Source organism: Gossypium raimondii, chromosome 5 (genome assembly GCF_025698545.1).
Source record: "Gossypium raimondii isolate GPD5lz chromosome 5, ASM2569854v1, whole genome shotgun sequence".
NCBI lineage: Eukaryota > Viridiplantae > Streptophyta > Magnoliopsida > Malvales > Malvaceae > Gossypium > Gossypium raimondii.
In genome coordinates, this window is record NC_068569.1 from 17,055,956 (window position 1) to 17,179,038 (window position 123,083).

The 123,083-nt window shown below is 34.4% G+C and overlaps 16 protein-coding genes, 2 non-coding genes and 1 pseudogene across 26 annotated transcripts; 14 read left to right on the forward strand and 5 right to left on the reverse strand.

The window, feature by feature from the left end:
* The first annotated feature begins 3,511 nt into the window (after nucleotides 1-3,511).
* On the forward strand, nucleotides 3,512-5,273 carry LOC105769321 (protein arginine N-methyltransferase 2). The gene is made up of 3 exons (XM_012589871.2): nucleotides 3,512-3,930; nucleotides 4,117-4,512; nucleotides 4,848-5,273. The coding sequence occupies exons 1-3, from the start codon at nucleotides 3,654-3,656 to the stop codon at nucleotides 5,159-5,161; spliced, it is 987 nt and encodes a 328-aa protein (XP_012445325.1). The 5' UTR covers nucleotides 3,512-3,653; the 3' UTR covers nucleotides 5,162-5,273.
* A 648-nt stretch (nucleotides 5,274-5,921) lies between these two features.
* On the reverse strand, nucleotides 5,922-8,720 carry LOC105769319 (subtilisin-like protease SBT1.7). The gene has a single exon (XM_012589869.2). The coding sequence runs from the start codon at nucleotides 8,605-8,607 to the stop codon at nucleotides 6,301-6,303; it is 2,307 nt and encodes a 768-aa protein (XP_012445323.1). The 5' UTR covers nucleotides 8,608-8,720; the 3' UTR covers nucleotides 5,922-6,300.
* Nucleotides 8,721-18,072: 9,352 nt separating this feature from the next.
* On the forward strand, nucleotides 18,073-19,242 carry LOC105769322 (uncharacterized). The gene has a single exon (XM_052631849.1). The coding sequence runs from the start codon at nucleotides 18,347-18,349 to the stop codon at nucleotides 19,037-19,039; it is 693 nt and encodes a 230-aa protein (XP_052487809.1). The 5' UTR covers nucleotides 18,073-18,346; the 3' UTR covers nucleotides 19,040-19,242.
* A 1,437-nt stretch (nucleotides 19,243-20,679) lies between these two features.
* LOC105770064 (uncharacterized protein At2g23090) lies at nucleotides 20,680-21,599 on the forward strand. Of its 2 annotated transcripts, none has more exons than XR_008196401.1 (3): nucleotides 20,680-21,131; nucleotides 21,204-21,258; nucleotides 21,339-21,522. XR_008196401.1 is itself a non-coding variant. In XM_012591109.2 (3 exons), the coding sequence occupies exons 1-3, from the start codon at nucleotides 21,059-21,061 to the stop codon at nucleotides 21,456-21,458; spliced, it is 234 nt and encodes a 77-aa protein (XP_012446563.1). In that variant the 5' UTR covers nucleotides 20,695-21,058; the 3' UTR covers nucleotides 21,459-21,599. The 2 variants fall into 2 exon arrangements, 1 of the variants encoding a protein (XP_012446563.1); XM_012591109.2 differs by having other exon boundaries at nucleotides 20,695-21,131; nucleotides 21,218-21,258; nucleotides 21,339-21,599.
* A 591-nt stretch (nucleotides 21,600-22,190) lies between these two features.
* LOC105770063 (uncharacterized) lies at nucleotides 22,191-24,280 on the forward strand. 2 transcript variants are annotated; one of them, XM_012591107.2, is made up of 4 exons: nucleotides 22,191-22,562; nucleotides 22,949-23,171; nucleotides 23,765-23,889; nucleotides 23,992-24,280. In XM_012591107.2, exons 1-4 carry the CDS (start codon nucleotides 22,236-22,238, stop codon nucleotides 24,076-24,078), a joined length of 762 nt encoding a protein of 253 aa, XP_012446561.1. In that variant the 5' UTR covers nucleotides 22,191-22,235; the 3' UTR covers nucleotides 24,079-24,280. The 2 variants fall into 2 exon arrangements, with proteins under 2 accessions (XP_012446561.1, XP_012446562.1); XM_012591108.2 differs by having other exon boundaries at nucleotides 22,193-22,562; nucleotides 23,978-24,280.
* Nucleotides 24,281-24,576: 296 nt separating this feature from the next.
* On the forward strand, nucleotides 24,577-26,377 carry LOC105770065 (uncharacterized). The gene is made up of 2 exons (XR_008196402.1): nucleotides 24,577-25,323; nucleotides 25,411-26,377. It is a non-coding gene; the product is annotated as an uncharacterized LOC105770065 (transcript).
* Nucleotides 26,378-28,750: 2,373 nt separating this feature from the next.
* On the forward strand, nucleotides 28,751-30,685 carry LOC105770718 (uncharacterized). The gene is made up of 3 exons (XM_012592037.2): nucleotides 28,751-29,162; nucleotides 30,121-30,179; nucleotides 30,276-30,685. Exons 1-3 carry the CDS (start codon nucleotides 29,078-29,080, stop codon nucleotides 30,462-30,464), a joined length of 333 nt encoding a protein of 110 aa, XP_012447491.1. The 5' UTR covers nucleotides 28,751-29,077; the 3' UTR covers nucleotides 30,465-30,685.
* A 12,483-nt stretch (nucleotides 30,686-43,168) lies between these two features.
* Nucleotides 43,169-48,589, forward strand: LOC105769411 (QWRF motif-containing protein 2). Its single transcript, XM_012590028.2, has 6 exons — nucleotides 43,169-44,816; nucleotides 45,893-46,012; nucleotides 46,357-46,473; nucleotides 46,567-46,656; nucleotides 47,767-47,874; nucleotides 47,955-48,589. The coding sequence occupies exons 1-6, from the start codon at nucleotides 43,473-43,475 to the stop codon at nucleotides 48,027-48,029; spliced, it is 1,854 nt and encodes a 617-aa protein (XP_012445482.1). The 5' UTR covers nucleotides 43,169-43,472; the 3' UTR covers nucleotides 48,030-48,589.
* Nucleotides 48,590-56,312: 7,723 nt separating this feature from the next.
* Nucleotides 56,313-57,351, reverse strand: LOC105769412 (LOB domain-containing protein 38). Its single transcript, XM_012590029.2, has 2 exons — nucleotides 57,014-57,351; nucleotides 56,313-56,908 (listed from the first exon to the last, which is right to left on the reverse strand). The coding sequence occupies exons 1-2, from the start codon at nucleotides 57,195-57,197 to the stop codon at nucleotides 56,421-56,423; spliced, it is 672 nt and encodes a 223-aa protein (XP_012445483.1). The 5' UTR covers nucleotides 57,198-57,351; the 3' UTR covers nucleotides 56,313-56,420.
* Nucleotides 57,352-59,501: 2,150 nt separating this feature from the next.
* TRNAK-CUU (transfer RNA lysine (anticodon CUU)) lies at nucleotides 59,502-59,574 on the forward strand. Its single transcript has one exon. It is a non-coding gene; the product is annotated as a tRNA-Lys (tRNA).
* A 2,659-nt stretch (nucleotides 59,575-62,233) lies between these two features.
* LOC105769676 (zinc finger protein ZAT10) lies at nucleotides 62,234-63,607 on the reverse strand. Its single transcript, XM_012590454.2, has one exon. The coding sequence runs from the start codon at nucleotides 63,259-63,261 to the stop codon at nucleotides 62,431-62,433; it is 831 nt and encodes a 276-aa protein (XP_012445908.1). The 5' UTR covers nucleotides 63,262-63,607; the 3' UTR covers nucleotides 62,234-62,430.
* Nucleotides 63,608-71,979: 8,372 nt separating this feature from the next.
* LOC105769504 (adenine phosphoribosyltransferase 1) lies at nucleotides 71,980-76,221 on the forward strand. 3 transcript variants are annotated; one of them, XR_008196114.1, is made up of 7 exons: nucleotides 71,990-72,316; nucleotides 72,614-72,724; nucleotides 72,843-72,953; nucleotides 74,098-74,190; nucleotides 74,446-74,617; nucleotides 74,837-74,895; nucleotides 75,855-76,221. XR_008196114.1 is itself a non-coding variant. In XM_012590188.2 (7 exons), the coding sequence occupies exons 1-7, from the start codon at nucleotides 72,127-72,129 to the stop codon at nucleotides 75,906-75,908; spliced, it is 768 nt and encodes a 255-aa protein (XP_012445642.1). In that variant the 5' UTR covers nucleotides 71,995-72,126; the 3' UTR covers nucleotides 75,909-76,221. The 3 variants fall into 3 exon arrangements, 2 of the variants coding, with proteins under 2 accessions (XP_052487220.1, XP_012445642.1); XM_012590188.2 differs by having other exon boundaries at nucleotides 71,995-72,316; nucleotides 74,446-74,595; XM_052631260.1 differs by lacking the exons at nucleotides 74,837-74,895; nucleotides 75,855-76,221 and having other exon boundaries at nucleotides 71,980-72,316; nucleotides 74,360-74,508.
* Nucleotides 76,222-83,911: 7,690 nt separating this feature from the next.
* LOC105767479 (transcription factor ABORTED MICROSPORES) lies at nucleotides 83,912-85,619 on the forward strand. The gene is made up of 4 exons (XM_012587030.2): nucleotides 83,912-84,681; nucleotides 84,767-85,012; nucleotides 85,099-85,230; nucleotides 85,384-85,619. The coding sequence occupies exons 1-4, from the start codon at nucleotides 84,022-84,024 to the stop codon at nucleotides 85,498-85,500; spliced, it is 1,155 nt and encodes a 384-aa protein (XP_012442484.1). The 5' UTR covers nucleotides 83,912-84,021; the 3' UTR covers nucleotides 85,501-85,619.
* Nucleotides 85,620-86,308: 689 nt separating this feature from the next.
* On the forward strand, nucleotides 86,309-92,465 carry LOC105769331 (uncharacterized). Of its 5 annotated transcripts, none has more exons than XR_008196092.1 (9): nucleotides 86,309-86,716; nucleotides 87,055-87,797; nucleotides 87,993-89,445; nucleotides 89,547-90,213; nucleotides 90,325-90,406; nucleotides 90,563-90,610; nucleotides 90,844-91,140; nucleotides 91,625-91,794; nucleotides 91,935-92,465. XR_008196092.1 is itself a non-coding variant. In XM_012589888.2 (8 exons), the coding sequence occupies exons 1-8, from the start codon at nucleotides 86,437-86,439 to the stop codon at nucleotides 91,048-91,050; spliced, it is 3,408 nt and encodes a 1,135-aa protein (XP_012445342.1). In that variant the 5' UTR covers nucleotides 86,309-86,436; the 3' UTR covers nucleotides 91,051-91,467. The 5 variants fall into 5 exon arrangements, 2 of the variants coding, with proteins under 2 accessions (XP_012445342.1, XP_012445340.1); XR_008196093.1 differs by having other exon boundaries at nucleotides 91,661-91,794; XR_008196094.1 differs by lacking the exon at nucleotides 91,625-91,794.
* LOC105769332 (uncharacterized) lies at nucleotides 91,981-95,822 on the reverse strand. Its single transcript, XM_012589889.2, has 13 exons — nucleotides 95,473-95,822; nucleotides 95,002-95,173; nucleotides 94,703-94,789; nucleotides 94,267-94,349; nucleotides 94,049-94,164; nucleotides 93,835-93,945; nucleotides 93,562-93,671; nucleotides 93,012-93,324; nucleotides 92,855-92,932; nucleotides 92,721-92,771; nucleotides 92,526-92,612; nucleotides 92,289-92,366; nucleotides 91,981-92,215 (listed from the first exon to the last, which is right to left on the reverse strand). Exons 1-13 carry the CDS (start codon nucleotides 95,480-95,482, stop codon nucleotides 92,165-92,167), a joined length of 1,347 nt encoding a protein of 448 aa, XP_012445343.1. The 5' UTR covers nucleotides 95,483-95,822; the 3' UTR covers nucleotides 91,981-92,164.
* A 3,232-nt stretch (nucleotides 95,823-99,054) lies between these two features.
* LOC105765885 (cyclin-D1-1) lies at nucleotides 99,055-101,236 on the forward strand. The gene is made up of 5 exons (XM_012585152.2): nucleotides 99,055-99,585; nucleotides 99,658-99,744; nucleotides 99,834-100,125; nucleotides 100,209-100,339; nucleotides 100,429-101,236. The coding sequence occupies exons 1-5, from the start codon at nucleotides 99,346-99,348 to the stop codon at nucleotides 100,657-100,659; spliced, it is 981 nt and encodes a 326-aa protein (XP_012440606.1). The 5' UTR covers nucleotides 99,055-99,345; the 3' UTR covers nucleotides 100,660-101,236.
* LOC105766842 (strigolactone esterase D14-like) lies at nucleotides 100,848-107,420 on the forward strand (annotated as a pseudogene).
* A 4,548-nt stretch (nucleotides 107,421-111,968) lies between these two features.
* Nucleotides 111,969-113,848, reverse strand: LOC105770151 (U-box domain-containing protein 4). The gene is made up of 2 exons (XM_012591229.2): nucleotides 112,709-113,848; nucleotides 111,969-112,303 (listed from the first exon to the last, which is right to left on the reverse strand). The coding sequence occupies exons 1-2, from the start codon at nucleotides 113,690-113,692 to the stop codon at nucleotides 112,226-112,228; spliced, it is 1,062 nt and encodes a 353-aa protein (XP_012446683.1). The 5' UTR covers nucleotides 113,693-113,848; the 3' UTR covers nucleotides 111,969-112,225.
* A 3,971-nt stretch (nucleotides 113,849-117,819) lies between these two features.
* Nucleotides 117,820-120,349, forward strand: LOC105770819 (mitochondrial outer membrane protein porin 2). The gene is made up of 6 exons (XM_012592174.2): nucleotides 117,820-118,002; nucleotides 118,091-118,158; nucleotides 119,077-119,187; nucleotides 119,263-119,349; nucleotides 119,426-119,634; nucleotides 119,847-120,349. The coding sequence occupies exons 1-6, from the start codon at nucleotides 117,954-117,956 to the stop codon at nucleotides 120,151-120,153; spliced, it is 831 nt and encodes a 276-aa protein (XP_012447628.1). The 5' UTR covers nucleotides 117,820-117,953; the 3' UTR covers nucleotides 120,154-120,349.
* The last annotated feature ends 2,734 nt before the right edge of the window (nucleotides 120,350-123,083 follow it).

Below are 123,083 nucleotides of genomic sequence, written 5' to 3' on the forward strand. Positions count from 1 at the left end.
TCACATGACTAATTTCATATACCAAACTTTCAATTCAAATGTTCACAAAAATATAGTATTATACCAAAACTGACTCAACATAGGTACATGTCCTACTTAAAAACAAAATGGGATTTATACAAACTTTACTGAGTTGGGGAATCACTTCTTAGATGCTAGATCAATTGCTCAAACAATCGAGAATCTACTATACATGCGCACAGAGAAAATAAACCGCGCGTTGATCAATTATGCTCAATAGTATTTCCTTGATTCAAGTCAATATAACACAAGTTTAAAACATATGCATACATTCAATTTATAAGCAACCCTTGTACAATTTTACATGAACAATCTCCAATACAATGTAAACATACATATAATCATTTTTAGCACACAAACTCACTATGTATGAAAACCAACTTGCCATTTACCATTCATTTCACAAACTACCAAATCAATTCATATTGTCATTTTTAGATACTTAATCTTATTCATTTTCCAAAATCAAAATTTGTAAACACATATTCAATTTCATATATAATTTTCAATTATTTCCGAGCCTATCGGCTCTTTCATACACATTAGACCCCTAAGCTCGTTTTTTTTGCATGATGTCATGCATCACATTTCAATTTCATTTCATTTCATACATCATTTAATCAATTCATATGTTTATAACCCTATTAAGCAGGCACAGACTCAGAACGGATATGCAAATCCGTCACCCAAGTTGCCCAGCAATGACATTAACATGTACATACTATCACCCCGGGTTGCCCGACAACAATGGTTTTATTTAATATCGTGACCCTATAACATGCCAACTATATCTGACTCGGTCTGAGCATTTAATAGGATAGTTAAATTTCTTATTCATTATATATAGTTTAAATTGTACTTTACCATATCCAATTAACCATTAGTTCATAAATTCATCATATAATAAAGCATATTTCAACTCAATTTCATACCAATTATCATATATCAATCAAATCATACAATTTTATATTCTATTCAATTTAGTCTTTATCTCGATAATCAATCTCAACCGAAGCAATTCAATTAAAAAATTCAATGAAGACTCAACTCACTATTATATAATGCAAAAAAATGAATATGCAGTAATTAAATTGGTCTCAAATCATAGAAATACAAATTGAATTTTCGAGCTATTCGTCAATGACTTTCGATTTTCCTTTCTTTCTCGACGATTTTGTGTCAACGTTAGCTAAATAAAACCAAAAACACATACTATTATCAAATTCCATTCAAATTTAAATCATTTAAAATATCAAGCATATTTGATAATTTATTCAATTTAGTCCCTAAACCCTGAACAAACATAACTTTCAATTTAAAGCTTTAGATTGAAATCCGATTTCACATATATTCATTAGGGACCTCCTACTTGCTATTCTTACCAAAATTTTAAAATATTTTTCATTTTATTCAATTTGGTTCCTAATGTATGAAACTAAAACTAAGCTTTACAATTTAGTCCTTTTCTTAATCTAAACTTAATTTCTAACAATTTCACATCAATTTCATTCAATTATTAACAATGAAAACTTTCAAAACTTTAAAATTTTTATAAATTGGTACATAGGCTACCTAAATCAAACTACCATGACCTCAAATCTATAAAAATTACAAGAAAAGAACTTGATTGCACTTACCAATTTAATAGCTGAAAACTTGTTTTCTTCTTTGGCCGGTTGGAGAAGATGAATTTTTCATCTCTCCATCCTCCAATTTCTTATATATATAATTATAAGTTAATTAATCTTAATTAAATTTTAATTAGTTTTCTTTCTTTTGATTTAAACCTTCATCATCCATCATCACATTCCACTACCAACTATTCAAAAGTGGTCTAGTATCCATTTTTCTTAGGATACTTTCTATTTAAGTCCTCAAGCATTCTTCCTAATTAAAATCTATAACAATTAAATTTTAACAATTTAATCATTAAGCCTTAATTAATTATAATTTTGACTAAATATCCCTTTAATATTTACAGACTCGGTTTATGGAAACGAGATCCCTAAACTATAAATTTTAATACCACTAAAAATCGAGTCATTACATTTTCGATTGTTTTATTTAAGATTATATAAAATTATGAAAAGACAAAATATCATCATAACAATATTAATTACCTTTTAAAATAAGGATATCTTAATAATTTTACAATTGAGTTGGTGTTGAGTTAACTCGTCTTTACACCAACTCAGTCAATTATTTTCTATATAGTATAACTTTCAAGATGTGTCAAGTTAAAGCTGGAATAATTTTTTTAAAATATCATGTTGGACCATATAAAAATTATATAAAATTAGATTCAAGAGAAAAATCAAGACGGAAGGCATATAAAGCAAAATCCGAATCACCTAGTTGCCATCTTAATTTCTTAATGACTGGCTGGATTTATGTCACACTTACGTTCTGGATAAAAATAATATGCAAAAAATGTATTTATTAAATATTCATGTAAAAATCAATTGATACTTTGGTTACAGTGCTAAAATTAAAATTTTATATTTATATAAAAAGACAAACATATACTTTAATTTTTGTATGAGATGTGAGTCAAGATTTTAGGCCTCTAGTTCTTGGTCTAGTGTCCGGTCCGCTAGCTTTGTGTTTTTGGCCAAGGTCTTACCTCTAGTTGACTAGCTCTGAGCGAGGTAGAGATGTGCATAATTCAGTTTTAATCGAATTAACTGGTCGGATCGAATTAGTTCGATTAATTAGTCGATCACTAAATCTAACTCACTCGGGGATAGATTAAAGGTTTTTTAAAATTTTGGTTAACAATTAATTTGATTTGAAATCGAATAATTAATTGAATTAACTGATTAACCGAGATTATTAATAATGAAATATTATAGGATCAATATATTAAATAAGTCCAATATATTATGTAAGCCCGAAATATAAAAAATCAAAGAATAACTTAAAACATTAGTGAATTTATACAAATTATTATAATGAGCTTAGTAGATTTGTATATATTTTAAACCAACAATTTAAACAAAAAGTTAAAAAAAGAGAGAGTAAAAAGCCCTAACTAGTAAACTTAAGTTTTTTTCTTCTTTCTGTCGTCAAACTCAAAACAAAATCTGAAAGAAAAGCTAAGGTGCGACTTGAGCCTTGAGTTTTGACCCATCTTCGAATCTTCTTCTTCCTTCAATTTTTTTTCTTTCATTTCATCACTCAAAACTTTTTAGTGTTTTTAAATTAAAAATTTATATTATAATAATTTTTTTTTCATGTTTCAAACTTATTTGAACAAAAAAAAAAGAGTATTCATTTAAAATAATTTGGTTAACCACTCGAATTAATTGAAATTATTTTGTTCAATTAATAAATTTTAAAAATTTCGATTAAAAATTTTAAAATTTCAATTAATAATAATTGGATTCAAATATTAACCGAAACCAACATTTAAACACCTCATGGCGAGATCTACAAAGTTCGTCTTGACAGTTATAATTTTGTCATGATATACAATGGAATAATTATAAATTCAGAAAATTTAGGGGAGACTTATGTAATTATGCCATAATCTTGTGGAGGTAAAAGAAAAACGATCTTGATCTCACTTGGATTAGCAGGGTTTTACTTAACATTTCCTCTCCACGGAACCAGCTGCAGTACTAATCGCAGACATGGAAACAGAAGGGGAGCAACTCTGCGAAGCTGCAAGAAACGGCGACGTCGCCAAAGCGAAAGCTCTGATAGAGTCAGGAGCCGACGTCTCCTTCTTCGACAGCGATGGACTCACGCCGCTCATGCACGCCGCCAAGCTCGGCCATACCGATTTAGTCAAAGCTCTCCTTGAGGGTGGCGCACCGTGGAACGCTCTTTCTCCTTCTAACCAATCCGCTGGTGACTTTGCCATGGACTCCGGTCACCAGGAAGCCTATGAAGCCCTTCTCAATGCTGGTAATCCATTACTTTGTTTTAGTATTTACTTGAAGCTTAATATAAGACAGATTAAGGAAGCTGAATAATTCATTAAATTTAGTAATTGTAACCAATTAGAACTAATAAAGGTTACCCGTGGATTGGGAGTTTTCCAACAGGGACCTTATATTATGAGTTGACAATTAAGTATCTGTAATTGGACAGGAATTCAGGCTGAATTGATTTTGGGAACCATTGCAAGGAAAACAAAAAAGAATGGTGATTTTGAAGGGGATTACTTGGAAGATAGGGTTACTTTTAGCGAGGATAAGTTGATGGACTCTGATAGCAAGGCTGTGATGATGGCTTGGGAGAAACCCTTGATGGAAGCTCATGCTAAAGCTGTTTGCTCTGGAGGTGGTAACGTTCTAAATGTTGGATTTGGAATGGGTCTTGTGGATACTGCTATTCAACAGTATGGTCCAGCCACACACACAATCATTGAGGCTCATCCGGAGGTCTATGCACGCATGCTTCGCACTGGTTGGGACAAGAAGGATAATGTGAAAATAATATTTGGGCGTTGGCAAGATGTTCTTTCACAACTTGAATCTTATGATGGTAATTTGAGATCTGTTTTACCACTCAATCTCTATGCATATGTGTATCATTATGTATGCCACTTATGTTATGACATTTTTTCTTCTTATTCAGTCAAAGTTGCGAGTTAGTGTAGTTTCTTTGAATGATTAGAGTGTTTGAGATTGATTACTAATAGTTTGAGTTCATACCTTCTGAAACACAGAACAATAGTTAAAAAGAAAAAAGAAAAATCCTTCCGAAGGGAAGTGCTGCCAGCTAATGTAGAGTAACCTTTTGTCATAGAAATGTATCCGTGTGGTATATAGGGCTACCTACTTAAATAACAACTTGAATTGTATGTGAAACTTGTACAGGTATTTTCTTCGACACCTATGGAGAATATTACGAAGACCTGAGAGAGTTTCATCAACATCTTCCTAAGTTATTGAAGCCTGGAGGAATCTACTCGTTTTTTAATGGCCTTTGTGGAGGTAATGCATTCTTCCATGTTGTTTACTGCCATTTAGTTTCACTAGAACTGGAGAACCTGGGGTACTCGACGCAATTAATCCCCTTGCCTGTGAAGGATTGCTTGGGAGAAGAAGTTTGGCGTGGTGTGAGTCAGAAATATTGGCAACTTGATACGTATTATCTCCCTGTTTGTCAGTCTATAGAGGAATCTGAATGATGATTTCATATGTCCAATATGTGAATTATTTTGCTCCCTTAAATTTGGATTTATCTCAAAACACTTCAATATCATCTTCCATGCATTTCCTGACTTTGGATTGCTGATTGCATATGATGACTGGTTATAGTTGATGTTGCACTATCTTTTCTTGCTCGATTCACTATGCGCAGATAACATCTTGCTGAGAATTGGTTATTGAAAAGAACTAGTCCATTGTGTATATGCTGGATCTATCCCCAATTCCTTTGTCTGGTTAAGCTTCGTGGCTGAAAAATAGGACAAATTACTCGTTAATAAGCAAAATTATGATTACAATATGCTTGAAGTAATCATCATAGAATTCTTCAAATAAAAAGGAAAAAATGAGTCTATGCATAAGGAGAGACATGAATAAATTAATATTTTCCAACATTGGCCAAACTGCATATACTATCAGAAAGATCTTTTGACTGCTATAATGAATAATTCTTTGTTTTAGATTGCTCTTCAGAGTACGTTTAGGTAATAAAAAGAAATCATTTGCTCGAGTTTCTTGGTTTTTTCCCCTTGTTTCCTTGGTGTTACTGTGGCAAAACCCTTTAGTACACATTAAAAGAGGCTACATCTTAGATGCCTGTGATTAATATCCCAAGCGCTGTTTCCTCTGTTGGTTTTGATGCTAGTTTGCTGGGGCAGCAAATCTTTCTGACAAATCTTGTAGGTATGAATTATGAGATTAATGGGAAAAAAAGAAAACAATAATAAAAAGAAAGAAACATAATAACAATAACCCTCTTTTATCTTTCTCAACAGTGTGAACTATGATAGACAAGGATATTGGAAGAATGCAAGATGCAATATTTGTAAAACATGACTTATAACTAGGAATCCAGTTTAAATTAACATGCTAGTTCCTTATACAGGTAGGCCACTATACAATTATTCCCCGAGCTGGCCCTGACCTTTTTTTTAAACCCAATTTACTGTCCCCTAATTGTTTTTGGAGAGCATTTATGAATACAGTTGGAGCTGCTTTGTGCGTTGCTGTAATATGAGATAGTACGAGATGGATTCATATACTATAAGAGAGGTCTCTGGTGCTTTGAGGGCACTTGAAAGTCCCAGTATTAGTATCATGAACCTAATTGTTGTCATGGTTATGTCCAACTGAAAGCTATTGGACTACCAACAATGTGTTTTCCATCTGACCATTCCAGACGAGCGAAGCTGGTTGTACCAGACGGCATAGAACTCGTTTTGAATGTCACTGTGTAGCTCTTTTTCTCGTATTGTGCTTTGAAGCTAAGCGTTTCTGGCTCAACTGACATTTTCACTGCTTGAGTCTGTGAATGCAAAGAAACCTTATAAGTTGCCGGGGCACCAACATTAGTAAGGGTCCTAGTATATTTGATGATGCTTGAGGAGTCAGCACCACCCCTTCTGCCTGACGCAGTTTCCAGAGGAACAGAGAAGGATGGGTAGTTAAAATCTCCCAAGGTGTACTTTTTACTTGTCTGGCAAGTGAAGTCTCTGTGGGTAGTGCTCTTAATTTGATTTGGTGTGTAGTTCAAAGCACAAAGAAAACCGAGGTAGTCATCGATAGTGGCATCGTATACAAGGCCGGGATCAAGGGCTGCAACTGGGTCGGCATGTCCGGCACCATAATCAAACGGCGTTGCTGGTCCTCCAGTGGCAACATCTTCGATCTTTTGACCAGTTTTATAAGCTGTATAAGCTGTGGTCATGAGGGCAGATTTAATGGCTGCTGGACTCCATTCAGGATGAGCAGCCTTGACAATTGCAGCTAAGCCACTAACATGGGGGCAAGACATTGATGTGCCTGAAATGATGTTGAAGTTTACATGCCTTGGGTCACTCTGTAATCCGGTCGGACCAACAGCAGCAGTCCACCCAGCTAGGATATTGACCCCTGGTGCAATAATGTCTGGTTTAAGTATTGCTGGAGTGACTGGGTTTGGACCTCTAGAACTGAATGCTGCAACCACTGGTGATGGTTGAACGCCCAACTTTGTGGTTCCAGGACCAATTTTGGCTGTTGGATTACGAGTAGAAGATATATATTTCTTGATTGCATCCCCGGTCTTCTGTCCAACAGCTGCTGAAGGTAAGAGATGCGCATCGGCGACTAACTCTTCTCCAAAAGTATCTGTGTTTGTCAAAATCATCCCTATGCCACCAGCATCCTTCACCACAACACCCTTTTGGACCCTCGCACTACCTCCTCGATCACATACCACTATCTTCCTGGCAACTTTTTCTGGAATCAAACTTCCGGCCATGCAAAGAGCTCCACCACTTGAATTACTCACATTACCGCCATAAACTAGTGGCACCATGGAATCAGATAACTGCTTTCCATTATAAAGTGTCACACCGGAGTGTAGTTCACTGTTACCCAGAGTAATAGAGGCAGGGAAATCACGGTCCAATGTTCCGGCACCTACAGTGGTTATCCACGGTGCAACATTTGACAAGCTGCTTGGCATGGGTCCACCGTTTCCAGCTGAACAAGATACAAAAATTCCATTTGCAGCTGCTGTGAATGCTCCAATGGCAACAGTGTCACTGTAGTACTCCGATAACCCTCCCCCGATAGACATCGACAAAACATCCACTCCATCTGCAACAGCTGCATCCATGGCTGCTACAATATCAGAGCCAAAACACCCACCAAGCCAACACACCTTGTAGACGGCCACTCGGGCATGTGAAGCCATCCCCCGCGCTGTCCCAGAAGCATACCCTAGCAAGTTAGCAGAGGGCACAACTGACCCTGCAGCTGTAGTTGCTGTGTGAGTTCCATGTCCATCATCATCTCTCGGGGACCTTGACTCCATCGTTTCATCAATAGGCCCGAACGCAACTTCATACCCTTTTGAAAAGAACTTGGCTCCAATTAGTTTCCTGTTGCAGCTCGATGCACTGAAGTTTTTCCCCACCTGGCACTCGCCTTTCCAGCGTGATGGTACTGGTCCAAGTCCCGAATCATCGAAACTTTTCAGCTCGGGCCAAACTCCGGTGTCCAATACGCCAACAATCACTTCACCCATTGAATCAGAGGTGGGGAAGAGAGTAGTGCTCTTTCCTAACCCGAGGAACTCTGGCGTTCTAGTTGTGTGCAGTTCATATATCACCTCAGGTAAAACAGAGAGAATTCCAGGTTGTTCTCCTAGTGCTTCAGCTTCCTCAGTCGTTAGCATCGTCGAGTAGCCATGGACTACGTTTTCATATCTGTAAAGCACGGATGCTGAGTCTGAGACAGATTTTAAAGATGTATCATACCAGAGGGCATGATCAGTGAAAGTTTCTGGCATGTTGGACTTGTCCACGTGAACAATATAAGTCCTTTTAGCTTTCTGGATCTTTTCTTCTGCTGCAATACATACATAATACAAACTCAGAAATAGAAAGATTTCTACTAGTTTGAACTTCAGCGACTTCATCGCTTCAGTCTAGGAACTAACAAGGTGTTTCTTTTGGATGAATGAATGTAGGGAAGGAAGAACAGCTTTGGTCTGCAATTTTGCTTACTCCCGTTTGCTGAATGAATAGGTCACCAAGGGTCTTATTATAGGATGAGATTTGGTATGCCCCCCCCAACAAAGTATGCCCTACAAGAATGGTAGATTTTTCTTCTTTCAATGATTGATGATTAAAATAATAATTTTAAACACCTCAAATCTAATAAATTCTATTGCAAGCTATAATTATTGGCATAGGCATAGAAATCGAGTGACAAATAATGGCTGTTCATTTTTCTTACATTAAGTCTTACTTGTCTGTCAGTGGCTTGTAAAATAGGAATTTGCTTAATTCTAAATGAACCGAAAACAAGGTATTTATTATTATTTGTTTGAGATCTTTTGGTATCTAGTAGTTATATTAGACTCCCATAAAATCTGAAGTTGTGTCAGATCAAACCCCTAAACAAGGGGCAAACTTCTGCTAGTGTTGTTTTTGCCATCTACGAGATTTTAACTTGAGACTTTGCTTTAGGGTAATGAATTTGTGTTTTTTATTGCTTGTCTAGAATGACAGCTTTAAAAATATGGAGCAAATAAAGGATTGCAAATGTAGGGAAGGAAGTGGTGGTGCATATGGCAAGCTCCCACTTTTTGTTTTAGTTAATATTTATGATCCCTTTAGCATGAAATAAAATTTCATTATTTAGTCAATTGTACATGAATTTCAAGGTAAAACAATTGAGGTTGTTGGATATATGATTTCGACAGGAAACATTTAAACGAAAATGATAAAAAGGAAGGCTGAATTCGTCAACGATTTGGTATTGAAATGGAAGCTAAAGAGGAGATTTCAATATTTTTACAACACTTAGGCGCACTGTCATACTTGTTACAGGTAAGCAAAAGGTCCTTTCAGTTTTAGTCACTCTAATTAGACAAATATGTACAGGCCATCAATCATCAATCCCAGTTAAGCAAAACGCTTAATTTGCCAGTTGCTTTCATAATTAGTCTGTAAAAATGGTGAATCTTGCTGGCAAATCTGAGACGTGTAACACTAAAGGGTTTGTTTCTTTTTCATAAATTAGCACACGAAAATGAAATATCAGGGGATGGTTTTTCATTATAAATTCTGAAAACAGAATTTGCAACAATGATTTATGTGGTTTTTTAGAACATGTTATCTTTTCTTCAGATCTGCAGTGCCTTTTCACCGAAAATTCCACCTTTTTTATTCATTTTAAATTAAGCATATGCGATAATAATGATAAATTTTATGTGATGATTACAATATGTTATCTTTTCTTGTAGATCAGGATTCTCTTTTCACCCAAAATCCCACCTTCAAAAAAAAACAACCAATGATACCATGGAAAGTGATAGTGGGGAATCCACTAATTTCGCCTTCGTTAAGGATGCTGGCAAGGATTAAAGCTACTGGCTCTTCAACTTTATCTTTAATCCAATAAGATATCATTACCCATGCAGCTGGTTGCCTGGTACCATAGTGGAAAAAACTCTATGGATTGGCCATATCCCAATGGCCAAAAGCAACTTATTCAGGGCTGAAAAGAAAAAAAGATGTTAGAATTCTGTGCAAATTGTGAAAATGGAGTCATTAAATCATTTATATGACCTAATTTAACGTAACACAAAAAAAGAAAACTAAAGGTTCATTGGGAAGAGAGAGGCTTTGATTATTGGGATGGAATTATTGGAATGTTTAATCACAACAGACTCGAAAGGCTTGTTTCTCCCACTTTATCTGATAGTAATATATTAGTGGCAATTTGCTGGAAATGGACCCCTATCCCTCTAATCACAGCCATGCATTTTATGGATCAGTGTCGTTTAGCAATTAATTCTTGTCTAAACGAAAACTATGTTTTTTAAGGACCTATATCTTGCGCCTGCTTAGTCTATTTTCCAATAACTTTACTCATTATTAGGTTCCCACAATTTAAAATTCAAGTCTTAGCTTAAGGTGAGTTCAAGGGAAAAATAATAGGACCCAAACCGAGTAAAAACTGACCGGATATTGTCTTTTGAAGGTGTCAATGAATCCCAAAAGTTTTCCATGTGTTCTTCATTGATTGAGTGCAAGCTTTCAACTAGCATACGTGCTAATCTTTGCTGACTCGCACATTTAATTTTGGACCTCAGGTTGGTATCTGGCTTGCATGCAGCTTCAAAATCCAGTCACTTTGTCATGTCTTATTAAGCGTTTTTCTTCAGTCAAATATAATGTTATGAAACAATGCGAAAGGTTGGACGTTTCGGTTGAAGCTGCTGCTTTTTTCATGTATATATCTTATCAATTTCAGTTCACACACCTGAAAAAGAAGAAAGGAAAAATGGCATGGCATAGGGTGTGGTTTTTAGAATCTCCAACGTTTGAGCCTTCTTTGTTGATGGAATCAAAGCTTTCGTGGGGTTGATGGATGTTTAAGGACCGAATATTTGGTGTTCCCCACCCCCATCAATCAATTTTTTTTGATATTCTATGTTTGTCGAACCAACTTTAGCACGTATTAAAGATTGGTTCCTTTCATTTTCTACTCTCTCTAATTTGCTTTCCAGGATTGTTATATTAAGGTAGTGAGTATGTTACTCATCCACACATTATTTCCTTACTGGAATTAATATGGTTTCATGTATCATTTCAAATTTTAATTTTAAAAAAAATCTAATGCATATATATATAAAATGAATTAAATTAGATATTTTAAATATAAAAATATTAATTGATTATATAAAATATTCATCAATAAATTTCACAAATAAAATTTAATTATTTAATAAATCTAAAGTAAACAAGGAAAAAATCCAACATTAAATAACAAATTATCCGTAACATTATTTTAAGAAAAATCTACAATAAAATTATCCCATACTAAATATATAAAATGAAAGTTTAATAAAAACATAAACATAAAGTTGTGTTGGTGAAACTTTTAGAAATTTTGTCTTTATTTATTTATTTAATTTGTTTGTTATATACATTCTTCACTTTTTATTATTTATTTATTTTTACTTTAAATTTTAAAGTTGTTCTATTATCTCGATTAAAGTTTAGAAGTTTAAGTTTAGTTAATAATTTTTAAAAATTGATAAAAATAATAATTTTATTTATTTTAAACATTATCCGATTTGTGCATAATCAAAATTAGCCGAAACGATGATCAAATTTTACACTAATATAAAAAAAGTAAATATTTTAATTTTAATCAATAGATGCCAAACTAACTAGAGTGATTATTCGGCTCAAACCTCAAAGTTAGATGCAATTATTTGGAGTTGGGAGCATGCAGAGATACAAAGGGGGAGAGAGGGGATTCTGGTGGAAACCTAGAGAATTTGCTGGACTGTCACTTTCCGAAATTCAGCAATCTGTCCTCCTTTTAATTGCTTTTCTTAAAGACCTTTTTCTTGATTGATTTGACACCCATCAAATCTGCTTTGCAAGCGTATGTTCAAAGGCCTCAATTATCAATGTCTTGAAGTCAGGTTTTAGTTACTCTACGTTGAGCGTTTTCACTCAGATGGGTGAAATTTGAAATTTGAAGCCATTGCAATGATGGTAGTGGAGGGTGTCAAATATGGCGGAATCATTCATTATCTAGTTTACTTACTTTTGTTCGTCTTCGACAACTCTGATAGATAGGTAAAAACTTGGTGGGGGTGAAAGATTTTGGGGTTATGTACAAATATATGTAGTACTAACTACTAAGTTGTTCCTTTTCTTTCATTTGAATAAGTTCAAATTTTAAAACCAATTTATTTCAATTTCCTTCATAAAATAATGAGTTGGATAAGCTACTTTTTCATCTATTTAACTCTTAAGCTACTTACTTTTTTCATCCGTGTAATCAATTATTTGATATTAATTTTATTGAAGGAGGATTGATCTTTTCTCAAAAAAGTTTTTCAAGTATTATTCGTATAGAACCGATGGGCTCTTAAACAAGTTGGTATTATTCTCAAGTCGAGCTGAGGTTTTGTTTTCGACTCTAACGAGAACTCATATACTTAGGCTGGAGTTTAATAGAGTAAGAATATTTCGTCGGGTCAGGTCATACGTGGCACAAATCACTTTCCAATGAGACGTAAACATGGACACGTGGTAAAATTTGAACCCATATCCTTTTAGGTAATTTTTGTGGACATATATATACATATATATAAAAAGTATCACCCCGTTAAAAAATCTATCTACTCTATACAAACAATAATTCAAAAATTCTTTGAAAAGAGTACACCTCCTTTCAAGGCATTTCTTTTCTTCTACTTCTTATTAATCATGAATCCAGAGAATAGTGGTTTATGGGAAATCTGTTTCTTTTAAATAAACCCCCACCAGTGCAGAAGGAGGAGTAGGGAGATGAAAACTCGAATTGGAAAGTGAGTGAAACTCTGGAATTTTTAAACAGGAAAGCATTCTCTTATTTCCACTAAATAAATATATCTTTACATCACTTTCAAAAATGTAAATCATGAATCACATTTATGTTTTGATAATTTCTTAAATTAATTATTGATTTCGTTAAAGTAATAAAAAAAAAACCGAATCACTTGGTTAGGTGCATTTTATATACTTTTGTTAATATTTGGAATAGGTTGTAACATTTGATACGTTCCATCTTGATATAATTTTAATAACTTTCGTAATAATAATTGATGCCCTTCGATAACATTTTGATTTTTTTATTATTATATAATTCTGAGTATTGTTGAAGTAAATTGATTTTTTAAGAACCATTTTCAAGATGTTGTTCGTTAAATAGTTGATCGAGCTCTCAATAATGTTAGAGTAGTGTTTCGTGATTAGAATTTTCGTCTCTCCGCTTTGTCGAGAGCGTGTACAATTCATAGGGAAAGAGTGCCTCATTTAGTAGAGATACGGAGATATAACTTGCAAGGCTTAAAAAAGCGGTGTTAATATACTGTATCATATAATTATGAAAGTTACCTACATGCAGGAGACTTGAACCACCAACTTAAACCATATAAGTAATATGCTTGCAAGTGTTGAGGGTTGATCCAACTTCAAATATGTTTTCAAAAAGAATTGATCCACCCAATAAATATTTTCCAAATAATTTTGGAAACCTTTATTAAAGTGTTGTTTATATTAACATGAATAAAATAACAATCTTTGAAAATGTTGTAACATCATGGAAAAAAAGTTCGGAGTTCTGTTAGTATTTGATTTTCATTGAGGTTGACGATGGCATCCAATGTTCCTACCTCGTAAGCTAGTAGCTAAGTGGTGTCCATAATATCAAATACTTCAAAGCCCATGAAGACCCCATTTTTATTTTAAAGGCCTCCATTGCTTTGAATCAAAGCTTTCTTCAAGCAAGGCCATACCACCCAAAGCTGATTTTGTGAGTGATAATTAATTATCCAAAGGAATAAGAGAAAGACTAGATATTTGGGTAAATTTGAGGTATATGCCAAATTTATAAAATATTTAGGATTTTAGGTCAATTTTTTGGATATTTAGGGAAATATGTGTTTTTTTGTTTTTCTCTTCAGAATTGTTTTTTGTGTGTGTTGGGTGTTGGAAATTTGGGAAGAAATATTTATTTGTGTTTGTGTTTGAGGTAGATATTGTGATAATTTTAAGGTATATTTGAGTTCATGGTGATGCGACAGTGCTTGGAGACCCACACATTTCATCTGTCGTGTTGGGATGGAACCATCACCTTAGAAGTCCATCGCATTGTAACTCAAGCTCTTAGCTCACGGTGCTTATACGGTAATGAGTTGAAGTATAACTAGGGTTCTTAGTTGACGGTGGTTATGCAGTCACAAGTTGGAGTATAACTCGAGAGCCCAGTTGACAATAGTTATGCAGTCACGAGTTCAAGTTTCATGATATCAAAAGAGGATGCTTTATAAACTCTATACATAAGTTTGGGACCATAATCATAGGGAAAAACAAAGGGGCTTTCCAGTATAATGAATTTATTCTTTTTATCCATCTCCACCAAAAGCAGTATCCTTAACGTAATTGTCCAAAACCTATGAAAGAGTTGGATGTAAGAGGACTTTTAGGTAGGGGGAGTCATTGTGGCAGTGGAGAGAAGTTAAAACTTTAGCCGGGACGACAACGATTGTAGTTATTAATGAGTTTTTTAATCACAGTAACCATTGTTGGCCCAAAATGACTTTTATCTTTTCTCCACTATTATAGTCACTCTTGACCTTGAAAGTCCTCTTGCCTCTAACTTTGTCACAAGTTCCGAACAATGAGGTTAATGATATTACTTTAGTGGAGATGGAGAAAAAGAATAAGTTGATTATATTGAAAAGTCCTTAGTTTTTCCCTAATGATTATGGTCTCAAACTTATGTATGTGGTTTATAAAGCATTCTCTTCGGGTGGCATGAAACTTGAACTTATGACCACATAACCACCATCATCTAGGCTACCGAGTTATACTTCAACCCATGACCACATAACCTGGAGCCGTAGTTATACTTTAATCTGTGTCTGTATAACCATCATGAACTAAAGCTCGAGTTGCAATGCGATGGGCTTCTAAGGTGATGGTTCGATCCCCATACTGCAGATGAAATGTGGGGGTCTCCGGTGGTGCATAATGTGGTGCTTGCGTATAAAAAACAGTGTTAGTGAAAGCACCAAAATAATATAAACCATACTGAAAGGGAGGTGATGCAGTCATCAGTGCCACTTGTGGGTTTGGAGTTGATGATGACTCCATCAAGGCATTTACCCCCAACCTAGGATTCATACGGGGTTGTCTTGGCCTCCTACAACAACGTTGCCTAGTCCTTTTCCTTCTCCGATAGTATATCTGACCTATCGTGATGTTTAAATAATGTCATGTACTCTGGAGAGGTCGCCAATTTTGGTGCAAGAATTGGTTTGCACATAGGTATGAAATCGTACCTATGTTCCCAAATGTAGATATATTTCTCGTGGAATTTCACTCAATCTTTGTCGGTTCTCCTCTCAAGTCGACTTTGTGCAGTTCTTTGATGTCCAGGGGTGATGAGGGAATACTTTGCCTAAACCTGGACTGGCGCAACACTCGGTCGAATTCGTGCATCTCTACCGTCGCGAAAACTATCAATGGCACCTTTATGTGCCACATATTACCATTGGCCAAAAATTCGGCTGGGATGCATTTTGCATTTTTGAATTCTCAAATCAGCGTATGACATTCATTCAAATTATAGTACAAAATTATAATTTTTATTATCTACCTATTACTAAATTTCAAATCCTTACGTAAATATTATATAATTTAAAAAATTCAAAAACTAACCTTTTCTTCCAATCATTGATCTAATAGTAGCCAGATATCTTCGAGGTCATCCGCTATACCAACATGACTCGTCTCATTGTTCCAATTATTCAAATAACCTGTTGTTTGAAAAATATAATAATGAAAAAAATATTATGATAATTATATTATCAAATGAATTCTACCTTATTACGAGTGGGAAAAAATAATGGGTGTGTACTCGGGGACGTAAAAATGGTACCGTGTATCATGCCCATAACTGCAGGAGTATGCAACCACCGATTTTAATTTTTTATGGTTGTGCCGCCTGACACATCTCTCAATACATGTGACCAATACAACCAATCCACAACTGAATTGTCCTACATCTTTCAAGTCGATGAATTGTAATAGCCACCTTATATGTACCAGATTTTGAGATTTATCGGGCATTAGAAGACCCCCAGTTAACCTCAAGATGAATGCTCAGGCGTATTGTTCTTTTTCAAAAACACTTGCGAAGTTGCCGATATAATTGAAATTTTCTTCTAACCATTTCATCTCTATCGACTACCAAAAAACTTGTTCAGCACCTTGCCTAATAGTTACTCGCAAATTGCGCTCCAATCGCCAACGACCATTGCCCCGTAACAACTAGCCCATCTACTGGTAAATTGAGTTGTAAAGCTACGTCATCGAGTGTAATTGTACATTCACCGCACGGAAGATGGATGTGTATCTCAAGTCTCCATCTTTCCACTAAAGCGTTGATAAGTGTGGGATCTAATTTAGTCCCCCTGAGCATATGAGATACATGCAAAAATCCCCGCCTCTTGCAAGTGTTGTTCAATAACACACGGTGCCATCGTAGTTAAATTATGTATGTACGTCTCTTAAATTCGATCTTCGGCCTGATTATATAAAAATAAAAAAATTATAAAATTAATAATGTTAACAACTTAATAATAAACTTAATTAAAATTAAAAAAATTAATAATATTTTCTTATCATTTGCAATTGGACATTAGATATGTGCTTATCATCGAAACGTATAAGCAAAATTGTATTATAAAAATCAATTAAATTATGAAATATAAAATTAAAACTACAAGATTTTGAGAGAAATTGAATGAAAATTTGAGAACTAAAAATTTGAGAGAATTGAGAGAAAGGATGAGTTGAAAATTTTTGAAGAATGAGATTTAAATGCAAAAGGATGAAATTTATACAGAACAAACTAACTATTTTTAGCCTTCGGAAAAAATTAGTTGGGAAACTTTTGTTCCTCTCTCCAAAATAGGTTTATTTCCCTAAATATCTAAAAGATTAGTGCAAAACCCTAATTTTTCTTTTTCAAAAAATGGCATATGCTTCAAATTTACTCGATATTTTGATACGCGGGAAGAACAAAAAAAAATTAAATTCAAAATATTTAAAATAAATAATTTAATAGTGTAATTTTTTTTAGTTTTTTAATAAGAATTTTATTTGACATGAAAAATATTTTTAAAATAAAGCAGCTACATTAGATATAACATATGTTACTTTTTTAACCATAAATAGGGATAATATATGATGCTTTATAAGTGCATAAGTTTCATGCACCATCGGTAAATAATAACATGTACATCATCATTATAAATAAAACAACAGACATCGGAGGATTTATGAATAAATATTAATAACTCTATTTAAATATAATTAAATAATAGTTAATTATGAATAAATGCTAAAATCTTAAAATCTAAACAAGGTACCCTAAATCTTTAAACCAAGATCCTAAATCAAAGAGTTATTCATATTTATTTATAATAGTTATGATTAATGTTTAATTATATTTAAATAAAATTATTAGTATTTACTTATAAGCCTTCTATATTTTTTTGTTTAATTTAATGATGATGTGTCATGTTATTATTCGTTGATGGTGCATGAGATTTATGTATTGACTATGCATAAAATATTATTCCATGCATAAATAAATACTGATGACTTAATGTATTCCGATGATGGTGCATAAAATTTATGCATTTTGCATCAAATATTATCTCAAAACATTAGATATTAAATTAATTTTTTTGTTTAATTTCACAGACGAGTTGATATCTACTTAATTCATTATATCAAACTAAGAGGGAGGGTTTGCTGTAAGGATGATCACACGCCGAAAATGCACTGTGAGCTGTGGTCATTCAAATTGGTCTCATCACCAGAACCAGTTGAGTACAATTCGGTTCATATCACACCTCTCTATGGCCAAGGCCACCACAATACATAGCCTGTTTGTTTTATGTATATATAGATGCTCCTTCGAAACGGTGCCAACGCGTTCGTTAAGCTGCGTACTTTGCATGAGCTTCTAAATGAACTCTCTTTTTTTAACCATTTTTTCTCTTCTTTTCAATTAACTCTTTTTCTGGAGCATTTTCTTACTTATTTTTATGATTAATTTGTTGTGTAGTCATGGAAAGAAGTAGTGCGATATCTTGGGGATGGGTTTGGTTTTGTTTGTGTTTGTGGTTTTGTTCAAGTTGTGTGGTTGAAGCTAAGCGGGAAGGGAGGTTTTCGAGTGATGTGAGTCGTAGGATGATAGACATGGGATTAAGACACAGTCCTGCTGAAGCCTTCGGCCATGCAGTGACTACAGATAGTGGTTATGGAGAATGCCCTGGTGGTGGTGTAGGCAATAAGGGATGTGCAGGCAATGGTGGTGGTGGTGGTTTTGGCAGGGGGGGAGGTGTAGGCAATGGTGGTGGTGGTGGTGGTGGTGGTGGTTTTGGCAGGGGGGGAGGTGTAGGCAATGGTGGTCTTGGTGGAGGCTTCGGCAGAGGGGGAGGTATAGGCAATGGTGGAACCGGGGCTTATGGCGGTGCGGGAGGTGTAGGAAATGGTGGCTTTGGTGGTGGTATGGGCCAAGGTGGTGGTGGTGATGGTGGTTATGGCCCAGGGAGTGGGTTTGGGGGTGGAGGTGGAGGTGGAGGGGACGGTGGTGGCTACGGGTATGGCAATGTAGGCGGTGGAGGAGGAGGAGGCTGGGCAAGAAACGGTGATGGAAAGGGGTATGGCGGTGGGTGGGGATATGGTTCCCCAGGTGGAGGAAAAGGTGGCAGATATGGTTCTTCTGCTTCTACGTCTCAAAAGGACCATCCACGGTAATAGCACCAATGCCCAATGTTGTTTACGGAGAGAATAAGGATGACATTTCTCCATTTTATAGTTTCCCCAGTTCTCCATTTTCTTTAGTTTTTCTTTTCACAAAATGTTGTGTGTAGTGTTAGGCTGTTAGCTGCATCTGATGGCATTTAAGGTTATTGTCTCCTTTTTTTTTATATAATAAATGTTAGAAAATGCTATGTCAACTTTTATGATTCAGGGAGCTTGGAGAAACCGAGACCCTGCAAGCTTATCTCCTGTCTTTGTTATCTCTTTAACCACAATGAAATTGTTTAATTTCATATGTTTAAGGGTGTTTTATTGACTCGCATGAAATCCAAAAACTTGATGGATAAAAATAATTTTTCAGATTTTATTCGCACTGGCTACTATACCATATACATGACCATGGTCTTCAAAACCCATTGCTTGGATGTAATTAAAAGTTGTAGATGATATTGCTAACTTAGGTAGATGTAGATGGGCCTAATATCGGTTTATGGGCTATGACAGGCTAGGAGACTGAGTTCCATTGGTCTTAGAAATTAAGGTGCCCACTCAGTTTTTCAAATCTTCGTTCTGGGTGGGAAGAGAAGCAACAAGCAAGCCAGCAAAAGCATGTGAAAATTGATTGCTGCAGTGTCCAAACTCCCCATCCAACAACAACTTAAAGCATCCACGAAATTTTGTAAGGTGCAATGAAGCACCATTTCAGAAAATTAATAATTGGGTTTAGGGTCCACCGCCACTTTGTTTGCTGATTTCTATGAAGGGAACTTCCAACAACCAACTATATTTATAGTGAGCTCCAGCTGTAGTTTTGAAGCACCTAGGCTTTACCCTCGTCAACTTCTAATATCTAAATTAGGCATATCCACCTTGCTGACTTTGGGTGAAATTAAAAATAATAATGGTGATAAGATTAATTATTATAGTAGTATGATTAAAATTAATGGTAGATTATGTTTGAATTTAAATACAATATTAACGGTGATATAAAGACTATATTTTATGAAATAGAAATATTAAAATATTATTATACTTAAATCAAATAATAAAATATAAATTAAATTGTATTCATGCTAAATTATAAATTACAAATAAACAATTATTTTATTAAAAACTAAATTGTATTAAATAATGATATATTAATTAAAATTTTATTAGGTGTATTAAATAAAATAAATAATAAAGGAAGAAGTGGAGGGGTAACCCCTATTTTTGGACTTGGACTTCCAAATCAGTCATCTGGAGTTTTTAACTCCAGCTAATATTTTGAGTTATAATAAGGTGAAAAATGCTCACTGGAAACACTTCAAGTAGAGCTGCGTTTCAGTTAAATTCTTTTTTACTCTTTTAAGTCTCACCACACTGGAGATGGAAAGGAGGCATAAGATGGTGGTGAGTATTGCGCATTCATCTCCCTTTATATCTTCAGACCAAAATTGGACGGTGACATTTGATGGATACATTGCCATGAAATACTAATATAGGTTCTTCAATTGATATCGTAAACCTTTTTTCCTTTTGAACTTAATTGTTATTTTGAAGTTTAAATAATGAATTAACTTATGTTTAAGAATTCAGTTCAACTTGAATCTATCTATAAAACGATGGGCATTAGGTTAGGCTAGCCTTTAATATAATTTATAAAACCAATGAGCATTGGAACAACTATGAAATGCGAACAGAATATACGGTTTGAAACGATAGTGATGTTGCGAAACAAGGGTTCCAGGACGCAGAAAAGGAAGGGTATAGTTTCCTTTTTTCTTCTTCTTCTTTTGACTGATGAAATCTAATACCAGCAGCACAAATGTAATTAAGGTCGTGGGTTTTTTCATTTCTGCCATTCTGGATCCCACTTTACTTTACACACTGGATCCTTGGCTATATATACAAGTCTTCCACTCTCAAGCTCTCGTGGACTTTGTACACGAAACCCAATCTTCTCTTTCTTTTCTTCTGGGAGTGAAGCTGAAACTTCTTGTTGGTGCGGAGGAGGGGTGAGAGATCTGAGTGATGGGAGGAGGCAATGGCCAGAAATCAAGGATGGCTCGTGAGAAACACGTGGAGAAGAACAAGGCCGCTAAGGGTAAAAGTTTCTTGTGCTCGTTCTTTACGTTTTTAAATTTCAGCCATAAGATCTGACGTACAGAGTTTGTAGTTTGTGTATTCTAGGTAGTCAGCTGGAATCAAATAAGAAAGCCATGACGATCCAGGTAAACTATAAATAGCCTATGCTTCCTTTTCTTTTCTCTTCTGCTTCTGGATACTGATTGATGGAGAGTGGTGGTTGCAGTGCAAGGTTTGCATGCAGACATTCATATGCACCACATCAGAGGTGAAGTGCAGAGAACATGCTGAGTCAAAGCACCCAAAATCTGACATCTATGCTTGTTTCCCTCACCTTAAGAAATGAATGAAATTATCCATCAAGGAAAAAATAACAATAATAGAAGTAGCAGGTTGGACTTGAGGTTCCATTTCTTGTATTTTATGTCATTAGTTCTCGCAATCGTATTGGATCAAATCAATGCAGTTCGAAACTTTCAAGCTATTATTCATGACTATATACAAAATTGCATATTGCAACCAACCTATTAAATAAGACAGATTTTGGGAATTAAGTTCGTCTACTCACTACTGTCAAGTTAGAACAACTAAAGACAGCTCGCAATCCATTAACGTAGCTCAAGATCACTTTCTCTATAAACAAGAAACAACCCCAATTGAGAGTATCAGACAAATCAACTGGGTCCCTGACACCAAATTTCATGTATATATATTATACGCTCTTCATAACTAAAAGAAAGAATGCATGAATTTTCATGTTGAGGACTTTTAAAGCAAAGTAGTCTTTCAATTTGGCACCAGCAAGAGCATCCAGAATAAAGATATGACAATGTGAAGTCTTTCACAAAGATGAGTTACCTCAACATTAGAATCCATTTGTCTCCTGATGGAAGGAGAAAACCAAATGACGAGGTAGTAGTAGGTGTTGGGAAGCCAATTCTAGCAACACTGCTTCTCATAAAAACCTCGTTCGTAATTTAGAATGTGGTTCCTTGCATTGCAATTATTGACCCAGTTAGAAAGGGACCAAAGCCCATTAGAGATATGGGGTTGATGGGCCCTTTATTGCTAGATCACAACATCGGACCAGGCTGTCCCGTCAGTTGTAGCGCGCGTTCCAGAAATGGGGAGCAGTCGCGGCAACCCTCTCAAAAGCTTAAGCAACCGCTGCCTCCTTCGACTCTCTTCCGATACCCATTCGCTCTTCCATGGCAAAACCTTCAACGAAACTTCTCTCACGACCCAAAGGCGGGGATTTTACTCTTTCTCCTCCCCTAATAAACTTGCAAGTTGCAAAGGGTCTCATCCACTGCGTTCTTTTTCGACCTCCTCATCGTCGTCAAAGGTTGGGTTTTTGGGATGGTATTTAGCGAAGCTCGAATCCAATCCTATTATTACAAAATCTGTCACAACTTCCCTTATCTTTGCCGCTGCTGATTTTACTTCACAGGTAAGTCTATATATTTTCGTTTTCCCTCAATCCAATTCTCAATTATGCAAACAAGGGTCTGGGATGTTCGCAATTTGATCGGTTTTGGTAGAAATAGGAGCCTTTTGTTTTGAGAAAGTGATGTTAAATTACTCGAAAGTATGTCTCTTGGCCTAGTTCTATTGAATTCTAGGTGTTTCTTTGATGTTTGCATTTACAATCGTTACACATTAAGGGAAAGAATTGCTTTGCAACAACGCAATTCTTATCTTTTGTTGAATTATCCTTTTAACTTTTAAGTTAACTTCCAAATGGTTTTTACATCTTCATTTCTGTGATGCTATTGTTTGATCCGTTGATTTACCATAATAATGTTTCCTACTCATATGTATAACATCTTTTGTTAGATGATCACATCAGCTTCTAGTTATGACTCGATTCGGACATTACGGATGGCTGGATATGGATTGCTTCTCTTGGGGCCATCACAGCATCTTTGGTTTAACTTATTGTCAAAAGCTTTGCCTAAACGAGATATGCTGACTACCTTCAAGAAAATGTTTCTGGGGCAGGCTGTCTTTGGACCTTTGGTCACTACTGTTTTCTTCTCCTACAATGCAGCTTTACAAGGTGAAAGATCCCCCCCTCCACCCCCACCCCCCACAACTATTCTTTTTCTTCAAGGAAATAGACATATTACTGCAATGTTGGGACTCTCTATTATTCTGTATTTCAATATCTCTGCTTGGTCGGGACTTATTATGGTCCTTGTGGAGTTCAGAAGGTGACATTGCGAAGGTATCTAATCAGCATTATTTCAGAAATTCCCTTTAGCTGAAAACTTGAGACCCCTTCTTGGATGAACTGTTGTCAGTTTGTCGCTTGTACCTTGTAGGCTTTTTTAGATCTCTAGTTAGGCATCATGTATCAAGCTTTGCTTTTTTGCCTACTGGCATGCTCTGTGAAGTTACCATTTTTGCTTGGCTTTCTAACCATTCTTTTGATTACGTTTCTAATGGGGCCTTGTTCTTGTTTTGGTCTTTTATTGGCTAGCTTCAGAAGTTAAACCTATCCTCCGAAACTTATTGCTATCACAAGGGATTCAAAGATGAAGCCCTGGTTCTTAAATTGTACTCATTGTGTATAACCAAGTCTCTGGTTGTGCGGTGTTGGCCATCGTGTTAGACTTACTCTCTGACTTCTTATTGTGGTTCTGAAATCAGGTGAAAATGCTGAAGAGATTGCAGCTAGACTGAAGCGTGACCTCCTCCCGACATTGATAAGCGGTGCTATGTTCTGGCCAACCTGTGATTTTGTTACGTACAAGTTTGTTCCTGTTCATCTCCAGGTATATTTGTGTTACTTCCTGCTATACTTTTGGAGTTTTCTCATATCCAATTGCTGTGACTAGTGCCTTTGCTAACATTTTGTGGCAGCCTCTAATGAACAGTTCTTGTTCCTACATATGGACAATCTATTTGACGTACATGGCAAGCTTAAACAAAGTGAGCATCGAGTAGTGGGGCTTTTGACTTGAGTGCTTGGTACTTAATTCTTTCAGTTTACTCAAATTAATTCTTAAGCTGGAATTCTTCCTGGAAGACGTGAAACAATTGAAAAGCAACCTTTAGTATTGAATATTTCTTGTAACCGTGCCTCTAGCTCTGCGGAGATAGAATTGTATATCGGATCTCCATCTTTTAGTTTTATATTAAAGATCATTTTTATTTAATTATTAATTATATTCCATGCTGGAATTGGTTGGATAAAAGAGATGAGACATGGGATTTGATTTTGGGTGTTTGCGTCTTTAGTTGGTCCAGTTGTACGGATCCAATCAAACCTGTGCGTATACACTAAATCATCATTCACTATAACATTTTTATGACAACAAAAATAGTAACTGGAGAGAGAAATAGACTGATTTGTCTTTTCCGCTTGTTTCTTTCCTGAAATCTTTAATTACTATATTAGTATTAAGTTCTTGCTAGAAAGCAATAGTTCATATCAGTTCAATATATTGCTGAAAATTTGATTCAATGATTACGTATTTTTTATTTATAAAATATCAAACTGAGAGAAATGTGCAAAAAATGATGAAAGATATTGATTTGTGATCTATATTTCGTTCGGGTTTATGTATAATTAATTTTATTTTAGCAGCGCCACGTGTTTCTCGTTCCCGACAAACCACTGTTGGAGCGACACGTAACTCAATCTTTGAACATATACAAGCGCAGACGTGTTCTGTTTTCCTTATTTGTCTCCCTCTTTGAACCTATGCGGTCAAAGCGACCAGAGTCGGGCCTATTGATTCGGCCCGAACTCCATTTAATTAGAGCCACGCGCCAAGGCCGAAGCGTTCGCCAAATACCCTCTCCCCGCTCAAACCTTGGAAGGTCCAAACGTCTCAACAACCGAAATGATATCCTCACGTGCCTGTGCAGTCTCAAAGACGCACAACCAATTAAACCTCCACTTGGGAGACAGGAAGGCACCAGGGCGTCAAATAGTATACCAGAATAACCGTCTCGGTCGAACGCGCCAAAGGCATTGAATCCCAACACAGTTCTCAAACAGCTAGGAAGTGCCACGTGGCAATCACAAAGACAATGATTGTGTCATCCGGGTTTTTTTTTTTTTTTTGTTAAGGGAAGCCATTAAAATACAGAGCACGAACTCAGGAGTTTTCGCAGAGGAGAGAATAAAATATAAAAGAAAGACAGAGAACGAAAGCAAAAGAAGAATTAGAAAGAAAAGGAGAAAGTAGAGAACGAGAGAAGTATTTCAATAACATCTCTTTTTAAAATTTTTTTCTTACTTCAATCAGTAATTTTCTGATTTAATATTTTGGTGAATTTGGTTGCAGGGTTATTTAGAATCTTCTCTCTTTTTTTCACTTTTTTTCCTTCTTTTAGTTTCACCCTTTCTCTCATCCGCTCTCCTCTCAACGAGAAGAAGGAAATTTTCAGCAGGTAGAAAAATGAATTTTGTTGATAAAATGTCGAACGGAATGCGTAGAGTTTGGACCGGTCTCGCCACACGCCTCGGGGTTCGTAAAAGCGGTAAGTCTCAACTCTCAACCGTCTTAATTCTAACTCGTCGCCAATTTGATGATTTTAGCAAGGCTGAGATCAAGAAAGGTCTCCTTTTCTCTTTAGTTTTTCTTTTTTTTGAAAGTTTTCTCCTATAACTGAAATGTTGATGACAATGACCCGTACTTCCTTTAAAATGATTGAAGTGATTATACTCAATTAGCCATATTTGTTGGGGGAAGGAACAGGGCTGTTGAAGCTGCAAAAGGAAGTAAGCTCGTGTGAATACGGGGATGTGCATGTGATGTGGGAGTTGCTGAGGAGATCCGAAATAGAAATGGGTGAATCCCCCAAAAGATGCAAAAAGCGACGATTGAGAAAATGCTTTCAATGGAGAAGGTCTCCTTTTCATCGTCGCTGCTTCTCATGAGCATGGGCATTACTTTTCCTTTCAGGGTTTCAGTCAATTCTTTATTATTATTTCATCCCCTCTCTCTGTGTGTATATCCCTGGTTAGAAAGGGTTTTTTCCCCATCGTATCGGTCCAAACAAGAGAGGAAATAAGGAGGGATTGGTTTTATAAGATTGCTCCTATTCCCTCTTTTTCTATATACCAACTATTTGTATATATCAGCTGCCTGCCAAGTGATTGCGTTCTCTATCTCGTACATTGTCATAAACTATATATATACTTCGGTATATGTGTTTTCTGATGTCCTTTAAAACATGCTGCCAGTGCCATGTTTTACGTATTTGATGTTTTCACGAAAATTTGCAGAGGAAAAAAACATGGTTCATCTATGATTTGGCAATTGGTTGTTGTTGACTTTCCTTGTGATTCTTCTTTTCTTTTTTTTTTACATATATTTCGTTTTCCACATGTTGATTTTAAAATTCCAAATCAAATACTAAGCTCTGAATTCAAGCTTCCAATCATCACGAAGTCCATACTTCACTACATATATCTGCTAAGATTATGGAGACACTGGGTCAGAATAGAACGAATTTGGATCAACCAAAGCGTTACAACTTTAGCTCATTTTGATAGAAAATCTTGCTGCTTGTTGCTCTTCACGCCAAGTATATTGATGCATTCCAATTAGGGCTTAACAAAGAAACTAAGAAAATCCAAAAATCGATTTAAATCAATGTATTTAATTTGATTTTAGGTTGGTATATTATTTAAATTGCACAATTCAATTTGGATTTGATTTATTTGATTTTAGGTTGGTGTATTATTTAAATCGCACAATTCAATTTGGATTTGATTTTTTCACATGGAACCCGTTTTATCTATAAATTGATCATTTCAATATTTACATAGACTAATTCATTTAACTCTATTATTATTTTTATTAACTAGATATGATCATAAAAATAGTTGCAAAATATTTGATAAAAAGATTGTAATTATATTAGAGTAAGTGAATCATTTTTAATATAATAATTATAAGCATAAGCATAATTTTAATTTTAGAAAAATAGTTTATTAAAATTTATAATATTTTATTTATAAAATAAAACAACTTTTCACAATCATATATGTTTTATAGTGACGAATTTAATCAATTATATGACATAGTGTAATCACTCGGTTATAATTAATTAAATTAATTCAAAAAATGACACAGAAAAACATTACGTATACTAATGGTTTATGTATTAACTTTAGTTTTAAATTTTTTTAAATATTTTTATTAATTGCTATGATATTAATTTAATTATATAATTCATATAAATGAATCTAGAATGAAAAAATCTAGACTTACACTATTAAAATTTTTTAGGACCAAATTAAATATTTTAATTTTTATTGTATACGGTTTTGATTTCCAAAAGCCGAACCCAACCAATACACCCTCTAAATTCCGATCAATCTTCCAAAATTTTATTATTAGCGGTTTTACCATTTAGATGGAATATTGTTCGCCATTCGAACTCTAGCATCAAATCTCACTTGTCTTGTTATTCACCGTAGGCCCAGTACCTGCTGCCAGATGCCTCTTTAGAAATTGCAGGTGAAAAAAGAGATGGTCCAGTCCAGTCTCTCTTTTAAAAAATGAAGATGGGCTTAAAACCATCTTTTTCCACCTATTGGATGGTAAAGCTCCTTTTCCTACTCTTGAGTCCTAGATATTCCAACAACTAAACAGGCCTAATCCCCCGGGACACAGAACCACTTTACTGGCTGCGGCTGGACCACAAAGCTTCTTTCATTTAGGAGAGTAAATTGCTGCTAGATATAACGAAGGCATTTCTATTTCTTCTATTTCTAATGCTTATGACCAAAACTTAAAGACTCTATGTTACTCCCAAGTGCTTCGCAGCTTATCAATAATGAAATATCGAATCCTATTTTAGTCCTAATTTCAGTACTGCTTTCTAGGGTGTTGGTGGCGTCCATTTTTAGAGTAAGCTTTTACTCCTTGGCTGCGTCTTGTAGCCCTTGCATGCGTACAACTAAAGTTAATTATTACCAAAAGCTGGCAGGCAGCCTTTTTAGTTATTAACTTACAGCAACACCTGTAGACAAAATCGTCACTTTTCACGCTTATCACCTCCATTCTTCCACAAGCCACCGATTGTAATAAAGGGTTGTTTCAAAACTGGCGGTCACTATTCTTCCCCCTGAGCTTTAATGGTTGGTAAGTGTTTAATCGGTAGTATTGCAGTAGTAATATTTAATGGAGTGAGGGAAATCGAACGCCGTGCCTCTCGGCATACGCGAAGCCAACGCTATATCAATTGAGCTACAACTTTTCTGCAACTCTATTTGCTTCCCTAATTTTCATTAGGGCTATGGCGAATCCATCTATGTCTGAGAGAAAGCAAGCAAACGATGAGGTGTGTAACAGAGAAACCAAAGTGCACGGCAACTGGCTCAAAACAAATGCTAAAAAGGGTTTCCGAGACACGAACGTACGTGGCGAATGGCTCGCGTTCCCAGCAAACATTTTTTGTTTTTTGTTTTACCGCATTGATGTCTTCATTCATTTCTCACAATGACACTGTTCCCTCCCATGCATAAATCAATGGCATTTAATCCTTTTCTGCATCCCTACAGCCATGAGAGATCAGACAATGAAACTCACATGCCTTCTTTTATTATTTCACTTACCCCACCATTAAAGTTCCAAACTTTTTTACATTATATATTTTTTATATTATCAAGCACACTGCATATTCAAAGCCTCAAAGGCATGGCATGGGCCGCCCTTAGGCACTAGAGACATAGTTACTAGCCACCTTTCTTCATTGCCTTATCTCCACGGATTTTCCGGTCGACTTTGTTTGAAGTTGCTCCATTTTGGGGGTGACGAAAGCTGGATTCCATTTTTTTTTTTGTCTTTAAATATATTTTGGTGGCTGGAAAATAGTTTCATGCGCTGACTCGGTTGCTGCATAAAAGGCATTTTTTCCAGGGTGTAATTGTAGTTGGGAAAAATCAACTCTTTGTTCGGAGGGGGACTCATCAATTCATCTGCCAATAACACTGGCATTATGAAGGTTCCTGGGATTTGGGTTTTCTTCTTTGTGATCGGGACAGCTTTGTTCGTCTTTGCCTTCAGCAGCTCCTCCATTCCTGGTAATGTTTTACCTCGTACTAGTTCATTTCTCTTCTGTTAATTGGCCTACATAACCATCAAGACAAAATTCCTGTGTTTGTTTTCATTACTGGAATTCGGCTAATAGCTGCATTGGAAGATGGCTTAAGTTATAGTTAATGCAGCTTCTTAACATTATTTATCTGTTAATGATCTGACTGATCTTATCAAAAGCACTCTCTAGCTACCACTACCTACATTTGAAATTTATTAAACTTTTGTTTTTAAGAAATTTAGAAGATTTAAAAATATAAGTTAAATGGTTAAAATTTTTTGTATTAAATTTAAATTCATTACAATATCAATTGCCAATAAATTTAAATTAATTTTAATAATGTAAATAATTGGGTTTATGTTTTTGAAATGGGAAAAGAAAATAAAAATAAAATTCAAAATACAACAAACCAAAAACTTAAGTTTAACTTTTCTTTTGTGCAATTATATTTGAGATGTTGATTGTTTAGTCCATAAACAATGAACCTTCAATCTACAACTCTGGTAAACTGCACATGGCTCGTTGCTATTTAAAGAATTAAATGACCTCACTGCATGCTATTTCTTGTTATATAAGTTTGTAGTGTCAATAATTTTGTTACCTTCAAAGAAGAAAAAGGTTAATAATTTCGGTCAACCGTCTCAATTCTCAAGCTGTCTTTTACAGAGATTTGTTTTGGATCTTCATTCTTTGGGTTTAAATAAATAATTTAGTGATCTATTTCAATCGTATTTATAACTAGTTGATCAATAATTGCAGGCTTTGGTTGGCCCATATCTAAATCATGCCAATAAAATGATGTAGCTTAAAATTGCGGTTTTGCATGTTAAAAAGTAAATGCATGACGTTAGTAAATCAAGTTAAATAGCAGCAACCAGATACATGTCACTGTTGGAATCAATCATTATTACATGTTTAATAGTGACCAGCTTCTTAAATGTCAGGTATGGATTTGCAGCATGTTGATGGTACGAGTATGAGTGAAACAAGTAGAAAGCTGAAGGTATACACATTCACTACATGCATGGCCACAATCTGCAAAGAGAACCCTTTTCTTTCGTTTCCGATTTTGAGACATTTTCTCATCTGAAATTTGCAGGGGAGTGGATACAGTCCAAGCAATGAAAAGAGGAGCAATGTGGATGTGGATGATTACGATCCTATTGATCCAGTTCCAAGCTCCAAAGCATCCATAAAACCTGGTCCTATTGAGCATGGTACTCCTCTTATTCCCTACATCCCAAAACCCTCACCTCCAGATCATCCCAAAATTGGTGGTTCCACTTAGCCATCCAAAAAAATCTTCTGAAGAACATGCGAATGTAATATCTGTATCGTACCTCGTGTTTTAACCAGCTTTGTTCTCTGAATCCCGTCTATTCAATAACTTCAAGTTGCCTATATGTATGCAGCTTATGCTTGTGTTGAATCTGTTTGGCATTGGCCTTGTATCCTGAATATCACTTCTTTTAAGTTAATTTGATTGCCATTTGTATTGGTTTTCCTTCATATCATCAAATCCTTGATCTCCAAACCCATCAATTATCATAAAATTCATAGCTGAAGTGCCAATTTCTTTCATGACCCCAGCAGCTTAATGAAACACACAGAAGGGTCATGATAAAAAGAGTTTGTGAAAGCGACTGCTTTCATTTGGTCCCCTTTCCTTTGGTTATCTATGCCTTATGGAAAGGGGTAGAGGAGATATCATAATCACCAAAGCAATGGGACCGAAGAAAGCTAGCTCATTTATCCTGCCCATTTTGCTTCAACTACCATGTGATAGAGTTTGAGAACGTTGCTTGAAAATGGATTAGTTACTTTGATTACAATGACATGTTGATTGGCTTCCCCATCCAGCATGGTTTAATGCAAAACCAGTTTGTTTTTGCTTGACTGGTTTTGTAGTAAATGGTGGTTCAACGGGTGAGCAAAATTTGATTCGGCTCGTAAAAGTGAAAAAAAATTGAGTTTCAAATTAGTTAAATTAAATTAATCGAGTTAATTGAATCAACTCAACTTTTTTTTTCGAATTTTGTGTTCAAATTGAATTAAATTTTTGAATTAATAAACCAAATGACAAACTCTTTTACTTCCCTTCCCCTCAACTCCCTCAAATCCTTTTATTTTCTCTCAAAAATTTTACTTCCCCAAACCTTCGAAATTTTTTTACTTCTCTCCCAAAGCTTTTACTTCCCCCAAATCCCCTACCTTTTATTTTATCCCCAAAACTTCTACTTCCCCCTAAATCCCTCAAAACATTTTTCTTTTACTTTCATCTTAAGACTTTTACTTTCCCCAAACCCTCCAAAAATTTTTCCATTTATTATATATTTTTATTTTTAAAATAGAAGGCAACAAGAATCAATAGATAATTGAAGCAACTAAGCAAAGAAAGAAGCTAACACGTATATAAAAATTAATAAATAAATTATAAAGGGATGAAAGTTAATAACAAATTTGATTAATGTGGGCAAATTTGATTATGGTAGGTGGCAGTGACTATAATGACCCAAAGTCATTTTTTTTATTTAATTTGAAAAATATATTTGATTCGATTCGAATTCCATATCATTCAACTTGATTCGAGAAAATTTCAAATCGAGTTAGGATGATAAAATATGATTCGTCAACTCGATTAACTCGAAATCTTTTCATTCGATTCAATCAAACGCCCACCCTTAAATACAGCTGGAGGAACTGTTAATCTCTCACTTGTTTACCATGGAGAGAAAACCAGTGGGGGGATAACTTTTTTTTTTTGGTAAAGAAGAAATTACAACTCAAGTATCAAACATTTACAAAAAGTCATCACATAATTCTCATCAACCAACCGTAACTCCGATTCTCTCACTCACACAACCTTGACAATGGTATAACTTTAATACCAATTATACAATGCTTGTCATTCATGTATTCAAAAAAGAAATCCTATTTCTTCAGCGGGGGAACAAATATTTTTGTTGCGTCTGCTGCAAGCAATAGCTTCATTAAGCAAAGGTAAAAGCCATGATATGATAACAGCCGACATAGTGATCAATTAGACAAACAGACTACTCTGATCAGATTTGTATGAAATTGGGATCCTTTTATGGAGATGGTCCTTTGATGGAATTTAATGGAAGCTTGTTTTTGGTGTCCCAAAATATTGTGATTATGATTTGTGGAATTTTGGGAAATTTAGGTCGTCTTCTTTTTTCTCTTTGTGTACTTCATGAATCAAATTTGTTCACGACAGATTCCTTGGGTGATGCATTGAACAAAACTTGAGGACCACCGAGAAAAAAAATGGATTCATTGCTTAAATAAATGTTTTATGACAGGACGAAGCCAGAACAAAATTTTAGGGGGCCGAATGAAATTTTAATTTTTTATGGTTTATATCGTTAGAATTTTTAAAGAATTAAATCGAATTTTTATAATTTTAAAAGGGCAAAGTGTAATTTTACCTTTACTAATTTAAAATTTTTTTAAAAAATTAAATAGCCTAAATAACAATTTTTCATTTTAGGGGACGGGAAATCGCCTCTGCTTTATGAGTCTGATTTAATGCACAACTGTTAATAAATTAAAATGATTATGCTTCCTAGTACAGACATGTTGAGCTTAATGGTCATTTGTAGGTAGTAGGGATATAGTACTAAGATTAGAGCATAATTGGGATATATGATTGTGACTTTCCCTTTAAGATGCACCTAGACAAGTCTTTTTTTTGGTTAATATGTGAATATTTTTTAAATAAATATTGATTTCAATTACATTTTTACACCTCATTGTGAGTTGGATTGTCTTTTTAGTTTAATGGTTTAATTCAATTTCAATTAAATAACTTTAGGTATATTTTTATTTAAAATTTAATTATAAAAATACATTATTGTAACATCTTCAATACCCTTGAGTCGAGAACAATGTTAAATTGAGAGTAAATAAGTTAGAATTTGAGAAGGTTATAAAATAGAAATCATAAGCGTTAGTAGAAGGTGAAGAAAGATATTCAAGGTAATTGAAAAGAATATATGAGAAATAAATTGAGGTATTGACTAGATTGTAAGAGAGTGAAAAGTGAGAAAATTAAGAGATAGAATGATTAGATTGAATTGAAAGAAAAATGAGGAGCCACTAAAGGTGAATTTTGACCAAAAGAAAATATGACACATGAATAGTATTGTAGAGAAAGTTAAGGGATTAAATGGTCAATACTCAATTTAGATAATTATGGAAAGAATAATGATTAAGGACTAAATTGGTGTAAAAGCATGATTGGTGGAAATATTTTAATAATTATTATTTTTAATTATTAAATTAATAGATTTAATTTTACAACAATGTAGAAAAGATGATAACATTCACATTTATTCATCTTTTCTCCCACACGTCACTTATTTCATGAACAGCCAAAGTTTTAGTTTTATTCATTTTGGTCCTTTTCACCATTTTCAAGCCTTCCAAGCTTTATTCCTCCAATTTCTTTCATAAATATTTAGTGAAATTAAAAAGAGAAACCTAGTTGTTATGATAGTTTTGTAGTTGTCCTGGAAAAGAGAGAAAACAAAAATTAGGGTTTGATTACAACAGATCAAGGTAAGAATGATAAGTTTTATATGGATTTCATGTTAGTTTTATTCAAATAGTATAGATATGGCATTTGATTATAATTTTGATAAATAAATCTTGTATATTTGATATGAAAATGAATAAAAAGAGAAGAGAAAAGATTAACAAGTTGGGGACAAAGGCAAAGAAATAGCTAAAGAGTAGAAGAAGAAGAAAAAGAAAGCTTGATTCTATGCCTTTGGTAGTAGGGGTGAGCAAAATCCGATTCGATTAAAAAATTCAATAAAAAATTTAAATTTTGAATTAAGTAGTTTGAGTTAATCGAGTTATTCGGACCAACTCGAATAAAAAATAAAAAAATTCAATTTAACTCGAATATGAATTACACATCTCGAGTTATCTGAAAATCCGAATAAGAAAAGACAAAACTACATCGTTTTGATAAATGTTTACCCATCAACCTTACTTATGTAGTTAAATAATTTTGTATTTCACGCAACATTGAGTATAAATAATATGATTCAATAACTTAACTCAACTTGACTCGAAACTTTTTTACTCGATTCGACTCAAATTGAGTTCGATTGCTAAAATAGGATTCATCAACTCAACTAACTCGAAATTTTTTTACTCGACTCAATCGAATGTTCACCCCTATTTGGTAGTAAGTACAACAAGAATTTACTTAAATAATATCTAAATATAGAATTTTGTTAGATTAGTTATATTTATGTGATTAATTTTATACATGATTATGTTAATATCTAATATGAGATAGATTAGTGAATGTATTGAAATTTAATACGAGGTTGGTTAATATTTAATAATTTGTTTTATTTATTTTAATATTATATATTATCTTATAAAACTTTATGTTTAAATTTTGATTTTGTTTGGAGTAAGGTGAAATGTTTAAAATTGAGAATAAAATGTAGAATATATATTTTTAATACTTTAAAATTTATACTTATTAAAAATTTAATTATATTCCATAATTAATTTCAAATAACATGTCAAACAATTTTACAACTTAAATTTAGTATTTAAATTTTCAATACCTAATTTTTCAACACTTTTTTTATATGTAAGTTAAAAGGATGAAAATAATTGAATAATTTACACTAGTGCTATATCAACCCTGTAAGAAAATAAAGACAATATTAAAATTTATAACTAAGGACTTTTAAAAAATAAAATTATTGATAAAGAAATAGAAAAATCATAAATAATTACTAATAAAATTGAAAAAAATTATTTTTATTTTTAAAAATATTAAATTTCTCATATAATTTAATAATGAATTATTCCTCTTGTGTAAAAATCTCTTTCTTTGAAAAAATTGAGTTGATGTCTAATTAATTAGTGAGATTAACTCAATCAAAATATTAATGATAATTAGATTGTTCCACCCATGAAGTGGGTAATTTTTTTAGTAAAATGTATATTTATTAAAATTAATATAAAAATAAATCTTATGCTATTTTTATTAATTTTATATAAAATATTATTGTAATAATATAATTTATTTTGTAAAAAGTATGATTTTTTGTCATTTTCCAATTGAGTCTTCGTCTAGTTGTCTCATAAAATAAACTTAGTCAAAGATTTAAATATTACCATATATTACAATTACTGAATATGTAACATTTAAATTTGTTAAAAGATAAATCTAATAATGTATGATCTATATCTACGTTATTATTTAAGCTCATAATTGATTTCATCTCATGAGTCAATCAAATGCCAAACCAGTTGAAAAATGAAAAAAAAAGACTTTCTATAACATAAGTTATATTATTATGAAGGTGTTTGTTTTATATTTTTATATAAAATCTATAAAAACCATATAATAAAAATTGAACCGAAGACACCGTAATTTTAAACCTTCAACCTCATCATTTCAACCAAATCTTAATTTGGTTTTTATATAAACTTTTAATAAATATAGTAGAATCTATATCTATATTATTAAGCCCCATCGAGGTGGTATTACTCATTAATTGAGTACCAACTTAATTGAGAAATAACTAAAATCATTATTTATATAAAAATAAATTATATTATTACGATAGTGTTTTTGTGTTTTTTATATAAGTTATTTAAAAATACACATAAATGAGAGTTTATATTTTATATAAAATATTAAAATGCACTTATTTAAATTTTATATTATAAATATAAAATATGGAGGACGAAATTCCAAATGTACGAATTATAGAGACTTAGAGTAATGGTTGTTTGAATCGATTGAACCAACCGAGGTACTACGTCGGAGAGAGACATCAAATTGATTGATCTGCGAACTGGTATAAATTGGTAGAACTATACTAAAAAACCATTTGAATTATTTTTTTAAAATAATTTTATTTTTATGTTTTAATTATTTATTTAATCGAACCATATGAACCAATGATATAACCAGTTTAAACACCGTTTTGGTTCTAAAAACTTTGCTTAGAATATATTTAATTTTCAAATTTTTACTCTATGATTTGACAAAACAAATAATCAATTTAACATAAAGTGTGAGTGGACTATACTAATTAAAGGTAAATTTAAAACTATACTTTAATTTTATACAAATTCCACCACTTTACTTTTTTTTATTAAATTTGCCACTAAAGTTTCATTTTGAATAAATTTTACTATTAAATCTTATTTTTATGTTAATACTTAACGCAATGTTATTAGTATTTTATTTTAATAGTTGCCATTAGTATAATAAATATTTATAAAGATAAACTTATATTTTCCTTTTATATATATCTATATATTATTTTCAAGTCTTTCTTTTGTTAAATAAAAGTACAAGTTAATTTATTATTTTCTGTAGTATTTTATAAATTTAACTTATTTCTAATTATGAAAATAAATATTTGAAAAAAATTATAAAATACAAAAAATCTTTTAAGGTTTGTTTAATAAATAAAATAAAAAATTAATAAAAATTTTATTTAAATTTATTTAGTAAACAAATCACTTAAAGTTTATTTAATTTTTGGCAAATCTTAAAGGACGTTTGGTTCAAGTCATGATTTTCAAAGGTAAAGTGAATGTGTGATTTTCAAGGGTAATGTGATTGGGGGAATTTGGGTCGTGAAAGTTTATATATATATATATATATTTTCCTTTTAATGATCTTATTCCTTCAACTAAAACAAATAACGGGAGTTTTAAGAAAAACTTTAAAATTAAAATTAAGATTTAGAAAAAGCAAAGAAAGAAATAGTTAAAATTTCGGGGAAAATTAAGAGAAAAGATTGTATAAAACAGTGACATCATGTCATTTGTACCCATTTTCCAATAGTTTTATGCCACATCAGCATTTTTATCTTGAATTTTAGCATATTCAACCTGAAAAAAAATCAAATCCAAATTAAAATCCTAAAATTCAGGATGAAATTACTGTTGTGACATAAAACTATTGGAAAGAGATAATATCCCTATTTCATACAGTCCTTTCTCGGAAATCAATGATATGAAACTCTAGTAAAAGTAAATTACCTATTTGATTCAAGGGTTTGATTCATTGATATAAAGATGAATTTCAATGTTGTTTGATAAATTGATTATAGTTACCAACAATCACCTAGTAACTTAATCTATAACAACCTATTTTCAGTAAAATCGGAATAGTGGTTTGGGGACCACAAGTTCAAGTCCGAAAGAAAATTTATTTTAAAATTATTTTATGGTCTATCGTATGACAGGAATATCGTGTAAAAATTTTGTTAAGAAAATTTTATCGATTACATGTTTAATTGATAAAATGATCAAATTGCATAAAATGTAAAAGTTGAGTTCTATTAGCTATAGGTATCAAATAACTATGTAATTCAAAATTTGAGGTCATTAAATGGCAAATAGACCATTAAGAGGAGTTAGTAGATAAGTATGATGATTCATCAATGGAAAATTAAATAAAGAAAAGGACTAAATTGGAAAGATGAAATAATAAAAGATGATATTTTAATTAAAAAGAAATACCATCATTTTATATCATCTTTCCCAAATAAAAAGACATGGAAACCCTATTTAGAAGAGCTTGAAGATAACAAGCTTATTTGGCTTAATTGGGTTTGTTTTCTTGTTCTATTTTTAGGAATTTTCATATTTTCGAGATCGTAATAGCTTAATTTAGCTATCGCGGGGATTAATTTGTAAAGTTGCCAAAGTGCTAGGGTTTTTCCATTGATGAGTATAGTTGAATTGTAAAATTTTTATGGTAGAAAATAAAAGGTTGATGATAGATAAACAACTTTTGTAAAGGAAATTTTGATGAAATTATGATTTAGGGACTAAATTGAAAAGATGTACAATTCATGGAAAAATTCTAAATTTTTTGAATTATATGGGTTGCTATTGTTACATGTAAAAATCGACTAGGCTTGGAATAAGGATTAAATTGCAAGAATTTCATTTTTCGAGCTTAGGGACGAAATTATAATTAAATGAAAGTATAGGGGCAAAATGGTAAGTTTTCCAAATATGTGAATTGAATTGAATATGAATTTATGTTAAATTCATTTATATAGATCTGGATAAACCAAATACGAAGTTAGAACGAGGAAAAGAGAATGTATCAGATTAGTAGATTACAAATACACGAAAATTTGTCGAGGTAAGTTCGTGTAAATAAATTGTATATTTATATGTTGGAATTGAATGTTATGTATGTGAATTGTAATGGTCATGTGTGAAAATCAATTACATATCCGACAATGTTCGACAAGTATTATGCCCCGTTTGAATAAATGAAATTCGATGGATACAGGGTTCCTGAATTGGTTGTGGTCCTGCATGTGTTGCGGATGCACCATGGCTTGAAAAAGCGTCCTTTTATTAGCTCTCATGAGCATCTCAATATTTGGCTCTCACGAGCTTCCCGTTATATGATTCTTGCGAGTTTCCCGTTAATAGCTCTTCAGAGCATCCCGATTGGTTGTGATTATGCATGTGCTGTGGACACACCATAGCTCTTATGAGTGTCCCGATATATGGCTCTCCGGAGCTTCTCGATTAAATGATTTTTCATAAGCTTCCTGATTAATGGCTCTCCGGAGCTTCCCGATAATGGCTCACTTGAACTTCCCGATTACATCTCTTATGAGCTTCCTATTACATGACTCATATGAGCTTCCCATTATATGGATCAAGAGAGTGCTTCTCGTTTATGTGCTCCAATGATCACGTCTTCATTTCTATTTTGTTATTCAAAATTGCTTCTCTTTTACTATTAAAAATAATTAATAGAAAAATTGGATTTAAAAGTTTGCATGGGACAAATAATCCAAATGATAGGTTAATTTTGTTGATTGTTTATGCAAGATGGTTAGGAGGAAAGGTAATACAAAACATACACTGCCTTTGCATTATATGCATATACAAATACTAAATGTCTTCAACCTGATACAGGCAATGATTAATAAATAAGTGAAGGTCCACGTCTAATCCTATTATATGAGACTAAGACGCCAAATTTGACTAGCTAAGTTGTTGCCAGGTACTAAAATTATGTCGCCCAATGCTTTATTTCTTTAGGGCTGGCGTAGTCGACACTGGCCTTTTTCTTTATATACCGATGTTCTTAAAGCTTAAACACCCTCAAGTCACTGAAAATTATGTTGAAGAATTTAGCGGTGTTTGATTCAATTCAGCCTTTTTTTTTAAAAAAAAATTTATGGCTTCAATTAGCACGTTTGGAAAAAGAAAAATGTCGCTAAGGCTCTTTCATGAGCTTCCTGATTAATGGCTCTCCGGAGCTTCCCGATAATGACTCGCTTGAACTTCCCGATTACATCTTTTATGAGATTCCTATTACATGGCTCATATGAGCTTCCCGTTATATGGCCCAAGAGAGAGCTTCCCATTTATGTGCTCCTATGAGCACTCTTGAATATAAATTGACGGATTTTAGTTTTGTACAATTTGTGTGTACTACATGTGTATCCATCAATATTTTGAATGATTCAACGGGCAAAGTTCTGACATAAGATAATGTGAGTTCAAAATGAATTAATACTTGTATATACATGAAATACATGGAAATGATGTTACTTGATATACCTGAAGCATGACTTGATTATTACTTGAATGTGGAACTTGCCTGATGACCTTGTTCATCCATGATCAATGGTTACTATATGTGATTATATGACTAACATGATGGTTGAGGATATGTGTTAGGGCTTTTAGCCAAATTACTTAAGTATGCTTTGTATGCTTACTTTAAATGAAAATGAATGGTAAATTAATTTTCTATTATACGAACTTACTAAGCATAAAATGCTTACTCTGTTTTATTTTCTCCGTCTTATAGTACTCTGAAGCTCGTAAAGGTTGGAAGTTGGTCGGAGCTACATCACACTATCCATCGGCCCATTTCGGTATATATAGAAAAATAATTTGGTTATAATGGCATGTATAAGGTAATTTAGCCAATGTTGGCTTAAAAATATATTTTGTTGTGAATAGCCATTGGAATGGCTTGAGTTGGACATATTTTGATATGTATATGTATGTGTGGCTTAATATGTTTGTTGTGTTTAATGTAGTTGAGTAATGGATAATTTATGAGTATGATAATGTACGGTTTGAGATAATATGATTGGAGAAATATGCATATAAGTTTATATAGTTAATTAGGTAAGATTGAATACTTGGACATATGGGGTGTTATGATATGTGTTAAACTTGATTTTGGTTTGATTTAAATGTCTTGTATTGGTTGGTGAAAGTGTTAAAGTGATGATGTAGGTGGAAGACAAAATTGGTGAGAAAAGTGACTTTGGAATTGGCCTATTTTTGTTCACATGGGCAGAGACACGGGCGTGTGTCTCTGCCATGTGTGACACACGGCCTAGCACATAGGTGTGTGTTTTGGCCGTGTGTCCCCTGCATCTTTAAAATTTCAAAACAAAATGCTTAAAAATTTTGACACAGCCTAGCACATGGGCGTGTGGCTCTGCTGTGTGACCCCTTCACTTATTTATTACAAGTCAGTATGCTCACACGATCTAGCACACGGGCGTGTGACTTGGCCGTATGACCCAAGTCAGAGAGCACCCTAATTTAGACACAAGTTGGGACACGACCGTGTGTCTCTATTTAGAATGCTCACATGGCCTAAGACACGGGCGTGTCTCTTGACCGTGTGAGACACATGGCCTGGCCACACGGGCGTATGTCCCTTGCACTTTGGAAAATTTTTGAAATTTTACGAAAAATTCTCTGAGTACCCGGTTTAGTACCGACTTGTTTCTAATGCATATTTTGGGCCTCAATGGCTCATATAAAGGGACAATATGATTGAATATGATTGATTTCTGATATAAATGTTAAATGGTATGAAATATCTGTATTTGATCTGTAAATTTTGGTAATGCTCTATAACCCTGTTCCGGCGACGGATATGGGTTAGGGGTGTTACATAATCTTTTCTTACCTTCTCGATAATAAAGAAAATCATCATTAATTCCTTCATTTATTGACAAATAACCCTATAATGATCACTTAGGAATTTAATTTATCAATAGCATTGAGAATGAAAGAGATCCAATTCTAACCAACAAACATACAATCAATATTTATTTAAGTTAGACCGCATGCTCATACTACACAAATAATCATGCAATCATCACAAATATTAGAAATCAATCGATCGACTAATTATCTAATTGACAAATCAATTATTCTAAGCTATTAAATATTGATGAATACTTAACAAACTCGAACAATTGTAATTAAACCGAAGACGTGCAAATACTAAATAACAAATAAAGATTAAGAGTAATTCGATCTCAAAAACTTGTAGAATCAAACTTCGAATATTACTTCAACTAGAAAGATAGATTTAAAAACCTATAAAATAAAGAAAACAAAATAAAACTAAGAATGGTTGGGTCTCAATCTCCCCAAATCTTAACCTAATAATGTCTATTTATAGGGCTAAAATAATATAATGGAGAAAATACAAAAGTGCCTTTTATTAAATAAAGTAGAATTTTTCTAGGTTTCTTAGCTATTTTAGTGTCGAACTTCCAAGCCGTTTTGGGTGCCTTCCTGATATTTTTGGGCTTCAAGTATGAAATAACTTTAGATAATTTTTTTAATTCTCTCGGAACCTGGGCCCAAAATGAAGGTCTTAGCTCAAGTTGTGGCCGAAATACTAAAACTACATTGTTGAAAGTCTAGAACCACAAAAACTTTGACAAAAAAATTTAAGCTTTTTTTTCTCCAATTATTCTCTAAATCAATAATAAATAGAATATAAGTATAAATGATTTAATTAAGAACATAAATAGCATAATTCAAGGCATGAAACATCACAAATAATTAGTAAATTACACAATTATCAACGATATTTTTGTATAACATTACTACGCTTGGTTTGCGAAGATTATCTTGAGTCAATAATATTACACTCCAAATAGTATTAAGATTGGCATTGGCACTTACAATATAGTCCAACGGAAAAAAATGTTGCAGATTGACTAGCTAAAAGAGTGTATTGCTTAATAGGATCTTGAATGTTTACAATGAACCATCGCAGGATGTCTTAACTTGTTAACGACAGATGCGATTGATGGTGTCTTTTCTAGATTAGCTGTTAGTTAATTGTTTAAGTTATCCCTCTCGTTTTTATCGAAAAATGTAAAATTTCAAGAATAATTTTCTTTCTTATAATTTTGATCAATTTTATCCCTAAACTAAAAAAAATCTAATTAACTTTCAACTTTTGCATGACATAAAGCACAACAGCCTTGTATTCTTACAATAACACGTAGTAATTAATATATTAATTATAACAATATTATATTAAATGTAAGATTTACTTTTTGTAAAAATAAAAGTTTATAATAAAATGAAATGGTTTTTAAGTAATATATTTTAATGAATATTTAGATTAATGTTAAAAAGAATTAAACTCGTGTGAAAATAAATTTTATAATGATAACAATTTAGCAATATGTACATACCATTGACAAAAATAAAACCCAAATGAATCAAACTGAATAATACAATATCTTCAATGATAATTTTATAATTCGATATATTTCATAAAATATTAACAAACATCCTTTACCACTAGTTGAAGGGTTGAAGGATTTGTGGAGTGTTACCAAAATCTTTAAAACAGCCATGTAATAATAATAATTCAACGTTCTCTTAAAAGAATTTAAATTCGAGCGTCGTTAGCATTAGCGTAACGTCTCTCTGAATATTTCAACCTCCTCTCCTCAACATCCTCTTTTCCCTCTCCTTTTCTCCTAAAAATTTCCCCACTACTACTCGCCTCCACGTGTAAATTATTTTCCAATATTACCCTCATCCGTACACGTTGCCCCCTCATCCTCGCGCGTCTCAATCCTCCCTCCCCGCTTCGCGAGTCCAATCCTCTCCCTTCAATTTTTAAAAAGCGATTTAAGAAGAAGGAAAAAAAAAGCAAACCCGAGTACGACTTAACGTTATGCACTCAAATTTCGCCTAAACTGTGCTCATTCCCTTCTTTCATTCTCGCTTTTCCTCTCAAGCTCTCGTTCGTCGCCAACGGTCATTTACAGGCTTAAAACAAGGAAAATTCTGTTAAGCTAGGATTTATATTTAATTAACTCTAAACTCTGATTCTCCTTTTTTTTTCTCCTTTGATGTGAGATTTTCAGGAGGGTTTATAGGGTTTTGGAGAAGAGTGAGGTTAATAATCTGCGAGATTGTGAGGATTCAATTTTGTGAGTGCACAGCAATGGTAGCGACAGTGTCCGCAGCGGTAAACCCCAAACATCGCGGAGGAGTAACACAGCCACACGGCCAACACCAAATCCCCTCACGGCCTCCTTTATTGCCTTCCGACCCCGACAATGCCATCGCTCCCCGCCGTCAAAAGTTCCGTGAAGTCACTTCTCGTTATTTGTCCACACCGTCATCCTCCTCAAATTCTTCTATATCATCGTCGTCTTCTTTCGCGGCTGCTAGCAAACGGTGTCCATCGCCGTTCGTTTCGACGTCAACGACTCCATCAGCTATCAAGCGGTCGCAATCGGTGGAGCGGAGACAGGCGGTGACGCCGCGGCCTAACAATTCTATGAAATTGAGAAGTAGTGACGGTAACAATAATGGCGAATTATCCGCTGCTCAGAAGTTGCTCTTCACTTCGACAAGAAGCTTATCTGTCTCGTTTCAGGGAGATTCGTTTCCCTATCAATTTAATAAAGCTAAACCGGCTCTATCTCCAAGCGCGGCAAGGAAGGGCACGCCGGAGAAGCGAAAACCAACGGCGATCACAACGACACCGGGTAGAGGAACAGATCAAACGGAGAATTCAAACACAGAGCGGTTGCCGGCGAGCTTCAGAAAACCAAATTCGATGAGCCGAAAGGTGGATTGCACCGTCGAGAGGAAGAGGCTAAACGGATCTGTTAACGGAAATGTAGTTAGGGCACTACAAAATTCCATGATTGATAATAGGGATTCAACGGCCGTTACTGCCCTTGGATCTGAGGCTCAATGTGATCCCTCGGCTTCGGATACTGAAAGTGTTTCCTCTGGAAGTACTTCAGGAGCTCCAGAAGGTTCTTGTAATGGTAACGGAGACGTTAAGCGTGGGCCTCGGGGGATAATTGTCCCAGCCCGGTTTTGGCAAGAGACTAATAGTCGGTTACGCAGGTCCGATCCTCTTTCGCCGGTTTCTAAGAAAAATACCGCTCCCTCTAAGATAATTGCACCGGAAAAGTTCGGCATTGATAGTCCTTCATCGTCTCCGAAAGGTGTAGTGAATAGCAGGGGACAGTTATCGCCAGTTCGTGGATCAATTCGGCCTGCATCACCAGGTAAGCTTGGGGCCTCCACTACTTCGTCTCCTTTGAGGGGAATGAGTCCCTCTAGAGTGAGGAGTGGATTGGCTAGTAATTTGGTAAATACTCCATCAATTTTGAGCTTTAATGGTGATGTTCTTAAGATGGGTAAGATTGGGGAGAATAAGGCTTCGGATGCTCATTTTTTGAGGCTACTTCATAATAGGCTGTTGCAATGGCGTTTTGTTAATGCTAGAGCAGATGCTGCTATGTCTTCCCAGAAGTCTAATGCAGAGGTATGGCTTTAAGAATTACCTCTGAATTGTTCTCATGTTGCGTTTACCATTATATTTTCATGATTTATCTATTACGCTTTCTGGTGTTGGTGTGCTTCAGTTTTCCGTTAATATTTTATTTAGAGGTACAACTCACAGCAACGTTGCATGCCATCAACAGTAAAGTATTATGGCTAAGTTTACTTTGTAATTTGGATGGCGAGTTACACAGATCATGACTAGATGATATATTTAATTCCTGCAAATGTATCTTGGCTGCATGGAACTTGTCTTGCTTCTATTGCCTGGATCATTCAGAACTTTTGACCAGATACTCGGGAAGAAGATGGCAAACAAAATTGCTTTTATGGTATAGAAGCAGTTTCCTTATTGTCTGCAAGCAGTCTGTGAGAGTTGTTTTGTAGCTTAAAATTGATCATGTTAACGGAGAGAAGCTGAAGTTTCGGTGAAGGATTGGATTATTAACATGTGGGGTTGGCGTTTTGAATTCTTCCAACAAGTTCTTCTTCCCCTTTATAAACAGCTTTTCCATTAGAAATTCTTACTTCGGCTGTGTAAATGGATATCCTTATACAAATATTTTATAGACGATACTAGAATGGTGTGAAATGAGACTGTATGCCTGCTTTGCATATCAAGGGAATCTAAGAGACACTGAGTTCAGTATACTTTAATTTCAAATTAAGAATAAATTTAGAAAGTTGAATGTTTGATAGGAAGAAGCTGGCTTAATAGTTTCTGACTTTTTTGGTTTAAGGAATGAGTCAAAGAGGGCGTCTATAGTATTTGGAGCAATTTGATCAAATAGAGGCAAGCAGAGTTTGCAGATTATATTTGCTATAGAAACAGGGTGATTGAATGATTCATTCTGAGAAGGAAGAAGCAGGGGAAATAAGAGTTCCATTCAGATTTTTCATGTTTTAACAGCTGATGTGATTAACATTAGTTTCAATTATCGTTTTGCATTGTGTCTCTGAGGGCCTTCATTTAGCTGTCCTATTGTTTCTGAGGCTACTTAAATTATTAATATCTGATGAAAAAAAAATCCTTTTTGTTGTCATGTTCCATTGAAACAGAAAAGTCTCTGTGGTGCATGGATAACTACCTCAAAACTTCGAGAATCTGTTAGAGCCAAAAGAACTGAGTTACAGCTGCTGAAGCAAAAGTTGAAGCTGATTTCCATCCTAAAGGGGCAAGTAAGAACCATCTCCCCATTGTGGAAATTTATCTTGTTGATTTGATTCTTACTTCATTTTGCTAATCTAAACTTGATTTCCGCTAGTTTCTCATTGTCTACCTCTTCCATTACATTTCAAACTGTATATCTCTCTGTCCCGCTCTATCTCTCCTCCCCCATCCCTTTTTCTCTCTTCTCATCAACTTTCCTTGAAATTGAAAGTTGAATGATTTTACTTTCAAGTTGCTCCTTATCTGAAGAAACGTGATATATAATTATTTCAACTGTAATTGCATGTTTCAATTCATGCAATCCTATACTCTTTCACATTTTGACTGCTTTCCGTTTTATTGATGAATGCAGATGATTCTTTTGGATGAATGGGATGTTGTAGACCATGATTATTGCAGTTCATTGTCTGCAGCTACCGAAGCTTTGATGGCAAGCACACTCCGCCTTCCAGTTGTTGCTGGGGCAAGGGTAATTTTCTTCCTTGGTATTCTGTGGTAGCTTGTGAGTTAGCATGTTTCAGTCTTAAAAGGAAACATTTTGGTTTTCTCTTCATTTGTTCAGGCTGATGTCCCAAAATTGAAGGATGCTATATGTTCAGCTGTGGACGTAATGCAGGCAATTTCCTCCTACATCTGCCCATTGTTTTCTAAGGTAATTCTTTCCTTGTTTCTCTCATCCATAGCCTCTGTTTCGTCTCTCCCTTCCCATGTTATTGTTATTTGCAAATTTTAAGTTTCCATCGTCCCTCTTTTAAGCACAAAGTGCAAACATCTTCTTTTCGTAAGAACTAGCTTTCGACAAGCTGCGACCAACAAAAATTAAAATAATAGTAAAATATTGCTACTGATCTTATTTCTTTGACGGAAGCATGAAGGTTGAGTACTTCTTAGTTCTTTCATCTACTAATTTGTTTTTTTGTTGGGTATTATGCCCTGTATTTAAAATGGATAGAGATTTTCTTACATCTAATGATCAAATATAGTTTAAAGCTTAGCTATGACGGAAAGAAATACGATGATCTCATGAATCTGCGTTTGTATAAAGGTATAGGTTTAAGTCTTCTGGGCTTAGTTTGCTTCCTAATCTGTTTGAATGATGAGGTTATACCATGGGTGGTGCTGTTTTCATCAACCCAAGGTAGTTTAAATAAGCATTCATAATACAGCTAACATTATCAGATTACCTGTCAGTTTTTACTTGTTTTTGTACATCTGATGTAGCCTTCATCAACAAATAAACCAGCACTTGTCTTTTCTTCTCCTGTTGTCCTATTTTTACTCAGAATATTTTCTTACCTGACTAAAGGAACCAGAAACTGATTTGTATTGTTAGAAATGCATGTAACCAGTCTTAAGAAGTTAATAGAGTGCCACAATGTGAAATATTGTTCATGTTATAAGCATAAGCCTTAGAACTCGCTTGATCTCTCGAGTCCATTGGATGGTCATTAGTTAAGACTGTAACTACAGCCACTGAACATATTGATTTGATGCTAGTTACAGCTGCTTGTTTTTTCAATCAATTCTGTAAGCATTAAAAAATGACGCATCAAATTACGCATCTTGCTTTGGGTTGAGGATGACAATGGAATTTACCACTGACATAGGAACTCTACTGACATATTAAATTAGCTCACTTCCTTCAGTGAAAATTTTGGTTTTTATCCTTTTTCCCCTTTATTTTTATCAAATTTCGTTTGTCATTTCATGCTTTTATCTTTTTCTTTTCTTTTTTTTTTAAATTTATTTTTTCGGTTGATAGATTGCAGACGTCAACTCTTTGATGGGAGAACTTCGACATATAAGTTCAAATGAGATTGCTTTACTTGACCACTGTCAAGAACTTGTATCAACAATTGCAGCTATGCAGGTAAATATCTTATTTATAGTTTTATTAGAGGAATTGCTGTTTATAAATGCATTTTTTAACCTAACTGTTCTAATGAGCAGGTGAAAGAATGTAGCCTGAGAACACACATATTACAACTAAATCAATTACCATCCAGCATAACAACGAAATTGTAAAGCTCGTGGTGATTTTCACTGCTTTCCTCTAATAACTAACATGACATCAACCACCATTTCCATTTCATCCAAACTAAATAATCAACTAAACCCTTGTGGTTTTATTGCAACCAGTTTGTGCCTCAAAACATCTATTTTTACCCAATTAAACCCTCGATTGAGCGTAAATTGGGTGGAAGCATATGTTTGAAGATATAATTGATTGCAGTTAAAGAATACAGGTTTGGATGATTATATAATTTTAGTTCCGGGGCTTTTTGTATATTCAGGTCCCGAATTTATGGTGCCAAAGGTAAATAAGTTTCCGATGACCAAATCCAATTTTTCAAGCTTGAGAGAGAATTTGGTCTTCTGTTATGATATATGAAATTTTAGCTATATGTGTATTTTGATGTTGTGTGGGCGGGGGGAGTTATTTTTCAATGTGAAATAGTTTTACAGGGGCCCTTTTTTACCCTTTTCCTTAGGCCAAAGGAAAGTATGTATTTTTTTTTGTATAAATGATGCTTCCAATTTTAGTTGAAGGTTCTTAGTATTTGTCGTTGTTTGCTTTCATCTAATCAATTTGGTTTGAATGAAAACAACTTATAACTCCAAGCTTTAAGTGAATTATTTAATATTTTTCTTAGAATTTGCCTAATTGGTGTTTATAATGAATTAAGAACTATTTAATGGAATTAAAACTTGATGAACTACGCTAGTGCATTATTGTCTATAAATATAAATTAGACAGTGGCACCTCATTTAAAATAAACTCTAATGGATTTATTTTTATAAATTTTTAACGATGTATTATTATATATTTTACTAATAAATGTATATTATAACATTGATGTGGTTTTTATTTTTGTCATTTCAAATTTTTATATTATTTTGTATAGTTTTGGATAAAAATTAAATATGGTAATTTAAATATCTTATTTAAAAAGGGCAATTTATTTTTGTTAAAATTTTATATTAAATAAAACAGTAAAATGATTATCAAACACATTTAAAATATTAAAGGTTAATTTATTTTTCATTTTAATGGTTTATCAAACATACGCTATATAATAAATTAAAAATAATATGGACATATCTAAAATGAATTTGAATTAGTTATTTGCGAATCGGAGTAAGCTTAAACAAAATTTTAAGCTTATATTTCGAATTGCGCTAGGCTTAGGCATACATGAAGTATACAAATATCATACATGGACTTGACCCTACCTAGCTCATGAATATCTCTAAAATTCATCATGAGATTTAAAAGTATATATTTTTGAAGAAAAGAATTGTTTAGATTTAAACCCAAAATTTAAAATAAACTATGCAAGTATAAAATTGGATTTTATTTTTATGAAAGAAGAGTACAAAATCTATTCTTTTTTAAAGATAAAATATCTTTTCAATTAAAACCTATAGTTAATGTGAACGGTAACACTTGCAACAACTTTACATCAACAAAACTTTTTTTCATCAAAGTAGTTGGAAGAAAACATTTTTTAAATATTTGGATTAAATTTAAATTATGAAGTGAATATTATTGAAAAATTTTTATTTAAATATCATGGGCTTAAATAAAATTATGATGAATATATAAAACAAAAACAGGGATGACACTGACTTAAGCATATTTTTATCTCATCCCAGAATATTTTTAGTTTTACAGAAGAGAAGGAAATGCATAATAGCCCTTTTCATTGAGGTGTAAATGAGTTGAGTTATCCAATGAAAGAAAAAAGGGAGGAGAAAAAAAGCCAAACGTGTGATCCACAGCATATGCAATAGACGCGGCGAAACGATTGAATGGAACCAAAAAAGCATTGCTTCGGAGCTAATTGTAGTCCCTTTTTCTATCAATAAGCTTTTGTCTTTGTTAGAAAAGGAAAGAAAAGATGGGTTATGCCGTGGAACCCACTTCCAATGGAGGAGGACTAGGGCTCGCTCAACCTGACGTGCACCGCACCATTTTTTTTTTCTCTTTTTCATTCATTTATCAATTTAAAATATTAAAAAAAAACCTCTGGACCCACTTTTTCCCCTTCTTCTTCCTTCCCACCATTTTTTGTTTCCTTTTCTTTTATTTCTTTTCTCTCTTCCTATCAAACTCCTTTTCCGTTGCCTCCAACACTAAAACTAAAAATAAAATTTAGATTTATTCTTCTCCTTTTTTATGATTTTTACTTTAAAATTAAGAAATTTTAAAAAATCAACTCTTCCTGATTACAGATAAATTTAAAATATATAAATATAATATTTTAATATATAATATCCAAAATTTGTACCACACATCAATCAAGTTCTAATTTAATTGTTTAATTACTAGAAAAAAAGTATACTTTTAAGTATATTGTTACCACGGTTTTATTTTATTTTATAATTTTATATTAAATTAATTAAACCTATATATAATAAGATTTGAACCTAACACCATAATATTTAAGGAATATTATCGATACTGCTTTTTACTCCATAAACGAGGTTAAGAACACTTAACAATCTATCAATCCCCTAAATAACTCTACCGCCTCTGTATCAAATAATTTATCTAATATTTAAGCCTTTAACTTCATTACTTCAATTAACTTTTTTTCATTCACATCATGGATCTGTGAGATAATATAATATAAGCTTAATACCTCTTTTGAGCACTGTGATCACTTTAATACTTGTACTATTTTTTTATCATTTCGACCCTTGTACTTTCATTTTATGTAACTCAGTACCCCATCTATATTTTCCATTAAAAAGAACACCTCATCCAATCAAACACTGGGACATGAAAAAAAACTCAAAATTCCTTGAAATTTTAAAAAAGAACATGGAAGTCTTAAATTTTCTATAAAAAAATCCTAAAATTTCAAACAAATCAATTTTAAAATTTTATGAAAATTTTAATTTTTAAGTTTTGCATAATTATAAATTTTAAATTTTCTTTTGTAGTTTTGAGAAATATATTATGATTTAATTTAGTTTCTTTTTATAGTTTTCTAAGCTTTAAGGATTTTTAATGATTGTTTTTGGATTTTAATAATGTTTCTTATATTTTTAACTTTCCTTAATACGTGGCAACGTGTTATTGGTTGACTTAATTTTTAAAACAAAAAAAATGGGATAACACGGATTACAAAATGAAAGTATAAGGGCCAAATTGATAAAAAAAATGTACTAAAGTGGTATTAAGCCTATAATAAATATTATATGTGTGTGTTTTTAATAGGTTAGAAAAGAGAGAGATGGAAAAGAGTGGTGGGGAAGTTAAGAATAAGGTGACTTCATCTTCATGTGAGTTTCAATTGAACCCAGCTTTTGCTTGCAATAGTGGTTAAAGATTCTATTGCTTAAATAAATACACAGTATATAGATTTTATATACTTCCCATGTTATTCCTACAAGACAACATATAATCGTAAATGAATCGTCATCATTGCTCCATCTTTGAATGATGTATGAATACATTATATAGTCTAAATCATCATTCAATATTTTATCACACAACCTAAATTTTACATCTATTTCCTTTCGCTCACATTATTAATAATTCTATCACACGTAAGCATATAGAAACCACGTATTTAAAACACAGTTATGATTTTTAAAATGATATTCAATAAACAATGAAACATATAATTTTGACCTAACAATAATATAAAGGACAAAAGTACCATTGTTATTTTTATAATTTCTTTAACTAGTTGGCGTCGAGTTGACTCGTAACGCCAACTTAAAAATATTAAAATAGAGCTTTAGTTCACACTTTCACATTTGCAATTTTTGTTATTCTTTAAAATAATGAAAATATAAAAATACTCTCAGAATGATATTGTAAAAGCTTGTTTTTCAGTGGTGTCAGAAACTGTGGCTCGAGGCCACCAAATTCGGCGAGCAAGCTCGTAAATTTTATTATTTAATATTTACGAGTCAAATGTGGTTTCTAAAAAATTTTGAATTGGTAATTTAAGTTTAAAATGAATTATTAGGTTCGAGTGGTAAAACCCTAGGTCAAGTGGTTTTAGAAAATGAGGTATCGAGACCTCGTTTCTATAAACCAAGCCGTAAATATTTTTATAAATATTTAGGGAATGTCATTAAGGTGGTATTAAATTTTCGTTAAAAATTTTTAATATTTCGATAGTTATTTAATTAAAATGGACTAAATTAAAAAATGTACAAAATTTACTAATTATAATAAATGGCTTAATTAATAAATAAGGAAGAATTTAAGAAATAAAATAAAGTCATTTAATGGCAATCTGGTAAATAAATTGAAATTAAAATAAAACAAATTGATTTTAAAGTTTTCTATGCAATTCTTCTTGAACATTCGGCCAAAACCACCATCAGAGAGAAAGTTTTAAGATGGTTCTTTGTTTCATTCATGTGAGTTCAATTCTTACCCGTTTTTTTGTAATTTTTATGTTTTTGAGATTGTTATAATTAGGTCCAACTAAATTATACCTTAGTTTTTATTTTATTAAAAATTTTAGAAGTTACCATTGATGAATATTAGAGGTTTTTTTATGAATAACATGGATTTAGAGCTTTAATTTTGTTGTATGATGATTTTATAAAGCGATTTTGTTAAATATTAATTTTAGGATTAAATTGTGAAAAGGTAAAAATACAAGGGTTTGTTCTGAAATTATTGCAAAAATGGGCTGTACTGAAAGCCATGATTATTCAGCTAGCATGAGTTTGCATTAAAAATGGTGAATTTCCATGTTTTGGACTCAGAGACTAAATTGAATAAAAGTAAAATTTTAAGGGTAATTTTGTAAAAATGTCAAAAATAACGAAATTGCATGAAATGAATTTTTGTATTGTCTAAATTAAAATATTGAATGAAATTATTAAATTAGATCAAGATCAAGTGGAAAATCGAGGAAAAATAGAAAATTATCAAAATACCCCTGAATCTTGGTAATTCTGCAATTTAGACAGGTAAGTTCGTACATTTAAAATTTAAATTTTGTATAAATTGATGATTGGTATTAGACATATATTCTATTGCTAGAAATAATTTAATGTTCGAACCATAATATTGAATTGAACGCGAGATTTGAGTACATTCATGGTTTGGCGTATGACAGTATTGGAGGAAGATATCGGCAAATTACCCAAGTAAACCAGGGTTCAACATTTTTTGCGAACTCTCGTGTTTTACTTTCTATTCAACTCTTTCGAGCTTCTGTTCAACTCTTATAAGTTTCTGTTCAACTTTTATGAGTTTCTGTTCAGCTCTTACGAGCTTCTGTTCAGCTCTTACGAGCTTCTGTTCAGCTCTTACGAGCTTCTGTTCAGCTCTTACGAGCTTCTGTTCAGCTCTTATGAGCTTTTGTTAACAATGTACTCTTATCCATAAGTCGTTCTTCGAATGGAAAAATCTCGGGAGTTGTCTTGGATGATAAATGTATATAAAGAAACGGTAAGAGAATGATGTGTATTATGATATATATATATGCATATCTTGATATGTTGATACATGGAAATTATGTAAGATGAGACGAATAATAAACTCAAGTGTGATATGTTGAGATAATAAGGTTATCGATGTTGAATTTATATGAAATATGTTCAAGAACGCTAACAAGTGTTGTTGTTTGATGCTTAGGCAAGTGCCAAGTTATTGGTTGAATGAAAATATGTTTAATTATAAGATGCATTGAAATGGTAAGTGCTTATGAAAGAGTGGTAAGTTTTAAGTTATGCAATTTCTTATAAAATGACTTCTCATATGATTAATTTGAAAAAAGGATATGTTTAAATGCACTAGCTTGTGGCTATGGAGGTATGATATGCTTATGACTTGTGTGTTATGCCTATGGAATGAGTGTGGAAAGTAAACAAGTGCAAATGAGAATAAAGGAATTTGGAAGGGTATAAAGTTGTTTAAAACTCTACTATACTAGAAATAATATGTATACGTGATGCTATGGATTTACTCATTTTGTGAGTTGTTGAATATGGTTTCTTGAATCGTGTGGTATCAATAGATGTTTATTCTTGATAAGTATAAATTTCATAATGAAATGAATTGATACGATTAAAGTTTATACGATCTTACTAAGCAATCATTGCTTACGTATTTGTTTTCCTTTATTTTTTAGATTATTGGAAGCTCGATTGGGTTGGAAGTTTATCGGAGATATATCACACTATCCATCGGTTCTATCGGTATTTCTGGATGTTTGATTTTGGTTATAATGGCTAAATGTTGGATTATATGTGTTTTATTGGGGACTAGCCACTTATTTGGCTTGTATTTTGGTATTTTGGTAGGTGCATAATTTGCCTTATAATGTTGATGAGTGATTTGATTAGTGGTTAAATGATGAAAGGTAAAATAGTAGTTGAATATGCATAGTGATGATTGTAGGTTGACAATAAATTGGGTGAGAAATATGGCTTGTAAAATGACCTATTTCGTCCACACGGGTAGAGACACGGGTGTGTGTCTCAGCCGTGTGTGACACACGGCCAGGTAACACGGCCGTGTGTCCCCTGTATTTTTTTTTAAATTGCGGAAGTCAGTATGCTCACACGGCCTAGCACATGGGCGTGTGACCCAAGTCAGATAGTTACATGGGTACGAAGACGGGCTGGACACGGCTGTGTGTCCCTATTTCGAATGCCCACACGACCGTGTGTCCCCTGCAACTTTGAAAACTTTTATTGTTCTTTGAAAAAAATAAAAATTCTTTGAGTGCCCGATTTAGTCTCGACTTGTTCCTATTGCATATTTTGGGCCTCGAGGGCTCGTATAAAGGATAATATGTTAGATTTTAATTGGTTTCTTACGTAAATGTAATATGATATGAAATATCTGTTAATTTAATTCGTAAACTCTGGTAATGCTCTGTAACCCTGTTCCGGCGACGAATATGGATTAGTAGTGTTATAAATATAACTTATCTAAAATATTTAAGGTTGTTTTAGTAATTTCCTTGATTGGAGTGATGCCGAGTTGACTTGTAATGCTAATTCAATCACACACTTAAATAATAGTATAAAGAACTATTATTTTTAAAATTCAATAAAAATTAATTATATATTTGACTGTAAAAAAAAACCAATAATTATTAGGAATGAAGTTTGGGAAACTTTGAAGTTCATGTTGAAGTTTTATCCTATATGAGATATTATTATTATTAATCAAAGATGGAGTATGTAATATTAAAACTATATTAATTGATTGTAATTATAATTGTAACCAAAAAGTAGTAGAATTAAATGACATTTCTTATTTATCTATAACTATTAATTAAAAATATTTTAAAATGAAAATCAAACATAAAAATAATGATAGTGTTTGCATTTTAGCCCGTTAATTTTCATGATGATTACGGGCTCCAATTTAGAAATCACAATGTGGGTAATTATTAACAAAGTTGGTTATTTAAAAAAGAAATTATGTTATATAAAGATTGAAGATGTAAAACAACACATTATCCGCCGTTCACTTTTTACTAATTCAAGTTATAATGTGGTTATCTTTGTCCACATCTCCTCTCCTATTTTGTATAATACAAGTACTTCCAAATGAATCCAGTCGGTTTTGTGATTCATGTCATAAAAACTATATCTACTGCTAATCACCATTCTTATTTCTTTTTTAATATTACTCCATTAAACATCCTCAACTTGCAACAACAATTGTAATATTCTGTGATAAGTATAATTAGATAAATATTATTTAGGTTGCGGTTTCGCCAAAACAAAACCTGTTTCAAACCAAAATTAATGATTTTTAAAAAAAACAGTGTTTTGATAAACTTAAAAATGAAGTACTGAAAATTTAAGTTATAAAATTGTTTGATATATTACTTAAAATTAATTACGGAATATAATTAGATTATTTGATAAATATAAAATATATGCTACATTTAATCCTTAATTTTAAACATTCCACCTTATTCTAAACAAAAATAAAATTTTATAAGATTTAAATTAAATTAAATTAAATTTTCTACACTTTTTTTATAGAAAAGAAATTCTATCAAATTGTTTTAATTTAGATGATCAAACATGTGTAAAAATAATAAATTAATTGATTTAATTTTTTCAATGATTTATCAAAACCAAAATAAAATTAAAACTTCAAGAATATTTAATAGTATACTTCAAATTAAAGTTTAAAAAAATTGAATTATCAAAGACAATGCTTTTAATAATGTTTTGAATTTAAAAATAAAAAGGAAACGTGGCAATCTGCTCCGCACTCCCAAGCTTATCCTCTGTTTTCGCTCTTAGCAGCGTCTAATTTTACGTGTCCCTCCAACAATATTTCACCAAGTTATTCAATTAAATAAAATAAGTTTTCTTTATTATTTTCTCTTCATTATTCACTACAAGATCGCCGGCTTATCAAAAAAGACCGCTTTTTTTTCGTTTTTCAAGTCTTACGTTTACTCAAACGAAGAGTTTCAAAATCTTTCTCTCTTGCCTTCCTTCATATTCGTTGCTTTCGGAAGCAGTTATCTCTGATTCCTCCGAGTACATCGACATCGTTTTTGCTTTCTTCTTTTCTTCTTCGTATCGCCTTCCGGCACGTCTTCCGTTACCGGACTTAGTCGTCGTCAAAGAGAGGCTTAGATCCGACGCCGCCGAAGCCGATTGATTGTCCATCATCATCATCCTCATCAAAGGATTGGACTCGGCGTAGCGGCTTGGGAAGTGGTACGACTCGTCGCCACAGAAACGATCAGATGACTCGTCGCAACTTGGCCTCCAAACTCCGGCTGAAATCTCCGAAACAGGCCGTAAGGATCCGCCTCGAAGAACCGTATCCACCGCCGCCTGACAGATATGCCAGTTCCCACTGGATAACAGCCCTACCGCTCCGTTCACCGGATTCACGGTACGACCACATGCCTCGAACAATAAAGACTGAAACAAAGCTAACAAAATTCCAAAAAAACAAAAACACTCTTAAATATACGTAAAGAATCAAATCAGAAATTCGATAACGTAAATAGAAAATGAAGTATTCTTGTAAAAATTACCAGGGCGTTGGGATTCAGGTACAGAAGAGATAAGAGAAAGTAAGTCACTACGGCCGAAAAACTTGGCGAGAAATAAGGTGGCGTTGCCTTGGGCTTCGGGGGATTCGATCCAACGTAAGCTTGACCGTAACACACATGTCTCCCTGCACCCTTTTCGGAGCACTCGGCAACCGTTGCAGCTCATATTTCCCCCCTCAACTAACCACCGTCTGATCTTGAAAAGAAAAGAAAAAACTGATCCTTCTATTTGACCGGTGATTACTTGGGTTTCAAGCAAAGCAGGTAAAGAAAGTGGGCAAAAGGAGTGAGTGAGCTTGAAAAAAGCACAAGAGAAAGAAGAGAGGAGGAGGGTGGTATTTTAATGAACGTGATAGTTTAGGGGTTGAGTTAAGTTAACTGTGGTTGGGTTAAGGGGTATTGTTATTTTATTTGGATTTATGACGGTGGGGGGGAATATGAATATCTTCCAAACTCTGGGCACGAGCGGCTCCGTGTTTCCGCTTCCTTTTTTATGTTTTTATGACCACCGTTGGATTCCAAACTTTTTGATTGATGTGGATCGTTGGATTAGTTTTGTCCATCCAAATCTTTTCAATCTTTTTTGTACTTCCCTCTTAGTACGATTTATCAAACACTAGAAGCCGGCAGAATCTGATCCTTGCTCTTCTTCTTAATTACACCCTTTAATTCACCAGTTAAAATTTGATTATTACACTAAAAAATTACTTCTCAACTATTGTGTGGAGTAAAATTCAAAAAGAAGGCATAGCTTTATGAGAGTAAAAGAAAGGTGCTGTATTATGGGTAATGATGATAATTTTGATAATATTAGTGGGGGAATATAATCTTAATTGAGATGGGGATTGAAATTGTACATATAGAGTAGTTGAGGACAAAACCAGACAACAATATCCTTATCAGCACAGGTTCCACTTTAGCATTAGTCAAGAAACAGTAATGGAACATGTTGGTTGCTATAGGAATATAATTTGATTTTGTCGACAAACCTACCTAGTTCTCAGCTAAGCTTAACGCCACCCAACCTTTGTTTTTATTTTCTTTAGCTGTCTAAATTCTATTTGTTGCATACACAGATCAAAGGTCTAACAAGCTTCGAATCTGTCTCCCACCATCTACAAAATGAACTCGACGAACCAATGGGCCTTATCTTTGGAACATGATTATTGTCATTATTATTATTATCTTCTTCTTATTATCTGTTACAGAACATGAAACCTTATTCGTCAGTCTAGGATTTGAAACCGGTCGATGGCAGATTGTGAAGGAGCTGCCCATTCCATGGCAGATAAACAACAGAATAATTGGTTGAAAGCATCTATGTTCAGGATTGGGTAAGGAATTTATATTCCTCTGCTGCACATCAGGCTTTTGTCTCATTGTATTTATGTATTTGGCATGCCATTGCAGTCAGTTTTACTTGAGACCTACACTGGTAAATGGTGATAGAAAAGATCAATGACCAGATTATTTTTAGTTTCGTTAATAATAATATTAATAATTATTCTTTTTTCAATTGTCATTAATCTGAAAATACAAATAAATACCAACCGTTTCCAAATGACTTATTTACTTTCTTATATATCAATTCTAAGCCCTTTGACATTGAGAAAGGATGATTTTTTACCTACTTCATAATAGTGAAAATATTATCATAGCATGCGTTCTTAAATGTTGAAGTTTATATAGATGCACATGCACCAGTTATACTCATGTTTGATCCTTCTAAGTCATATTATATATGAAAATAAAAACTAGATCAGATTTTTACGTGCACTGTATTCTTTTTTTTTGGTGTAGGGGGGAGCCTTTTTGTGCAAAGTAGTGGTGGTGGTGATGGTGGAGAATGGAGTGTGTGGGTGTCCATGAAAATGACATCATTGTTTCTTTGTCTAAATTATCAGCAGATAGTTCAGCGGTGTGTAGCAATGTATGAAAGTTCTCTATAGTATATATACTATTACTTTAGCATGCGTCTTATCAGATACTACAGAAGTGAAGAAATCTGTCTCATTTAAATGCTATTATTCCTTTAGTTTGCCTAGGAAGTGCAAGGTATAATTGTACTATTTTTAGTTTGCATGATTTATCAAAGGATAATATGTAGATGGATAATGGGAAACTTGAGTGATTGCCCAAGGTTGAAAAAGATAGGAATTTTGAAGCTTAGCTAGCCACCCTACTTTCTTTTCAGCCACTGAAGCTCCAAAATCTGTCTATTTGCGTTCAAAATGAAATTTAATGATAATAGTGATCTCTGTATTGAATATATAAGGTAATAGTAATCTCTATATTTTCAAATTCCAGCTCAATTTTAGATGCAGACGGGGCGTCTCGGCATCTACTAGCTCAGTTAAACCCTGCAGCCATAGACTTGAGCTTAGTTTGGGCCTCTCGAGGCTTCAAGAGCTGTTTATTAAGTTTATGTTATTATAAATTTGTATGAAAGATCCAGCTAAAACGACTACTAGCCCGTCTAGCTCAGTCGGTAGAGCGCAAGGCTCTTAACCTTGTGGTCGTGGGTTCGAGCCCCACGGTGGGCGAATGTTTTTCCCCTTTTGGCTTTTCTAGAGTCCTCGGTAGTAATGTACTTTTTGTAGAACCTGGGCTGGGTGGACTTATTTGTACTTTTTAAAATGAGAAAAAGAGTAGGTGTTTGATAGAAGAAGCTTAAGGTCCAGGTTTGACAACATCAGATCATATTCCATTCCACTTTTGAAGGCATTGGTTGATTGCAAATCTCGTTTTTGTCCTCAAGAAAAGGACGCAAGCAAATTGAAAACCCCTTTGACGGAGCATTTTATTTTGTTAATGGTAAATGTGGAAGCCAGATATCCTCCACTTGTGATTCCCCATCCAAAAATGCACTACTCATCAACGCCCTTCTTCCATCATCTCGGCTCCATATCAAACTTTCATTCAACACTTAAACTACAAACCTTCAAAGAAAAAAGAAAAAAAAACAAGCTCCCTTTCCATCACTAATCCCACTTACAACAACAACAAGTGGTGTGGGGTGGAAGGTGGAGTTTCTATAACTAAAAGCCTCTGCTTGAATTCTTCAACTATATCCTCATGAAAGAAGAACCTACAGCAAAGTTGACTTTAGAGATGTGTTTAAACTATTTCAAGTTTTTAGAGGCAACTATATTAAAATTTTATCTGATATAAGTTTTGGGTTTTGATAGCTTATAAATATCTAAAATGATCAAGTTAATTTGGACCACCTTATTATTCTTTTCCGTAGATGATAAACAAGTTGTGGAATTGCAGTGTATCTGGTCTAGTTTTCAATTGTGAAAAATAATAGAGAGAAGAGGTAGAGTTGCATTTGGGTTAAACCACTTGCCAAAACCCGATTATATAGTTTCATGGTAAGGTATATCTAAAGCTATGGGTGGAGGAGGACCACCGTTTCCCTCTTGTGAAAGATAGCTATTATTCAAGTCATTTTTTGACTTCAGCTTTTTCGTTTGTTTACTTTTAATTTGTCTTTGCCCACCAATCTAGAACGCCGACCTTCATACCCAAAGTCATACCGTACGGTCAAATGCTCACATACAAAGAACTTGGAGCCCCATTGAACCTTCTTAAACCATTGCCCCTGTGAAGTTTTGGCTTTGGATATTTTAGGTATTTTGACACAAAATTAAGAATTTTATAGCAAAATGGGACTCTTAGATTAAAATTTACTATTCAGCATTTGTCATCAACATCTGTCAGAAGAAATACAAAATTAACTGACATAAAAAGAAATAATCTAAGAGTTTTATTTGATTTTTTAAAAAAATCTAAAGCATCCTAAACTATAATTTTGATTCAAATAGAATATATATTGAGATGTTTTGTAAAATAAATTGTGATCACTGTTGTATGTCCTAACACTCATCATCATACTATTACTCTAAAATTAAAAAATAAAAATAAAAAACAGTATTTAATTGTATTTGGTATATAGCACTTTCATTTCATTAGTTAAGCTGATTAAACAAAATAATCCACCCTTTATAGAATAGAATATATAGAGTCGGTTTGCCAACCACCTTATACATTAATCATTGAGCTACTATGTACTCCATTTTATCTTAATTAAACCTAAGACATTTATCTGACCGACCTATTATATCAATGAGGATTGAGATGAGACCACAGCCACAAATGCATCTATCAAAGGAGAGCTTATCTCTTCTCAACTTGGATTTATTGACGAAAAAAAAAATTCTTTATTACAAGGTTTTGCCAAACAAAGCCCCCCTTATTGCATTAGCAAAGGCAACACTGTCTGCTACTCTAGTTGACTTCACCGCACTTTTTTTTTTTTTGTTTAATTTAGACTTTCAGCTTCCTTTTTTATGAAAGAAGATCATCTCATAAAAGGGGCTTTTGTTTTCCCAACTTTGGCTGTGAACCATAAGTAAAACTAATTACGGCATAAGGCATATCTTTGTTGTTTGTTTAATACGTGTAAGCTGTATGTTTTTGAATTTATTAAGGCGGAAAATTCGGTTGGAAATAGGGAAGGCGGAACTCTACTAGAAGAGGATTTTGCCAACTCACCAAATTCCTGCTAATCTCTTTCAGATGGCAAATTAAACAAGGAATTAATTCCTTACGCCCTTGCCTTAATTACTGTATAAAATATATGTAAGAATGGTTAGCCACCGCTACCACTTTTGGGAGTTGGAGTAGACAAATGGTGGCATCATAATTCACTAAGAAGAATCCGAATCACTTTCCTATCAATCATTCACTGAATAACCACAACCAATAATAATACTCTTTAAAAAGTTTATATATATAAAAAAGGAGGCCCCTTACATTGAGCAAAAGGCCATCTACCTGTCATCCTAATCTCTTCCCCTCACACGGAAAACGGCGTGCCAAAACAAAACAGAGAGCTCTCCACTCCAGCTCCAAAGCTCCCATCCCCCATGCCTATCTTCTTATCCACATGCACCAAACATCCCTTCTCCTCACCTCCACTTCCCAACACTCGTTGAAATATTTTAAATAAAACTATAAATTGAGAATATTAGGCCAAGAATCGATGAAAGCATGCAACATGGACATGATCCTCTCATTCCCTACCAGTTATAAACATCCATCCCTTTCATGCAACAAACAACACTCCTTGAATTGCCACCTCATTTATTGCGCACGTTCACTGTATTAAAATAAAATTTTACAACTGTAAGCCTAAGATAAGTACCAAATTGTGAAGAATTAATTGAATTCACTAAATAATAAACACAGTAGCAATTGAGACTGATGATGAGTTGTTCAAGTGCTATGTACAGAGGCCAAAAACGAAAATTGTTTCACCAAAACAAAAGAAACACATTCAATCTGGTCTAAATTTTAATTAATTCCTACACAACTATAAGAAAAAAAAAAAGCTTCTAATTTGTTTCGTTGACTTGCATTTTGGGTGGCATCCGCACCAAGAGACGTGGCTTCTTAGCAGGGTGTGGGCTTTCCACTTCATCATCACCGCCAGATACGAAGAAGTTAGCCGGTGAGAATTCTGGCAAAGCCGGTAGGTTCAGGTCAAAGTCGATTCGCTGGCTGATGTGGCTCATGGTATTGGTTGAGCCCACTCCTTCAGATGTCGTCACGCCGCTGGCGCTAGCGGTTGCGCTAGCATTATTCCCAGCCCCACCTTCATAGTGGCATCGCTTGTGGCCTCCCAAGGCCTGGCCAGTAGGGAAGTTTTTGTGGCAGATAGAACACTGGTGGGTTTTACCGCTTGGGTTCAAAGCAGATGAAATAACTCCGCCAGCAGTGGCAGAGGTGGTTGTCGACGTTGACTGGTCATCGTTTCCGCCTGAAAGCTTACGGTGGCTGGCTTTGTGACCACCCAAAGCCTGGTAAGAGTTAAAGGACTTGTTGCAAACGCTGCACTTGTAGCTAACATTTTGCACTGTTGAGGTCGGTGCTGGTGCTGGTGCTGGTGCTGGTGCTGGTGCAGGCGGTGGTGAGGCGGTTGGAGTAGGAGAACGATGGCGGTGTGGGATAACAGAAGTGTTGGTGGAGTTGGCATCACCGCCGCGTGCTAGCATGATAAGGCAGAGAGCGAGGTATTCTTCCTCGGTGGTCACATGATCGAAACGCGGTCGCTTGGAACGCTTACGCTTGGTGAACGATTCCAGGCAGTGTAAGTTAGTGGTATCTTCAAAGTGGAAAGGAGGCGTAGCGGTTGTAGTTGGAGAGTTGAGAGCTTCTAAAGCCATCCGATTGATTCCAACACCGAAAGTAAACACAAAAAACGAAGGAACCTTTGGTTATGAATTGGGATGCTAGAGAGATGCAGAGCAAAAGTGTTTGAAAGGGGAAAGAAATTGTGAGTTGAAGGAGACTGAGAAGTGAGGGGATGGGGTTTTAAAGGGGGAACGAAGTTGCGTGACAAGTGGAGAGAAGTGAGAAAAGTATAGCCCAAGTTGATAAACTAGACAAATAGTTGGTTATTTGGCAATGGGCAAGAAACAAATGTAAGTAGTTGAGTTTTCTTGGTGGGTGGTGGCTAAAGAGGCAATACCTAAGTGGGTCAAACAGACAAGATTGAATGAATCTAAGAATCGTGAGAAACCGAGAAGGAAGTAGAGAGTGAAGGTCCTTTCTTTTTCCCTTTCTATAAAGTGAAAAACACTTGGAAGGATGATATAATAAGAAGGAACAGGGCAGCCCCCCCAAACAGAGTTCAAAATCAAAACGCGGTGAAATTCAGGAAAATATGGGATGCCAGGCAGGCAAGCCCTGCGTCAAAGCAGCAGATTGCTGCCAAGACTTTTCCTTGTCTTTGGGTGCCGACTCAGTCGTTGCTTTGCATTTGGACCATGATTCATGATTATGATTCCCAAATCAATTTCACGATTCTTAAAATCTTTAATATGCGGATGAAACTTCAACTTATTATTAGTCATGTGAAGAAAATCGATTTTTTTTTAACAAAATATTGAAGATTATGATTTTGATGATTATTGATTAATAATGTGGGGATATATTTTTTTTTATTGCATAGCATATCAGCCACAAAACTTGAGTTCCATGAATTTCTAACAATGTCCCTATGTCATGGGTTGCGCATGGGAGCCTGCAATCATGACGAACTCGTACAATCCATCACATTTGAGGGAGGTCATTTGGCCAAATCGGACTGGTCTATTGCTTGGAGAGATTAAAAGCCCATCTCCGGAGCTTGGTAAATATGGAAGGTGATCTTCAGAGATATGTGATCCTAGACATTAAATGTAATCTTTAGAAGATACGATTATGTAATCTTAGAGATTTGATATCTAGATAGCTTTTAATCGTAGCCATTGATGTACTTTGATTTATATCGTTGATTTTGGGGAAGCTCAGCTATAAATAGAGGCCTCTCCGCTTATTGTAATGCATTCAGTTATTAATAGAATTTTGAGAGCATTCCCTCAAATTTTTCTCTCAAGTGTTCTTATTTTTCTGTGGCTTTTGTTCATATTTCAAGTTCGTTCTTACTTTGTTCTTCTATTGTTCTTCGTTGGTGCCTTAGAGGAATTCTGTTGAATCCTCAATTGTTGCGAGTTAGGCTGACTTAGACGTTTTTGTGTAAAGAAACTACCTAAGGCCGTACGGATCGCGTGGGAAAGATCTAAGCCCGTGACAATTGGTATCCGAGCCAGCGTTCAAAGGCACCGTTGAAAGATGTCAAAAGAAGTTGCTAAGAATGCTGAGGGAATAGAGACCCGTGGAGGGCTAGGAAAGTTAGTCGCTCAAGGGACATACTGTCAGCTTTAGAGGATCGAGTCGTCACTCTTAAGGAATCCGTGAGAGATATCAAGGAGATGATTAATGATGTCGATGATAAGCTCAATGATATGTTGCAGTCTATGCTGGAGCAGCTCAAAGTGTATGTGTTGGATAATGTTGAAAAGCTAACTGGTAGGGATGATGCCATTGAGGCTATGATGACGACCTTGAAAGAGGAGATTGCGAAGCTTAAGGGTGAACTCACAATTTACAAGGCTGCTTTGGGCAATGAAGGGTTAGCTGTTGTCACACTCAAGCCTAGTGTTGATGTTCCTAAGCCCAAGGAGTTCAAGGGAACAAGGTCTACAAGAGATGTGGATAACTTTCTATGGGGAATCGAGCAATACTTCCGTGCCAAAGGCATCACGAAGGATGACACTAAGGTAACTACTGCTGGTATGTATCTTTCTAACATTACTTTGTTGTGGTGGTGTCGTAGGTCCATCGATGTGAGACGTGGTGGGACTGAAATTAGAACTTGGGAGGAGTTCCGATGTGAATTCAAAGCACAGTTTTATCCAGAGTATGCCGAGGATGAGGATCGGGAAAAGTTACGCCGACTTGTGCAATAAAGCACTGTGAGGGAGTATGTGCAGGAGTTTAGCGAACTCATGCTTCAAATATCAGATATGGGTGAGAAAGAGGTGTTTTTTTCCTTCATGGATGGGTTGAAACCATGGGCAAAGCAAGAGTTGCAACACCGATGAGTCTAAGAGCTTACCAAGGCCATGTCTGTAGCAGAATCGTTTGCTGAATTTGGTGGGAAAAAAGATAAGCCTGATTCTTCTAATCCCAAATTCAATTTAAAGGGCAATAGTGGGGGAGATAAAGAGAGGCCCACTAGGAACGGAAACGATAAGAAGCCTTAGGAAAAAAGAAAGAGTGGGCCTATAAGTTACTTTCATTGTAATGGCTCACATATGATTAAAGACTGTCCAAAGAAGGCCGCATTCTCTGCTATGGAAGCAAAAATAAAGTCAGATGTGGATGATAACAATCTTGGTTCAATACTAAGGGGTGTCGAAGATAAGACGAGTCATAGGCTGATGTTTGTAGACATCATTGTGGCCGGTAGGAAATTGGATGCGCTTGTCGACACAGATGCGCCTGATTTGTTCATGTTCGAAGAGGCTGCTCATAAACTTGGCCTCAAGATAGAGAATGAGTCGGGTCGAATCAAAACGGTGAACTCAAAAAGTGTTCCAATCAATGGGGTTGCAAAGGGGGTGGATCTCCAACTTAGCAATTGGACCAGCAAGGTATCCATTAAGGTAATACCGCTTGATGACTATGATTTTGTAGTTGGATTAAGTTTCCTTAATCGGGTTAATATGTTTATTGTTCCTTCGAGTAATTACATGGTGATTTTGGGTTTGAACAATCAATGCATGGTGAGAATGACAAGGAAAAGAAGCTTGGAGGGAAAAACACTATCAAAAATTCAATTTGCTAAAGGAGTACGCAAAGATGAAGTCTCCTATTTAGCCACCTTGAAGATCGAGGATACTGTTAAGTCCGTTGGTGAGATCCTGAAAGAAGTGGGCCAATTATTGCAGTCTTTTTGGGATGTGATGCCCGCTCAGTTGCCTAAAATTTTGCCACCCAAAAGGAAGGTAGACCACAAGATCGAGTTAGTGTCCAACATGGTGCTGCCAACAAGGGCCCCCTATCGTATGTATCTGCCGTAATTAGAAGAGTTACGAAAATAATTGAAGGAACTTTTATATGCAGGATTCATTAGGCTATCTAAATCTCCATATGGTGCACCAGTATTATTTCAAAAGAAACATGATGGGTCGTTGAGAATGTGCATCGATTCTCGGGTTCTAAACAAGATCACTGTGAAGAACAGGTACCTTATTCCTCTTATTACGGATTTGTTAGATCAATTTAGTAGTGCGAGATGGTTTACCAAGTTGGATTTAAGATCGGGGTACCATCAAGTTCGGATAGCTAAAGGGATGAGCCAAAGACAGCTTGTGTGACGTGGTATGGTTCGTATGAGTTTCTTGTGATGCCCTTCGGTCTTACGAATTCCCCAGCTACATTCTGCACCCTAATGAATAAGGTACTTCAACCTTTTCTTGATCGTTTTGTGGTTGTTTGCCTTGATGATATTGTGGTGTATAATAAGTCTCTTGAGGAGCATGTGGGACACTTGAGGGAGGTGTTCCAAACTTTGAGGGAAAATGAGTTGTTCGTCAAAGAGGAGAAGTGCTCATTTGCCCAATAAGAAGTGTCATTCCTAGGCCACATTGTGGGAGGTGGCAAGATTCGAATGGATGAGAGCAAAATTTAGGCTATTGTTGAGTGAGAGCGTCTAACCAAGGTGACGGAGTTGAGATCTTTCCTTGGGTTAGCGAATTACTATCGACGCTTCATCAAAGGCTACTCTAGAATTACCACACCCTTGACGGACATGTTGAAAATGGGGAAGGTATGGGATTGAAATCCGCAATGTGAGAGGACCCTTTAATCAATTGAAGCATGCGATGACGAGGGAGCCCGTACTTGCTTTGCCAGATTATTCGAGGCTTTATGAGGTATGTACGGATGCATCAGATTATGCCATTGGGGGAGTACTGATGCAAGATGAACATCCAATTACTTTTGAGACTCGAAAGTTTAATGAGACAGAGCGGAGGTACACGGTCCAAGAAAAGGAGATGACCGTTGTGGTGTTCTGCTTATGCACATGGAGACATTATTTACTGGGTTCCAGGTTCGTGGTCCTTATTATTAATGTTGTTAACAATGATTTTCTAAACTAAAAAAAGTTGTCTCCCAATTAGGCTCGTTGGCAGGTTTTCTTAACTGAGTTTGATTTCACAATGGGGTATAAGCCGGTGAGTGCCAACATTGTGGCTGACGCACTTAGCCGAAAGATAGAGTTTGCGACAATTAGTCAACTTGATGGTTCCTTATTGAAACGCATTCGAGAGGGATTGTCCCATGATCCCACAGCTAAAAATTTGATTGAGCTTACCAAGGAGGGAAAAACGAATAGATTTTGGCTTGATGGGGAGCTGCTATACACTTATGGGCACTGTCTCTATGTGTCCCATTATGGGAAATTACGTAAGGAAGTCATGAAGGAGTGTCATGACTCAAGATGGGTGGGTCATCCAAGGATGTACCATACTTTAGCCCTTTTGGAGGATTGTTACTACTGGCCTCTTATGGGTGATGATATAGAGACTTATGTGAAAACTTGTTTAATATGCCAACAAGACAAGGTCGAGTTAAAAACTCCAGCTGATTTGCTACAACTCTTGCACATTTCGAAAAGACCATGGGAGAGTGTATCCATGGATTTTATTGTTGGTTTGCCTAAGTTTGATGAGTTTGCGAGTATTCTTGTTGTGGTGGACAGGTTTTCGAAGTACGTAACGTTTATTCCGGCTACCAAGGAGTGCCCTGTTGAGGAGGCAGCTCGTTTATTTTTTAGACACTGGGTGAAATATTGGGAAGTGCCACTGTCTATTATCAGTGATCGAGATGGACGATTTACGGGCCGATTCTGGACGGAGTTGTTTAAGTCAGTGGGCTCAAACTTGAACATTTCTACGAGCATGCATCCGCAAACTGATGGGCAAACCGAACGAGTAGATGCATAGTTGGAAACATATATTCGACACTACGTGAGTGCCACACAAAGGGATTGGCCAAAGTTGTTGGATGTGACCTAATTTTCATACAACTTGCAGCGAAGTGGGGCCATGAATCAAAGTTCGTTCGAAATATTGACGGGCCAACGACCACTCACACATAACGCTGTTATGACCCGTTATACAGGTTCAAATATGGTAACTTATTAATTTGCGAAAGATTGGCAAGAGAAGAATGGATTGGCTAGAGCTTGTTTACACGAGGTAAGTAAGCGCAGCAAGAAGTGAGCCGATCAGAATCGAAGAGATGTGCAATTTCAGGTGGGTGACTCAGTCCTTGCGAAACTACACTTGATTTTACGATATACGGGTTTGCACAAGGGCTTGTGCGAAGGTATGATGGGTAGTTTAAAGTTGTGATGAGAGTAGGCAAGGTGGCCTACAAGCTTGAGTTGCCAGCAAAGCTCAAAGTCCACCCAGTGTTCCATGTAAGCATGCTTAAGCCATTTCATGGAGATCAAGAGGATCCTAATCGAGACAAATCCGAACGAGCACCAATGGGGGTAAAAATCTCTTACGAACGTGAAGTTGAAAACATTGAGGTAGATCGTTTGATTAGACAAAAGTACCATCGACCGCGACATGAATACTTAGTTCGATGGAAGGGAATTCCCGACAGCGAAGCAAGTTGGGAATCTACTGAGGCATTGTGGCAGTTCCAAGGAAAAATTGACCAGTTCCATGAGGAAGACGCGACGAGGGCGTAGCTAGAAAAAGTGGGGGAGAATCGTATGATCCATCGCATTCGAGAGAGGTCATTTGGCCCAATCGGACTGGTCCATTGCTTGGAGAGTTTAAAAGCCCATCTCCAGAGCTTGGTAAATATGGAAGGTGATCTTCAGAGATATGTGATCCTAGACATTAAATGTAATCTTTAGAAGATACGATTATGTAATCTTAGAGATTTGATATCTAGATAGCTTTTAATCGTAGCCATTGATGTACTTTGATTTATACCGTTGATTTTGGGGAGGCTCAGCTATAAATAGAGGCCTCTCCGCTCATTGTAAGACATTCAGTTATTAATAGGATTTTGAGAGCATTCACTCAAACTTTTCTTTCAAGTGTTCTTGTTTTTATGTGACTTTTGTTCATCTTTCAAGTTCGTTCTTACTTCGTTCTTCTATTGTTCTTCGTTGCTGCCTTAGAGGAATTCTGTTGAATCCTCAATTGTTGCGAGTTAGGCTAACTTAGGCGTTTTTGAGTAAAGAAACTGCTTAAGACCGCACGGGTCGCATGGAAAAGATCTAAGTCCGTGACACCTACACTGCAGATAGATAATCCACCCTGCCTCAAAATGGTACAACCTACATTGAAAAGGGTGCTTCTCATCCATGGAAACCAATAAATTAACAGCTAAATTGAATACTGAAATGCTGCTCTTACAAGATTGAAAGCAATTGCATCAGTGAATACCCTATAGAGTCTCTCCCAAACTACCTCTTGGGAACCACGTGTAGCAGGTATTTTTGATAGTCCAAACAAAAACAACCCACTCTGACCTTCGTTTACTTCTTTAAAAGATATATTGCAGTTTGAAACTAGAAAAAGTTGTAAATGCATTGTGATTGTGATTTGGGTTGCGAAAATACTAATAGTAATACCATAGGCTTGTGATTCACGTGAAAAAGTAGGAGCATTAAACTTAATTCATTTCACCTGCCACAATTTCTATTCACTGGGAAAATACAAATTTGGTTGCTTTTGTTAGTCATACAATATACTTGCTATGCAAGAAATGGAGAATGTCGGTTGATTAATCAAAATATATTTTTTGTAATAGGAAGGAGGCTCTCTGGAAAAGTTGAGGAAGTTACCGAAACATCGAAATACACAAGCCAAACATCATGACGAGTCCATTTAATCCCCCTTTGCTCACTATCTTTGGTGTAAAGTTCCATTACCACTCCCCACTCCTATTTGCCCAAACCATCACATGAACGCAAATCAAGAACACAATAAATTGGTTGTTGAAAATTTGTATAATTTATTTAGTTTTTCTTAACCCAGAAAGTTTCATTTGGTTTGCCTACTTCCTACTTACTAGCTATTTAGTCAAGAAACTAGAAACTACCTTTTCTTATAACTTAGGTTCGGTTTTTGCAGTAAATATGTACTGAATGCAACAAATCAATATAAAAATGAATCGTTAAAAGCAATAGAAAATTCCAATTTTCTGATGACATTTCAAGTGGCTAATATTATACGTTTATATAGGTCATTGATTACATAATCAGTTTTTAGTTCCACTGGAGGTGCAAAAACAAAAGGCAATAACTATTATGAACTCCAAATGGGGTTCTCCTTTTATGTCTATTATCTAAATCAGTTAGCAGAGAGTCATTGAACTTCTCACATAATTCAAAAGCTTATTACTGCAAAAGTTTAATTTATTAGCTTTCAATCTGCTTTTTTTTTAAGGGTTATTTCATTTTTTTACTATGAAAAGAAATTTTAAACCTCAATATAATAATATTTAGTAAGTTTAGACTTTAATAATGCATTAATTTTTCTATATAGGCATCCAACACATTATGATTATATTACAACACTTTATAAAGCAAAATTCTGGGATATGCAAATTAAAGGCTGCTAACATAAGATGCTAAAGTGTTGTAGCAGTGTTCCAATGGATGAAGGCATAAAGTGTCACTATCTTTTTCAATAGCGCGCAGTGTTTTATATAGTCGAAAACTGTTTAAGATGGGGCAATTGCGTAAGAAGATGGCGACGTTGTTTTAAGTTCATTTTCACGCCACTTGTTCGGTTGGACGATGCCTCGTTTTACCGGTCCACCTCGGACTCTTAATAATATCCGCTCCAATTGTAGACGCCGAACCATATCACTAATTGATCAAATTCCAACATTTTATCCACAAAAGAAATTGGTTAAATTCTGCTTTTAATCCTTATACTTTGTGAAAGTTTTAGATTGTTCATTGCAAATTGTAGTTTAATTTGGTTAATTTTAGTCCTTATATTTTTTGAATTAGCCAATTTTAGTCCCGACTCAAATAATAACAGTTAAATTCAATCCCATATTTACAGAAATTCAATTTTAGTCCTATTTGTATGGTTATAGATTTAGTCCATATTCTTCAATTGGTCATTCTAAATCCTATATTTTTCAAATTTGAAATTTTAATCTTTATACAAATGACTGTAGCTAATCTATTAATAGGATTTTAGTGAATAATATGCATAAATAACAAACCGATATAGTTATACACATCGATAATATGTTTTTAGCATCATATTTTGAAAATAACAGAACTTAATAAATTTAAAATTATTGTTTGGAAAGAACTGAAAATTTAAAATTTGAAAAGTACAAGGACTAAAAATAACTAAATTAAAGTATAAGGATTAAACCCATAACTTTAGTAAACTATAGGGACCAATAGCAGCATTTAACCAAATCTAGAACTAGTTTAGTGAGAGTTTTCGGACATTATTCGCGTATAGACCAAATTACCCTCTACAAGTCCCAAATTTCTACGTTTCCTCAAAGTTCTTTTTAACAACATTACTCCTGTGATCTTTCTCCCAATCTCCTTCAGCTTGACCCTCCTTTTTGTGTGTGTGTGTGTGTGTGTGTGTGTTTCTTCTGCTGTTTTATTTATAGTCGTTGGCGGCTAAAAAATGTTGCAAAGGGCTTTGATATTCTCTTCTTCAAATCCAATCTGTTCTCAATTGCCAACGACAGCTCCGCCTGACAACACCGTGTTCCCCAAACGAAACGGCGGCTGGATCATCCCTTTCTCATCCTACCAGCTACCGGCATTTCGTTTGCGAAATTACAGGCGAACCCTTCTTCCTCCACTCTGCTCAGGCAATGTTTTGTTTTTTTACTCTCCCCAGTACTATATTGTTGAAAGGTTATTAACGTAAAAAGGGCATAGGATCAAGATCTTTTAGTTAGGGGCAGCTTGGTCTTATTCTTATAAGTAGATTATTAGTGGTTACTTTGTTTTTAAGGTAATTTTTTTAGTTATTTTATTTAATAACTTTGGGCTCTTTCTTTGGCTGGTAAGTGAGTGTCTAGTTCAACTGGCAGCCTTTCCCTTTCATGCATACCGTCTTGTTTTTCCCTATCTGATTGGGTGTCTTCTGTTTTGACTAAGAGCAGCGAGTGACTCAGCAGCAAATCGACCAAATATGGCGTCTCAAGATGAACAAGACCCTCGGATTTCCAACATTTCTTCTGCGATTCGTGTCATCCCTGACTTCCCAAAACCTGGTAAAAAGGAAAACTACCCTTTATTCTTCTTTGCATTTTGCTGCTTTTTTTCCCTTGCTACAGATTTTTATTTATTTATTTTTATTGATTCTTTCGAGTGTCATTTCCTTTTGGTTAGGGATAATCTTTCAAGACATAACAACTTTGCTTCTTGATACCAAAGCATTTCGTGATACTATTGATTTGTTTGTTGAGAGGTACAGAGGGAAAGATATATCTGTCGTTGCAGGTAAATCCTCTGCCTTAGTTCTTAGTATCAATCTGTTTTATGAACACATGAAAATCACTTGATTGATGGGCTTGGTTCTACGAGACTTGGTGGGAAGATTAGCCGAATTCATACGCGTGCTTCATTCACTCTCAACGATTAATTAATCACATTTAGTCACCTCTCAATGATTGTTCTTGGACCATTAAGTCATTCTAACTGCAATTTTATCAGGTCCAAGGTGTTCGAGAGTCACTGAATCCTTCCAATTAGTTTAATAGAACAAATGCATAAACTTGGCCTTCCAATGAGTTGTACTTCGCCTGGTTTTGGCCTCACCAGTGGACTCCTGGATTAGTAACAGAATAATGATTTTGGAATTAAGAACTCCATAAACTAATGTAAGTCAGTCCTTGCTAACATTCTCTTTAGAATTTGGGGTATAAATATGTCCCTAGTTCTTTGCTCACGTCAAAACATCTTTAGCAGCACAGAGAACAACCCCTCCCCCCACCCCCAAGGCTTCTCAATTTACAAGAGATGAGATGGAGTCTCTTGCAGCTTTTCATGATGAAGATTGGGACTCATTAAACAGAATGTTCTCCAAAGAAGATCAGCTTGATTTCACACACCAAATTCTTCACCAGTTCTCGTTTCCTATGGAGCATGACGAGCAGTCAAGCTTCTTAAATCCGTCGACTTTTGTCCTAATCTTGAAACCAATATGAGTGTTGCTGGGTTCAGTGAGAGTTTGCTTCGTTCTTCCAATGCTCATGACTTTCATTTTCACTACAAATCTTGGGAAAGTAATCAAAGTAGCAATTCTAGCAGTAATACCTTTGTCCCCCCTTCCAAATCATTAATCCTATTTTCTTGGTGGTTCTAATCATATTGCTGTAGCAAATGATATGGCGATGTCATTGGATATTCCAGTGGACTTTGGCGGGGGGAGTGATAAAATTACTGATTTGTTTCCCCCCGCGTTCTCAAACATTGCAATGGAAGACACTGACATTATAATGCTTCTGTGAAGCTGACTGAATTTCATTCATTCTATGTTGTCTGATCTTCCTCTTACTGTAATAATGTTTGTGCATTTTCTTGATATATGTTGTAATTGTGTCTGGATTTTTTTAGTTGAAGAAATATTGATGGCAAAATGCAGGTATAGAAGCAAGGGGATTCATTTTTGGCCCACCTATAGCATTGGCTATTGGGGCAAAGTTTGTTCCTATGAGGAAACCCAATAAATTGCCGGGTACATCCTCTTCTTCCTTTATTATCTCCTAATGAATTTTACATTTCTGTTGCTGCAAGTTGTTAATAGCATTGAAACTTTGATTAGCTATTAAAGAACCGCAATGAGGAGCTGTTATTTATGATAATGTGGTTCATTGTGGATAATCTTGCCTTCTGTTCTGTTTCAGCTATTGCCAAATTCTCCAACACATTCAAGAACTGTTCAAAGGAATATGATCTTTCTGTTAACTGTTAAACGTTTGGATCTTTATAGGGGAGGTTTTATCGGAGGAGTATTCTTTGGAGTATGGAAAGGACACAATGGAGATGCATGTTGATGCTGTCAAAGCAGGAGAACGTGCTTTGATAATAGATGATCTTGTTGCCACTGGTGGAACCTTGTCTGCTGCAATCAGGCTACTCGGTATTTGAATTTAAATATGAATGTAGGGACCTTGCTTACTTTGATCTTTATGTGCCATAATATGGTAGAGAGTGGCTTTGCTCTGTTGCAGTCACTTTCATGTTTGGTTATAAGTGCTCCTGTGATTTAAGGAGGAGAACAAGTGCCTTAGGATTGCCTTTTCCATGTGTTGGAACATCAACCTGCTCCTGTTTATCTTATTAGGGCAATGATGTTTATATGATTAGCTGTTTCTTTGCAGAACGCGTAGGGGTGCATGTTGTGGAGTGTGCTTGTGTTATTGAATTACCCGAGCTAAAGGTATGTGTTTCTAATCTCAGACCTACCTGCTACCTGTTAGTCATTAATTCATTAAACTAATGTATTCTATAGGTCTCTATAACAGTGCTTAGCTTTACACAGACTCATTAGTCTGGAACTTTTATGACTGATAAAACTAAAGGTTGCGGTAGTTAACTTATTCATAAATGTTCTATGGAGCAGCTTATAGTTGCGCATATCAAGGGAGTAATTATAAACTTTTAGAATTCTAATTCATCTTTAGAAGGGCAAAAAAAAAAAAGTGTAGATCGTGTATATGGAAAAGTCTGCCAGAAATTGCTTAAGGTGATCAGAATTGTTGGGCTTTCCTAATGTCATACTAGGTGAAAGGATGAATCTCATATCTGTTTGTTTCATAGGCTAACCTATGCTGGAACATGTTAGGCCAGAAATAAATTCTTAGAGATAAAATAATGTCAATGTCATCTTCAATACCACTGTAAGTATTCTTTGTGAGCATGATGCAAGGTTTCGAAAGGTGTGATACCTCTTATTCTTTTACCAATTGCATTCATTCATTTGTTTTTCCTTTTATGTCCATTGGAGGTTTATATGGTAGGCCCTGTGCATTTCTATTAAAATAAAACTAACAAAGTCTATGGCAATAAGTTTCATGTAATCATTAATGTTAATATCAAATTCTACTACAGCATTGAAGCATGGATGTAAGTTTGCATGGAAAATTTTAGGCCCGTGTTGACAGTAAACTGAAAATTACGTCTATTGGAGCTTTAAAATATAGCTTCGTTTCAGTTTTTGCTATACACCTTTCTTGATTTCATGTATGATGTATCAACTAGTAGACCTTTGAAATTACTAACTTGTGTTTAATGTTGGTTTCTGATGTCTCATGTGCTATGAGTCAAGGATAAAGTATATTATACATTTATGCCTAGTCATCCGCTTCCTTTTTAATGTTTTCTCGTTTTATATTTCAGGGACGGGAACGGTTAGGAGAGAAACCACTGTTTGTTCTTGTAAGCTCCACTTGATCATCTTACATATTTTGTGGTGCAAGAGCTTGTTTATTGGCCTTCATTGAGTGTTGCAACATGGCTAGAACTTTCCCCGAAAGCCTTGAATAACTACTATGTTAAATAAAAAGAGCTACATTAGGTAAATAAGGTGAGACGTTAGATTGAACTAAGAAGTATGATAACTTAGATGTTGATGTTTCCTGTTTCTCTAAAGAGCGAGTATGGAGGACAAAGCTTTATGTTCCTGCCTGTAAGGTTGATTTGCCTTGTATCATATGATGAAAGGTATATTATGTTGTTAATGGCATTGCTGTGTTTTCAAACTGAATTCACCGGTTTTAACCTTTGATGCGAACAAATACCTCATTGTGAGCACATTTCGATAAATTATGCCCCAGTAAAAAAACAATTCACATTTTATCACCTATGAGCCAATGATTGAAGTATGGTTACATATAACAAATAATATGTAGTTTGACAATTTTTGCACAAAGTTTCAGGGGAAAATTTATAGACATGGTAATACGTCGGGTAAAAGAATTTCGCAGTTAGTTTTGAACTTCCAAAGCGAAGAGACTAGTGTAAACTCTCATATTTCTGCTCCATTCATCACCCTCTTTAAGACGACATTAAGCAACTATTGTCTTGCATTATTTTGTTTGCCAAGCATTTGAATTTTTGGACCCAAGACTAGCTTTTCACCCTGGCTTGGGCTCCATAGCATCAAACTAGTTTGCCAATTGCTGACTGCTGAGGGTATTTCCCGTCTCGTCATCATTTCACAAATGTGGCAATTAGTCAGTGTATATATTACATTCATGGTATGTATTATATCAATTTTAATGGGGGCATCACTGGTCTTGGGCCATGGGATAAAATGGTTATATCGCGATTTTAAATTCTAAGCTCAGTAATTCAATTTAATTATTTTGGCATACTTTGTCTCCACAATTTGAATTTTTATTTTAACCCTTATAAAAATTTTCTAACTTTAATATGTCGAGTTTGTAATTGTATGTTTCTCAAGTGCGGGGCTCTTTTCTTCTCCAAACCTTAAGTTTTGGTGTGGTTCTAAAAATGAAGATGCAACAAGGAGACATTCAGGTGCCGATGAATGGGCATGAGTTCCATTACAGATATGAGGATTTGGATAAAGAAGACTGTTTTCTTGGTTGTTTGGAGTTTTATGGGTGGTCTTTTTTTGCCCGGTTAAACAAATTTAAGTACTATGAATGCTGAACCTCTTACTAAAATATATAACCAGGATCTGTTTTTGAGAACTAATTTTGTCACTTGCCATTATCCCTTTTATTATTATTATGGTTTTTCCTTGTCTGTGGATTTAGTCTTACTTGATAGTGGTCTAATACCAAATCATGAACTTGTGTGTATAATTTTTTTTAAGTCAGAAGTTTGAATAAAACTTGTTTCTTTTCAAATAACCCTCCTCCCGCATGCTCTTCCAAAGCATTTATTCTCAAACTTTTTTCCCTAAAATATATATACTAAATAAAATACAGAAAAAGGAATTAATTGTATCACTTATTTTAGTCAGCCATCTTCCCAATAATAATAAAAAGAGTATGGAATTGGTCCCTGGGGGCTAGATATACATAATCGGTTCATTTTATTTAATCTTTATTTGATTAATTCTCATATTTCCCATGAAATAATATATAATTTTAATAATAAAAGTTGACATTTTACTTAGTTTACCATTTTTAAACCATAATTAAATGCCCTATAAAATATAAATTAAGTGAGCATTGACTTTTTGTAGTTTATTTATTACAAGCAAAAGGTAAGACAATAGAAAATTGTATTAAAAAAGTAAATCATAATTCTTTAAGAGGATTGAAGCTTCTACAATTTTTTCCTTGAATATTTCATAATTAACGAACCTAATAATTCCAAAGAAGACCATTTTGATTTGTCTTTTTAATTGAGGAGATCTTTTTCTCTCATAACATTAATATATATTCACTATATAGATACTTATAGCTTGTTATTCCTCAACATTTGAGATTGAGCAGTAAGCTCAATAAACCTCTGAAACACACGTTCTTCAGTCATATTTTTTTAGCTTTAACACTAAAAAGGATCTCATTTATTTATTATTTTTACATCTTTACGAAAATAAGCACTACTTATTAATTGTAATTTCTAACGCCAATTATTATATTCAATTGCCATCTTACATAAGTTTATAGTGACGAACTACTTGACCACTCATCTCTAACTCACCAATAAAGACTTGAAGCGTGATATCTCAAGGCCATGGCTAAGAGTATCAAAGTCCATGCCACAACATGAAAAAAGGACTCTCTCTCTCTCTATTTCCTACTATGCATAATATCTCAATAGTAAGGAAAACAACTATGTACCTACGTAACATATATGTGACATTATACATATTAAATTTTGTTATAGTTATGGTATGGGCGAAAAAAATGTACAATTAAAATTATGGGGTGTTTGGTAAACAGAGTTTTGAATTTTTTTAGCTGATTTTGGCACAAATAGAGAATTGGGAAGTTTGTAAAAGGTTGTTGAGCTAAAACCTCTAAAACAAAAAATGTTAGAATGAACAACTTTTTTCAACCGCTGATAGGGAATGAGATACGTGCAATGACATATTTGACCATATTTGCTCAAAAACTATTCCCTTTGCCACATATTCTCAAACTTAATAGGGGTGTCAAGATATCAGTAGCCTCCATTCTCCCATTTTCGCTTTCATCTCCAAAGTGCAAAGTAAATCTTAAAAAAAAACCTCCATTGTGAATCTACAAAAATCAACATTGCCGCGATAAATTTTCAATCGAGCCCATTCATCCTTGAATATTTATGTACTCTTAATTTATTTTCAGTTTACTTGTGCAAAATAATTTCTTATGCAGTTTATATTAATTAAAACATGCTACTTCACAAATTTATTTAGAGTGTGACATAATTATCACTAATTTACATACTAAGAACATGACATAATTATCACTAAGAATATAGTTTACAATTATATTGATACACTATTAATATTTATCAATTTCCACAAGGTTAATATTTACAAATAAGGAACTTAAGAAATTTGTTTATTTAAAATTTTAAAATATTCATTAATTAATTTTCATAATGGTTTTTTAATTCCTTGGTAATAGTGTTTTATTTCAATAATTTCATCCAATAAGCACTAAAGTATTATAAACAAATAAATATTTAATAATAAAATGTGTCATGCGTTTATTTGTCATTTTACACATATCAGCTTTCAGCTAAATTTTACCAAACACTTTTAAATAAACAATTAATAGAACTAATTGGTCAAATGTACCAGCCTAATTTTCAGTGGTGTCAAAAATAGTGATTCGAGATCACTAAATCCGACCAGTGAGTTTTAAAATTTAATAAATTAATAATTATGGGTCAAGTTTGAATTTAGAAAAAAATTTTGAATTAGTGAATTTTGTGATTTAAAAAGAATTTAATAGGTAAATTGGGCCTAAAACGAGGTATCGAGACCTCAAATTTATAAGCCGAGCCATAAATATTTTTATAAATATTTATGGAGTGTCATTGAGTTAGTATAAAAGTTTCGTTAGAAAATTTTAACGTTTGGATAGTCAATTAATTAAAAAGGACTAAATTGAGAATAGTGCAGAATTTGTTAAATTGTCATTAAATAGCTTAAGTGACTAATAAGGAGGGATTTAAAAGGAAATTAGACCCAAATTATATGGGGTGGACGGTTGGGAAAGAAAAATCAGCAAGAAAGTAAGGAGAAACAAGGGCAAAATTGGAAATTTTATAAATTAAATATATAAAACAAAGATAAAAGTGAAAAATCTAGAGATTTCTTCATAATTTATCAGCAAAAACGCCATAGGAGGTCTGAAACAAACTGGTTTTTCATATTTTTATACCATGTGAGTTCAATTCTTACTTTTTTTTTGAAATTTTTATGTTTTGTGACTTTTACAACTAGGTCCAACTATTAAATTCATTAGTTTTGATTCCATGGGTGATTTTGCAAGTTACTATGAATAATTTCTGGAATTTTATGATGATTTAATATATATTTTAAGTTTTAATTTCATTATATTATGATTTTATTAAGTGATTTTAGCATAAAATGATTTTTAGGACCTAATTGTGAAAGAGTTAGGAATTGGGGTTTTGTACTGAAATTATGAATATAAAAGGCTGCATAGTAGTCTAAAATTATTAGATAAAGTGTTATTTTAGGAAAATTGTTCAATTAAAGTGTTAATTGAGTAGGGACTAAATTGTAAAAACTGTAAATTTTGGGGTAAAAGTGTAATTTCGAAAATTGAACGGCATAAATTGTGAAATGAATTAGTACTGAATTAGATGCTAATGAATGGAAAAAATTATATTATAGATCGGGAATCCGAAGATAAACGCGGAAAAGAGAAAGTATCAAACTAGTCTCTGAACTTTTACAACTCCTACAAATTGGCCCATGTAAGTTCATACGGCTGAACTTTTATGATTAATTGTTAATGTGGGAATTATATATTGTATCAATTCGTATATTTTTGTTGGATTATGATTATGGTAAAAATGAGAAAAAAAAATGAGATTGTTAGTTCAAATTAAGGGATATGCAGGATTGAGAACATACGTTCAGTAACCAGTGATAAATTGACGAATAAGTCCATGGTGGATCCATGGCAAAGTGTGGAATGTAGGTATGGTATTTCAGTAAAGAAAACCATACTGAGTTGTGAAAAGTAAGTATGATATTTCAGTAAAGAAAACCATACTGAGTTGTGAGAAGTAGGTATGGTATTTCAGTAACGAAAATCATACTGTGTTGTGAAAAGTATGTATGGTATTTCAGTGAAGAAAACCATACTGAGTTATAGCATTGTAAAAGATTCAAGCAAATCGTGGCACTGGGCAAACGATGTACTCAAATCCGTAAGACGATCCTTATTTTGTACAAGTATTTAAAAGTGCAATTGAAGCTAAATGTTGGAATATAAGTTGACATCTGATATTGAGCTCGATTGAAAAAATTCATTATTTGAGATTGTGGTTGGCAGGAAATGTTGAATTTTTATTTGTTTATTAATATTGTTAGTGAAATTTTGGTAATATTTTATTATGAGCCTATGAACTTACTAAGCTTTCTGCAAGCTTACTTATGTGTGTTTATTGTTTCTTATAGGTTGATAAATATATATGTTCGGAGAATCAGATCTACATCAACGATCACACTATCTAGATTTACTCCGGTAGATTTTGTTAAACAACTTTTTAATTTATATAGCATGTATTGGGACTTGGTCGTTTTGTGTGTATTCTTATGATATGGCTAAGGAGTAGCAAGTAAATTTTCGATAATGATTAACTATTGAATTGGTTATATAAGAACGTGATTTGGTGTTGTGTATGCTTAAATGATAGTTAATACAAAGAAATTATAAAAGAGTAAAAATTTGCAATGGGACAGTTTTTGGACAGCTGCATTGATGTGATTTTGAAAAATCACCAAAAAATGGTGGAAATTGAATTAGAGAGTGAATAAGATATAGAATTAAATCTGAATGAATCTATTTTCACATGAAAGAAATAGAGTAAGCAAAAGAGTTGTATATTTTAGATATTTGAATTTTAGTGAGACAGGATCATAATAGCTTTTGAAATCCCTATTCTGACTTTATAAAATCATTAAAAATCTACAAAAATAATTTGGAGTTGTAATTTATATGTTTTATATTCCTTAGTGAGTCTATTTTCAATAGAAACAAACGAGAATGTTATCCAATTCTGTACATTGAGATAATTAATTTTTAGTGAGCTGTTGAACAGTAAAACAGTAGAAACTTTAAAGAATAAACTGTACTAATTGGCTAAACCAAAAATTCTGGAAATTTTATGGTAATAAGATATATGAGTCTAGTTTCAGGGAAAATTTACATATCTAAATTTCGAGTTTCATAACTCGAGTTATAATTAAATTAGTGACTGTTGCGCAGGTGGACAGTTTTATTGTGAATAGTGAAATAAATTGTTTTGATTTGATTAAGTATTCGGAAAATTTTTGATGTTCTCGGTTTAGACCTGAACCATTTTTATTGCATGATTTAGGGTGTTACATCAAACTAGCCATTGCAATCAGTAATCAACTATCAACCAATTACTAAACAGGACCTATATTTATACAAAAACTAATTAATAATTTAGTTATAGACAATATGATAAAGAGCTTATGATTAAATTTACCCTTAAATTTGGATTTAATCTTTAGACATTTGAATTTTTGTTGTTGTTTTATTTAAACATTTCATATAAAAGTAATAAAAGATGAAAATACAATTAAAGTAATATTTATTTTTATTAAAAAGTTTTATTGATGTCAAATTAACTTGTGACATCGGTTCAATAAAAAGTATGCATAGTATATCTATTTTGACTTTTTTTTGTATATATATATATATCATATATATTGATATATATCATATATATTGACTTTTTTGTTAATTTTTTTTGTATATATAAAACATGTGTTGACATTTTTTGTTAAGTTTATTTTATACATGGATCTTGACAAAGTTGTATATTCAATGTACTATACTATAGATTGAAAATGTGTAATAAATGAAAAAACATTATATAAAAAAAACATTAATTATTTTGTTTTAGTAATAATGAATAATTTTTTATCAATATGAAAATGCAATTTATGATGGGCTAAATATTTTTTTGATTAAACTTTGTAGAGACAAACAGAAAAAACAAATTAAAAATTTGGTAACCGTGGACTGAGCTCACGCACATAATATTGATGATGAAAGCCAAGTTGTACCAACCAGACGGCTCACATTAACATGGTTATTTTAAGAGATCATATTTATTCTGTATTAATCTATGTAGATTACAAAAATCTACATGAATAAAATTAATTTAATTAAGAGTTTACCAAAGTTAACTATCTCTTTCAGGTTTGTCAAGTGAAGTGGTTCACCTTTGCTTATATATTGCATCAAGTAATTAATTAATATTAATTAGTGTTTAGTGTCGTTTACAGGGAAACAATAATTTGAAACATGTCGTTTTAGTAAATGGACAGATGGGAAAAGAGTGATGGTCCAAATTACATGGTCGTTGGTATAGTTTTGTTGAGACATGAAGTGGAAAGTGCTAATTCTAAATTCCAATATCAGATTTTGATTTGTTAAAAATCCCACTTTCTTTAAGTTCCTTCGACATAAATGTTTGAAAGGTCGTCCAACGGCTGGTGCAAGTTCCTCTGTTTGTCTGACACGTCAGTTTTGACGAGGGTTTTAAGCTTGATTAATGGCTATTATTATTGTCTGTAGATTTCATTGCTGCAGTATTAGCAGAAGCTTGTGCTTATGAATTTTCCTTTGCAATGGCTTCAAGTATTGAACTTGAACTGTTAAAACTAATCAGCTGTAAAGGAATGACTTTGTACCAGTCTTACTCTTACCAATATATAATATTTGATTGATCATAGCTAGCAAGTTAAAGCTAAGGACAGGGAAGGAGTTTGGCGGTTACCGTGTCGGATTTTTTTAAGCTTATTTTAATTAAAGAATGTAAAGTCTCATTTCCTCACGATGTGCAGGGCCGTCCTATAGCTGCAGTCTTTGTTTGTTTGTTTAATCTGCTTAACGTTCTTGATGTTTATTATATTCAAGGGAGAGTCCCACGTTGTGACATTTCATTGGTGGGAGGATTAGTCGAATTCATACGCGTGCTTCATTCACTCTCACCTACTTAATTAATGGCTAATTAATCACATTTAGTCACCTCTCAATGATTGTTCTTGGACCATTAAGTCATTGTAACTGCAATTTTATCAGGTCCACGGTGTTTGAGGGTCACTGAACACTTTCAATTAGTTTAATCCAACAATGCATGAACTTGGCCTTCCTATGAGCTGTACTTTGCCTGGTTTTGGCCCCATCTTTGGACTCCTGGATTAGTAACAGAATAATGATTTTGGAATTAAGAATGGAAGTCAATCCTTGCTAACATTCTCTTTAGAATTTGGGGTATAAATATGTCCCTAGTTCTTTCCTCACCTCAAACAAACCCTTCCTTGTTTTCCCCATAGGCTTCTCAATTTACAGGAGATAAGATGGAGTCTGTTGCAGCTTTTCATGATGGACCTTGGGACTCATTTAACATAATGTTCTCCAATGAAGATCATCTGGATTTCACACACCAGGTTCTTAATCAGTTTTCGTTTCCGCTGGAGCATGACGAGCGGTTGAGCTTCATAAATCCGTCGACTTTTGCTCCTAATCTTGAAGCCGATATGAGCATTGCTGGGGTCAGTCAGAGTTTGTTTAGTTCTTCCAATGCTCTCGACTCTCATTTTCACTACAAAACTCAGGAAAGTAATCAAAGTAGCAATTCTAGCAGTAATACCTTTGTTCCCCTTCCAAATTATGAAACCTCTTTCCTTGGTGGTTCTAGTCATATGGCTGTAACAAATGATATCACCATGTCCTTGGATATTCAAATGGACATTGGCGGGGGGAGTGATAAAATTACTGACTCGTTTCCCCCAGCATTCCCCAACATAGCAATGGATGACACGGTTAACGTCATCGAAGACTCGAGCACCGACTGCTTACCAAAATTAGATGGCGGCTATCCAGCTGACAGTGCTGTGCTTGCCGACGAAATTCTGCTCAAGAGGCAGTTTGATGTGCTGGAACTGCATGATGAAGGGGATAAAATCAGTACCTATTCATCTGAGACCACAAAGAAAAGACCTCGGGTTTCAAAAGATGTAAGAGAATAAGGAATCCTAAGCTATCACATAGACATATATAATCTTCATTATAGCAGCTGTAATTCATGGTTTGGAAATGCAGGCGGCAAAAGCTTGGAACAATGTGCAATTGAAGAAGAACAATTTAAATGGCAGTGAAGAGAGTACCATTGGTTCGGATGGACAGAGTTCTAGCACCTCAAGTTCAGATGATGATAATGTTTGTCGGGACACTAATGAGGTGGCACTGGCAACTTCAGATCCCAAAGCATCTCAAGCTGTTGACTTAAATGGAAAGAAAAGAGCCAGTAGAGGGTCTGCAACTGATCCCCAAAGCCTCTATGCAAGGGTAAAGATATTTGCTACCTATATTACAAATTCCATTGAGAGAAAGACAAATATCTAAACCCTTTTTGCTTGATTTGATTATTGCAGAAGAGAAGAGAAAGGATAAATGAGAGATTGAGAATTTTACAGAACCTTGTCCCCAACGGAACTAAGGTTGATATCAGCACAATGCTTGAAGAGGCTGTTCACTATGTGAAGTTCTTGCAGCTCCAAATCAAGGTAATTGGGGGGGGGGGGGGGATAAATGGGTGGATGAAACAAAACCCTTAAAAGAAACCATGAAAAGGGTTGTTCCTAATCTGGACCCTGAAAAGATTTTGAAGTCAAATTACATTCATATTGTAGTAATGTTCCTTTCTCCGTTGACTGCAGCTTTTAAGCTCTGATGAACTGTGGATGTATGCTCCCATTGCTTACAATGGCGTTGATATCGGTCTCAACGACAAAATCTGCACTCTTTTGTTACCCTCGAAGATGCAGCTTGGTTAATTTGACGACAAATTTTCAAAAACAAAATAAAAAAATAAATTAATATTATATATACTGGCTGACTTGTAGTATTGAGAAATGTGAATGAAAATTAATTACATTTTTTGATCAGGAGGAGTAATTACCCCTCTTTGCTTTTATAAAGAATTATATCACATTTGTTTCTTATGTCTTTGTAATTTCTATTCCTAAGTGAATGTACCCAAAAGGCCAAGCTTATTGTCTAATTCAATGGATCCACGATAGTTTGGATATCTCTTGTCCTAAAATTAGTAATAAAGATATTCATATTTTCTTAATTTCAATAAAAATTTTGGAGATTAGTATTTACATCTTTATGATATAAACAATAGACTATATAAATTTGTATATTATCTCGAAACTCAAAAGGTTGAGAATATGAGTACAAAATCTTTTTTGGCTTCATATCCTTTAATTTTATATATAATTAATCAACCTTAATAACTAAGATTGAGTGCCAGTTGAATTAGAAATACAAATAAATTAATTTTGTATAACAAAAGAGTTAAATATGTAATTAGATTTTTTAAATAGAATAATAATCACTCTACGAGAGGTATTTAATAATGTGAATACAATTAAAACCTCGTTATAAAATATTTTAATATTTTTAAAAAAAGATAAAATGATAATTCTTAAAAAATTAAAAATATTTACTGATTAAATGATATCATATACGTACCAAATAAAAACCTACATATCATGATTCATGAATTGGGGCGTACTCGTGAAAATCCATAAGCTATCACGTGGATTGGCCCGTAATAGCACAGGGTCCGGATGTCATTACCTAATATCCAAAAACCCATCGAACTCCTACCCTCCTCTAACAGTTTAACGCTCTGACTCCTTGTAGCGAGACGCAAAAACACCGCTTCGCTCGGCGTCGCCTCCCTCATCTTTCTCTCCGCACCCATGGCGATGTCATCTTCCGAACAACCGCTGAAGAAGCGAAGGCTGTTCGATCCGCCACCGGATACCGTGTCTCAGCCGGAGACCTCCGTGGCTCCACCGACCACTCCCCCTCCGTTGTCTCAAGAGGAAATTCTCTTGAGGAGGAGAAACAGGGACGAGATTCGAAGTGTTTACGAGAATTACAAAAGGATTAAGTCTTGCATTTCCCTGAAAGGCAAAGATGCTCGGTGCATGCCTGAGCTTGAGCAAGCTTACCATGCTCTAATAACTGCTTCTAGAGGTCAGCTTCTTTTTACTCTTTTCCCTTAGCTTTTTTCTTATAATTGCTGGCATTGAATTTTGATCCTCGGTGAGTCGAAGGGGAAAAATTAATAGATTTTATACATGTTTGGTCAGAAATCAGAATCACAGTAAAAAAAAGAAAAAGGAAGGTCCTTTATTGTAATCTAAATGAGCTGAATTCTGGTTAATTAGTAGATTTCCAAGAGTTGGAAGTATATTATAATTTGATTGTTTTTGAATGGAGCATCACTTCTTTAGAATCTTTTGGGCAATGATATACATTTTAGTTATGCACTGAAAGCCTTTTAGGAAACATTATTTTCTACTACTTTGCAGGTTGTTTAAGTGTACAGCGTCTTGTGGCCGATTTTGTTCCTCGATATGCCTCACACTGTCCAACTGCTCTTGAATCTGCTACGAAAGCCATCATCGATGTGCATAACTCTAGCTTGGCAGTGATAAGTAGGGGAGAAGATGCTGATAATGTCGCATTCCAAACTGCTAAAGCTTGCATTTTTGGTCTGGCTGATATTTGTTCGACAGCTTCTATAGAGGCACCAAGTTCATTGGTTGCAAGAGGCATCTGCTCAACTGTTTTCCAGAACGTTCTCTCGTTTCTCATAGCATCCTTCCAGGGGAAGGATTTGTTTCAAATTGTTGATAGAGATATTTGTAAAATTCTGGATTCTGATGAAATGTTTTCCAAGCTAAAGCAAAAATTTTCTGATGAAGATGAATCTTCATTGATTAAGTTATTCAAATTACAAATTTTGAGTCTACTCCGGATTCTATTCTGTTGTCCAAAAAAATTGCTTTCTGCCTGCTTTGAGCTCTTCAGGTCATCTGAAACTGATGAAGCCGATAAAGGGCTATATTTTCTGAGACAGGCAACAGGCAGGCTTGATGATCTTGATCCCACTTTTGGTTTAGATAAAATAAAAGTAGAGCCTAAAAGCTGTATGGATTCCCTTGGAACTAGCACCAAAACCAGTGTGCTTACTGGTGAGACACCTGGATCAGATAGTTGCACTGCCATAGAAGATTCATCTTCTGTTCTGAAGAGCTCTTTGTTGGGTCTGGTAATGCTCTATAATTTACCTATCAAATAAATTTAATGGACTTTAGTGGTTAACTTGTTTCCAAATTCTTAATTCTGATTCTAAAGTAGGATTGTTTACCTTGGTGTATGAATGTGTTTTTTTCTTTGTATTCTAAAACTTTCTTATGTTTGTCTATTGCTCATTCCTTGTTGCATCTCATATCATGTTATGTAGGTTTTTGGTAAAAATCCGTCCTTGAGAAATTGGATGCTCTTAAAGTACAAGAAATTATGCAAGTCATCTCCATCTAAATCTGTGCCAGAGATTGTATCTAGCTTGGAAGGAATCTTTGAATTGTTTGGGAAAGGTATTAATATGGAAGCCAGTCTAGTAGACAGTGATGAGGATGATTCTGATTCCTCTAAATTTTCTAGTCAGCCGAACTTGATTTCTAGAAGTTCTAATCAACATGAAACCTTGAGTGACCAATCTGGAAGAGGTAAGTCAAGCAATGAGACTTGTATTGAAAATTTGTCAGGTCAATATCTGAATCCCCACATTGTTCCTCCAGAAACCAATCTCCACTTAAATGCTGGTTCTAGTCATGATAGTGGAGGTTCAAGGTCCGTGGACTTCGAAAGGCATGACCATGGGGATTTGACCAGTAGTAGGTCTTCTGTTCCAAGGGACCAATCAAGCCATCAGTTGCTTTCACCTGCTACTAGAACCCCACGGGACTTAAGGGGTAATTCGTTTGAGGGTAGAAATCACTTTAAGAATGTTGACATGAGTCAAGGTTCAAATTCAAGCGGCACTTCTGCCTTAAGATCTGCTAGTGGAGGTGTAAGCAATGCTTTGGCGTCACCCAGTAATCGTTATGGAGCATCTTCTCTAAGTGTATGGTATTTTGATAGTGATCCTGCTAGCTTGGGTGTTTTCTCAGCTTCTCGGCAGCTATGGTTGGGATCTTTAGGGCCTGATGCATCTGAGGGTTACATAAGGTTTGAGCTAGAGCGGTTTGGTCCCGTTGAGCAATTTTTCTTCTTTCAAGTTAAAGGATTTGCTTTGGTTGAGTATAGAAACATCATTGATTCGATAAGAGCTAGGGAATATATCCGTGGCTGTTTTCCTTGGCAAGTAATGTTCATGGATATAGGGTTGGGAACCAGGGGTTCTGTGAATGGTGTTGCTGTTGGTTCTAGTTCTCATGTTTATGTCGGAAACATTTCGAGTCAATGGGCAAAGGACGAAACTTTGCATGAATCAAGGAAAGTGATCTACAAGGGTCCTTACATGGTTATTGATCTTACTTGTGAATGTGCATTGCTGCTGGAATATGAAACTCCTGAAGAAGCTGCTGCTGTTATGGCACATCTTAGACAACATCGAAAAGAAAGAAACGGCCATATGCCTCCATTTAATGCAGCTCCACCTTCTGTCTCTATGCCCCATGTTGACAGTGGAAGGTCTGGTGCTGCTCCACCTATCCATGCTGACATAATAAACAATACGTCTGGAAACATGTCTAGCAGCTCAATGGAACTTGTATCTCCAAAGTTAAGGATGGAGAATCATGGAACTCCAGCACCTGGTGCACATCCATTTCAGTCAAACTGGCCTCCTGAAGGTGCGGTGAGAAAAGGTGATGGCTATGACAACAACCTTATTGCAGATCCTGCACAAGGAGGTAATGTCGTATGTGCTGAGTTGCTAAATATTCATAATCAGTACTGGCTCTTATCCTCATTATTTCTTAACAGTGTTGTGTATTGACCAACGGTATTTTAGGTGGTGGTGCTGTCTCTGGTGCCTCTGCACAAGTATGGAGTTATCAGAAACCTGAAAGTGAGATGCATTCTGCACCTGGGAGCATGCCATGCATGCCTATAGCAACACAAAACCTTACTGCTCCACCACCACCCCCACAACTCCAAGCACCTCCATTTATGCGACCTGTTTACCATCCTCCAAACAGTTCCTGGGATCCCAGAGGTTTGAATCACCAGTTTCCTCAGAATCCAATTTCACCTGGTGTAGTGCCTAATACATTTCATGGCAATGCTGTTCCACCTCCACCTCCACCTCCCTTTGTATCTGCTTCTGTGACTCCACTTGCTCAGATGCAAGGACCTCCAGTGCAGCATTTTGAGCAGAGGTTCCCTCATCCTGTTGTTCCGCCACCTCTATCATCGATGCCGCCTCCGCCGCCACCGCCTCTATCTCCACCACCATTGCCTCAGTCGTTGCCACCTCTGGTTCCCCCTCCACCTAATTCACCTCCTCCCCCTCCTCCACCTATAGCAGAATCAACTGACATGGGTAGTTCTGAACGGTGTGTAAAGTATCAGTGGCAGGGCTCATTATGTAAGAGTGGAGCTCATTATTGCACAATTTATGCTCAGAGACTAGATTCAGATCTTTGCAAATATTCAAATGCCAGTCCTGAGCCCACAGAGTATGAATTTTGTTCTTCTCCTTTCCCATTAATTTCTGATCTCATCATGATTTTTGTCAGGAGTAGAGAACAATTTCTTCTTAAAACTTTCTGCTCTGGTGCATGTTACAGATGGCCTGCTAAACTAGACATGACCAAGCGCACAGATTTTCGGCATGTGAAGTCAACATTCACCAATACCCCACCACATAAAGTGCGTCAATAATGTTCCCTTATTTTCAGATTTTTATTGTGGAAAGAACTTGGTTGAATATCCTTGCAGTGTCTTTTCTTTTTTATTATTATGGTTTTTGACAGAGAAAGTCTTCTGGTTTTAAAAAGTAACCGCTGGTGTTTTTCTGTGGTGCAGAGAGAAGTTTGTTGTTTGATCCCTTCTTCCACAAGTGACCATAAAGGCGTAAGTCATCTTATGTTTATAAACTTATCCCTAATTAGATATGTCAATTTCTACTCTTTGTGCTCAAAATTTCATGTCCAAACCTCTAAATGGGTCTCTATTCTCTACTGCTACCACCAGGCTTCAGCTTGAAACAATCTTATGCGTTGCCAAGTGCTCTCTTCTAAACATTTTTTAATGCCTAAATCTCAGAAAATGTATCTGGCTTATTCTTGAAACTCCTCTGTATCCAGTTTCAGGATTTTATTTCATACTTGAAGCAGAGGGATTGTGCAGGAGTTATTAAGATTCCAGTAGTGAAATCCATGTGGTCCAGGCTTCTTTTTATTCTTCCATACTCGCAAGATGCATGTTCCATGCTTTCTGTTGTACCACCTAATGCATCTGACTGCCTCATTGCCCTGGTTTTGCCCAAAGAAACAAACTTTGAGTGGGTTTGAGCTTCATGGCTTACTTCCAGTGAAACCCTTGTTCCAGTCTATGAATCTTTGGGAATGGATAAATGGTACTCGTGCATCACCAGCAGAGGGGTAAGAACCCAGAAAAAAACCATGCTGCTTATCTCCATAATCCATTGTACAGAAAGCCTTTTTGTCCGCTGATAGCTTATTAGTTTTGTTAGGTACTACATGACAGAACGAACGTTATAGTTTTAAACTTGGATTGATGAAAAAAAAGTCATCCCTAGTTTTGTTGGTACTGTTTGATTTCAAATCCTGTACATAAGTAATATTTCTTTTGTTTTTATGGCAAAGGCGGAAATTATTACTATTGCTAGGATGCGAAATTGATTTTTTCTTTTCCTTTTTCTTTCATTTCTTTTCTTATATCAACGTGAATCTTGCACTTCCAATGAAGGGAGCGGAGTACTGCTCTTTTGTAGTAGTTTGCTTTGGTTTGGGTTGGTTAAATTTTAACTAAAAATAAATAATGCTTTGCGGATTATGGGCAAGGGGATCATGAAAGTTTATAACCACGACACTAGTTGACACCAAGTATGCTCGACTACTGCAGTACCCATAGTTAATCGCCCTTCACTGTCATCAACAGTTGGGAGGTTCCAAAGCGGCCTAAGATGACTTGCCTGATCATTATGCTATTGGGACTTATGGATTCATCTCAAAAACTTGCCCAGATTCCCCAGTACCAGAATGTCCAGAGGGAGGGGGGAAAACATAATTACAGTAAGGATCGAGGAGACGAATAAGCACTTCTCCATGAAACTGATTGATTAGGTTTCATCATATAGTTTTTCGTATAAAAGAAACCTTTCTGTCTCTTCTCGTAGCTAATCAATTTGCAATGAATTGTTGTCTGATTGCAGGCTCGTATCACAAAGAAAGTCTTGGAAATGGAGGAATGCAAAAACATGATGAATCATGACAGGAATATGCCTTTAAATAAATCACATAAAGAGTACAACAAGAATGAAGTTTATTTGATATGAAGCCACGCCAATACAACCAAAATGGTTCGTCGCTTATCAGATTTAGATTACAATATGTTGGCGTATCAGGTGAACTAATGGTGTTCCTGCTCTGGCTTGGCAGCAGCTTATGAATCTTCATCGCCTACATTAACAGCATAGTGCCCAAAGTTCCTACCCTGAGTACAAAGAGATACATCACCAGCCAATTCACTAATAATCAGTTTGTAGACACAAATCAGAGACACGTACCGCAGATAGCATCCGCTGCTTATTCAATAGCTGGGTTCTTGCTTTGTTGAGGGCTGAATTCGGTGACTTGTACATTCTCTGTATCACAGAATCAGAAGAAATCAGTATTACTTTCATACCATTTGATAATTCAATACATGTATATATAAAAGAATGGAAAACATAATTGATAATTAACATAGCATTGTTCTGTAAAAATGTCATCGCCCACAATAAATTGTAGGCTTAAAATCTTACCTTCTCACCGTTGGACATATGTTCACTGCCTAGAAGATTCCTTTTATTTGGAGTGAACCCAAAAATATCTTGTAGGAATTCATTTTCCTGTACAAATGAAACAAAAGAAAGAAAAAGAAACCTCTTAATTCACCAGCAAATAAAATACAAGCAATTTGCATAAACATGTGTTTACTTCCTTGAAAGAACACCAACCTGCATGTGTTTAGTGAAGCCTCCAGCAAGAAAGCACCTCAAAAAGTTCAACTGTTGGATTGAAATTTGAGTATTATTATAAAAAGTAAAGGGCATGTAACTAACAATGGGAAATGGAGAAGTGAAAGAGAAACCTGAATCAACTGAGACCATGATGATGTCTGCAGTAAGTCCCCACCAATCTTCATTGATGTGTTGGGACTATAACAATCCTAACAACATCAAGATAACAGTTAACATGAAAGTCCTGAGAACTATGAGTTCACGAAATGAAGGACAATAATACGGTACCTCAAGGAACTCTAACACATCTTTAAACAAGTTCCTCTGGTTGTTGAGATCTTTCTTGGCAGAACCTTTACCACCAGCTTCCACTGAGAGGTCTCTGACTTGATTCAAAATTTTTCCCTTCAGTCCTTGTATATATGAGAATCCTTCTTTAGATTTATTTCCTTCTGAAACTGAGCCATCACTGGAACCTTTAGTTTCGGCAGCAAATTTTTCTAAGCTTCCCATCTCAAAAATTACTGCCAGTGCTTCACCAGCAGCAATGCGGACAGATCGGTCATCCTTATCTAGCAAACTAGACAAATATGTAATGGACCTGCATAAATGGCCAAGACTTATTAGTCTATTAAGCCAATCAAGTTGTTCAACATTGTGGTTTTATTTTGTAGTTTCGCAGTATCTATAATTTTCACAAGGTTCATTGACCTGCTCTTTTAGATATTTCAAATCCCAGAATTGGTTTAGCTGAGATACAAGTGGATTTAGCGGTTCCAAAGACAACAAACTATCAGGGGAAAAAAAAAGGAGAATAAAGTATGAAGAGTCCACTTACTCTTGCCAAAGTTTCGGACTAAGCCTCCAACCATCCATGGTTGTCAGAAGAAATGACCACGCAGACACAACTGCTGTTATTACAGCTGCAGAAGGCTTCACAGCAACCACCTACAAGTCAAAAAAGACATAATCAACCCGCAAATAAAGAAAATGAATAATGCATTAATAGTCATCATGTTCTTCCAATAACAAGTTATGAGCATCAACCGTATGAACCTTAATAAATCACAATATGCTTTTCAATCAGTCAAAATCAGGCATATATACTTACGTTAGAACCTAATTTAGGATGAACCACTTGCCATATAATTTGCATTGATTTTTCTGTATCTTCTGGATCATCGCCCCCAACAAATGTGATGACAGCCATACACTCCAGTAACTACAATAAGAAGCCAGGTCATGTGAAACCACAACTGGTTAAACATCATAATACCCACAAAATATTAGAGGTAGGATGAATTCCTATTGAATTTCTCACTCACTGAAGCTGTCTTAGAAGGATCAGAACCAGATTTAAAAGCCTGTGAAAGAGGAATCATTGATTCTTCCAAAATTTCCCGTGCATTATCTCCTGGACCAACAGTTAAGGCCAGCAACCCTACCAAAAAAAAAAACATTAACAGCTTGAATACATACTGAAGCCTTGTGTTTTGATATCTGCATGAGAGCATGATCATTTGCAAAAGTATTTGAGACTAACCAATGGTATGGGATGCCAAAGATATCTCTTTGCTGGACCCCTTTTTGATAGAATTCAAACACTGATGCAGTAATGTAGCAAATCTGGACAACAGCCAAAAGTAAACATATTACCAACAAAAGTACAAAGATTCAAGTATTCAAACCGTATGTTCTGCATTACGAGAAATATTTTCACCCATACTTACCAATGCTCTTAATAATAGAAAGTAAACGATCTAACAATATGGAATTTGACATACAATAAATTGCTTGATCTCACTATAAAATGCTATCATAGTTCTTCACATGCCCATTTTTAAGGAACTAATTAAGATATCCTAGTCAGCTCATCACAGCTCAATAAAATCTCACAGAACAATGCCCTTAATCCTCTCTGCAATTCTTGCAATAGCAAATGCTAGAAAGATGAAAACATTTAGAAAAAAGGAACTTACTTCCTCTCCACGAACTGCTGGCCCTGTTGCAAATTGCTATTGAAAGCCTCAATAATCACTGCCAAGGCCTTCTCCCGTGTAGAACCCCTTCACCAACAAAAGAGGAAAACAGCAATTCAGCTACATTCAACTCGTAGCATAATTATTCTCAAATTCTAGCTAATGTCAAAAACCTAGCAAAGTAGCTAATTTCAACTAACATAATACTGTCCCGGTCACAACAGCAAACAATTAAACCATTCAAATGCATCAAATTACATCCAGAAAGTTAAAAGAATAAGCAAACAACTACTTCTAACCTCTTTTCATATAAAGCATCAACAGCTTCATCAAGTAAACTATCCTTATTAAACTCTACTTCTTCAGAAGCAGACACCGACATTCTATCAGAACGCGTGGTTGACGATGAACTTACACTACTATTATCATCGTCACTATCTAACATCGTCGCATTCTTACGCTGAGTTTTACCTGCCAAATCCAAACAATTCCTTTTAATTCGCAAAAAATAAAAATGACAACTTCAATAAAACGAAACTAAAATCAACACCGAACACAACCCAAAACAAATAATATGAAATTCTTTAAACAAGCTTTGACAAAGCCATCAATAATCAACAAGTATTCATATCATTCAGGGATGACAACATAATTGGTAAAGTAAGAAAAAGAAAAGCAAAAAGCAAGAGTTAATCAAATTATTCTAGGGCAAAAGAAAAAAAAACAAATTAAAGAAAACGAAAAGGAAATCAAGAAAAAAATAAACTTACGTTTTCCCATGTTGGAGACGATTCCTATTCGATTGGATTTTACTTTTTTATTATGTCAATAACAGGTAAAAGGTTGACTAAGAATCTGAAGATGAGAAGAAAGCTTAGAAATTAAAAAACGATCGACAAAACAAAACCGAAGCGAAGAAGAAACCAAACAGATCAACGAAGACGATGACGGAAGAGAATCGAATGAGGATGCAGCCATTAAAATTGATCTTAATTTTGTTAGGCGGAGAAATTATCCTAGAAATTATAAACCAAAAGGGGAAAACTCTGCGAATCTTAGAGAACCCTGCCTTTTATAAGGAAATGGGAAAAAGTGGGTCACGTTAGGGTGTGGAATTGGGAAAGAGAGTTCTATTACTCTACTGAAAGAAATATTCAATTTGGGTGGTATGGAATATTCGGGGCCAAGCCAACCTGTAGCCAGTAATTTGTGAAGGATTGACGTGGCATGGTAGGTGTCGTTGACTTGACTGGATTGGAAATGGTGCGATCTGATTGGGGATGGCCTGTCGGTATCACGCGCCGAATGGGCCACAAGGCGGCAGTAGGGGTAAGGGAGAGACCACGTGTAATTAAGATGAAACACGTGATTTTGAAGGTGAATGCGAATGGATAGGATTGTTGTTTTTTAGATTCTCAGGGTGTAATAAGTGGCTGTCGTAACGCAAGGGAACTACACTCTCAAATAAATTTAACTTATTTTTTCTTTTTTTAAATAACCTGCTATTTCTAAATTATTAAAACATCCCCAATTGGGCCTTTTGTATTCTCTTTAGTCTTTATGGTAACAGAAATACATTGGCTATTGGAGTTAATGGCCCAATAGATTTCAATTGGGCTTTTAAATCTGAGTTGTATTTGCGTTTTTGTAGCTTTCTAGAAAATAGGAATTTAACTTCATTCTTTTTTATCAATAATTAATGGGTTTGACCCTCACCAAACTCATATTAAAGTGAATCTTCTTTAGTAATTGCATGCATTAGTTTTGAACATTAATCCTATCTATATTATCTATGAAACATCCAACTGAGTTTAATATTTTTGAATAGAAATTGTATTTATCTATTTATGTTACACAATCACATAATTTACAATAGGATACTCAGCTTTCCAGTACAAAGTTGTGGTTCACCATTATCGGCCTTCATCTGTAATGGACAAAACTAGCTAGTGGTGTTGGATCGTCTTGTTTTTAATGGTGCCGAAACGCCTAAATATTGGAGATGGACTTGGAAAGCCCAATTAAATATCATAGTTGCTGCGGATTTGAGTTGGTGACGATGGGGATGGAGAAAGATAATAAAATTGGAAGCAAAGGAAATAGCCATGTGAGCACACCGCCCATAGGGTGTTTGGGGAGTAGAAAATTTGAGAGGGATAAGGGGGGAGGCCAGTCAAAACTTCGGGAATCCCAAACTCCTTTCCCTTGTCCCTCCCTGTCTGACTGACTGACTGACTGACTGACTGTCTCTGAAATACAAGGTATGCTTAGCAGTCACTTTTGTTGAACGAGATGGCATAAGAGTTAGCGTGTTATTTTTTTTCTTTGTGCGGTTATTACACTTGTTTGTCAGAAATTTACAAGGCACCAACCACAATCATACAGGGCAGCCCCCCTCCACTCTCCATCCTTTCTGTTATTTTTGCCGTAAATTTCGTTAAGTGATCTCTGGTATTTATTATAACTCCTATCGCTAGCTTTACGAAAGCTTTCACTCTTTCATTAAGTCATTTAAAAATTAAATAATGCCCAAAAAACAGCCTGAGTTTTTTATTGGAAGTGGAAGGTTGAAGTTTGAACATGCCTTTGACATTGCAACACCTTCTGGTTCAAAACATCGGAATTCTCTCGAATCATGAACCAATGCTTGGGGGTTTAAACATCAATTATGAAGGTCAGTTTAATGAGTACTTTTGTTAATTTTAATTCATATCGGGTTAAACAGGAGACATGCTCATTTTGTCACTGCCTACATTTACTAGTTTCAGTTTTATCCTGATCAATTTGCTATTATTGTTGAAATACTGTAGGTTTTCTTCCATGGGAGTCCTGAATAATTTCCTGAACCAGACCATTTGGGTCCTCAGATTCATCAGTGGGTGCCGGATGATGCAACCCAAAATGCAGGGATTGCAAGGGAAAGTCGACATACACCATTCACCCAAAGAGACTGGCACAGGGCACCAAATGCAGAATGGCCGGTGTAGGAGGCAACAATTTCCCAGCAAACACTGCCCCGATCCCAATTTGCAACCCTCCTTACAGTCACCTTTTTAAAGAGGATGCCAATCTATACTGGTGCTCGGCTTGGCTTTTCCCTAGCAGTGTGTGAGCCCATTTTCACCGTTCTATATATGGACCGGATCACAGTGGACGATATATATAAAATAAAAATAAAAAAACGGGGACCATCTTTACGAAATGTATCATCATAGTTGGAAATTCATTGAAAGAGTTTTGGATATTTGATCCCAGAATCACATATCATTGATCGATCTTCGATATCAATGTTTTGACATAAGCAATATTACGCAGATGGCGTGAAGAACCTGACGTTTTGGTACACTCATATGACTCTTACATATCATTGTTATGGATCCAGGGGTCACGGTGGGCAGACAAAATTGGATCAAGCATTGATCAAACCGTTCAAATTTATACATTAATGGTATAGAAGATCAAGAATGGCAGATAGGAAATCATAATGATAAAACAAATTTAATTTCAAGCAATTAAGCGGCACAAAATCCAAGACAAAAAGGTTGGGTGTGAAATGGCGTCTACATCTGATGAGTTGCGTGTCATGTGTGCATGTGCTGTAGCTTTCATGTTTTCAATTAATAGTGCTAAAATTATCAATGATGAACTGGAGTTTTAATTTGCTAACAATAGATAAACCTCCAAATCAAAGCTCAGCTCCTTCCCATAGTTTCTCTCTCATATTGAAAACCAATCTGCAAAACAATGTTTAAAATTATTTCATCTAAATTTAGTGTTTAGAGATTAATTTTATGGTTATAAACACAAGTATTGCATAATTAATTTAGTGTATGATAATAATTTTATGAAAGTTTCGTGTATAAATCGATTCGATTTTAAATTGAAGGGATTATTAAACATTAATACACTATGATGTAAAATGATTCTGTCTTGTTTAAATTAATTCTGTAAAGAAAGACTCAACGGATGACATTAGATCAAGAATAGGGTATAATCTATTTTATTAACTGTATTAATAAATCATAATTAAAATATAAATAATCTATTGTTTAATCTGTATTTTGTCCAGACTGAAAAGTGAAAAAAGAAATGAAGTCCATGATCCATGATTTTGACAATGACAATGTTCCCTAAAGTTATTAACCCGGTACGTAGTCCACCTGACATCAGCATACCGTATTCTTATTGGACCGTGAAATGCACGCTCTATTAACTATAGTAGCCAAAATGTTCGCCCCTCTGAATCGGTACTCCCAGTCAAACCTCAGTCCTGAAGAATAAAATAAAATAAGTAACCCAAAAATAAATTTTATTTAAGGAAAACATCTTCTTAAAAAAAGGAGGATTGGATTTAAAGACAACAGTGAAGATATTGCCCAACAAGCCAAACCAGTTCTTCGTTTCTTTTACTTTCTATTTAATTCTTCTTTTTCAAGCTCTAATCCTTAAGGAAGTAAACATTTCTGCTAAATTACAGGGTTTTAGTCAATTATCATTATCTTTGTTTTGGTTTATTTCAAGATTGGTGAAGGTGAACTATATTTTGTTTTTCTTTATAACATGGAAATATTAGCCGCTTTTGTATTTGATATCCTTTTCTAGATTTGTCTGGAAAAAAAGAGTTAAGGAAAGTTTGTAAAGAAATGATTTGTAAAATGGAAGGTGATGCTTCTTCGTGCAGTCTTCTTTGCTTAGAAAATGAGACTTTTTTGAAAGAAAAAGAAGAGTCAACTGATGAGAATTACATTGCTGAATATGATGAAGAGTGTGTGCAGATGTTATTTGATAGAGAAATGAGTTTTGGGTTCAAGAAGAGTGAACCTTTGGTGCTTTGTAACTACCTCAAATATGCTCGTTCGGAAGCTATAACGTGGATTCTGAAAGTGAGTTCTTTTTACTTGATTGATTTTTGAGTAAGTTTTGATATTTTTAATTTATTTTGTCAACTAATGCAGACAAGAGCAGCATTTGGGTTTCGCTGCCAAACAGCTTATTTGTCAATGATTTACTTCGACCGATTCCTTTCGATAAAGTCTATTGCTGTAAGCTCACTACTCTTTCACATTTTCAAAGCTCGTGATTCCATAATATGTAGTTCTTGTTATTGTTTTATCTGGGTTTTTATTTTCAGAGTGAAAAGTCATGGGCAATACAATTATTGTCAATTGCATGTCTCTCATTGGCTGCAAAGATGGAGGAGATAAATGTTCCTCCACTCTCATTGTTTCAGACTGAAGAATTCAACTTCGAGAGTAAAACAATTCAGAGAATGGAGCTTTTGGTATTAAATACATTGGAATGGAGACTGAGTTCAGCCACTCCATTTGCTTTTCTTAATTTCTTCATCAAAAAGATGTGTAAAATATCTCCACCGGATCATTTTATTTCGATTACTGTCCAACTCATTTTCCTTACAATGAAAGGTAGTTATCAATTTAAGCCATTTCGATTACTTGTCTTACATTTTTGTTTGAGTTTAATGTTCTTTTTTTGTCTTTGAATATAGAGATAAACTTAATGGAACGTCGGCCTTCTGTTGTTGCTGTTGCTGCAATATTGAGGACATTGAATAAGAAACTAACACGAAAAGCAATGGAGTGTGCGATGAATTCCCTTTCTTGTGAATTTCTTGAAATTGTGAGTTCAATTATTTATTTATTTATCCTTTTGTTTTATCAGATATTATATTGTTAGATTTGTGATTGCTTTGTTTGTGGGATTCACAGGAAGATGTGTTTAGGTGCTACAATTTGATGCAGAAACTAGACACGTTGGACGAACTTAATATACCAAAATCTGAAAATGCAACCCATTCGAGTGCAATCGATGCCGTGGACGATTGTTCAAGTTCCGGTACAGTTTGCGCCAAAAGAAAAAGGCTGGCATTCAATAAAAATGTGAGCAATAGTGACCAAGTAACTAATGAGAAGCGGCTCTCTGCTGGAAAAATGCCTTAGAAGATTTTAGCAGTGGACTGTTACTGCTAATTAGAGGAGTGTGTGTTGTTTTTATTGATTGGTTCATTGAGATGATTTCAAGTTGATTGAATGCTTAGAGACAGGGGAAACAGAGATGAAAAAGGAAAATTAAAGATTTGGACAACATATAAAAAGAAAAGCAGATCCTTCTCTTTTTTCATACACCGATGCCACCCAAGTACAAAGAAAAGGTCAGAAATGTGGTTTTGAAGGCTGCTGGGAAGAACAGTCATTTGAAGCTTACTGACCTTTTTCCTTTTTCCTAATAATTCTTTTATTTTTTTATTTCCATCTTTTTTGGCTTTCTTTTCAGTATGGGGTTTTTATATAATAATGTGTCTGGCAACCCTACCTTTTGATGGGATGCTTTTGTTTGAAAGGGTGATAAGAATGTGGGGTGGTGAGAGGGGAAAGAGGGGAAGAGACCTGTTTATTTGATTTGATGCATCTATGTTGCATGTTGGCCTATCAGGAAAAAAACTACTACTTACATATTTATATTCGTATACTGTAAAGTTATGTGATTGAATTTTTGGTTGGTCTTTTTTTATTATTATTGTTTTCTTCTTATGAACTAAATTTTTTTACTTAGTCTTATTCCATTTCCAATTTTTTATAAAAATAGATATATTATTATTCTATGCATTATCTTTAAATACTACAACTGGGATTAACTTTTGATTATTTTTAATGTAATGTAAGGACAACATAGACCAGATGACGCATTACCCTTTGGTGTTTATGATCAAAGGGTAGAAACAGGCTAAAATATCGAGAGGGGGAGCATAGTAGTTGGTGGTACTATTTGATAAATTAATATCGACTCGTATTTTAATTTTTTTATCTTTAACTATTTTATATATTTTAAAATAATTATAATTGAATCCTAAAATAATATCCACGTAAATAAATAAATAAAATTCATTCAAATTTTTTGAAAGCCACCATCAAGATACATTGAATATTACATATTAAGGGTGATCAAATCTATAGAGATGAGAAGTAAAAAACACGAGTATCTCCTGACTCTGTACCCATCTTTGACAAGCTTTTCTGTAAATTAGTCTAAATTTATGGATTTGAAGTAAAAACTCCATTTCTAACAATACAACTTGGGAACGGTACTGTTTCAACTTTGAAACCAAACCGGCCAAAATGTTCCCTCTTACAGACCCTAAAGTAAAACAGGTGAGTAGAAAACAAAAAGAGTCCACTTCCTAGTAAGATTTATTCGACTGAAACAAAAGCTCTGGGGAGATTAGGTTGGCGTTTCAGTAGCTACTGCTGGTGGTGAAAGCGAAACTGTTAATAATTTCTTCCCTTTTTTTTTTTTTTTTGAGTCAAAAACAGACAACAAGTACTTGGTACTTTTCCCTGCCACTCAGTACACTGTTCCATGCGCTATCAGTCTCTTCATCTAACCTCAAATCTCAAATAGTTGAAAAATCTTGGTCTTTCTGCCTTTTTATATATATCACAGAGCTTCGCTTCAGCCGTTCAGCGTATCCCAACATCCTCGGTCTTTTCTTTTCGTGCATTGAATAACAAAACAATCTGCTTCAAGTTCAACTGATGGGGCGCGTGGATCTCTCTCTACTGCATCCAGAAAAGCATGTATAATTGTGCTTTGGGTACATTGTGCGTTACTAGGAAAGTTTGGTGCCGCTGAAATACGATGATCAACCGTATGAGACTTGGCAATAATACTGTACATTGAATGTATAATGAAGTTTAAGAATCTATGTATGATGAATTCAATGAAAGGATAGTGGCTATACTAAAGATGAGTTAATATATATCTCAGGTTGGTTTGGTTTTTCCCAAGTATAGACGAGTTTGTGTTTAAGCTTTGCTATTTGTTGCTCCCTCTCTCTTTTCCCATCCCACTTATTTCCCTATGGGAAGATTTTTAATTTTCATTTATGTGGGACAATCTGAATTGATGAGCCAACCTGATAAAGATGATTATCATGAAATTGGAGTAGATTTTAATGGTCTTTATCCAATCATGCTCCTTTATGAGGTTAAAATTGTGTGCAAGAGCATTGAAGATGATGTAGGTGCTTTGGACTAGCTTTTACCTTACCTTGTATAGAGTCGTTTTGTTATGGTAAAAGGGAAGCGACAACCATGGCAGAAAGTATCGTATCCACCCTCTGGTCATTGTCATCAGCAAAGATAGCCTAATATGATCCACTCGGACAGATAGCAAGTCCAGTCAAGACTCATCAACCACGCTTACATCATTTCACCAGAATAGGCCTAAGTACAACTTTGTTTTTACATACAAGTTTGTTACAATTTAGACCATCAATAATTCATGCTGAAAAAAAAAGACCCCTTCAATAAAAATCATGGTAAAAAAAAAAAAGAGAGCTAATTTCAACTTTATCACAAAGTTGGAATATATGGATGTAATTTCTGTTCCCCTTAATCCCGTATCTGAAAAATAAAATATATTCAAAAATAAAAAATTCCCCTATTGGACTCGGCCCTTTAATTTTTAGGCTGAGTTTAGCGTTGGAGAAAATGAGCCCATATTGTAACCACAGTTGGCCCTATCCAGCCCCTAGCACTAGGCCGAACTTATCACATGCATGATTGTATCGAATGTATATGGTGCTAATAAAAAAGAAAAGGATCCCCATCCCATCCGGACAGGCAAAAAGCTTTTGATATTATTTTATTATGGTTGAGCTAAGTAAACTTTTAGATTTATGGTTTACTTATGTTGGCTTGATAAATTTAGGTCCATTTATCTTTTTTGAGTTTCGAAGCAACTGGATAATTATGAATGGATAAAAATATCGCACGTGAAGGAATCTAGCTTGGTTTAACGCAATCAAGTAAGTCCAACAAAAGCAAATGTAGTTTTTGTTTTAAATACAAAAGAAAAAAAGAAAGCAATCGGCTAATAAAATACGAGCATGGATTTTATTTATATGGTGATGCTGGAGAGGAGGAAGGGCCAAAGAGATGAGAAAGCAAATGTGGATATATATACATAAAATTTCAACGACCACTTTGACAGGCACAGAATTAGAAGTGTTGGTTGAAAATCATAGCATCAACAATCGGATAGAACAGTAACAGACATAGCAAAAATAGATAGGCAGACAAGACATATAATGGGGAAACCCCACCATAAATCCTAAGAATCTCGGACACACAAAAAGACAGATAAAAATATATATAAAATGTATGGGTTGAGGTGTTTTTATTTATTGTCGTGGCAAACTCTCCGTTTGGGCATTGGTTGCCTCTCCACTTCTCAAGTCATTCAACCCATTGCTTTTTTTACTTGGGAGCAATTACAGGAAGTAGACTGATATTTGAACAAAATTTGTAAACATGGACTATAGATGTGTGATTGGAAATCTTCATTATCGTCGTTATGATTTTACTATTAAAGCTAAAAAAGTACTTGTTGTAGGAGGTTCCAAATTCCAAAGAAAACGTTAACCATTCGACTTGTCGGCCTTACAAGCAAAAGCACCAAGTTGCATATCTAATAAGAATTGAACCAACATTTAAACATAAAAATGATTTAAATGACACTTGAATCTAGTTTTGATAATTGTTAATTTAAGGCAATACATTATTTGCAAATAAAGAGATATATTTTCATGGAAGTTAATGGTTGTGGAAAAGCAGGAAGGACATTTGTTAAGAAGTAGGTGATTGGAATCAACCCACCTTAAAGTACATCTAATTACAAAGTCAGAGCATAAAAATACAAATGGGAGGCGTGATATACCAACTCGCATGCCACAAAAGTTAGAATCTTACAATATCTTTATTAATCTCTTATCTTTTTAATAATTATCTTGGAAGGGCTAAATGAGAAAGAGAGGGCATCACAGCACTGGAATAAAAAAAGGAAGACCAGAAAAGAAATTGTGTCATCATGTCGAAATTTTATTTTTAGTTCAACAATAAGGGTTAACTTGGTTATTTTTTTCCCTTCAATTTCCCATTCATCAAGATTTTATTCTCATGCCCTTAGGAGTACATGGTTACTAGAGAATGCATAACAAGTTCATTGAATTCTTACAATAAAAACTACGGTGTTTTTTTTTAAATAATATAAAAATAAATTAATTACGTAAATGGTATGGGTCATAAATTATTTATGAAAATGGTATGTTTGTTACAATAACTCACACTATCATATTATTGTGCCATAACACCACTTAAAAAAATGTTACACTCAAGATTAAATTATTACCGCAAAAAAAAAATTTTACATGATGCCGTCCTAAGCTAAAGCGACACCAAAATTATATCTTATTTTCTCGTATTTTTTAATTGTATATGGTTAAAACAATAAATCAATGCCACTGCATAGTGATGCAACACCACTTTCCACAATATGTTGGAAATTGGGGGAAGAAAACATGGGGAATTGAGAAGAATCAAGAAAAATAAATAAATAAAATGGTGTTGCTACACCAATGGCTAATGAGAAGTCAAACACCTATTTAGGGTGGGTTTGGATCGGCGATTGGGTGTGGTGCGGTGCGTTTTGCTTATTTTTTATTTCACGCTACAGTATCTAATCTCATCGCTACCGCTGTTTTTACACTAACGACAGGTAAATGCACCGCCCATCCAAACTCACCCTTAATGATCTCATATAAATTTCACTAGTTCAATTTAAACCCAGAACAATTTCCTAAATCCCAAATAAGATCAATTCTCAAAATCCCAACAAGAAAAAAAAATCAGTTTTCTAAATCTCACCGAGATTTTCTTTTTGTTATCAAGACACCATTTTATTTATTTATTCCCTAATTCTCCCCAATTCCAAATCTTTTCTCCCCCAATTCCCGACATGTTGTGAAAAGTGGTGTCACGTTACCGTGTAACAACACCACTTTATTATTTTGATCATATACAATTTGAATACAAGAAAATACAGTATAATTTTGGTGTCACTTACATAAAATATTTTTTCTGCTATAATAATTTGGTCATGGTTGCAAAATTTTTCGAAGTGGTGTCGCGGCACAGGAATGCGAAATTATGAGTTATTGTAACAAACGTACCGTTTTCATAAATAATCTTCAACCCATGCCATTTACGTAATTAATTTGTTTTTTTTATAAATTAAACATTTTATTACATATAATAATATTTAAGTGTCTCATTAATTTAATGTCATGCATTAACTAAACATCAACCCATTTAAGAAATGATTAAAATATATTATCTTTGCAGTGCGATTAATTTTCTTATGAAAGTATTTTTATTTTTTGTCTTTTATATATAAAACTTATTTCAAATCCAAAATGAATTTAGTAAAATACAAAGATTTGAACCGAGACATTTTGCTTCCTATAAGCTCAACGTTAAAGCGATATATAACTTTTATAAATATTTTTACACTTTATTACCTATAGTAATCTATTCGAAAAAAAAATATAAATATACAAGCAAATATATTACCCTTAAAACTTTAGATCTAACAGAAACCTCTTACTCGAAGCCTTGAACATCGGAGTGGTTGGCTCCGAAAAAAAATACTGGTGCTTGCGCACGGGTTCGGCACAGACCAATCGGCCTGGCAGCACATTGTCCCACTTTTCACGCCTTGTTATCGTATAATTCTGTTTCACCTTGTTTGTGCCAAAAGTGTCAACCCTGATTACTTCTACTTTAGAAGGTACACAACCCTCGATGCCTACGTTGATGACCTGCTTAACATCCTCGATGCGCTCGGCGTTGACCGATGCGCTTATGTTGGTCACTCCTTCTCTACTATGGTATTGGTTAGCATCTTCGCTTCCATTCGCCACCCTGAACTTTTCACCAAACTCATCCTTATTGGTGCTTCTCCCAGGTAAAAAAAGAAGAAGAAGAAGATTTAGTAACAGGATTTGTCTTATTTGCTTTACCGTTGATTTGAAATGAATTTATAGGTTTTATTTCTCCAAGTTTCTTAATGATAAAGATTACCATGGAGGATTCAAACAAGGGGAAATCGAGAAAATGTTTTCAGCAATTGAAGCCAATTATGAAGCGTGGGTCAACGGACGTCGCTAACGGTGAGGGTTGATAGCAGTTCGAGAATTCAGCTGGACCCTTTTCAACATGAGGCCAGACATATCATTATTCATTTCCAGGACCGTATTCAAGAATGACCTGAGAGGGGTACTTGGGATGGTCCAAGTACCCTGTTGCGTAATCCAACAGCTAAGGATGTGTCGGTACCGGCATCGGTGGCTGAGTATTTGAGGACCCACTTGGGCGAAGGACAACAATCGAAATTTTGAAGACGAAGGGGCATTTGCCGCATTTGAGCGCACCAATGTTGCTGGCTCAAATACTCAGTAGAGCCCTTTCACGGTGAGGTTATAGGCTTTCTAGTAAGGGCGGGTAGGGTCCACCTAAAAATGTAACAAGTAAACTTGATGCCGACACTTGATATTTTCAATTTTCTTTATTTTTATATTTTGAAGAGTAAAAAATAAAAATCAGGACATAAAATTGAAACATAAATTTGGCTAGAAAAAAAAAAAGCATAATCCAATTTAAAAATAAATAATTTTTATTGCACAATTATATGAGTAGCTAGGTTCAAGACCTACCATGTACAATTATAGGTGTAGGTCTTTAAGTCTCATATTGCGTGGGAGTTGTAATCCAATTAGTCCCAGTTAGTTGGCTTTAGTCTGGATTATATTAGTTTTAATCTGTTTGTGTTGTAATAATTTAATTGTGCTTGATGGTTACTTGGATAGTCCGTTTGTAATAGTTTGATACTTGTGATTGTTCGGACCTATATTTGTAATTGTATTGTACTTGTTACAATTAAAAAAATGGTTTTTTTGGTATAAAAAATAAATCATTTTAATTTAGTAGTAAACTACACTCAATGTCAAAAAATTATTAGTATGTTTATGTTTTGGTTGCTTAACTTTGAAAAATTTTTAAAAAAAGGTAACTAAACTGTTTGAAAGTTCTTATTTAAGTCACTAAACTATTCAAAAATTTTTATTTAAGTTACTAAGTTGTTAAGTTTTATTTTTAAAATCTGACTAGTGAGCTCCAAGCAACGAGTCGACAATCGATATTGTGGATCAATACCCATTGATGAGTAATGTTAGAGATCCAATCGGTTAATGTTAGAGATCGGAGAATAAATCTGTTTGGATTTTGATTTGTAAATTCATGATAGTTAATGTTGTATCATGAAAATAAACTAAATCGTAAAAGAGAAGACAAGGGAAATAAAAGCTTTCAATTAGTGCAAGTAATGCATATAGAGAATGCCATACAACAACAATTTTGACAGCCTATTAACTTAGTATTCGAATGGTTTAATGACCATTTTATAACTTTTTGAAGTTAAATAACCAAAATATAAACTTACTAATAGTTTAAAAACCTTAAAAGTAATTTACCTTTAATTTAGAGCTAACATGTTTGTCCACACCATCTGATAGTACCATTTCGTACTCCAATTAGGCAGATTTTCAAACCTTACTTAGTTTACGAAAGCTGCTAGCTAGGATCCGAAACTATAGCATGGCCCATCAATTAAATGGGTTACCACTTACCACGCAATAGGGAGTGCACCACATGATTTTACATTAAATTATTTAAAATAAATATTATATAGTTAACATTTTAAATACAATTATGACAAAATAATAATAATCATAGTAGGATAGATAAATTCTCAAATCTAGTAGTAAAGAAGTTGGGATTGGTCCTATCTTTGTAACAAAAGAAAAGGCAAAAATTAAGCCGAGAGAGAAGGAGAGGGAGAGAAATTAAAACAAGTGGATAGTGGGGTGAAGGAGTCGAAAAAGTACAATTATCTTTGGATGCTTCAATAAAAGCTTTAATAGTTTAATCATTGCTTCTTACCCATTTTATCCATAAAATTTTGGGTATCAATTAGAAATATCATTATATTAAGTTAAAGACTTTGAGAAGTAATTTTAAATACAATTCATATATATTCTCTTGATTTTATTTGTGTATGTGATGTTAATATCCCTTCGACATTGAGCTGTTTACGAAGATTAGAAAAGATTGGTAAGGTTGTATATGTTTTATAGAGCATGCTTTGAATAAGTTTTCGTTATATTTTATCTACATTTGCTTCAAACTTCCTTTGGTTTAGTTATACATATACAAAACCCATAGGTAGAGTTCGACTAGACATTTAGATAGATGGGAGATTGTCATGTCGCCCTTTTTCTTTTCCGAAACTTTTTAGAATTATAATAGGCTTTGAGAGTTAAAGTCAATTTAGACCCTAAATAAGGTCAAAAAGTTTTTAGCATTATTTTCCTTTCACAAAAGACTAAAATTTGACATGGAATTTTTTTACCTCTTGGTCCAACTTAAACCATTTTTGAAACTAATTTAAAACTTAATCATAAATAATAAATTAAAATTTTAATAATTTCATTTATTATTTTGAATTCAAAATAATAAAAATAAATATTATAAATAGGTAAAGATACAAGCAATACTATTTTTTGAACCAATATAAAGATTAATCCTTTAGAGATTAGTAGCAATGTCCCTAAACAACATTTTCTCCAAGGTTTAAACTTGAATTCGTCATTAATAAAACATTGTCTTCAAAGTTCCAACAATACTATTAAGTATACAATAAACCAACAATAAGAGAGTTTTATATGGTTTATTATAGAAGCTTTAAACATATATAAAGGATCTTGTTTATAAACATAAATAAATTAGAGATGATTCATTTGTGCTTGGTTCATTGGACACTTTATTTATTTATTCCATAAGTCTTCTAGTTTAGTAATGTTTCTCAAAAGTACTTTTGAGAAAAAAATACTTCCGAAGAGAAGTTAAAATTTTCAACTTCTTAAAAAACTGCTTTTGTGCCACTTTTTGGTTTAGAGAAATATTTTTCTCTCAAAAAATAGCTTGTTTAGAAATACTTTTATCTTAAAAGTGTTTATTAAAAACAATATTAAACCCATCGAAAAGGGTATGGGGGCTTTGGGGCCAGGGTCCTGTAACTTATGGGTTCCCGTAAATGATTCAAATATGTTGTGGGCTCATGGGCCGTGGATGCACCAAAACTCCCACCACGGTCCAAGAACTGGTAGACATCAGTGCCGATTGATTCATTTAGGAAATGCATTATTCATGTTTAAATCCAATCTCATCATCTCTTTATTTCCAGATTTCAATATCTTCAGTACAACACGTCTCAAATTCTGTTTGCATTATCAAATTTCCACCCAACTTATCCTTAATCAGTCAGAGATTGAAAGAAACGGACCAGATTTTAATTTTCATTTTGGAAACGTATCTGATTTGAATGGAAAAACTCTTTAAGCATATATGATTATAAAGAATAGGTGCTAACAAGTCTTATTTAGTAGACTAAAATAAATAAATAAATAAATATTTGACTCTTAATTTTAGCAATTGGAGATGGAACCTCTAATATATTAAAAAGAAGAAAAAAGCATCTGGATAACCCTTTGATAATTATAAATAAATTAAAAAACCTCGTGAAGTGAAATATAAGGATTCAGATTGATGGGGAAAATGGACCCCCAAAGCAGAAGCAAAGTGGAAAGGTCCGAGTGCAAAGTCTCCTACCCACCTAATAATCAAGTAGGGTCCGATTGACCAAAACAACACATCTGCTTCTCGGCCTTAAGACCCCCAAATGAATGCATCTCAATTATCACATATTATATGTTTTTCTTTTCCTGAAAAAGAAAGTAAGATAGTTATGTTGTGTTAAGCCCACATGGAAAATCTCCGGGAATCAACTTGCAAGCGTGTTCAATCATTATTCGTGAGGACTGGACCCAGTCATTCAAGAATTTAGGGGTCGCCAACTTCGTAAGCTTTGGTTGGGTGGCTTCACCCTTGACTGCAAATTCCATTGCAATTTTCCTTCCCAACTTGAATTCCCTTGTACTCAGAGTTGGCTTCTTGAAAAACTATTCAATTTGCTTTAAAGGGTCATTGGGTTAATTTTGTCGTTGGGGGTACTTTTATTTAGGTTTATGCTATGTTGAAATTCTAGATTCATTTTCTTTATAATAACTTCAGTTTTGTTGTTAAACTGATTAATTTCTATGTAACTTTAATTATATAATTGAGTAACAAAACTTAATAGTGTTATCAGTTTAAGCCTAATAACATGGATATAGATCCTATATAAAACAATATTAAATTATATCAAATGAGAAAACCCCAAGACCTAGCTGATTCTAAGTCTATCTTCCAAGTGTTTTATTCAACGTACAAACCACCCACTACTACGAAAGAGAAATAGTCGTGGGGCTAATTTGAACCTATTTTTGCAGCTTCCTTGAAATGTTATCAGGTGGGATTAAAAAAGAAGATTAAGCGATAAAAGTTGGCTAGACTCTTCACCTATCCATCCAATATCATTGAAAACAGCAATTAGATTTCTTAAGATAGATGTTTATGTCTAATTAAACTTGTTCTTAAAGTGTTAATTGACACCAATACTTTACTAGTGAAACTTATATTTAACGGAGGATTTTTCTAAGTGCCACATACACTGATACTGAGATTATGAAATTTAAAATTGCCTAAACTTTTTTAAATCCATGAAGTCGTCTTCCAACTTCCTCTTTTATCTATTTTATGTCCACAACGGTTAAGATGTCTATATCAAGTAGGGAAAGAAAAAATTCCAGTCTTGCGTGGGAAAACGAAAATGAAGTTGCTAAATTAAGTGGCTACATTAATTTTTATTTTTCTACAATAGCTTAGAGCTTAAGTACATTACAAGGAAACTAATTTTGGGAGGAATAAAATAAATTGCCCTTAACATTAAAAAGCAAGAAATTCATTCCAAAGGATTGTAAAAGGCAAGTGAATTAGCGACCACCCAGATACTATTTGGTCTTATCTTAAGTTCTCTTTTCAATTTGCTCCCCATCTTAGAGCCAATTGAACGGTAAGCAAAAATGCCTTTGGAAAAAGTTTTATTCTTTTTTCTGAACAAAGGATAATAATGGCAGACGATAAGATGGGTTTATTGTGTAACTCAAAACAAAATCAACGGCAATGATGGAGTGGGTACCCTTTCTTTTTTGTTTGATCCCTGCACGAGCTCCTCTTGAAATTTTCTTTTAAAATATTAATATTCAAACTATTCATTACCAAACAAAACAGAGACAATTCCAGACCATATTCGTTTGTTCCACTTTAATCATTCTTAAACTCATAATTAAGAAATATATTAAAAGAGAAACAAGCACAAAATAATATTAGTATTATATGATATAACACACAAAGCAGCAGTTGAACTGTCAACAATTTATATATACTATTCTTTTTTCTTTATGAAATAAAGCCAAAAGGCAAACCAAAACCCGATCAACAAAGCATATCAAAGTCTCACATCACGTTATCACAATATATCGATAGTACTTCAAAGATATTTACATTTTCAATATTTTCCTTTCATTTTTCTTTTCCCGTCTAAAATCTAATTTCATTGTTTCTCTTTTGGATTTTTTTATTACAATCTCCATGTGCGGTGGTAGGGACAGTTTTATACTGACACATCTGAGTGCCTGGCAGCGGCGTTGCCGGATCTTGGTTGCCGTAGAAGCTCTATCAATGTCTCCGCCTGTCCAAATAATGACAAACAAAACGACAAGGGAATCACTCCACCCATTAGACAAAATAATACAAAATGAAACCTGGAAATTTTTAAAAACTAATACTGAGAAAAAGAAATGTCAATCAAAATAATACCCAAAACACGGCGTTGCCACTAGCGCGTTCGAAGACAGAGTCACTTTGTTCCTTTTTTTTGTTCGCTCAAAATGGTAAAATAGATAGGAGGAAAGTGTAAATGACGTGGCAAAATATTGTACACATCTTTCTTTTCTTGCACTTAAAACGAGCCATAAAAACAGGCAACAATTTCCTTTTTTCAAAAAACAACCGTGACACGTCAACGAACGATGACTAACCAACCGGATTTTACTGTTTTGTGAACTAAAACTTAATTCAGTTACTAGTAACTTACCTTTTGCTTGGCGCGATTGGTGCCGGACTGAGACAAAGCGACTAAGGGAGGAATGGCTCCTTCGCGGGCCACCATAGTACGGAACAGCACACTATCTTCGCAAATCTGTAATAAGATTGCTACGGCGATTTCCTTTTGCCTTTGCGATCCGACTTCGATGATTTCCACTAAAACGGGAATCCCTCCTTCTTCGACTAATGCCGTTTTAGCTTCCGGTACGGGTACCAACACGCTCATAACGAAAGCCGACTTGTCAACCATGTTTGACCCGAAGTCGGCCATTAATTCCACTAGTGGTCTCATGATCCCCGCTTCAACGGCTCTGATTTTGTTCTCTTTAACCGTGCATAGAGAATAAAGCGCCGTTGATGCGTCCTTTTTCCCGCGAAATCCACCGTTTTCGAGAAGATTAACTAACAGTGGAATAGCTCCTGACCGTCCGATCGCTACCTTGTTTTCTTCTACCTGCGATAGCCGAAGCAAAGCACAAGCTGCGTTTTCTTTAGCCGTTGAAGTTCCTGTTCTCAAAGCTCTAACCAGTGGCTTAATCGCTCCGGAGGAGGCTATAAGTTCTTTGTTCTCATCGCATAAAGAGAGATTCAAAATCGCCGTCACGCCGTTTTCTTGAAGATAGGGATCAGAGGATGAAATTAACGAAATCAGAGGCCTAATCGCGCCAGCTTTAGCGATCTTGATTCGATTCTCCGGCTTGTTCTTCGCCAGAAGCCTAAGCTCCAAAGCCGCTTGCTTTTGCTCGTCAATCGAACAGGAATCGAGATCCGATACGAGCTGCCGTATCAAATCATCCGAATTCTCGGAATTAGCACAGGCGAGTAGTAATCGCCGGTTCTGAGACGATGCCGATGGGAACTCCCCCGATCTATCGCTGTTACAATCACTGAAAGCTGTAGAATCGTCGTTGATACTCAAATCATTAAAGCTCCTCCCCATATACTTGTAATTCACCGGATTCTCTGTCTCCATATCTAAGCCACCACACTGTCACTGCATCAAAATCTAGCCAGCGTTAATCGAAAACCACGATTCAGGATGGATGTTCAAATCGGGTTAACCGGAATCAGAAACGAGGCGTATCCGGGTTAGTTGATAAAGGGCTGAAAAATAGTGTAAGAGCGAGGGACAGGGGGAGAATATAAGGGGAATCAGTTTCAACCTACACAATTCGGCCAGACTTTTGCAGTGGGGGGGTCTTGGGGTGACACGTGTAATTTTACCGTACCAAAAAAACCAAAGCCTGATAGGAGCACGTGCGATGCGAATGGTGTCCCTTTTTAGGCGCGTGCATAGAAACTAGATGGTTGGATTGTCTATTCGATAAAAGAGTGGTTTTCATGGAAGATGAAATCGTTTTCCGGTTTTCGCAATCTCTTTCATCAATAAAACTAAAAAGACTTCCCACGATTTATAAAGTTTAACTGATACACAGATAAATCTGGGGCATGGTTTTTAGTACTGTGATACGTTAATGGTACGCTTTCAGTACCCTCATTTCGTCATTCCAGTTACTGCCACGTAAAACCAAATTCCAATTCCCTATATTTTTATTTATTTATTTTGGGCAGTGGCCAGTGCCGACTTGGGTGCACAAGCTGACTTGCATTAATCTTAAGGTATTTAGTCCAAACACAGATCAGATCAGGCCACGCTTCTCCGCCTTTTAATCACGAAAATCAAGCCGATGCTGTTGTTAATGTTGTTGGGTATAATTCCTTTCTTTTTCTTCTTGTCGGTAATTTAAGTTTTAATTTTGTGTCAAGGAATAATATGATTTTCTTTAAGGAATAAAATACTAGCCTCAATAATTATTTTTTGTAAATTTTAATTTTCTTACACGTTACAGTGCTGTCGATAGAAAATAGAACATAATATAAAATTCTTAATAATTATAAAGTGTTACCACTTGACTATAAAGTGTTTTCTAACTTTAAAAGTATAATTGTATCATTGATAATTTTGTTCCATGATTTTTGCAAATTGAAGGCACCACATGGCTTTTGCCATTTGCCTTCCGGACTTTTTATGCTTTTCGCACATACAATGAGGAGAAAAAATAGAGTAGTTGCATGGCATGGTAATTGACCTTCAACTTTTGTGTGGTCTTGAAAATTCTGGGTACTTACCCTACGGCTCCCCGTCTTCTCAGGCTGAATGATAACAAATTGGGATTCTTTTAGATATGGTGAAGAATAATACATTATGACATTTAAAAAAAAAATCAGTATAAGGGGGGGGGGCGGGGGCGGGGAACAATGAGTGGACTGGAGATGTGATTATCAAATTATAATAAGCCCTCCACATTCGAGTATTGACTTGGAAATCCAATAGTGATGGTGAACTGCTATATATTTGACCTAGTTAATATATATAGGCGGCTAACAAGGGTAAATTAAATCAGATTATTTTTTATTTTTATAAGGAGAAATTATATTAACAGTCACTCAATTTTAATGTAGTTGATAAAATAATTACTCTGATTTTAATTCAGTCACTCAACTTTAGAAAAATGACAAATCAGTCACTAACATTACAAAGATGACAGAAAGTTGAGGGGACCCATTAACTTACCATGTTGACATTCCACATGGAAACGAGGGCCTCTATACCATCCCCATTAACTTGCACTAGAAGAAGAACAAGAATAAAGAAAAATTGCAACCCATGTTTTTGCTTTGCCAAAATAAAATTCGACCCTCTCCCTCTCCTCCACTATCCCTTTTCCTCTGCTAATTATTTCGTGTTTCTAGGTCACCGAAAAAAACAACCCAAAAGAAATTAATTTTTTTATAATTTTTTTGGGGAAAATTTGAAATCAGAAATTAAAAGACAATATATATATACAAGGTTCTCATCTGTTGAGAGTGGCTATTCGTATTCTTGAAGCTAATTATCAGAATACTGTCTTCGGAAGGAGCAGTTGAAGGTTTTGAAAGGAGTAGGAAGTTGGTGATAAGAGTGGTGGTGGAGTCTGTTTTCTGAGCAGTGGTTTTGCGCACAACAAGTTGTGGGTGTGCAAGAGTAGTCGAGGCCTTGCGCGAGAGATAAGAGAAGTGGGCGTTTGCAGTGGAATAGTCATAGAGGTGGACATTATTTGTGTTTCCCTTTCAGAGCTTAGAGTCAGCTGATTGAGCTTAGTTACTGGGTCGTGTCTTTATAACTCCAACAAAGCAATCATGCGAAGAAGAAAGAGATCTATTATTAAGGGGTTTTTTCAAAAAATTTTGAGATCAAATACTTCCTAAAAAGAGCATGGATCTTGTGAACAAATCCGGTCCAAAAAAATAAGGAGAAACCTTAAATTTCTCCTTCGGTCCTTCAATTGAACTTGCAATTGATAAAAAAATTGTGGTCAAATCTAAAGAGAATCAAATAGATCAAAAAATAATTTTGTAAAAACTTTTTGTTATTGACAAATTTGATGAGAAATATTTAGAGGCTCTAAATTTGGAAATGAGTATGTATAAATCTGTAATGAAAATTGTTAGTGGGTAGCTGATTTGTCACTTTTCGATAACGTTAGTGACCGATTTGTCATTTTTTTAAAGTTAAGTGACTGTTTTATCAATTGTACCAAAATTGAGTAACTGTTGATGTAATTTACCTTTTTTTATAATTAATGATCTCCAAGGTGGAGACCTATATATTTTGGATTTTCAAATTTTTAATAAAATAATTCAAGATTTTTTTTGTAAAACAGTAATTATAGCCATGAAAAAGAAATCTGGGCGTCTTTTTTATGATTAAAGTGAGAGTTTGGCACGAGTTCATGCTAACCTCAGGTTGTGTAACTTTTTAAATTTCAAATTGCGTATATAAAAATATAAATACCTCGTTTAGTCATTAAGAAAAGTAGGCAGGTAACTTGTCTTCCAAGAAAAAACGTAGGCAGGTACTTAATCTATAATGACCCATGGAATAAAAACAAGGAGGTAATGGTAGTTATATACTATAAATTTAGTAAATGGACAGTTTTCTCGAAATCCCGAAAAATGCATTAAAATGATTTATAGAAAACTTAAAAATGGGAGAATCAATCTTCCAAGTTTGCTACATGAATTTGAATTTGTGGGTTATGGGATGGAAAGTAGCCATTCACATCTTTAGGAGATAAAATCCGAACGAATGCTTAATGGTGATGGTGAGGTGCTTGCCCATCTAATGGGCCAATATATTTATTGGTATATGAAGGGATGTAAGGATGAAAAGTGTGGGGGGGGGGGGGGAGGGGGGGAATAGTTGACCATTATTCTAGACAAGTTTAGGGGTTATCCTCAATCGGTTTTAAAATATGGATATGTATATGCATGTTTATCTTGACCTTTTTTAGGGTATTTTGTTTCAATTTGACTTCTTTTTTAATACACGATCATGTTAAAAGAATCTACAATACAACCTGTGACAGATATGAAGTCTACTACTTTGATTTATGATAATGGAAAAGAAATTACAATTACAATATTAAATTATTGATTTTAGTAACTGTGGATACACAAAATATTTAAACACTTAGACATGACATAGAGCTATTTTGTCCGAGTGTGTTTTTATTTGACAATATTACTAATATTGTTTTGAGCGGGCTAAAATTTGTGTTGTATGATTAAATACGTTGTTACTTTAATTTTATCTTAGTGTTCGATAGTTGTTACTTCTTTTGAGCGGGATAGCTCTTATTGAATGTAATTTTAAGCTACGTGGAACTTCAAGAAATAGTTTGATGTTAAGCTGCTTGCTTCCGTTTTTTCCTTCATATGAATTTTATGTAATTCCCATACAAATTTTCTGGTCAGCTAATTCCCATACTGTTTGTTATGATATTTCAATTAAAGGAAACAATGTTAGGCCCAATTGAAATTTTGTTCCATTGAATTTGCATAATTAACCTAATCAGGGTAATAAGAGCCCAATACTATTTACTCTCGTGTTTTAATATGGGCTGATAGCAACGTATTTAATGTACCGAGTGAAGATGGGCCGTTGGATAATGAATCTGGCTGTCGTGGGTCGGGACCGTGCACCAAAAATTTCGGATCGATGTTCTAAAATGTCTGGCAATAAATTTTGTTCTTTTTTTCCTTTTCCCGAAAACTAAATGATTTAAACTGCCTTAAACCCCAAAACGAAGTATAGGGTTTATGTAAGCAGTGAAACCCATTGCGTAAGTTCACAGCTTCTCTTCTCTGCTCTTCTTTCCCAAACCGCCCCTTTGGCTTTTCAAAGTTAAAACATGAAGCAAGGACCTGGACTCTTCTCTGATTTTGGCAAAAAAGCCAAAGGTAAATTCCACTTTTCTTCTCACTCAATATTTGTGCAGCTTTTAAATTATCAGACACTTATGTAACCATTTTGGTTCTCTTTTACAAGATTTACTCAACAAGGACTACACCTCCGACCAGAAGTTCACCATTTCTAGTTCCAGCTACTCTGGATTGGTATCAATATCCATCTCTTTCTTCTTCTTTTTTTGTCTTTCTTTTAATTCTTATGTTAAATAGATGTCTGTAATGATGTGGTGAACGACGATGTGGTTGCCATTATTCTTGGTGACTCTTTTCTGGATGACGGGTTTATCATTCTTTGAAATTTATCTTGATTTATTGTTTCCGATTGTTTTTACTGAGGGTCTGTTGCAACATTGTGTCACTTAGTTTGTTGATTCTAGTAAAGTACATGAGATTTGCTGTAGGGCAACTAGTTTTTCAGTTTTTAGTAGCTCAGTTGCTTCATTTCTTTTGGTACCAATTTTGCATTACTAATTTTTCTAGTTCTAAAAGGATAACACTAAGTTGCTGTGGAATATGTACTCTCTTTTCTTGCTGTAAAATGAGTTCACCTGGCTATATGTGTCTGTTTTCTTAAAATTAGGGCATGTTGTGAATTGCGGCACTTCTGAGTACAAATAGATTGGCATAAACTACATACTTTTTAAGATAGAATTTGGGTTTAGGGAAAGAAATAATTATGTGTTGTCCTTTTGGAAGATCATGTAGTTGTGATTCTAACCAGTTGACAGAATAAATTTACATATCTTGACCCACTGCCAAAAAGGATTTTGTGGCAGCAATCCCCATATGCAATTCTAAACTAGTTTGATTTATTGTTGCTTTGAAGTTATTGTTTCACTCTCTTATGTATTAGAGATTAACAATTTCTTATTGCTTTTTTTTTTTCTTTTCTGCTGCCTGGTTGGTTCTATCCGCATGTATAGTGCATAGTTATATCATATCCGTGCCTGTTGTGATAGAGCTTATTTTGGATTTATTAATTTTCTGGTTATGTCTTCCATTTCTTTAGCTGCTTTGTCTTTTCTTTATTGATGTCTAATACCAATGCAATTTCTCCATCTTCAGGCACTTGCATCAAATATTGTGAACAAGGGAGGCCTCTCCTCTGGGGATGTGGCAGCACAATACAAGCACCAGAATGCTGTTGTTGATTTCAAGCTTGACACAGAGTCAAATGTTGTTGCCAACATTATCTTTGAAATTTAAATTCAGTTTAAATTCTTGCTAATAATCGTTTGATCTGTTGAGCAGATCTTGACAACCCTCACCATCACAGATTTACATCCATCTGCAAAAACAGTGGCTTCTTTTAAGCTGCCTGATTATAACTCTGGGAAGGTATTGACTTATCTTGTAATCTTGGGTAATATATGTATCCATGAAGATTTTTTACTGTATAAATTTTCTTTTGCAGTTGGAGGTTCAGTATTTCCATGAACATGCAACTGTGGCTACTGCTGTTGGGCTGAAGAAATCCCCAGCTGTTGATTTTTCTGCAACAATTGGTACGCCTGGTATTGCTTTCGGTGCAGAGGCAAGCTATGTGACATCTTCTGGTGAATTCACGAAGTATAATGCTGGAGTGAACATGACAAAGCCTGATTCCAATGCTTCAGTGGTCTTGTAAGCTTTTGAGTTTTCATTAGCAATTGATAAAGTCATACCTTTGTGTTATAAATATCAAACAATTTAAAGATATGATGTTCCTTCATTGCTGCAAAACATCAAAATAAAACCAAATTGTGGAGATCGCCTTTCCTTTTCCCCCCCTGAAAATGGGTTAACGTTAATGGCCACAATAAATGCTGTAATCAGTTGTTGTCCTTTGCTTGCAGGGCTGATAAGGGAGACTCCCTAAAGGTGTCATATTTGCACCATTTAAATCAGCTAAATGGTGGAGCTGTTGTGGGTGAGATTGCAAGAAAGTTCTCCACAAATGAAAACACATTAACTGTGGGATGCTCATATCTTGTTGATCCACACACACTGGTGAAGGCAAAGCTCAATAACCATGGCAATCTTGGTGCTCTTGTACAGCATGAGCTTAGACCGAAGTCCTTCCTTACTATATCTGGGGCCTTTTACACAAAGGCGTTGGAGAAGACTCCCAAGTTTGGTTTGGCACTCTCTCTAAAGCCCTGAACAGGTATATTGACTAATTGATAGGAACAAACAATGTGGCTGATGAGATTGATAAATCGTGTCATTTTCTTTTTCACGTAGGCATCTAGTGATTGAAAATGGAATCTTAGTAACTTTCAAAAGGTGTTTGCTTTTTGGATTGTTAAAAAACCTTTGATTATTACTCATTTTAATTAATTATTACTCCTATTGATCATGTGATTTCTTTTTTCGTCCTTCTGGTTGGTTGGCTTGGTCCAGCCAAAATATCTCAAGCTTAGCAAATACTTTATAGGAGCTGGAACATTTGAAACCTAGTTTAGAAAATGAATCTGGAGGTGAGGGGTCCAATATACATACTTTAGGTGATCGGATATTTTGGTCTGATCCAGAATTTGCTTCAGGATTTTTTCTCCTCGTATTTGTCCCACTTGACGAGGTAATATTAATATACTAATTTAATATATCGGTTTAAGGTCAGGATGGATAATTGGATTCGGTTTCAATAATAGTTATATAATATGTTAATAAATTATCATTAAAGTTTAATTTTATATATTTATTATACATATATAATTATAGTATTAAAAATATTTAGATTAATGTTTTTAAAATTTTATTTCACTTTATAATTTAACATAAAAATTATTATTAATTACTTTTCTTATTAATGAAATTTTAATAGAAGTATTTCAAAAAAAATTATCATCTATTTATATTTTAAATAATATCATAAAATTATATTAATTATTAGGTAAACTATCAAAATAGTTATTTTTGTTTGTCTCGAGTTATATTTTAGTTATTTATGTTTGAAATGTTACATTTTAGTCACTTATGTTATTGTGTTGTAACATTTTAGTCAATGAGTGTTAATTGTTGTTAACAAAGTAACGATAAGTTGATGTGACATATTAAATCATCATTTCAAATGAAAATTTTAGGTTAAATTATACAATTAATTCTTTTTTTTTGTTTTGAGCAATTTAACTTTTTTATTTTTTTTGTACTTTCTTTTTTTTCTCTATTTTCATTTTTCTCTATGTTTTCTCTCTTCTTTATTTTTAACGTAATTTTTTATGTTTTCCATTTGTTAAAATTAATCTTTATATTTTTATTTTTTGAACAATTTAATTTTTTTATTTTTTATTTTCTTTTTCTTCTTCCCTTTTATTTTCTCTCTTCTCATATTTTTCACTGCAAAACATAATATTTACCCACCAAATAAATCAAGTTTTGTTTCCTTCACATAATTCCTAAATTAAATTTTATTGAAAATTGAATATTAATCATTCTTAATCAAACCTCGATTTGAAGATAACCTAATTTTGATTTTAAAGTTAGATCTAGCTAATTAATATAAAAATCATATCCTTAATCAAATCTAAAATAAATTGAATTTTTATATTCAAAATAATTTTTCTTTTTGTTTTCAAACTTTTACAAAATTGTGTAGGTTATTTCTTTCCTTTTCTTTCATATTTTGACAATAAAATTAAGCAAAAGATAAAATTGATCTAAATATTCTTGAATATTTCGAAACAAGCTTAATTGAAAGTCGAGCATAGATGAATTGAAGAGAGAAAGGGAGCATGGAACCAAATTGATTTGGGTAAAGCTGAGGGTAAGTTTTGTATGATGACTGTTTTAGTCATTGAGAGTATAGAGGTCGTTTGAAGAATCTGTTAAACAACGTAGTTTCGAGAAGGCAAAAATGTTGTACTTAAGATAGATAAGATGGTCGTGGGGGTTGGTTAGGAGGGTAAGGGAATGTGCTCGAAAATTTTGTTGAGGGTGGATTGCCATAAGTCACGACTAGTAAGGTCTTTGAGTGAGGCGAGCTTGTGGACTAGGTTATTGAGAGATCCAAATTGGTTTGTTAAAGCGATGATGGACGATGAGGGTTTGTAATTGTGGGGTGAGAATATGCGGAGCAACTTTTATTTGAGTTTCAGCTTTCACCTTTTTTCTTTCACAAACATAAAAAAAGGTTTTAACAAATGAAAAACATAAAAAAAGACTACGTTTAAAGAGATGGAGAAAGGAGGGAAACAAAGGGAGAAACCGAAGAGAATGAAAAGAAAAAAAAGAAAGTTAAAAGAACATAAAATAAAAAAATAAATTGATCAAAACGAAAAAAATATGGGGATCAATTGTATAATTTAATTTAAATTTTTTGTTTGAAACGATAATTTAACGTGCCACATCATTTTACTGTTACACTGTTAACATAAATTAATAGCTCAGTGATTAAAATATTACAATACGTTAACATAAGTGACTAAAACGTAACATTTCAAATATAAATGACTAAAATGTAACATGAGGTAAACAAATTTCAAGCTTTGAGTCGGATTTGTCTTAGGTTCGGTCCAAATGGGTCTTGAGCTTGAGTTTTGTCTGGCTTGGACTTGTTATGGACTTAAGCTTTCTCGAATTCGGACCTGCATGGGCAGACTCTCGTATTTTGCTGTAATAATAATTATTATAATTTTGCCCCGTTATCTTTAAATATGATTTGCGGAGTCACCCTTAGTCTACCCTATAATTTTAGTAATTATTGCAGCCAAATGCAAATGCTTGCGATAAGCATAACTAAATGCTTTTTACCTCTTTTTTAAGTCTGGAGTGGCAAATTCTAATCCTAGCGGTTCATAGCCAGAAGCCGCAATTTAAATTTTATTGGTTTCTGTCTTTTGACAAGAGCTGCTCCTATTGGTCTCTGTTTGGTAAGCTAATCACCAAATTACATTTCAACTTGGTCTAAATCATGGGTTTGCTACCGAAGATTCAAGTTGGATGGTCCTGCCATTAGAAATCTTAATTTGAAGTTTGAAGTTGAATTAATGCTTGAAGGCTTACCCTTGCAAGCTGCAACCGACCTGGTAGGCTTTGTCAGGAAATAAATGAGCCCTTTTCAAATTTCAGACGAAAATCTCCGACTCCTAAAG

What these genes read in the sequence shown, in the direction of transcription:
- LOC105769331 (XM_012589886.2), top strand. Translation starts at nt 86,437, where the DNA reads ATGGCGATGTCATCTTCCGAACAACCGCTGAAGAAGCGAAGGCTGTTC. An exon ending in AGAGCTCTTTGTTGGGTCTG is followed by an intron (nt 87,798 to 87,992) that starts GTAATGCTCTAT and finishes CATGTTATGTAG; the next exon opens with GTTTTTGGTAAAAATCCGTC. An exon ending in GCCAGTCCTGAGCCCACAGA is followed by an intron (nt 90,214 to 90,324) that starts GTATGAATTTTG and finishes TGCATGTTACAG; the next exon opens with ATGGCCTGCTAAACTAGACA.
- LOC105770064 (XM_012591109.2), top strand. Translation starts at nt 21,059, where the DNA reads ATGGGAGGAGGCAATGGCCAGAAATCAAGGATGGCTCGTGAGAAACAC. An exon ending in GAAGAACAAGGCCGCTAAGG is followed by an intron (nt 21,132 to 21,217) that starts GTAAAAGTTTCT and finishes TGTGTATTCTAG; the next exon opens with GTAGTCAGCTGGAATCAAAT. An exon ending in AGAAAGCCATGACGATCCAG is followed by an intron (nt 21,259 to 21,338) that starts GTAAACTATAAA and finishes TGGTGGTTGCAG; the next exon opens with TGCAAGGTTTGCATGCAGAC.
- LOC105770151 (XM_012591229.2), bottom strand. Translation starts at nt 113,692, where the DNA reads ATGGAGACAGAGAATCCGGTGAATTACAAGTATATGGGGAGGAGCTTT. An exon ending in CCAATCGCGCCAAGCAAAAG is followed by an intron (nt 112,304 to 112,708) that starts GTAAGTTACTAG and finishes TTATTTGGACAG; the next exon opens with GCGGAGACATTGATAGAGCT.
- LOC105767479 (XM_012587030.2), top strand. Translation starts at nt 84,022, where the DNA reads ATGGAGTCTGTTGCAGCTTTTCATGATGGACCTTGGGACTCATTTAAC. An exon ending in GACCTCGGGTTTCAAAAGAT is followed by an intron (nt 84,682 to 84,766) that starts GTAAGAGAATAA and finishes TTGGAAATGCAG; the next exon opens with GCGGCAAAAGCTTGGAACAA. An exon ending in CCCAAAGCCTCTATGCAAGG is followed by an intron (nt 85,013 to 85,098) that starts GTAAAGATATTT and finishes TGATTATTGCAG; the next exon opens with AAGAGAAGAGAAAGGATAAA.
- LOC105770718 (XM_012592037.2), top strand. Translation starts at nt 29,078, where the DNA reads ATGAAGGTTCCTGGGATTTGGGTTTTCTTCTTTGTGATCGGGACAGCT. An exon ending in CAGCAGCTCCTCCATTCCTG is followed by an intron (nt 29,163 to 30,120) that starts GTAATGTTTTAC and finishes CTTAAATGTCAG; the next exon opens with GTATGGATTTGCAGCATGTT. An exon ending in AAACAAGTAGAAAGCTGAAG is followed by an intron (nt 30,180 to 30,275) that starts GTATACACATTC and finishes TGAAATTTGCAG; the next exon opens with GGGAGTGGATACAGTCCAAG.
- LOC105765885 (XM_012585152.2), top strand. Translation starts at nt 99,346, where the DNA reads ATGATTTGTAAAATGGAAGGTGATGCTTCTTCGTGCAGTCTTCTTTGC. An exon ending in CATTTTCCTTACAATGAAAG is followed by an intron (nt 100,126 to 100,208) that starts GTAGTTATCAAT and finishes CTTTGAATATAG; the next exon opens with AGATAAACTTAATGGAACGT. An exon ending in CTTGTGAATTTCTTGAAATT is followed by an intron (nt 100,340 to 100,428) that starts GTGAGTTCAATT and finishes TGGGATTCACAG; the next exon opens with GAAGATGTGTTTAGGTGCTA.
- LOC105769411 (XM_012590028.2), top strand. Translation starts at nt 43,473, where the DNA reads ATGGTAGCGACAGTGTCCGCAGCGGTAAACCCCAAACATCGCGGAGGA. An exon ending in CCCAGAAGTCTAATGCAGAG is followed by an intron (nt 44,817 to 45,892) that starts GTATGGCTTTAA and finishes CCATTGAAACAG; the next exon opens with AAAAGTCTCTGTGGTGCATG. An exon ending in TTTCCATCCTAAAGGGGCAA is followed by an intron (nt 46,013 to 46,356) that starts GTAAGAACCATC and finishes TGATGAATGCAG; the next exon opens with ATGATTCTTTTGGATGAATG.
- LOC105769332 (XM_012589889.2), bottom strand. An exon ending in AGTCCGAAACTTTGGCAAGA is followed by an intron (nt 93,325 to 93,561) that starts GTAAGTGGACTC and finishes CCATTTATGCAG; the next exon opens with GTCCATTACATATTTGTCTA. An exon ending in ATATGTCCAACGGTGAGAAG is followed by an intron (nt 92,367 to 92,525) that starts GTAAGATTTTAA and finishes TCTGTGATACAG; the next exon opens with AGAATGTACAAGTCACCGAA.
- LOC105769319 (XM_012589869.2), bottom strand. Translation starts at nt 8,607, where the DNA reads ATGAAGTCGCTGAAGTTCAAACTAGTAGAAATCTTTCTATTTCTGAGT.
- LOC105769322 (XM_052631849.1), top strand. Translation starts at nt 18,347, where the DNA reads ATGGAAAGAAGTAGTGCGATATCTTGGGGATGGGTTTGGTTTTGTTTG.
- LOC105769321 (XM_012589871.2), top strand. Translation starts at nt 3,654, where the DNA reads ATGGAAACAGAAGGGGAGCAACTCTGCGAAGCTGCAAGAAACGGCGAC. An exon ending in TGAAGCCCTTCTCAATGCTG is followed by an intron (nt 3,931 to 4,116) that starts GTAATCCATTAC and finishes GTAATTGGACAG; the next exon opens with GAATTCAGGCTGAATTGATT. An exon ending in ACAACTTGAATCTTATGATG is followed by an intron (nt 4,513 to 4,847) that starts GTAATTTGAGAT and finishes AAACTTGTACAG; the next exon opens with GTATTTTCTTCGACACCTAT.
- LOC105770063 (XM_012591107.2), top strand. Translation starts at nt 22,236, where the DNA reads ATGGGGAGCAGTCGCGGCAACCCTCTCAAAAGCTTAAGCAACCGCTGC. An exon ending in CTACAATGCAGCTTTACAAG is followed by an intron (nt 23,172 to 23,764) that starts GTGAAAGATCCC and finishes TTCTGAAATCAG; the next exon opens with GTGAAAATGCTGAAGAGATT. An exon ending in TTGTTCCTGTTCATCTCCAG is followed by an intron (nt 23,890 to 23,991) that starts GTATATTTGTGT and finishes TCTAATGAACAG; the next exon opens with TTCTTGTTCCTACATATGGA.
- LOC105769504 (XM_012590188.2), top strand. Translation starts at nt 72,127, where the DNA reads ATGTTGCAAAGGGCTTTGATATTCTCTTCTTCAAATCCAATCTGTTCT. An exon ending in GAAACCCAATAAATTGCCGG is followed by an intron (nt 74,191 to 74,445) that starts GTACATCCTCTT and finishes GGATCTTTATAG; the next exon opens with GGGAGGTTTTATCGGAGGAG. An exon ending in TGCTGCAATCAGGCTACTCG is followed by an intron (nt 74,596 to 74,836) that starts GTATTTGAATTT and finishes GTTTCTTTGCAG; the next exon opens with AACGCGTAGGGGTGCATGTT.
- LOC105769412 (XM_012590029.2), bottom strand. Translation starts at nt 57,197, where the DNA reads ATGAGCTGCAACGGTTGCCGAGTGCTCCGAAAAGGGTGCAGGGAGACA. An exon ending in ACCTGAATCCCAACGCCCTG is followed by an intron (nt 56,909 to 57,013) that starts GTAATTTTTACA and finishes GAATTTTGTTAG; the next exon opens with CTTTGTTTCAGTCTTTATTG.
- LOC105770819 (XM_012592174.2), top strand. Translation starts at nt 117,954, where the DNA reads ATGAAGCAAGGACCTGGACTCTTCTCTGATTTTGGCAAAAAAGCCAAA. An exon ending in AGCTTGACACAGAGTCAAAT is followed by an intron (nt 119,188 to 119,262) that starts GTTGTTGCCAAC and finishes TCTGTTGAGCAG; the next exon opens with ATCTTGACAACCCTCACCAT. An exon ending in CTGATTATAACTCTGGGAAG is followed by an intron (nt 119,350 to 119,425) that starts GTATTGACTTAT and finishes TTTCTTTTGCAG; the next exon opens with TTGGAGGTTCAGTATTTCCA.
- LOC105769676 (XM_012590454.2), bottom strand. Translation starts at nt 63,261, where the DNA reads ATGGCTTTAGAAGCTCTCAACTCTCCAACTACAACCGCTACGCCTCCT.